Source organism: Necator americanus, chromosome III (assembly GCF_031761385.1).
Source record: "Necator americanus strain Aroian chromosome III, whole genome shotgun sequence".
Taxonomy (NCBI): Eukaryota; Metazoa; Nematoda; class Chromadorea; order Rhabditida; family Ancylostomatidae; genus Necator; species Necator americanus.
Genome location: NC_087373.1, coordinates 23,915,534 through 24,056,525, shown reverse-complemented (window position 1 = coordinate 24,056,525; position 140,992 = coordinate 23,915,534). Strand labels below are relative to the sequence as shown.

The 140,992-nt window shown below is 42.2% G+C and overlaps 19 protein-coding genes across 23 annotated transcripts in view; 9 read left to right on the top strand and 10 right to left on the bottom strand.

The window, feature by feature from the left end:
- RB195_010718 (uncharacterized protein) overlaps positions 1–1,026 on the top strand; it is a gene marked incomplete at both ends in the record, with an annotated part of 2,789 nt that extends 1,763 nt beyond the window's left edge. The window contains 5 exons of the mRNA XM_064191845.1: positions 1–23; positions 86–289; positions 372–485; positions 539–631; positions 871–1,026. The exon at positions 1–23 is cut by the window's left edge and continues 106 nt beyond it. Coding sequence (XP_064049428.1) covers positions 1–23; positions 86–289; positions 372–485; positions 539–631; positions 871–1,026 — 590 coding nt within the window. The remainder of the gene's footprint in view (positions 24–85; positions 290–371; positions 486–538; positions 632–870) is intronic.
- Positions 1,027–1,435: 409 nt separating this feature from the next.
- Positions 1,436–3,906, bottom strand: RB195_010717 (uncharacterized protein; the record flags this gene model as incomplete). The annotated part of the gene is made up of 4 exons (XM_013441159.1): positions 1,436–1,539; positions 1,618–1,780; positions 2,013–2,205; positions 3,806–3,906. 4 exons carry the CDS (start codon positions 3,904–3,906, stop codon positions 1,436–1,438), a joined length of 561 nt encoding a protein of 186 aa, XP_013296613.1.
- Positions 3,907–4,162: 256 nt separating this feature from the next.
- On the bottom strand, positions 4,163–9,273 carry RB195_010716 (uncharacterized protein; the record flags this gene model as incomplete). Its single annotated transcript, XM_013441160.2, has 7 exons — positions 4,163–4,271; positions 4,393–4,529; positions 5,846–5,947; positions 6,433–6,582; positions 6,756–6,854; positions 7,650–7,720; positions 9,207–9,273. 7 exons carry the CDS (start codon positions 9,271–9,273, stop codon positions 4,163–4,165), a joined length of 735 nt encoding a protein of 244 aa, XP_013296614.2.
- Positions 9,274–9,772: 499 nt separating this feature from the next.
- Positions 9,773–10,473, bottom strand: RB195_010715 (uncharacterized protein; the record flags this gene model as incomplete). Its single annotated transcript, XM_013441161.1, has 3 exons — positions 9,773–9,891; positions 10,139–10,253; positions 10,333–10,473. 3 exons carry the CDS (start codon positions 10,471–10,473, stop codon positions 9,773–9,775), a joined length of 375 nt encoding a protein of 124 aa, XP_013296615.1.
- A 634-nt stretch (positions 10,474–11,107) lies between these two features.
- Positions 11,108–14,909, bottom strand: RB195_010714 (uncharacterized protein; the record flags this gene model as incomplete). The annotated part of the gene is made up of 8 exons (XM_064191844.1): positions 11,108–11,174; positions 11,353–11,502; positions 12,014–12,195; positions 12,689–12,793; positions 12,861–12,994; positions 13,046–13,216; positions 13,303–13,423; positions 14,793–14,909. 8 exons carry the CDS (start codon positions 14,907–14,909, stop codon positions 11,108–11,110), a joined length of 1,047 nt encoding a protein of 348 aa, XP_064049427.1.
- Positions 14,910–15,636: 727 nt separating this feature from the next.
- On the top strand, positions 15,637–28,097 carry RB195_010713 (uncharacterized protein; the record flags this gene model as incomplete). Of its 3 annotated transcripts, XM_064191843.1 has the most annotated exons (13): positions 15,773–15,897; positions 15,961–15,968; positions 16,040–16,091; positions 16,221–16,238; positions 17,655–17,767; positions 17,847–17,911; positions 19,019–19,153; positions 20,493–20,587; positions 20,643–20,740; positions 20,806–20,897; positions 24,098–24,167; positions 24,224–24,357; positions 27,975–28,097. In XM_064191843.1, 13 exons carry the CDS (start codon positions 15,773–15,775, stop codon positions 28,095–28,097), a joined length of 1,128 nt encoding a protein of 375 aa, XP_064049425.1. The 3 variants fall into 3 exon arrangements, with proteins under 3 accessions (XP_064049424.1, XP_064049425.1, XP_064049426.1); XM_064191842.1 differs by lacking the exons at positions 15,773–15,897; positions 15,961–15,968; positions 16,040–16,091; positions 16,221–16,238 and adding an exon at positions 15,637–15,659; XM_064191841.1 differs by lacking the exons at positions 15,773–15,897; positions 15,961–15,968; positions 16,040–16,091; positions 16,221–16,238 and adding an exon at positions 17,454–17,500.
- Positions 28,098–28,564: 467 nt separating this feature from the next.
- RB195_010712 (uncharacterized protein) lies at positions 28,565–30,331 on the top strand (the record flags this gene model as incomplete). Its single annotated transcript, XM_064191840.1, has 7 exons — positions 28,565–28,610; positions 28,819–28,949; positions 29,217–29,333; positions 29,445–29,534; positions 29,604–29,684; positions 29,779–29,835; positions 30,212–30,331. The coding sequence occupies 7 exons, from the start codon at positions 28,565–28,567 to the stop codon at positions 30,329–30,331; spliced, it is 642 nt and encodes a 213-aa protein (XP_064049423.1).
- Positions 30,332–31,774: 1,443 nt separating this feature from the next.
- Positions 31,775–33,394, top strand: RB195_010711 (uncharacterized protein; the record flags this gene model as incomplete). Its single annotated transcript, XM_064191839.1, has 3 exons — positions 31,775–31,811; positions 31,889–32,000; positions 33,256–33,394. 3 exons carry the CDS (start codon positions 31,775–31,777, stop codon positions 33,392–33,394), a joined length of 288 nt encoding a protein of 95 aa, XP_064049422.1.
- On the bottom strand, positions 32,592–34,454 carry RB195_010710 (uncharacterized protein; the record flags this gene model as incomplete). Its single annotated transcript, XM_064191838.1, has 3 exons — positions 32,592–32,967; positions 34,165–34,282; positions 34,424–34,454. 3 exons carry the CDS (start codon positions 34,452–34,454, stop codon positions 32,592–32,594), a joined length of 525 nt encoding a protein of 174 aa, XP_064049421.1.
- A 280-nt stretch (positions 34,455–34,734) lies between these two features.
- On the bottom strand, positions 34,735–52,102 carry RB195_010709 (uncharacterized protein; the record flags this gene model as incomplete). The annotated part of the gene is made up of 18 exons (XM_064191837.1): positions 34,735–34,881; positions 36,850–36,969; positions 37,953–38,116; positions 40,088–40,194; positions 40,246–40,392; positions 40,977–41,048; positions 41,149–41,221; positions 41,273–41,387; positions 41,448–41,597; positions 47,012–47,140; positions 47,297–47,371; positions 47,809–47,868; positions 49,233–49,334; positions 49,386–49,534; positions 49,592–49,621; positions 50,540–50,621; positions 50,664–50,791; positions 52,054–52,102. 18 exons carry the CDS (start codon positions 52,100–52,102, stop codon positions 34,735–34,737), a joined length of 1,899 nt encoding a protein of 632 aa, XP_064049420.1.
- A 17,287-nt stretch (positions 52,103–69,389) lies between these two features.
- On the top strand, positions 69,390–71,337 carry RB195_010708 (uncharacterized protein; the record flags this gene model as incomplete). Its single annotated transcript, XM_064191836.1, has 2 exons — positions 69,390–69,510; positions 71,219–71,337. The coding sequence occupies 2 exons, from the start codon at positions 69,390–69,392 to the stop codon at positions 71,335–71,337; spliced, it is 240 nt and encodes a 79-aa protein (XP_064049419.1).
- Positions 71,338–73,811: 2,474 nt separating this feature from the next.
- Positions 73,812–74,012, top strand: RB195_010707 (uncharacterized protein; the record flags this gene model as incomplete). Its single annotated transcript, XM_064191835.1, has 1 exon — positions 73,812–74,012. The coding sequence occupies one exon, from the start codon at positions 73,812–73,814 to the stop codon at positions 74,010–74,012; it is 201 nt and encodes a 66-aa protein (XP_064049418.1).
- Positions 74,013–76,196: 2,184 nt separating this feature from the next.
- Positions 76,197–79,819, bottom strand: RB195_010706 (uncharacterized protein; the record flags this gene model as incomplete). Its single annotated transcript, XM_064191834.1, has 3 exons — positions 76,197–76,346; positions 78,363–78,433; positions 79,633–79,819. 3 exons carry the CDS (start codon positions 79,817–79,819, stop codon positions 76,197–76,199), a joined length of 408 nt encoding a protein of 135 aa, XP_064049417.1.
- A 4,566-nt stretch (positions 79,820–84,385) lies between these two features.
- On the top strand, positions 84,386–89,394 carry RB195_010705 (uncharacterized protein; the record flags this gene model as incomplete). The annotated part of the gene is made up of 5 exons (XM_013441166.2): positions 84,386–84,604; positions 84,661–84,802; positions 84,854–84,958; positions 89,071–89,232; positions 89,285–89,394. 5 exons carry the CDS (start codon positions 84,386–84,388, stop codon positions 89,392–89,394), a joined length of 738 nt encoding a protein of 245 aa, XP_013296620.2.
- A 3,372-nt stretch (positions 89,395–92,766) lies between these two features.
- On the top strand, positions 92,767–111,471 carry RB195_010704 (uncharacterized protein; the record flags this gene model as incomplete). Of its 2 annotated transcripts, XM_064191833.1 has the most annotated exons (22): positions 92,767–92,988; positions 93,788–93,967; positions 97,317–97,779; positions 97,834–97,937; positions 98,663–98,838; positions 98,896–99,030; positions 99,085–99,223; positions 99,276–99,452; positions 100,016–100,135; positions 100,742–100,888; positions 101,170–101,398; positions 101,457–101,662; positions 102,298–102,439; positions 102,503–102,652; positions 105,382–105,526; positions 105,588–105,778; positions 106,322–106,431; positions 106,514–106,691; positions 106,762–106,855; positions 111,055–111,128; positions 111,203–111,302; positions 111,357–111,471. In XM_064191833.1, the coding sequence occupies 22 exons, from the start codon at positions 92,767–92,769 to the stop codon at positions 111,469–111,471; spliced, it is 3,597 nt and encodes a 1,198-aa protein (XP_064049415.1). The 2 variants fall into 2 exon arrangements, with proteins under 2 accessions (XP_064049415.1, XP_064049416.1); XM_064191832.1 differs by lacking the exon at positions 102,298–102,439 and having other exon boundaries at positions 92,809–92,988; positions 102,487–102,652.
- A 224-nt stretch (positions 111,472–111,695) lies between these two features.
- On the bottom strand, positions 111,696–114,719 carry RB195_010703 (uncharacterized protein; the record flags this gene model as incomplete). Its single annotated transcript, XM_013441167.2, has 11 exons — positions 111,696–111,856; positions 112,060–112,191; positions 112,332–112,487; positions 112,757–112,913; positions 112,965–113,033; positions 113,456–113,575; positions 113,634–113,711; positions 113,874–113,978; positions 114,129–114,204; positions 114,277–114,362; positions 114,564–114,719. The coding sequence occupies 11 exons, from the start codon at positions 114,717–114,719 to the stop codon at positions 111,696–111,698; spliced, it is 1,296 nt and encodes a 431-aa protein (XP_013296621.2).
- A 3,002-nt stretch (positions 114,720–117,721) lies between these two features.
- On the bottom strand, positions 117,722–118,379 carry RB195_010702 (uncharacterized protein; the record flags this gene model as incomplete). Its single annotated transcript, XM_064191831.1, has 3 exons — positions 117,722–117,931; positions 117,994–118,284; positions 118,344–118,379. 3 exons carry the CDS (start codon positions 118,377–118,379, stop codon positions 117,722–117,724), a joined length of 537 nt encoding a protein of 178 aa, XP_064049414.1.
- Positions 118,380–119,411: 1,032 nt separating this feature from the next.
- On the top strand, positions 119,412–125,703 carry RB195_010701 (uncharacterized protein; the record flags this gene model as incomplete). 2 transcript variants are annotated; one of them, XM_064191830.1, is made up of 12 exons in its annotated part: positions 119,412–119,552; positions 119,792–119,893; positions 123,083–123,189; positions 123,244–123,361; positions 123,522–123,668; positions 123,789–123,842; positions 123,959–124,109; positions 124,167–124,210; positions 124,276–124,410; positions 124,518–124,619; positions 125,457–125,536; positions 125,592–125,703. In XM_064191830.1, the coding sequence occupies 12 exons, from the start codon at positions 119,412–119,414 to the stop codon at positions 125,701–125,703; spliced, it is 1,293 nt and encodes a 430-aa protein (XP_064049412.1). The 2 variants fall into 2 exon arrangements, with proteins under 2 accessions (XP_064049412.1, XP_064049413.1); XM_064191829.1 differs by having other exon boundaries at positions 124,167–124,241; positions 124,388–124,410.
- Positions 125,704–126,375: 672 nt separating this feature from the next.
- Positions 126,376–140,687, bottom strand: RB195_010700 (uncharacterized protein; the record flags this gene model as incomplete). The annotated part of the gene is made up of 28 exons (XM_064191828.1): positions 126,376–126,522; positions 126,582–126,707; positions 126,837–126,968; positions 127,034–127,209; positions 127,279–127,558; positions 127,803–127,931; positions 127,990–128,166; positions 128,293–128,376; positions 128,576–128,684; positions 128,741–128,919; positions 128,984–129,137; positions 129,214–129,281; positions 129,683–129,809; positions 130,079–130,215; positions 130,704–130,833; positions 130,890–131,043; positions 133,448–133,535; positions 133,623–133,723; positions 133,779–133,881; positions 133,949–134,075; positions 134,150–134,265; positions 134,920–135,008; positions 135,077–135,200; positions 135,256–135,344; positions 135,874–135,997; positions 136,054–136,163; positions 139,088–139,215; positions 140,536–140,687. 28 exons carry the CDS (start codon positions 140,685–140,687, stop codon positions 126,376–126,378), a joined length of 3,660 nt encoding a protein of 1,219 aa, XP_064049411.1.
- Between the last annotated feature and the right edge of the window lie 305 nt (positions 140,688–140,992).

Below are 140,992 nucleotides of genomic sequence, written 5' to 3'. Positions count from 1 at the left end.
ACTCCACCAGCGAATACGAAAAGGCAAGCGTTTTCCATCTACTAAGCTAGTCCGAAGTTTAAGTATGATTCTGTTTTGTGTTTAGGAAAAGCTGAACGAACGTCTTGCCAAACTGTCCAAAGGCGTTGCGGTCTTGAAAGTGGGTGGAGCTTCAGAAGTTGAGGTTAACGAGAAAAAAGACCGTTTCACTGATGCTCTTTGCGCCACTCGTGCTGCTGTTGAGGAAGGAATTGTTCCCGGCGGAGGTGTTGCTCTTCTTCGAGCTCTAAAGAGTCTTGACAAGTTCAAGGTATGTCCTATATTAAACAACCATTTGAGTCACACCTAGCGCTTATTTTGGTTTTGAGCAATTCTGTATTCAAGCTTTTAAGGCTCCGAATGAGAACCAGCATGTAGGAGTAAACATTATAAGAAAGGCAGTTCGTGAACCAATCTGCACGATTGTGAAGAACGCTGGGATCGAACCTGCTTCGATTGTTGAGAAGGTGCTTGTAGTTCCTGTACGTTTATGACGAGATCTAATTATATACTGTTAAAGATTCTCGCGAACACTAACCCTGGATACGGATATGACGCTCTCAATGACAAATTCGTAGACATGTTCGAAGCCGGTATCATTGACCCTACTAAGGTTAGTAAAACTTCCTAAATATACAAGATTGAATCCAATTGGATGTAATGTAGTGTCTAAAACCAAAGCATTGCTCGTAGAGAATGTATGACATGTAGGCTAAGGCTACGAGAAATGAAAGAGCTGGAACTATAACACATACAGCCTGTAGAATTTCCTGAGGAGCTGCTTTTCAAAGTGTTCCCTAGCTAGTTGTGTGCAGAAATCTCTGCAATTGTATATGATAGAATTATGTTTAGGTAGTACGAACAGCTCTACAAGATGCTGCCGGCGTAGCCTCTTTGCTGGCGACAACAGAGTGTGTTGTGACAGAATTACCTAAGGAAGAGCCAGTCCCAGGAATGGGTGGCGCTGGCATGGGCGGCATGGGAGGAATGGGTGGAGGAATGTACTAAGCTTCTTTGTTTGCCACCTCACTAGGTGCTGTTCACTGTCACGTTCTATCACGTTTCCACTTGTTATTTTGTTCATATCTGCGCTCATTTGTTACATATATATTGTAGACATAGTTGGTTATACTTGTTAAAGTAGGTTTAGATTTGTTATAAGATGTTAACCATTTCACGTTGTATTTTGAAGAAAGCGATGCATCTCAGAGTATTGTTGATTTTCAATCTTTAACTTTAGTTATAAGTAAATAATGAGAATCTTCAAATGTGAAAGCCTACAAACAACGTTGAAGAATATAACGACGCCACTAAGTAAGGTCTACACACTCTTAGCATTCATTGCACGCAAAATGAAGAGGAGAAAAAGGATCGTGTGTACAATGGAATTGTATAACGAGCTAGGTCTACATAGTAACTACTTCTTATACCGTAATACTTCTGGTGACGCATGAGGTGTTGAGGGTTTGCCGTGCAGTTGCTCTGCTCTTCGTAAGAAGGCCTCCACCATTGTTTTAACGACTGTAATATACGGGCAAATGGAAAAGGTTCTGCTTCAAAACTCACTCTAGGGTTGAAAAATATAAAAAGAAAGCACACCTCTGTCGAAGAACAAATGAGCCATGCCTGAGTGCAAAGCTGACTTGAATTCGAAGACTAGATCATAGTGAAGTACACAAGACAACTCGTTATCCGGTTCTCCTTTCGCAAATCGAAATGTTGTCTCCAAAGTGTTGAATATAGAGTCTCCAATTACAACAGACTAAAATGAATGAAAAGTCACCTACGACGGCAGTGACTTAGTCCCACACCTTTCTAGAACTCAGCAATCATCAAGAAGCAATTGACTGAAAGACTGCACTAGACTGCAACTACTCAATTCCAGAAGAGTACTGGTAAATGAGTGAATTCTGTTCAAATATTCCTTGAAATTTCCTCCACAGTATTCTACATGCAATATTGTAATTCTGAATATATGACAACTTTAAACGCACGTGCACCACAGACGGCCTTAAGAGAGTGATTCGGCTGCGGTAGCTTTCAAGTAATGGAGGAAACCCAATCTCCAACTCTGCTATGCGTGAATTTTCATGTTTTTCAAGGATATCCGAACGTCGGCACCAAGGTATGAAGAGATGATACTGCCCAACATCAGCAACCACGTCAAACATTTGTTCACGCGAAAAGCTGAAGAAAACAATCCAATCATTTAAAAAGTTATTCACAAATGGAAGTTCGAACTTGCATGCATGCGTCTAGTATATATAGGATGCGTATTTAAATCTCTAGAACAGATCCCTTTTCATGTGAAAACAGTTTTTTGGTATTTATGCTAATGATCATGGAACCTTATGACTAAGAATGAAAAAAAAGTGTGGATGAGCTCCACCTCTCGAAGTCACACTGGGCGATTCCTCGCCTGTGACGTCAATTTCACTAAACATAAGACGATGACGACCGCCTTTTAAAACACAAATGCAATAATCACAGCATAGAGTAGGATGGAGAAGGTCACCAGTGATTCACATTTATAAAATCAAAACCATCCAAACATCATGCTAAAACCAGTGGACTTTCAGATATTTCGATTACTCTCCTCAACACGTAACAATTTGTTTGCGAGTACAGCTCCACAAGTAGACTCATATTTTGGCGATTCTACAATAACGTCATCCTTATTGACAGAAGAGAGAAATTTAGAAACGTGGTAGAATCAAGCGAAATAATTGATTGTTCGTTAGTAACGGAACGTAATTTAGTTTAATTAAGGAACACCATCTTCGTTTTACGATAACGCTCTGGCTGTAGCGGCAGCCAAACGAAGCGGACGCTGAAACTTTCCGATGCAGTGTCCGAAAGGAGAGGTGTAAAAATGAAAAGGACACTCATGAAAAATTAATGTATCTTTGATGCACGGTTTACCTCAAGTAGTTGTTTCTCTTAGTTGAAAACCAACATGATGCACGTTCCAACCCAAGAAAAGAACAGAATACGAGCATCTTCCGAGAATATCGAAGGTGTAACGAAGATGATAGAACACCTTACCTAGAGTTCAACTATATGATACCATAGTTTTTTCCAAACTTGCGTAGCCTTAAGAAAGCCGAATGCCATGAAAGTAGGGGAAAAATGCGGTAAAGGTCACTGAGAGCTCCATCAGGAGGGCGACCCTGTTTTAATTTCGAGTTTTACGCAAGTAAAAAAAGAGGAATCTATCTAATATCACCAATCGAGGATCAGGGATGCAGCCATACTCTCCAATAGAATGAAGGACGTGGGATGAGAATGGACGGATAATGGATGATGCATCCATAGTGCCATTAATATATGTTTAAAACAATGATTTCATCTTTCTGATATTCTTCCTCTTCTCTACTTCTCTCTGTATGCTCAAATGACACATTCTAATGTCTGAAACCAGCTGGATTGTGACTGGGTGTTTACAGTCACAATAAGTACAACATACTTTTGCTTCCAGTAACTTGATGGTAGTATTTATAAAATGTCATCCAACTTGAGAACGAGACAAAACTGGATTCTAATGTATTCTACAACATCTCCAATAAAGTATTCAAGTTTTGGTGCTGAAGAAATGAACAAATTAAAATCCCAAATCTCGACTGCTTTTTTGAGCGGTTTTTTTTCTTTTTGGAATGAAAAGTGAGACAAAGAAAGTCTGAGTCACTTTACTCTTCTGAGTTTAGGTTTTACATTTCTAGTTGTGGACACAACAGAGACTGCTTAAGGTCCACTTCGGGACTCGATAACAAAAATTAGAAAAACTGACCCTATAGCCCGTTTCTCAGAGTAAGCCAATTCCTGGCTACTGAACAGGCGCTTAAACAGTGCATAGTTTGCCGGAGTTCGAGTGACTATTCGTGGTATCATACTTCAAGTTATAAATGTGGGTATAAGAAGGCGCCTTAATATGAAATCCTTCGTTCATCAATAAGTGGCTGTTCGAAGAGAAGATTGTAAATATAAAACAAAGGATTAATTCTCCTATAGATATTCAGGAAAGTATAATAGATACATATTTATCTTTTCTTTAACATATTTATTTTTTCTTTACCTACATATACAAACAACTCCATCAATTTCTCTAACACAACGGAAATGAGGTGACAAATACAGCATTTAGCTCCTAATCATAACCAACTTTCTCGCCGCTAAGTTCTACCGCAATACTGCTGTTTGCCGAAAAGTCATCAAAAGCAACTTCTTCATATGTATTTGATTCGTCGTCCTCTTCCCTGAAAAAAATAATGAGTTAAATCAACAAGCCATCTACTGAGAAATGGCTCGTGCAACCAAACAACAGTGGTACACATGGAAATAGTGTTTTGAATCTAATAGTAATATTAAATCACGCACTCGCCACCAGAATACTGAGCTAATCTCATGGCTGCGGGCGCTAATGGAGATATGACGGGTAATCGTTGATGCAAGCACTGCTCGTTGTGGGATGAGCAGAGGTCTTTGTGCTTACTGACCAAGTGAATTACCTTTCCCTGCAAAGAAGCAGTCAACACGATGAACAGCAAATATTTCTATGTCAGAGTTATTGTAGAACCAGTGGCTCTTCTCCATTTGAACTAGCATGAAACAGAAACTGAAGATGAAAATATTTAGCTCATTGCTGATCAACCTTTATTAGGCTAGTGTATGTATAGTTTACGCTAATAATGCGAGTGAAATTTAATATGCTGTTTTAACAAGAATCGAATTCATCTGCGACCACGCAAGAAGTAAATAAAAAGTATAGGTACATTTTTATACAAGTAGTAGAAATTATTCTTCCATGTCTTTGATGTTCTATAGTAGGATCAAAACGAAATGAAGCAATTGCGTGCGCGGCTTCGAGGCGCTTCGTTGGACCGTACTAGGAGTGGTGAAATCTTTGCTGGCAAGAAGTAAATGAAAAGAATAGGTACATTACTTGATGCAGTTTGCGACAGTCCCACCTTTGTTCAACTGCTGCCTCCACCGCGCCGTTACGAGCGCGTACGCAAATGCAGTGCAACTGCACTCGTGATTTATGTCGTTTTGACCCGACTATAGACCTTCCGTACGTCTGTGAAAACAGCCTTTGACAACAAAGTCAGAAAGTTGGAAGAATCAATGCGTTTCAACAAATTCTAACCACTACTTACTCATCCCTATATACTGCTACAAAAGACAAACGCATTTCTCAAGTTTACGACGGAAAAAAATGTCATAGAAAGGAAGATAGAACTGGAGCTACTAATGCTTTAACATCACCAAACTCCCCAATCAGTTCTGCTGAAAGTGAATAGTTAAGTAATATCGTGTATAGTTGGGTCAAAACGAAAAAAATGAAACACGGACCGTTGTGCAAGCGGCCGCGCTCGGAAGCGGTGCGATGGAGACAACGGTTGGAATCGAGGTGGGACCATGGCGAACAGCAGAGGTGTGTGGATACATTACACGATCCCAACCGCTACGCTCCACCGCTCCGCTTTGAGCGCAGCCGCTTGCGCAATTGTCCGTGTTTCGTGTCGTTTCGACCCGACTATAGTATCTTCAACAATCAAGAAAGAAAGGGAATCGAAAATATTAGAGAGATGACTTTTTCGCAATCCGTATTTGAGAGTTGACAACGACTTTTGAACTCTAATCAGCAGTCCAATCACAGCATACTTGAGTGCCAACCTCCTTTCATTCCTCTCCCCTCCCTTCATTACCTTTTGCCCACTCTTTTCCTAACTTTCTCACTTCTTTCTCTCCTATTCTTAGACTGCAGTTTTATAAAAATGGGACAAAACTTTAAAAAAACAATGTCCTAGGAAACGAAATAAAAATTCACCTTTACGCTATCCATTCGAACACCACAGACAAAACAAAGCGTGCCATATGCTGAGTTAACTGCCAGGTCGTGATGTGAATAGGACATATGCCATGCTAACACCTGAAAAATTAGAAAACTCCTACTGTTCTGTTACTCCTATTCAGAGCTTCGACCAAAAGCAACATCATCTTTTGAGCAGTCTTGTCCACATCGGAAAGAGCAACATTGCAATCTCATCACGAGGAAAAGTTGGTGTTCTCGAATACAAAAAAGTAATTCATTCGAGCAAGTAATCGCTCACGATCGTTGCATGATTTTACTCTCTCGCCTGTTTCGTACCCACTCCATCTACTCACGGATTCTGAAGCGAAGCACAAACTGTCGCTATTGATGTAGTAAGCAGTGAGGAGCGATAACGCTCATCTATAGCAAACGTTATAAGGATGTTATAAGGATATATCCCTGTATTCATCGAATTCTGGAGATTTTTATGCCGACTACTGATCCGATAGTTATGCAAGTTCTTCCATAGAAGGAAAACAAATCGTTTTAAAACCGAATACTAGCGTGGTTACTGTTTTTAAAGGAAACACCTGACTACTTACTGGAACAGAATGAAATACACGTCCACACATAGGAACGCAGCACGTCATCCTACTTACATCACATTCGCCAACAAGACAACTCAATCTTTGCTCTATCTGAGCAAGAGAGCTTGACTCGGACTGAAAACTCGGCTCTTCTGATCGCTCCTTCTAGAAACAAAGACAGATATAAAGTTAATAAGTGATTATACTTCAAAAATCTCATGAGCTGATAAGGATTACATTCAAAATTTGATTAGAAAATCCGTTGGTGCACTGACATTATATAAATGAAATCACCAACGGGAAAATGAAATGGAGAATTTTACAGAAGAAAGCCTTACAATGCGTCGCATTCTTGCTGTGTACTTCCTTGCAACTTCCGAAACATAAGCATTGGCAGCTTCGTCAGCCCAACATGAAATCCTTGTAGGTCTGCTTAGCTTAAAAAGTGAAATTAAACTCCTGTCCAAGCAGACTTATTTTATATATTGCTATTGCAACTGAAAACGAAAACGAAAATGTATCACTCTGATAAACCTAGGGCAAAATGGAACCAGTAAGTCCATGTATTTATGAAGTGGACAGATTATATCCACATTAGATGATCTCATAAAAGCGCATTCCTTCTCACCAGTTCTATTATTCATCCCTCTACTTGGAAGAGATCTCTAAAAAAATATAGGGTCTAACGTTAGTCAACCCACTTAAAGTAATATGTGCCAGTTTTGCTGGAAGGCGCCAACACGTTTCTTTTCAATTCAGAATAGTTTAAGGTTTGTGAACGCGTGTCTGGCTGTACGGCAAAGGCTTGCGGATGCTAGTCGATGTATGTAGTCAGTGTTCATGTCCTTCAGACAAATCTAGCACAGATTCCTTTAGAGGTATCAACCCACGAATCTGGGGTGGTTCGGGTTTCAGGTGGGTTACGCTTATACGAAGTCGTAGATTATGGAGAGAAGAGTGATTCCGTCCATTTCTTCCTAATTGCCGTAAAAAACGGTCCAAAAAATACGACTTCGAGCGTTCGGGCGCGCTATTCTCTACAACGAGTTCGACTGGAGCGCGCCAGTCTTGTGCATGCGCCGCATCTTCCATGCCGTTTTTTTCTACAGCAATAGGGAAGAAATGGACGGAATCACCCTTCTCTCCATAATCTACGACCCCGTATAGGAACTCTCTACCTTTAAGAAGCCTTTAAGAACAAGAAGATAAGTCAGAATGGAATAAAAACTAACAAAGTGCCCCGCAGCAACACAGTGAACGCTCTCAGACTCCAACACGTCGTGACGCGATGATTTCAATGGAGCTGAAACAAAGTTAGTTTTTGTCTATGGAAAAGGTGTTGCATTGTTTCCTTTTTATTACAAACTCATATGTTCCGATTTCCTACGATTGATGACTGTGCAGCTAATCACACTACATTCGTGCTAGCTATCGTTTAAAGCCGATCACAAATGAAAGAAAAATAGATTAGGGACGCACATGTTAAACAAGAAATTAGCATGTTACAGCAAAATCAAAAATTGCTTTTTAAGAACTCCCAAAATTTACCGAAATGTTCTTTCGTGGCCCCTTCAGTTGTTCATGGAAAAGAAATCAATTGGTGGGACGTTTAAATCATGATTTCGTATTTAAAAAATCCGTTCATAAATAGAAAGATGACAGAAATGAGTCCTTCATATAATCTTATCCGAGCAAAGCCTGCTATCGGTTTCTTGTCACAGAATATCCAAGTCCAAGATTTGACAAATTCTGTAGTCTGTGAACAGCTCTTTCCAGTTGAATATACGAGGTACGACCAACTATGGCTACTACTCTCCTCATACTTCACATAGGATCGTTGTATTTGGGTGATTTTTCCCTTAAAAGTATATGAGTTATGTCTGCGAAGCAGGACAATTTACTCGGCGCTGATAATCGCTGTGCCGCGCCATTTCTTCGGCAGATGCGACCGCTGCTAATATGCCGGTATGATGAATCATAAATAGCGTCGACAACCTTGTCGGAGCACTTTTTTCATTTTAAGCTTTCTCTTTTCTTTTCATTCGCATATGAATGATGATTAGCATAATTCTTTTGCAGAAAAATTCCTTCTCTTTAGTTTCATCCTTAGGTTGCTTAAGACTCTAGTTTATAAAGACTCAAATTATGCAAATTTTTTCGTTTGATTGTGCATAATTAGAGTTCTTCGTAGACATTATAGTCGAATCAAAAAGACCTGGACCCCCTCGTATGCAGTTGCGTAAAGTGGGTGATAGAGGCAGCGGTGCGATCGACATGGGACCCTCGTCTGCTGCAGCCGGGCTGTGAGGGTTCCACACCAATCAGAGTACCTCAAATGCAGCCGCTTATTTACGTCCATTAGGCTTCAGGTTTGTTTGTCCCGCCTGTACGTATTCCTAATCACACATTATTCCACGAGAAAGAAAAAAAAACAAACTCAAAAAGACAACTTTCAGGGAATTCTCGAGAAGAATTCGCGTAGTTTGCAAGTGTCATGACGGCAATCTTCTCGAAATTCGAGAATGTGAGGCATTGGAGAAAGAAGGAGGAAGAGTGCTCTTTCCACCGCATTCCTCTCTCTTCCTGTGGGACGTGTTTATGCCGACGTGGCAGCCTCTCGGACCCCGTTTTGAACTACGTCCCGTCTTTACCTACTTCGAGATCCCATACTCGAACACTTTCCCAAACGCTTCCTTTACCCTCAAACTTATCGTGACTGAGAGAAGTACAGTATTAGAAACCAAAGTTGCGTTGTCAATAGTAATTAGGATTAGAACTACTATACAAACCTGTTCTTTTCCTACGTATGTTTGCATCCCTTGAAGTGGAAGGAGAAAAAATGCTGCGAAATTCCATGGACGGTTCTAAGCAAGAATTCTTTAACATTAGAGGAGGAATAAAGAAAAATAGCATTTAGCTCGAAATATCTCCGATAACGTTGAAGAATGACCAACAGTAAGAATAGGATTTTATGACAACGGATGAGAACACATATGTACAAAAAGGAACAAAAATCAATAACAAATGTTTTGAAAAATCACAAAACAAAAATGGGGGAAAATGTCGTTGGAGAGGTAGAGGGCCACTCAGTGGCGCCTTTATTTCCCGAAACTCCAACTTACTTTTTTCTCTTAGTAACTTAAGCTTACATGTCATAGATCCTCTAAGACTAATGCTTAGGCCTTAGGGCCTCGACTGATTTGATTATACTTCGAACTCAGTGGCGCTCTTACTTCGAGAAATAAGAGCTCCACTGATTTCCCCCCCCCCCCCTCCCCACCCACTCCCCTTAAACGACACTTTACCCCAAAAATGTATATGGATATAAAAGTGTAAAATCGGTCTATGTAAGTGGTCAGTCAATCATATCCATATCACCAAAATGCTTTTCCATAATGCTCTTGAGCTCGCGATGTAAGTCCACCTCGGCAGCTTCCGCTAAGGCAATGTTTTGTTGTGATGCAAATGTAGATCCTGCAAATAACAGTTTATAACAAGGCAATACACAGAAACCCAGAATAATCAGAAGAGGAGCAAATTAAGTGTTGATTATGTAACATCCAGCTTTAAGATCCACTGGTTAGGGTCCTATGTTATATGGTCATATTTATTAGGACCTAGTTCATTCTCTATTTAATGAACTCAAAGTGTACAAAATGAAAGAAAGAAACTAAGACATAAGCTTAAATCTAGAAGTACTAATTGAAAGAAATGGTAGTACCTTGATGGGCAGAACCGACGCAAACATTGGAGAGATATAACATCTGTTCTGACAATTCCTTCTCAACTTGCATCAGCGTTTTTTTGAATGCTTGTGAAGACTCCTCCATCTTTGTCTAAGATATATACATGAGCCGTAACAATCTAGCGTTAACAATTCGAAATAGATTGAAAAACGATCTGTAAGAAGCCAACTTTGCTAATCTGTTTTTCCTTTGAAAGCTCGGAAATACATGTTTGAGCATGTCGTAGCAGATTTCCTATAGATTTCTCGACTTCTGAGATGGCATTTAGACGCTGAACAAGATCGGAACCAGATCCCCGCATTGTTGTCATAATTGTCTAGAGGATAAAACGATGAAAATTTGTTACTCAACACTAAGAAGCGCAAGTATTGTACTCATATGCCAAAGAATTTCTCAGTGAATATACACAACGTTGCGCATTTACGCATAATGTTTCGAAATTTTACCTCAACGTATTTCAAATGCTAGCGATTATTCGAATGGAATACAACATGCTTCTCAAAACCTTACACCAATGCACAATAATTGTCTTGCCGTTCCTTCTTGGAAAAACGGACAAAGAACTATTAAGTTAGTAACCGAGTACATAAAAAGAAATGGATCACAGAATTTACAATGTGTTATTTGAATGAGAAGGCACTAAACAATGTTTGCTATTTCAACGACTAGAAGAAATCAATGCTACAAACAGCGAGCGAAATCTGCTCACTACAAACCAAACTATATGACTTTTAAGGAGTATAAGGCAATAAATGTGCCAAAAAATGAGCAGTACTTCTGCAAATAGTTACAAACTAGGAAACTTAGACGAAAACAAATACGAAAAATAATAAGGGAATATGATAGGAATAGGAGCGATGCAGGGACGGAAATAGGGAAAGAAGATTAGCAGAACACTTAGGAGAAAGGCACAAAACTATTAATGAAGATAAAACGATTGTTGATCACAACGCGCGTCCTTGAGATGGTATTGGAGGAGGAGGAAGACTTGAGAGTGGTTTAAAGGTGAACCTGGAAACGAAAATAAAAAAAAATGTACCCGCAGTGCAAGAAAACCACTCCAAAAATATAAATAAGATAAGCAAAGACTTCTTCGTCACAGAATTCCAGCGTTTTTCGCAATAAAAGCACCCAATACAGCCCATTTTTGTTCAAAATCTTGAGGTGGAAAAGAGGAAGAAATATTTACCGGTCAAGAGGATGAGCATCCTTTACTGGATACTTCGGCATTACAACTGGAGGAGAACCGGCAGAACTTGCTACTTTGGACGCGCCGCGAGGTGGAGGCGGTGGGGCGCTCTCGTCTATTCTCGAACTCACAGCGGGTGAGCTACCGAACCTAAATTGCAGGACTAATTGTACAAAAAACACTAATATAGAAAGAGAGCAGGAAGATTTTTGGAGAAAGTTGACGCCCACTCCGACCACGAACAACCAGTGAGCGATAAACTTGAAGAAGTGTTCATCTTGGACAATATCCTATACGTCTTCATGCGGGCTTTTCCTCCAATGATTGGAACTTGGTCTGGAGACCGAAAACGCGGGAGAAATGTGCGGGAGTTCCCAATAAATGGAGTTGATTCAAGCATCAATTTACCATTGAAACACTGCATCAACATAGCGATGAGTTTAACCAAAAATTCTGCTGCTTCTATTCTATATAAACCTGGACTTAGTTACTTGACTGTGGACCACGTTGAAATTCCGACACCAAACATAGTCTAACTGCCCTTCTGTTCTATAAATTGATCTCAAAATTTGAAAAAAAAAGCCGAAATTACAGGAAAATAGTCTACCTATGGTAACTGAGCCGCTACTTTCTCTAGAAAAGAAGAAATACGAGAAAGAACCTGCTGGTAAGAGTGGATGCAATCGGCCCCACGGCCGGTGGCGGTGGTGGTTCAGGAGCATTGTTACCGTTTGTACGCACAACAGGTGGCGGTGGAGGAGGTGCAGTTGGTCGGGGCGGAGGATGGAATGTAGGACGGGCCAGAGGACCACGAACAGGAGTAGCTTCGCGCGACGAGAAGTCCTAAATTGATTATGAAAAAGACTAGTATCGGATGGAAAAACTACGTATTCAGCCCAAATAACATGGAATTCAATTAACATGAGATATATCTAAAGCGTGGAATCAGTAATATCGGTGGATCGAAAGAAATTCACAGAGGCACGAACACTTCGCATTTTTCCCAAAAGAAGTCCATAAATTTCTTCAAGTTACTAGTGGACTGACCTAGCGCATAATATAGCAAACTGAATTTCGACGATCAATTGCTGCCGAATAAAGCGAAAAAAATGCACTTCCAAGCGTAACAATTTATGTGTAATGTAACATCTATGCGTTATTTTGATAGGAAAAAAAACTAATGGGATAAATTAATGTAATAGACAAAGTGTACCAACATCTCAGGAGATTATGATTTCCTTCTAAAAATACGGACAAAGAAGCAAGTTAAGGTATCATAGATATTCGCACTGCTTGACACAATTGTTGAGGACTCTTTTGACTTATAATGAATCACCTCTGAACTGCCACTTCGCCTTAACTTGGAACTCGAATGATTCATTTCTGGCTTAGATGGTCGCATGGTTTTGAACTGTTCACGTCCATTAGAATTCGAGTTTATCTGCAAGAAAATCTTATCAAATAAACTATTTGTGAAAGATGATTTCATAGTATGAAAACCGACTTACAATAGGTTTCACTTGCATAGGTGGGGGTGGTGGTGAAGGTTTGCTAGATGTGATCAAATCCGAGGGCTTAGGGGCAGCCGGTGGAGCAGGAGCAAGACCAGTTGATGGGGAAGGGCGGACTGAGGAGTGAGTAACTAAATCCATACAATTATGCAATGAGGTAATAAGAAACATCTACTAATCACCTTCACTAACGACTGGCGTCGAAGGATGGGGAGGGGACGGGGTGGGAGCTGCTGCAGCGCATGTGTTAGCTCGACGAATTTTGTTCTCACTAGGTTTGGAAGGTAACCCGTTAGCAAAAAGACCACCCAAAGTCGGAACGTTCCCAGCGGCATAAGCGCGACCGCCAGACCCTGCAATAGATAGAAGATTGCATCTTAGTGCATGAAAAAGAGTTGAAGAAACAGCTAGAGGCAAAAAAAAATCAACACAAACTGGCCTGGTTTTGGCTCTCGTTCTAGCTGATTGATTATTCCTCCGCCAAACGATGGGCTAGATTTCCCTCCAACTTGAGGCGCTGATCGATCATTCGTGACCACTTTCTTGAGACTAGTTCCCTTCTGAACTTTAGTTTCATTCTGCGATGATTTTTTTCTGCGTAAAAATTACTGTCAATATTATAGAAGCTTCATGTTTAGGGAAACGGATAATTTACTAACAACGATCTGATGCAGCTGTTGACAGAAGGGACCACTGTGACGGGATGTGGCTAGAAGACTTACCTTCTTCATCAAATATCAGAAGAAAAATGAATCGTAGTTCAGTCTCTTTATCTAAACACTGGACGTCATAAAATGTATTTAAGGCCGCTATTCCATGGAATAAATGAACTCATTAAGAAAGTGAAATACGATATAACAGTGAAAATCACAGTCTCAATATCCTTGTTCCTTATCCAGTTTCATCATCAACATCCTTTATATCCTCATCTCAGAGATTTTGTTCCTCCAAAACTTGCATGTTTTAGGGTCAAAACAACATAAAACACGGTTCAGTTGCGTAAGCGGCAGCGCTCGAAGCAGCGCGGTGGAGAAGGCGTTTTGAATCGATATGTAACCATCTCGAGCTGCAGCGAAAAATGGTTCTAGCAAGGGTGCTTCCCTTATTCCTAACCGCTACGTTTCAACGCAATGTTTCGAGCGCAGCAGCTTACGCTACAGCACCGTGCTTCATGTCGTTTTGACTCAACTATAACTCGCGCGGCAATGCAGTGCGAATGGCACGAATGGAGTGAAAGTAATGTGTATGCTTCATAAAAATCGACATTTTGTTCCAAACAGGACGTTACATTATAAGTGTTGAACTAAAATGGTAATGTGAAATTGGATTAATGCCTTTTCCAAACATAGCTAATGAAAATATTAACAAAATCTCATATTTCACTAACGCACAACCTTAGCTCGAACTCTGTTGTTGCTTCTTATTTTTCAATTACACAATATGAATCAAAATAACACAATAAAAGACAGTGTCGTGGCAACTACTGTACCGTTTATTCCAACATTCAGGTCCCCGTTTTACTTATGAGAAAAGGCAATTTACAACGACAGTGCTCTCCGATCGTTCGAGGTTCTTGTCTAACATTGTTTAGCACTGTATAATTTATTTGGTGAAGACTTTTCGAACATGCAGGTTTAAGCGCAACTATACACATCCATGTTTAGCTTTACATCTTCTTCTTTTGAAACCCATTTTCCAAGGAGACATTAACGAAATATTGACAGTACAGGGTAAAGGGGGTTGAAAGCAAAGGAAGTTTAGAAATACAAACTTAAACGTCGCTCAAAGGGAGCCCATCCCAAGCAGAACACATAAGTAATCCCAAAAACGGAGATAATTACTCACAAAGTGGCTTAAAGGACGAATGAAATACTAAAAAACAAAACACTAAAATATTTATGACTTGTCAACGACACGTCTAACTCTGACCTGGATTTCAGCAAGCAAAGCTGCGGGCTTTTTAGAAAGCTGAGTAGAAGCGCCACCAGTACTGGGGGCAATGAAAGAAGGTGGCGGAGGTGGTGGCGGAGGAGGGGGAGGAGGCATGGCTTCTGAAACCTGAAAATAATGTCTCTACATCTGCAATTGCAAAGAAAAAAGGGAGGAGCGAGATTCTATGGATCGATGATGTTATCGCAATAAGAATTGCAGGATATTGGCAAACAACGAAAGAAAAGAAGTAAACGTCTTCAATTATGTACACATGATTCATCCACGGTGCAGATGATTACCGGCAAAGTGTATGGCAGAACTCGCACACGAAAACAACGCGCGACTAGATGTAACGGACGCGGCGCAAGACAAGAGCAAATAAACATCACACTTAGACTATTTTTCGGATCCTAGTTCCAAGTAAAGCATTTTCTCGAGAAGTTACATGAAAGGAGTAGTAAGTAGGTTATAAACTCCTGGTGCTTATGTTCTCCTCTAGGAACCAACTTCTAGTCAACTATGTAGTGGATTGTTGTAACAGGTAAGAGAGTAAAATAAAGTACGGAGGCCACTAAGTATCACCCTTATTTGTGGATGCTCTATCTTATTTTCTTTCTCTTAATAACTATAGCTTATATGTCATAGATCCTCTAAGACTAATGCACCATGAACTAGGTCTTAGGGTCCCAATTGATTCAGTTAATTACTTACAGAAGTAAGGGGGCCAATGAGTGCCCTGACCCCCACCCCCTCCCCTCTCTTTTTTTTTACTTCACGTGGTATTTCTGGAGGCATGTGTACTTCCTGACATTTCAGCTGGACATAACTTTCACATGTGGGAATGCAGACCGCCCAAACCACTAAGTACGTCTTAAAATATTGTGGAATGCGACATAATCAGTTGTTCCAATCGCTCGTACGCCACCAGGAGAGGATCGCAGTAGCATAGCCAGTGTTTGGTGCACAACTAACGATCAATGTGCTGCGACGGTCCCACCACGCAACGTCCACCGTACCTCCATCCGCGGCACAGTGCAACTCAGTGCGAAGCCACGAGATTTGTTCTAATCGGACTGTATCTTCTGATTTTGCAACCGTTGTCGTGAGTAATGTGGCGAAACAGCTTCGTTTCCTTATTGATGCAAGTTGTTTTATTCATCTTCAGGCGTTCAAGTGAGTCAAACACTGCTCAAACTATTTCTTCTGTCTATGTGAAAACCTAACCTCAAGTCAAGTTTTCGCAGGTCACTCCAGGAAGCCGAATCTACCCTGCTCTGAGATGCGGTTCCCTTTAGGGTTTGAGAACGGCAATTCCTGCAGCACAAACAAACGCAGACCACGGAAACGGAGATGACTTGGGATATCAGAGACCATCCAGTGGAATTGAAAGTCTCGAATAGCTTCTCGTCGTCCTGGAAACCACAGCTGCACAGGAACACCTCGGTAGTTTACTTTCTTTTTACCATACTATTTGCTCTCTCATGTGCTTTGGAGATGCAGTTCTGGTCTGCTTAAAATCATCATTTACCCCAGTGTCGAAATTGTTGTAGCTGTCAACTGCACGACACAGTGATTCTGATGTGCTAGGATGACAGTTGGATCGCTTTCTGGCTAAACTTTGCATACGTGCCCGGTCAAAATTCGTGTTTTTTTCGTTTCCGTACTGCATTCCAATGTGCTTCTAGACATGGACCTACAGTAGATGTCTGCCCACTGGAATCTCTCTGGAACTATAGTGGAGTCAAAACGACGAGAAGTACATACGCAATTGCGTACATGGCCTTTCCCGGAGCGCTTCGGTGGAGCGTGGTGAAATCCTTGCTGGTACCTCCCGTCACTGCAGTTTGCGACATCCGAAGTGGTCATTTGGCCCGGTGAGAAGCATTTGGTCCCACATCGGTCCCAAAACCTGCCTCCGTCGCATCGTTTCGAGCGCGTACGCAAATGCAGCGCAGCTACACTCGTGATTCATGTCGTTTATAGTCACTGACTGCCCTGTAATGATGCGCTAGTAATCTCGTGCAGTTGCAAATTGCCTCCTTTCAGATGCAATTGCAATTGCAATTACATTACATTGCATTATAGAAGTCCTTCCGACCGTACAATATCGCCGAGGCGTTCTAAGCGGTTCTAGAGAGACCCAGCGCTGAAGGAATTCTGCGATGGTTCGTATGAGAAGGTCGAGACGGTGAAGTTATGGAAAAAGTCACACTACGAGAGGAGCTAAAAACGTCAGAGAGAGGTTCCAAATGCATATGCCAGACTTCGAAACAGGAGCTAGGAATCTTCACATCGTCCTATTGACGTAGGAACTCGTCGGTTTCTCGGAGTGTGGTTCATATTAGAAAGCATTAGAGATTACCGCTCTTACTCTCCTGTGTTCCTAGAGAAACTGCCCTTCTGGTATTCGCCGCCAAAATAGTCTGTGCTTTCGCTTATTCAATAAACCACAGTTTATATTGTCCTGTTTCTTCAACAACGCTAATCCCAGCAAGGCTTAGATTCTCCTCCACTAACCAGCGTGTCGCTTCTAGAATAGAACGTTTCTCCAATAAAAGGATGAAAAAAAATAAGGTAACGTAAAGCACGCCACCCTGTGTACGGATAAAGCGCATTCGCAGAGAAGCATGACTCAAATCGCGAGAACACGCCGCGAGTATGGCGCGGCAGTTGGTGTACGAGTTTCCTGTTCCTGTGTTATTTAGGTCCGCTTCAAGTACTCTTTTAAATCCATCGATCACTTCCATATTCGTGCTATTTTTTGAAGTTGCGGCTAAGATCGTGCGGTTGTCAGTCGCAGCCCGTTTATAGTGAATACAGCTCTTCTCTCACTGTGCGAGGTACATCCAAACATTTCAGGTGCTTCGTTGTTATGTCCAGTGATTTGAGAAGTGATTTGGCAAGCCTTTTTAAGCCTCAGAAGTCGCAAGACTCGGGTTTTTCTGAGGACATGCCGGTCCAAAAAAAGAGAGGTATGCTATTGTGATTTTCTATCTTTACATTGGCATCTGCTACGTTGCTGTTCATATGACTTCTTCATGTAAGTTTTAGATCTTCTAAAAGATGGATATGTAAGATCTAACCAGTCCCTCGTCCTGAAAGTACATCGACTTGAGGTTACTGGTGTTGTTTTCTTTTCAATTACGTTTTATCTGTTTGCTAGAACTTTCTAGTTTGTACAAATTGACCATTCCATCGACCATTACATAGAAAACATGGGTAAAGTTTAGTTGGAGGCACTCAATCACGCTCTTATTTCTGGAAGTAAATAATCAAAGCAATAACCAGAGCAGTCGGAGCTCTAAGACCTAAAAGTTAGTCTAAGAGGATCTATGTCATGTAAGCTAAAGTAGCTAAGAGAAAAAGGAAGATTTAGCCTTCAGAAGTAAAAAATGTTCCCAAAAAAAATCGGTGTTCTTTCATTAAGCTAATTTGGAAACGGATTTCTTATATTCATATACAACTCTGAAAATTTACCTGGCTCATAGTCTTGCACTTTGCTGAGTTAATATGTGCTCATAGCGTATAACTTTTTAACTTAGCGTGTAGCTTCTTAGTGTCCTTGTGCTAACACTACTTCAAGAGCCGAATTAGAGTTCTCGTCCATATGCGTGCGAATTGTGCACCGCAGTTCCGCCATTAGCTCACAACGTAACCGCTAGCGGTATCCCCATGTCCCCATGATACATATAGTTGGATGAAAACGGCATGAAGCACGGAGAGTTGCACAAGCGGCTGCACTCGGAGCGGCGCGGTGGAGCGTAACGGTAGCGATCGTGTAAGGATCCGCTAATCGCTACCCCCACTCATCTCTGCAGTTTTCCGTGGTCTCATCTCGATTCCAACCGCTGCATCCGCTGCCCCTCAACAAGCGGAGCAGCTTAAGCAGCTCTGCGTGCTTCATGTCCTTTTGACCCGATTATATTCCGGCTCTTCAGTTCGCTTTGAAACAAATTCACTTTAGGCAACATTTTAAGAAACCAGCATAAGTAACAGTTCAACTTTTTTCAGTGGAAAAAATACCTCAGAAGTATACTTTGTTGAGTTGCAGTTTTCTAAGTATTTACTTAGACAAATTGTGCTCTTTCCATTTACTTTGTGTACTGACTAAGTTATTCTGATTGATTATGCACATAAATATAAAAACTTATGCAGAGGCAAAATTGCTGAGGTACTTCCAAGCTTGACATGTGTGTGATTTTCATGTATTTCATCTCCATCAGGCGGAAATTGCACGAAGTCGTAAAGTGATTGAAGGACTGCGTACTGAAAATGCATCGCTGAGAAAAAAAATTTACGACATTGAAAGACTGGACTGCAATGAAAGGATAGAAGCAATTGTAGAGGAACGAATAAAAGTGAGTTTCTTATAGGCTTTTATTTCAATGTTTAATGCTAACAACAGTTTGTTTCGTGTTACATTATTCTTAACTACATTTTGATTTCACATCCTGCATTGTTGACAGTGGCTAGAGGTAATGAACACTGATCATGGGAGGCTCGTTTTTGCTTTCGTAGGAGACGTGAATCACTAACGTGCTAACAGAAAAAGAGCTTTCATAGTTCATTTTCCCCCTATTGATTCGTCAATCATAGTCGGCACAGAATAAGTTCAAACGTGGGAGCACAATATTCCTTCGATTAAAGGCATCACCCCACGAATATGAGGTGGTACAGATTTCAGATGGAGTATTCGCATACGGGATAGTAGATTATGGAGATCCTTCTTCTTCTGGTCCACTTTTTACGGCAATTAGGAAAAAATGGACGGAATCACCTCCTTTTCCATAATCTACAATCCCGTGTAACAATACTCCGCCTGAAATCTGCACCACCTCAGATTCGTGGGGTGATGCTTTTAACCTAGAACATTGGAAAAAGAGAAGCAGAGGAAGTGCTTGCTTCCTCTGCTTCTCTTTTTCCAATGTTCTAGGTTAAAAGTTCTTGCTGTTGCAGACATCTCGCACTCATCAGGTTGGACATATCCGAGGTAAAGTGTAGGTGCGGGTCTCTTAGCAATCTAATATACATGTCATGGACCTTCTAAGACTAATGCTTAGGTCTTAGGGTCCCAACTGATTCAGTCATTTACTTCTAGGAATGACAGCGTGGTTGTGTCCCCCCAACTACATTTAACCAGACTGTGGACGATATTCAGACTTTGAAAGCTTATAAGAGAAAGCGATTCGGAGACTGGATAGAAGTTCATTTTTCGTTCATATTCACTACAGCGCAACTATCCTTTGTGTCTCCAGTAGTATTCTATAGTTTTCCAATAAAAAAAGAAGGCAACAACAGAAAATGATCAATTGTGAATTAGCAGACTCATATTCGATCACTAGAATAATCCTAGGTTTGTGGCGATAATGAAAACTTGGAGATATCTCCAGAAGTTTTCTTCATTGTTTTGAACTTGCGCAACGCATGTTCATGGTGCCGTATCCAGCAACCAACAACGCAGTGATGTGCGCTAGCTAGCTGCTACAGAAACTGCATACTTGGTCTTTCAACTTTTTCGTTAGAGGAATTTGTAGGTTTAGGTCGATCGATCATTCGGACTGCGACAACTTTTTCTTTTAAAAGATCCAATGCAGCCACATTCATTCTGCTGCTTTTAATCGGAGACGTTCTCTTACCAATTTTTGTAGAGTATCATTGCTTATATTTCGCATAGTCCTCAAACATCGCACTTTCCAGAGGAAAATGGATCAGCTGAGTTGTATCAGCTCCAGAACTGTTGCTCATTTACAGAAAGCAGCGCTAGATCTGAAGAATGCGTTCGTGGATTTTGGGTACGGAAAGTTTTACATTCATGGAGATATATTTGTTCGTTATCTGGAATTGCAGCGTGCTTGTTGATACCACCTCTAGCTCGTCAAATTGTGATATCTTGGGAAGTAAGCGAAGCACTCTGAACACCTATGGTGAACCATCTTTAAGTGTTGGTCAGTTCATTTGTGTTTCAATTAAATTCCAAGCTCCTTCCTAACTGTTTTATCTCGGTTTTGAGTGTCTGAGTCTCCTCCTCTTGCTGCGAATGGAGTTTTGAACTACAGAGGCAAAGAAAACCGAGAGAGGTCCCTAGAAAGAGAAACTCCCAGTGTATGTTAAACTTTTCTTTTGCATTTAAATAGAGATCATATTTTTAGTTGATTTATTTTGCATGAATTATTGTGTTTACTGTATAAAGATTAAGTCAACAAACCACCCGTATCAAGGGACTCGGAAAGTGTCGTTTTTTTTTCTTGAAGGTATTCGAAAAGAGGTCTGACCAAGATGTATCTGCGCTTGGCGTCGCGTGGTATCTAGTCGCTCACGTATCTAGTCCAACGATTGTCGTTAAAGCTCATCGCGTGTCCGGCACACCTAACTTTACTTCCCTTGGCCTGTGCGGCGGCGGATTTTCGATGGGCGACGTAGTAGTGAACTGTAATCCCTCCTTTGACTTGCGTAAAGCGGGATATTCCTAGTATCACCCTTTCAATTGCGCGTTCTATGAAGCTGATCGCATCTTCCTCCTGCTTGCGGCACCTCCAACTTTTTGAAACGTAGCAGAAAAAGCAGGAAGAACGGTGGTGTTGAATAGGTAAGCACGGAGCGGACGTCTTTAGTCCTCTTCACTATACCCTCGATGCTCTTATATTTTCTCCAAGCTGCTCGCTTCCTTCTACCCAGCTTGGAGATCAGGTCGTTCATCATGTTAATTTGCCCCCCTAAACATACATAGATGGAGCATTCGGAAATATTTGTCCTTTTGTGCGTGAAAGGGACATCAGAATCCCATCCGTTCATCATGAACATTGTCTTGTTTAGTTTCAGCTGAAGACCGATCTTCTTGCACGTTTCACCAAAATCGGCCAGCATCCTTTTCGCATGATTGATGCTTGATGTTATCAGGACGATGTCATCAGCGCAACGAACATGGTGTAAATGCCGGCCGTCAGCTTTCACTCCCATTCTATCCCATTACAATCCTCGCATCGCGTTCTCGAGAGTGGCACTGAATATTTTGGGTAAGATTGTGTCACCCTGACGAACCCTTCTCTTCACGTCGATTGTGACATTAGAGATTGTGGAAATTTAGTCATGAAAATGCTCTATAACTCACGAAGTATCTTTATGTATAGAGCAGGGACGCCTTGATTTTCCAAGACGCGATTCAAAGGCTTTCTTTAGGTCGGTGAAAGTGAGACATAGCGGCATCTTGTACTCTCGCGATACTTCTATGAGTTTTGAAACGGCGTGTATGTGGTCAATCGTGCTGAACTCTTTTCGAAGACCTGTTGCTAGTATGGCTGTCCTTAACCTAATTTCCTCTCTATCTTGTTTAGGATTACTCTTGTGGAGAGCTTGTAGATGACGGACAGCAAGCAGATTGGGCGATAGTTGCCGATGTCCTGTGGGTCTCTCTTCTTATACAACAGTGCGGTCTTGCTGGATTTCCTTTGTTTAGGAACCTTGCATTACGACAGATAACGGGTGAAAAACTTGCCAGTGTGTTGATGAGTACTGCCGGTAGGTTCTTCAGAGTTGTTGAGATACGATTATGTCGGGACCAGGTGGAAAGGAGGACCTCAGGAATCACCTGTCCATTTTCCCGCAGAAAAGTAGACATGGCTTCCGAAGAAATCTCAGTAGATGTCAGTTCCGGAGCACTCGTTTTTGTTTTACGATTGGCGAAGTTCCGAGGGGCGCAGAGAATGCTCCACGCAGTTGTGTTAGCTGTAAAGTTTCCGGTGTCAAGCGTCTCTTGGTGGCTTTGAAACTCTTCGTAGTTCTAGTACAGTAGTGAAGATGTTCTACAAGCCGTTCATATTCGTCGACGATATAGTCAATTACGCTTTTCCAAAAGTCCATAAGCGAAGCGCAGAGGTACCAGTCGACTACGTTTCTGGAAGTTCACTTATGAACTTTGCGGCTTTCCCCCCACCCCCTGTGAAAGGAAATTTTCCTAGATGAAGGCGATGGTTCGATCCCATGTAAAGCTTTGGTAAAGCAGTGAAATCTGTCTGGCAATCCTTTTTCTGACGATGATGTGGTCAATTTCATTATGGTCCCCTCCACCGGCCAACTCCCACGTCCGGCGTAGAGAGGAGGGCTTCTGAAATTGCAAGTTCCCCTTAAAGGCATCACCCCACGAATCTGGGATGGTGCGGGTTTCAGGTGGGTTATGCCTATACGGGGTCGTAAATTATGGGGATGAGGGAGATTCCGTCCATTTCTTCCTAATTGCCGTAAAAAACGACCCAGAAGATGCTCCGCATGCACAAGGCTGGCGCGCTCCGATCGAAGTCCTTGTAGAAAATAGCCCCCGGAACGCTCGAAGCCGCATATTCCGGGACGTTTTTACGGCAATAGGGAAGAAATGGACAGAAACCTTATCTCCATAACCTACGACCCCGTATGGGCACAACCCACCTGAAACCTGCACCACCCCAAATTCTTGGGTGATGCCTTTAAGCGTTCTAGTCGTCGTTTATGTTTAAGCGCAAACAACGAAGATAGTCAAAGCTGGCGTTGAACCACGTCTTCTCACATGTAAACGTCCGATTCGAGTCGTTAGTTGTTCGGAAAAGTCGATTTCGTTGCCATACTCGTGTTGACGAGGACACCAACTCCTCTACTGTCGCATGTTCCTAAGTGTCATACACGGTGTTCATTGGGTGGCGTGGTCTCAGCCAGTCCGATGATGCCGTACTTAATCTTCATAGTTTACATAATAAGATCTTCAATGGCGGCAAGCGTTCCTGCCTTGTAAGTACAGATCGTCATACTATTCCTCCTTTCCCGTTTCGGTAGCGTAGATGACTCCTGCAATCCCCTCGTTCCTGGTGCTTGTGGCGTCAGTACCAGGCTTTTCTTCGGAATCTGGAAACCTTCTTATTACTATGTTTTGCATATAATTTTAAAATCCATGGGCAGGTTCCCGGCGTCGAATCCCATGAGTTTTGGAAGAACATTTCGTCATTCCGGAGTGGACAGATGGAGCTTATTTGTTGGAGGCGTTTCCAAACCGCCTTCCTTGCACCTCCCTGTTACGTGATTGCAAGCTTTCGGCCGGACCGACGTGCGGCAATAGTATTATGAGCCGCACAGCAGAAACAGGAAGTCCCATGTGCGTCTAAGGGCAGGCGCAAGGTCGCTTTTGTTCCGCGATTAGCCTCCTTTCCGCCATTTGGAGACCCGTCGCGTAGTTTCGCGACTAGCTGGCTGTGATCACTAATGAGCGACGTCCGTGGAAGTCAACAAATCAGAGCACACAAAACTATAAATCCTATTTTTCTTTACTGCTTTCGTTTCAGCGCACATGGTCAACTCGAAGTAAGTCTCGACGAAGTGAATTATTTCGACCTGGACGAGTGGAAATACGAGGTTATTTCCCAACGTTCTACATATAACTCTCTGAACTATATTTTACATGCATCTAGAAAATCCTAATCCACTTGACATCCTTGAAGCACCTGCTGTTAGGAACAGCTCCTCGCCCACAAGCACTCCACCACTTCTTTCGAGTAGACCGTTCTTTGAGACTCCAGCTGTGCCGCTCTCCGACTGCGATACGGTACGATCACTTTATTTCGACATTGCCCTCTGGTTATTTTGAATAGCCCCAGCTTTTGCACACATCGGCGGTGCAATTCAAATTCTTTAACGGTGTGCTCTCTGCGTTTACATGCAGCTTTTTTTTTTAATATGGAGTGGTTTTCCTTACTCGTTATTCTACCATTTTACCTTTCGACCACCTTAATGGTGTCAAGTCCTTATCAGGCTTTACGTTTAGCAGCATTCGAATTTGTTATACTTTAAAACTTCTTTTTAAGGTGATTCCTTTTCTTTCGGCTGCTTTCTTCTTCTCTTCTTCTTTTTCTTAAGTTTCAATGGTTTCCAGATTTGGCTTATTAACTCACTGCACACTCACAGTAATACAATAATTTACCCTTTGATATGAGTTTGAAGAAATGTCGAACGAAAGCTGTTTTCCCTTTTTGGTCATTTTTGCGGTGGCGGCTGAAATGTTCAAAGGCACCAAGTTCTTTAAAGGCACCAAGGAATCTGAGGTGATACGGATTTCAGGTGGAGTATTCATATACGGGATCGTAGATTAGAGAAAGAGGGGTGATTCCGTCTATTTCTTCCTAATTGCCGTAAAAAAAACGGTCTGGAACATGCGGCGCGTGCACAAGGCTGGCGCGCTCCAGTCGAACTCCTTGTAGAAAATAGTACGCCAGAACGCCCGAATCCGTATCTTCCGGGCCGTTTTTTACAGCAATTAGGAAGAAATGGACGGATTCACCCTTCTCTCCATAATCTACTATCCCGTATACGAATACTCCACCCCAAATCCGTACCACCTCAGATTCGTGGAGTGATGCCTTTAACGGACCGCTCACCTGATTCGATATGGACGTGGAAATGCGAGTAATCGTGGGATGTACCTTCAGTCGAGTTCGATTGGTGCGCGCCAGCCTTGCAGGCGCCGCATCTTCCGGGCCGTTTTTTACGACAATTAGGAAAACATGGAAGGAATCACCAACCCCCCGCCCCCTCTATAATCTATTATCCCGTATAAGAATACTCCACCTGAAATCCGCACTCAGAAGCTCAGATTCGTGGGGTCATGCCTTTAAATAGCGTCAAGATCTCTTCACATCGGTTTTTGAGGGCTTACTTCTCATTTCATATCTACTTCTCCGTTGATGTCAAATGCCGTATAGCATTCGATATAATAATATATGTGGTGACGCTTGTTTATCATGACATTTTGGTGGCAGAAAATTAGGCTAAGTTATTGTTACCTTTTCTTTTGAAGTGGAAGTTCGAGCTTTCTCGGTGAAATCGGTGCATTTAATCGCGTATTTTTCTCTGAATCCTATCCATTAGCTTCAGATGGGGCAACATTTAATTTTCATGCGTTTGGATTTTGCGGGCTACAGTTCATGAAGGACCATTTGGTGGGGTGCAGGTTGTGGCGAAGAGTTATAGCTCAGTGCCATTTTCGACGTCAAATGCCAGAAATATTGTCCTTGTTCAGCGTGCTGGGTATGTGGACGTTCAGGAAGCAAAACTTTCGAAATCGATAGACTATGTCCTATTGCTCTTTTCTTCTTTATATAATCGTTCAGTCCTAGTGCCGTTTTGCAGCGTCCCTTGATTATCTCTCTCTGAGCTTTGAATACTTCTCATGTCCTTATAGCGCTTCACATTCCCATGCGTCGAGAGAAGTCGAAATTGCGCCCCTCTATTTTTTCGTTTCGTTATGAACTCTAATAGCAGCTCCATTCATGATCGATTTTTGCAGCACTTTTCATAACCTGTGCGAATCCTTCTTCTGTTCCGATTTATCTTAAATTTTTACTAATAGTTATAATTTGTTGTCTAATAGTGATAAATATGAAAATAGTGGATTAAATGATAATAGTGAAAAATCGGTGTTGCAGTCCTTTTTGTGCGCAATGTACACTTCGAATTTCAACTTCACTCTGTGCAAGAAGTTTCAAATGCTATGAATTTCATCAAATTGTAAAATCTGCAAATTGACATTTTCATGTACATGTGACGGTTTATACCTATCTAAATAGACTTTCAATATTCTCTTTTATGCTGAGCTTGTGCTGGTAAAACTTGGGCCCAGTTTACTTATATCGTTGCGTAGTTCCCTACGTATAACTGCTGTTATGTTAATGATAATATCTAGGCTCCTTCCTTGATATTACGGTTGACATTATTTTAATTTCTTGCATAGTATTTTATTCGCTTCATCCAAAAATTGATAATATTACAACCAAAATAGGGACAACAGTTCAGTGTTAATGGAAATATTTACCTCCATGTGACTGTCATTATGTGTAGTTGGCATTATGACGCGCGATGGTTTCATGAGAAGTCTGCAAACTCTGCGAACGTTACGCCACGTGAACTGTTTCTTCTTGAAATGCTTTTTTAATGTTCAAAGACATCTTAAAAGGGAGGGTAATATCTCCTCTTTTTTCAATCTTTGCACCACATCAAATAGGGCAACTTGGCGGAATAAAGTTGAGAAGATCTCTTTCGTATTTTTCATGTAGTTCGTCCTTATTTAGAAGACGAATACGTTACATTTGTCTTGACGTCTCATATTGAAACACTCTACAAATCTTTAGACATTCAAGGATGTTCTCTTTTGAGAAGCGGAAAAAACAAACTCAGAAAAACGAGGACTAGATTTTGCCTGGAAATATGAATGGAAGATGACAAAAAATGAACAGAAACTGTAAGATAGGTGTACAAGTGTAGATATGTCCTACGAACACATATGGCGTATGTAATCATTCCCATATAATCATTAATCATGCAATTAATGGAAATATGTAAGGCACTAATCTACTTATTGTTTGTTCAAAGACAATGAAGTTGGTCGTGGACAATAGATTCAATCATATTAAAGATAGCGTACTACGAACTTGGCGATGATTGGATCTCTTCACGAGCAGATAGGGGCGGAGGTGTAGTTGTTGGTTGTGAGCGTGGTCCCGCTAAATTTGCTCTAGTAATCCAGAAAAAAGCTGTATGAAAGAGACATTTGGATCGAGTCTCCTCAGCGATGCAACTTATTGTGCTACAGAACTCCGTCTTCTTCCAGCTAGTAAGTGTAAGTCAAATAAGCAGAAGAAGCTGCTTCACACGCACTCGTGGGTGCGCCGCAGATTGCTTGGTTTTGCTACCCGTGACAAGTTGTTGGGAAGACGGGACCACCGAAGCTGTTTCAAACGCTTTTTTTTTGGATTTCCAAGAAGAAATGAGATCACGTTCATACTACTCGTACTGTGCACTTACACCTATCTATTCAAAGAGAGATTCCTTGTCAATTTTGTATTATTTTGCCTTTAAGCGGAGAGGTATCATGGTGCGACACATCTAGACTTTTCACTTCTACTTTTTCTCACATTCTTACATTTTATAAGCCATTTCGCCATCGCATTTGAGCGTTCTTTCAATTGTCTGAGCGTTTTATGTTCGTATAGCAAGTCTAGCAATTTCTTTCTGTCGTGACCCCTTGTTTGCTTAGATGTTCTTTCTTTTTCCTCCAGACAAACATCTGCACTAGTTGAGTTTAAGATTCTTCTAAAGATTATCTAATCTATACTAGAATTAGTAACTTTACATAAATTTACTGCATTTTCTAACAATCTATTTTTACAGGTTCGAAGGAAGCGTACTGCGACATTAAAAATAAAAACAATGGCGGAGCCGAAATTGAATAATAAATTGCGGAGGCCAGGTCGAAACGACGAGCCTCATCCATTTATTTCGTCTTTGTACTAGTTAAATATTTGATATATAGTTGCTTCACATTTCACTTTCCTCATTTCGTGATGTATTTTAGAATATTTTTCGCATTCTCCAATTTTTTTCTCTGGTGCTCTCTTCCCTGATCTTCGTTTGTTGGTTTCCCTTACTAGATATCCGATCTGTATTAGAGGTCATGAGTCTGACTGCTTACTGGGGTTCTAACGACCTACTCCTACATCTTCGAAGGATTTGGTATTTAATTTAGAATTTAGGGATTTCCTCTTTTTTTTTCTTCGAGCTGTCCATCTGAGAGGTGGTTGCTTTCCGGACTTCGGTTATGTTTGCAATGAAAAAACATGAAGAAAAAACGGCTTCTGTTGTAGTAATATGTGTTCTAACAAACGCATATCTCGATGTTATTTTTTGAAATTAAATTCATTCCACTCGCTATAAGTTATTTATTTTGGACTGATCTCGCGCTAGTGGTCACTTGGCCCGGCATGGGCAACTGCATCAGCCTTAAAAAGAAGAAGGATGTGACGCGAGGTATGTACGTTACTGCTGTTTTTGTTGTAGCTTCATTCCCTCGTATATAAAGAATGTTCGTTGTCATCCTTGACACACGATTCCGTGTAATTCAGGACGTTTGAGAAAACGTGCAGGTGAAAGTCAAAAAATGCATTTTTAAATAGACTCAATTTCGCATCCAATATTTCTGTCTTATTCTGATTTTTTTGTCGCTCACCATTTTCAGAGCATCCAACAGTGAGCAAGTGGCTTGCTAGTTGCGACTTTTCTTCGGTACCGGAAATTGATGATTTTTCTGTTGAAGAGCAATCACAAAGTCGTATGGTCTATGAGAGTGTGCTTGGAGAGGAAAACACGGTCAGAAATTTGTTCTCGGTGACATTATTCCAAGAAATGTCAGTAGCTACTTTTGTCCGTTACGCGATTGGTATAATTGGGGAAGTAGCGCGACAATTTTCTCCTTTTGCATTCTTTCTGCCATACTGAAAAAATCATTGACTCCGTTTACAACAACATTCATGCATTACACGGCTTCCTTGTTATGCACTTACTGCTTAGATGCGTACTCCATGCGACTGGTCTATTATTTACTAACCTTTTTGTTCTGCAAAAAATTATTTCAAGGCGGGTGACTACGACGGCTACATAACTGCTCTAGAGAATCTCGAAAGTGAGGATGAGCGAAGTAGAGAGCAGATCGGTCTCAACGCACCATCGTCTTCGGCTGGAACACAACATCAAGTACGTTTCTCTTTGTTGGGGCAAAAACAAATATGCAATTGTTGGATTCTGGACACTTGTAGAACCATTGAATTAGAACGATGCGCTCTGCTAGTGCCTTTTTTGCTTCAGGTTGATTCCTGCACCTTTGTTGACGACGAGAGTGTTTATGAGACGTCGGACGAACACATACCTAACGACCCAGATCCTCTAGAGACCCCTGTAACATTTTGTTGTACACATTTCGGACATTGTCGCTCTGGTGTTTATACACAAATTTCTTCATTAAAGATGTTTTCTGCACGGTTTACACCAAATGATGATCGAGCGAATGAAGAAGAGGAATGTGATGTGGTTGAAGAATTTGCAGAGGTTCGTCGTTTTTTCTAAAAAAAAAAAATTTCCCTTGCATAATTAATTCATCGGATCTTGTCATCCATTCTCATTGGTAAGTTATTTGTTTTAGTGGAAAACAAACTACGATGCTAGACCGATTTGTCCCCTTCCGACCCCATTTCGAAAGGTTAGTGGTTGTCAAAGTTCGGAAAAAAAATCACCTAGGAGCAGAAACAGTGGTGAAAAAATTTCGAAAGATTCCGAATTGAAGTCGAACGCGTTGGCGAATCCCAAGCGGATTGACCAATACCAGACACTTTATTTTGTTTGGTCCTTTATTTGTAGAATTTGACTGTGGAAGAATAAGAAGAGCGTTTTTCTTTAATTTCGAATACTGCGTTGATATTAGCTTTTTTTGTGAAAGTGTAGGTGTGATTATGAGAGCAGTAGAGTAATATCAATTTTGGGAACCACGGTTCAAAACCTATTTAGGTGTTCTTTTGTTTTTCGTTGCCTGTTGTCAGTTTGAGCTAAGAAAGGCTTTCAAGACAAAGCATTTTTAGAATCTCATCTCTCCTCGTGTGGATCTCGAAACTTTGGTGGATCGAAGGGGCAAGGTACGACGAACAGAACGTGTGAAACTCTACTTAGATGAGAAACGTCAGAATGCCCAGCGTTTGTGATATTGCAAACTCGTACCAATGCTTTGCTCTGTACTTACTATAATTTGCTCGCTGCCTTCATTTCTTGTCTTGGGTTAATGCTTCAGCCTCTTTTTTCTTTCGTCTACTTACCTTTTCAATTTTTTCAATTTTGGTTGTGATCTATTCTCCACACTTATATTGGACGAACGGGAGATTCAGAGCTCTAATGCAAATACGTGGTGCATTTGCTCTGCTTTTGTTCTTTCTTGTCCAGAAGTGGAGGTTCAAAAGTTCTCTACTCGAGGAATCGTCATGTTGCCGACTGAATGCGATAGGTGCTTGTTTTAGTATTATCGTTGGTATGTACAAATTCTCTTTATCATTCGTTCATGCTCAGAAAAGTGTATTTAGTAGTCTTTCTTTTGCATAATGCTTTCTTTCTAAGTCAGTTACTCGGAAGCAAATTATCTGTCAATTACACTGTAATGTGAGAATATCTCGATTTAAGAAGAATACCAGTAGTATTCATATTTTATTTGGAAGAAAATATTTGTTAAATTTGTTATTGTTTGTTTGTGTTCCTTCAAGTTTATTGTACAGAACAATAAGCCAAACTATTGTGAAGTAGAGATGTCGACGATTTCTTACTCCACCCTAGTAGACGTACAAGAAACAGAAATACTCAGTCAGCTCAGATTATCATTTGGCTCGTCTTCACTGGACGTCCAGGGCCCAGCATCTTTTCGCCGTTCCCTCGTAAGTGTCATCCAAGATGTTTTCAAGTTTTATGAGTGACGTTGGCGAAGTCTGTTGAGCTCTACCCAGTTGAGCTCTCAGCTGATACACGCGTGCAGCGAACACATCAAATCATCTCCTCGGCGGTCTAACTGGAGACCGTTCAGCATCTCTTGGGATCCACTCTAGGCTTCTTTTAGTCCATCTGTTGTCGACTCTTCCCCCTCTTTCCAGTTCATCTTTGCTCTGCGTTCGATATATATTCCACTGGGTTGCGAAGACGGGACGTTGCTCCTAACTCGAAGCTGCGAAGGCCGGCTAGAAGGCCGGAAGGTGTTGCGGGCGCGGGTTAAACTTCAAAAGACATCTTTCAAGGCCTCTATGGGTAGAGTGTAGCTTCCTAGACGTGGCAGCGGTGTCTGCCCACGTGTCCGCTGCGTAACAGAGCGCCGGAAAAACTTTCAAGTCGAACAGATATGCACGTAGATTTTGGTGTGTAGCTTCCCTGATAGGTGCGAATGCTGCCCAAGTGCTTACGTCCTTTTATTCAGTTCTTCCTTCAAGTCGTTTTCAGTATTCATAGAACGTCCGAGGTACACGTATGATGAAGTTTCCATGATTGAGCGTTCAAGTTGAACTCTTCCGTCCTCACAGCAGGCGTTCTTCATCAACTGGGTGCTTTCTATTTACTCGCAGTCCTATTCTCTTTTTTGCTTCGTTCATTTATTTGAGCATAGTTTCTGCTTCATGGGTAATTCTCGAAAAGAGAGTGATGTCGTCGACGGTTAGAGAGGAGTCTTCCATCAACGCGTATGTCCCTTTCTCCCCAAGTAAGTAATTTCATTATCTATTGCAATGCAGCCTTGAACAGCTTCGGCGATACGCCATCCTTGTCGTACCCAATTTCCAATGGGAATGGTGAGATGGCGGTGGAAAAGCTGTATCCTAGTAGTGTATCGATCGTAGCAAATGGGTAATGTCCTCACATACCCCGTCCACACTTTGATTGACCAACACTGGCGGTATTGCATTAGTTTCTACGCTGTCGAAGTTTCTTGTACTCGACGAAGGTTAGAAGAAAGGGCAGGCAAACCTCTATGACCCTCGAGGGGATGTGGATGTGGTCAGTCCAGCCTCTGACGGAATCCAGCCTGTTCTTCATGCTGGGCATCATCGAGCGTCCTAGGTATGCGTTTGAGGATGATTCTGGTGAATACTTTGTATAAGACGCTCAGCAGGCATACGAGACAGTGATCAGATCTACTACAAAAAGGTGCTACAGAGACGTTAAGTAGAGACTACCCCCGGTTGATAAGGATGTGGACGATCTCCGCACGAGTCGTGCCATTTTAGCGATTCCTATGTGCATCGACGATCGTCTTTCTTCATGAAAAAGGAATTCGCAAGGTAGGAGTGGCTGACAACGGCCCGGTGAGACGATTGCCATTTTCATTCCGGTTCCCTTGTTCAAATCTTCCGATCCTTTATTCCTCTTCTGTAGCCTTTGCTAGTTTTGCGTTGAAGTCCTCGAAAACGAAGACGTAGAAGGACTTCTCGTTGCGGATCACTCCCTCCAGCTCTTCATAAAGCGCATCCAATTCGAATTTGCAGCAGTTGCGGATGTTGGTGAGTTGATGATGCTCATGGATTTTTGGTGCTGACAACGGAGGCGAAGAATGGCCAAACGAGGTGGCATGATCTTTTGAGGATCGACAAGATGGACGACAGGTGGGTGCACAACAAAACCAACACCGCTCACATTTTGAGACGGAACGTTCTCTCCACGAATGACGTGTGTACAATCATTCATCTGTTGTACGTCGCTCCTGCTCTTGGTCTCTTGCAGAACAAACACGCGGAATTTGATGCGCTCTGCAGCTCCGAGAAGGGCATGTAGGTCAGCGTCTGTGGGCACTGTTCTCGCGTTGTAAGTGCACAATCTGAGACAGTTTCCATGGCGAGTCGTGCGTGTTTTGGTCTAGAATCGAAGACGTCCTGAGATTTGACCGCCTTTCACCGGTTGCCATACCGTCCGACGTCTGAGATGTCAGGGTATATGAGGAGCTGAAGTGGCAAGAAGACAAACTAAGCAGCACCGCCATGGCGAGCCTAGCTTTCCACAGCTCGTCGTCCAACCTAAATGGATCAGGGAGCCATCTTCTGATATTTCGGTAAGACAATGGTGAACCTTAGCAGTGGTCTACTCTTAGCTGGGCTTCCGAATCCAGAATGTCGAATGCATCGTACTTCTCAGCTTGGGAGATCCTGCCGAAAGACGTAGCTCCGCTCTACATCGCTGTTCAACGCCCAGAGTTACTTCCACGCCACTATGAGGGCGGTAAACCGCTGTGGAAGGGACGGAAATGAATGTAGAAGATGCAAAGGATTGAAGTCCATGTGAGGTAATTTGTGCTTTGAATGTATCGCGGAAAACGTGAGTAAAAGTAAATTGTTTCACGTTCACAAAACATTTCTTTTGCTCAAGAGATAAGGCTTATCTCAAGAGAATAGCGGAGCATATGTTTTGGGAATATCAAGCGCGCGACAGCATAAAAGGGTCATAAATGCGAAAAGCGAAGTGCGAAGTTGCGATATTCTCCATTATTTTATTTATTTTCTCCCATTTTTTGTTGTTTTAATTTTGGCGATTTCTGCATGTAAAATTATATAGCGAATGTTTTTTGCGATTGTCTTTTTTTTTATGAATAATAACTTTTATTCGTTCCTTTTGAATGTTGTTTTTGTTGTAGATTTTTATGCTTATTGAAAGGTTTAATTACCCAAGTTTGAGGTTTGTTGGTGAAGCTCGCGTGGCAAAAAACTAGTCGTCCGGCAGGGATACCAAGCCCCTGTACTTTAGAATGACCCCAACAGTTCGGTGATCCACAGATGGTTCTAATAATTTTGATAGCCTTTCTTAGAGATACCCTTTTTTCACAGCATATTTGGTTTTGTTTTCCGTTATTTGGCGAGTAGAACTTTGTACTCGACGATGACGGAGTGATGAGCGGAACCAAGTGGTTTTCCGCAATCAACAACCCATATAGAAATCTTTCATGAGAACCCCATACCACGTCAGATTCATGGTATGCCGCCTCTAAGCACATCTTATATAGTCGCGTGAAAACGACTTGAACCTCGGTGCAGTCGCGTAGGCGGCGATGATCAGTGTTAGCGACAGTTCCGACTCGACTATACGGCACTCAGGTCGTGCACTCAGGTAGAATAGACTACGGAAACCAGTACGTTGCTTACCTTCAAATGAGGCCTACAGATGAATAATAACTACACTAAGAGGATTGCAGTTACTCCTTTCTTTTGTCCATATTCAGATCCTGCCAATTAAAACTCTAATAAATGTGCAGAATACTTTATTTATTTCTTGAGGTAAATTACAGTCAGGCAAGACATACAATCTCAAAGGCATTCTCTGGAAATTCAAGTGGTATATGCATGACTTCAAACGATTTACATGGAATGAGATTTCACGAGCTAAAAGAAGGATGGAATGGTGTATGGAAAAAGGAGGCATCGAAACCTTGACTCAGTTCGCTAGCTCCTTTGTTTTACCGAGAAATTCGGGAATTTGAGGTAAGAACTATCCACTTTCCTCTTGTTAGTACAATGGTGATAAAGTGTCGAGTTCACGTACTTATCTTTCGCTACGAGAAGTAAGCGAATGTCTTGCTTGGAAGGGATGTGTACGACTAAATGCCATTCTGCTGGTCCACTATTCGGAATGCCTCCAACAGCTCGTTGAGATCAATGAATCCGTCCTTGTTGAAATCGATACTTTCTGCTATTTGGGCGACGTAATCCTTTGAAAGTGTCCGCCTTGTGTACTTTCCGAGCACCTTAAAATGTATTTAAGTACTTAAAATAATACTTGTGTGTGTGTTGCACATTCGCCACCGAAAGGGTTTCAAATATATAATAACGGGCTTATTCTACCACGTGTGTGTTTGTGTGTGTGTGTCTGTGTGTCACGAAATTCAAAAAATGGGGTGCGACGGGTCCACCGGCGTCAAGTTGGTGCGCCGGCACCAGATAGCTATAATATGGGGTGTGACGGATCCCATGGCGTCGGATTGTTGCGCCTGCACCACATATCTATAAAATGGGTTGCGACAGGTCCACCGGCGTCGGATTGGTGCGCCGGTGCCAGATAGTTATAATATGGGATGCGACGGGTCCCGCGGCGTAGAATTGTTGTGCCATAATGCAGTATTATCGCGCAGTACCTTCATGTGCATGTCGCACAAGGTAAATGGAACGTTGCAAACGTTTCATAGTCGTATGTACTTTCCACTATGATGTCTTTCACTTCACTTTATGTGAAACATCATTCTGTGATAACTGTTGGGGGAACAAGAGAGAAACCTATACTTTGAGGAATGGTTCCAAGTCGTGTCTATATTACATCGGTATCGAAGGAGTGCTTAAAGGTGAAGTTTAAAAGTTCTCCAAATGTAGAACTGACACTTTTACAGGGAAAACTATGAAATCTTTAGCCTAAATTTCTTTTACGAAAAAGAAGAAAACGTTGTTAGAAAATAAATTCTAATTTTACGGAAAATGTCACTATTATTAATTTATTTTCATTAGTCAGTGACCGTGAGCGGAGCGAACACCACAGAAAGTCTGAAGTCCGACTTTAGCCGGACGTTCAGACTAATAATAATAATAATAATGATAATAATAATAATAATAACAATAACAATAATAATAATAATAATAATAACAATAATAATAATAATAATAATAATGGGACGGGTGTGGCGCAGTCCGTTAGAGGTCCGTTGTAGCCACATGGTCGAGGGTTCAAAAAAAGTTCGCCCTAGTGCGAACCATGCCTTCTATCCCTCCGGGGTCGATGAATTGGCACCAGACTTGTCTGGGAGGATAAAAACACTGACTTGATCATCATCAGTTGGCCCCCGCAAGTCATTGTATAGGCCAACATGCGTTCCAAAAAACTCAACGATTACGAATTGCAGTAAAACGCGTTGGCGCATGCCAAGTGGATTGATACGCCAGCGACTTTATCCTTTTTAATAGTAATAGTAATAATAGTAATAGTACCAGTAATAATAATAACAAAAATAAAGCTCAATCATTTAGACGTACACATGTAATATAATCAATAATTTTCGGAAATTTAAGCAAGCATCAAGAGAGATCAAGGAAATGCTGGTCTTTATTTTGGATTCTTCTTGAAATGTATATTTGTGCTACATGTTGCTTGGAAATATTCATGCGAACCTCTCCGAAAATAATTGCTAGTTAAGGAAAGAAGTGTATCAAATCCCGTACAGTAACCTACTAACCATCTTGTGTAAGTAGAATTTTTCTCAAAGTTCATTTGTTAAAAAGGAAAGCAGTTACTTCTTGACGCTTACATTCAACGATAGCTGACATTTTTTGTTTTGGGAAGCAAATCACTGCAGTGTACACTTCTGTATCTACCATGTCGTTCCGCATTCACTTAGAATGTATGTTTTATTCTCTTAGATAAATGTGATATCAATTTGTCGATCTCACGGGTTAGCGTGGTGGGTGAGAACACCGCTACTTTTTCGCAATCGATGCCTCAGGCCTTTTTTTCTAGCTGAGTCGACAAATTCGTACTGCGAGTGCGATATTGATTTAACACAGAAGTCACCACTCGTGTCTTAGGCTAGCGTCGCCGACTAACCCATAACAGTCAAAAATTTGCGACAAATTTCCTCAAGAATCGCCACTGTGTTGTTTAGCCACCGATTAAGTTGAGATTTCTTACGAGTGTGATTTCTGTGTGAAGTAATATCATATTCATTAAACACCTGAATAGCGTCGATGAACTCCTGCATGGAAACCTGTCCTGAGTTGTCCTTGTCCATGAAGCGGAACAAGGTCTCCAAGGTGTTTTTGTGGCGATACAAGGATTCCACCACGTCTGTGTCCTGTAATACTGTCTTATTTTTGTTTCTTACAAAAATGCGAAAAATTGCAATTCTCCATTTTGCATTCCTAAGAATTGGAGCCGTCAGGAGCTCCAAAACGCCTCAATTCACTCAACGAGGCTACTCTTTACACAGGTATGGTGAGATGAAAGAGTGCAAAGTCGATAAATAGTGGAGTTTCTCGGCGGGGCACCTCTCTGCACCCGTATGAGTGGTAAGATCCATCGTGAGGACGTTTGCTTTAAATATGTATCTAGACGTAAAGAAATGAACAGGATAATGTCATCGGACGGTATCTGATCCTTCTCCTAGTCCTAATTCATTGTGATCCTGATCATCCAATTTCTGCTCCTAGAGGGTGTTCTGCGCTATCGCTGTGTTATTGCGTAAAGGAGGTGCCGGATTTTGTTTACTATTGAAGAAGAGCCAACATCGAAATTCCTAACTAAATAACTTAGCAAATTAACTAAAGAAAATGTGAAGAAACTTGACAGGAAATAGAAAGTTGGAGGTGTTGATTACGATTAAAAGCATGGCCCCATAAAATTACCCCTAATCTTCTTGAAAATCCGCGTGGAAAACGGCGTTCGTTCCTACGCCACACTAAAGACGCACCGGAATAGTACGCGCCGCATACAAGAGCGAGAGGTCGGAAATCAATCAAGTCTTCTGAGTAGAATATTCACGTGAAACCAATGAATGGACTGCTGGGGGGAATCGAAACGAGTACAAAGATAGCGCGTCCCTACGTGCCTCGTCGGAACAAACGCCGTTTTTAGGACGATTAGAGGAAATTGAGTGGGGCCACACTAATACTCCTAATTTACATCTCAGACTTTAAATTCTCTATCAGGTTTACACTCTGCATCAATTTCGTGATACGCTGCCCCTAACCATATGGGGCTAGCCACGGTGAACATACACCTAAGCAGTATGTAGGTCCGGTGTAATTGTTACTGGAATTAGCGAAGAGAATTACTGACCTGTTGTTTGGCTTTTCCTAGTTGCACAATGGTCCGGTTCTGATAGAGAACGTGCCTTCCGTCTTCGTGCAATGTAGCGACTTTCGGGGCCAATGCACGCCACGGTAGATGCAGTCCTGTGACCTTCTCCACACATTCGCACCATTGGTGGACGGTTAAAACTCCTGGAACTAAGCAACTCGTAATGTGAATACAATTGATCGATGTTCTTTAGTGTCCTTGGGATCGTGGACAAGCGAGAGGCTTTCCGATGTAAGGTAAGGTTGAAGAATTATATTGCTCACAAGTTTGAAAGTGACCACGTTTAACTCCATGTAAACTCCTACGATTGCGCGGGTGGGACAGCTTTTGCTGCTTATTTGAGCTACATAAGTCGGATTTCGCACGAAATGTATCATATCTTCATGGAGAGCGCAGTCACATATTTCTATGACTACAAGAATCGACGACAACCTCGTTCTGTAAGGAGGCAGAACGAGGAGGAAAGCAGAGATTCTCCACACTCAGAACGTCGAAGCTATATTTTTCTGTTCGCATATTGCTTATATGTGTAAATCCGTAGTGTCTATAAGATAACGTTGCTTAAATGCACAAATCTGGAATGTTGCAGTGGATGCTACTGCTGATGTTTAATGCAGTGTGGGTTTCTGTAGATTAGAACTTCATTCGTAAGGATGACCTACTGCTTTAGTAGAAACCTTGCAGGATAAGGTAAGGTTGCAAAAAAAAACTAATTTCCAACAGATTAAAGAAGAATGTGTTGGATAGAGGAGCTGGCAGTGGGGATTTCTTTTTCTTTCATGATGAGAAGTGGACACTGAAAGAAGACGTATTTTCAAAGTTTTATGCATCATTGGATGGAGGACTTTCCCCTTTACAAAATAGCGATATCGTAATTTCTAACTTTATTCGTCCTGGTTTTTGTAGAGTCTTTACAAAGGAATATCTAGTTCACAAGCGGACACCTTCGACACCTTTTTTGATTTTTTTTTTGAATCAATCGAAAACAGGAGCTCCCTGAAGGACCTCGCTAAATTTGTGACGTGCATGGAGATCATCAAATAAGGCAGGAAATGTTAGAGACAAATACTTTGAAAAATATCAGAAAAACAAAAAAAAAACATTAAAAGGCCTATAAGTGGCGTAGAAAAGTTATCAAACGATAGGAGGAAGTTGTTAGAAACGATGTGATAGCAGTGATGTGTATACTGTCAGTTGGATTGCAGCATCTTTCCAAAAAAAATTGGAAAAAAAATGAGCTTTTCTTCAACCTGCGACGGTCGGGTCGACCGGTATGTGATTAGACTGTTTTGAATTTGATTTAAAACCGCGAAGAGAAATGAGAGCTAGCCAGTATTCCTTCTTTTCTATAAACAGCACTAATCTCGGCTTCGATTAAATAAAAAAAAAACATTTTGGTGCGAAAATACCCCGAATTGGCCACTTGACACTCCATTTTAGTGGGTCTGAAAAACATGAACTGATAAAATTAAAAGACTGAAATAGTACGAACTTGTACTATACCCTTTTGGAAATACTTTTTACCTCGTACACATTCATTTTTCACTTGGAAAAAGGGCTCACTACTCATTCCTCCATCTCTAAAGGCAACACCCCACGAATCTGACGTGGCATGGATTTCCGAGGGCCAAAGACTATAGGGGGGCGTAGACCGCAAAAACAGGTGGGATCTCGCTCATCTCTCCCTGCGTCACTGTAAACAGACGGCTTCGATATGAGGTTCCTTACGACGTCCTCCAATGCAACGTGCCACCCTTGCGCACCGCCCCCGCCTCCGATTGGTCGAAAATCCATTGGGACGCCCCGATGGGCAATTAATTTCATTCGACGAATCGCAGGCAAGGGGCAAAGGTGGCGGGTTGCATTGGAGGACGTCGTATGGAACCTGTTTACAGTGATGCAGGTAGAAATGAGCGAGATCCCACCCGTTTTTGCAATCTACGCCCCCGTATAGTCTTTGGCCCTCGGCCTTCCCCTCCCCCTCCCCCTCCCCCTCCAACCCGGGAATCAAGACAACTTCAAGGAGAGTGAATCAAAATGTTGCCTCTCTGGATTGAATAAATTGGACATGGCAGCAGAGGTGCTCAGCCAGAAACCAGAAAACCAGCACATACCTTTCTTCAGCACGTCGCATGCCTCGAATTCTTTCTGCAGTTCATTGTTGAAAGAACCCAGCTTATCTCTAACCTCCTTGACGGCGGACTCTTCCACAACATTCAGTCTACAAACTAGTTTAGTTGTTGACAAAACAAATGTTGCTAAAATCGCTTACCGCTCGCGCATAGTGATTTTTCTATGTGTCTTCGTTGCCATATATTGTACAAAGTGGGGCTGTTTGTTGCGTCCGATGAATTTGACGTATGCGCCCCGGTTACTGCCGAGTTCGTAATAATTGGACGCTGAGAATATTGTTAGTACTCTGGAATTTCTTAATTAATTGACATTTGGGAATATGCTGATAGTTGGCCATCAATACAATGTACACCTTTTCTCGTAACTGTTGCGAAAATCCACTAGACTTCTGTCCTTGTGGGTTCTACACAACTTCTCTACAACCGTATTCCGTCTTGTCATTTATAGATTGGTTTTTTTACTTCCTCTTCCATTTCCTCATGATTCTTGTGTTCAAGTTTCAGATTAACATCCTTTCAGCTCTTCTGACCGAACCTGAACTGCTAAGACGACTATCGTTCATGCAGGCCGACGGTTAGAGACGTTTCGAGTGATTTTTCAATACTGTGTTCTTCTCACAAGTACGTACGGTTCAAAATATACCTCTCAAAAATGGTAGCAAAAAGTGAAGTGAATCTGAAAGAACCGCGAGCAATCCAGGAATCAGGAGCCTGTGGAGCTCCCTAGACGTTACAGACATTTGACGTTTACGAATACGTATGATTAAGTACTTTCGAGTTATTGCCTAAAATCCCCTCAGAAGAACTCCGACAAAGGCGCCTTGTGCTGCTGCTGAAACAAAGTCAAATGGGAGCTTCGAGTCTTACTTACGTTTTGTTATGCATATACTCATAGCCCTCGAATTTGCATTCATGTGATCGTACGATAAGGCTGAACCCGTGCCTGGAAGAGGAAGACATTGAGATAAGAGACATGTTGTGATTTTCGAAAGTCAACACATCTTTCAACAGAACTTTTTCTACGCTCAGAGCCATCAACTTACTTCTCTAAAAATGAAGAAGTAATGTCGGCTCCAAAATACGAACCTCCACCGCGGAAAACATTAGGCCAGCAACCTATAAATTCACATTTCACAAGGGGACCTCGTACGTGTTTGTTGCGAATACCTTTGTTCTGCTTAGGGTCACTCCAGAGAATGTCGAGCATTTGCTTCCATTCCTCTGTATTCACAGAATTCGTTCCGTCTCCTTTCCGTACTGGTGGTCGAAGTACCGACTGATACTGCAACGAAACTTCATCAACACCAATCCGTTCTTTTTTCGTTTGTCAGCGGTGAAGTACCCGATTTCTGTGGATCTTTTCCAAATGTGCAACTTCAGTCTTATCCGAGATGCCGCCATGTACAACAAAAATATCTTTGTCGACGATCGCAGCGATTGGAAGCCATGAGAATACGTCTTCGAGAGCTTTCGAGATGTTTGCGGCGTGATCCTGCAAGCAAACTCAATCTTACGAGAGGCGGATCGTAGATTGTACTAACCAAAATAACTGATAATGGCCGAAAAGGCATCATTCAAAATCATAACTAGGGTCAAGATCAGGGTCAAGCGTGTGTTGAGAATTTCTCAACAGGGGGTCGTAAGAGGGGTGTCGGATCAGGGGGGGGGGTCGTAAGAGGGGGTCGGAAAATTAAGAAAAAATTCAAGTAGGGGTCGGAAAATCAGAAAAAAATGAAAGGAGCAAAGAGAAAATGGAGACGGGGTTGTCGTTTTCAAACAAACACATATTAAGGTGTACAAAATGAAGTGTAATTTAGGTATGCGACATTCAGCAGAAAAACAGGAGTGAAAACTGCTTCTTTTCAGAAGTAGTGCTGAAACTTGAAGGATGATCAGCAGTGAATGGCATTTTTTATCGCATATCGGAAGATATTCACAACTGAAACGTATTCTAAGGCTTTTTTTCAGGTCCCGATATCTGCGACTAAAAAAATGGAAGAGTTGTCTCAAAGAAGAAGAAACGTCAATGATGCATATTCAGTACTTGAGTTCTGTTTAATATAAAAATAAATGATATAGAATAAATAAATTTTCTTCAATATTCGAATAAACGATTGAAGAAGACTCGCGGTTGCAGTTGAGGAAGACTACTGTAGCATAAAAAGTTAGGATAAAAAGAGGGTACACAAACCAAAAAATGTAAAAAATTTATTTTTCATAATTCTGGTAATGAAACTACTGCGCTTTTTGAGCCAATCTTGAAAATGGACGACTTAGCATTTTTTGTTGCTCTAACTGATGCTTGATGACGTCGGAGTCGCTTCGGTGGCACAAACCAAAACAATTGAAATCTTGAATAAATGTGATGCATAATAAATAAAGTGATAACGTTGTGATGTGATAAAATAGGAAACCCATTATTTTAAATGCAATTAACTACCTGAAAGTTTTTGTTCTTTCAAAAAATCGACTTTTTGTCAAACCCATCAAGTCTAAGCACTACAAAATTACAGTTCTACAAAACAAAATTACAAAATTACAGTCTACACAACAAAATTGTCTGTTACTAATTTATATGAAAGAAGTGAAACTAACCAGAGGTGACTTCGTATTGAGTACCATAAAAGGCAATCTTCATAGCTTGAACAGTGCTTTGGCACTCTTCGGGAAAATTCAATATATTGAAGATCTGCAGTTGTACGGGAACGCAGCGTCGAAAATTCGCTTAGGAACGGATGACAAACGAGATCTTCAGAAGCTAACAGAAGTGTAAAAACACTAAGTAAAAGTAGAAGCATAGCTGCAATGAAAAGCAACTACGCTGGCTCAAGTTGGTAAGTGTAGTGCAGACTTATTTATGCGCGATTACAAAGACTTTGATAAGGACATCTACTAATTGGCCATTACACGCTCTGTTGAAATAGGTCTGATGCTGACGATCCACCAAAATTGGATGGTTCAACGAGATGCCGCGGCGTTTTTATTGTGACGGTCAGGGATCAATCCCTACAAAGGTGCTATTTTTGCATTTGGCGTAAAAGAATTTAGAGAGCACACTTCTCATCCTACAGTAACGAACTTCTTATCTTCAGTCGAAAAAGCAATTCTGATGCTGCTACTGAGCGAAAAAAAGACATCTACAGGCGCAGTTAGGGTTAAAATTAATACAAAGCAGGCTCCACGAGTTTCTGAATATCTACGTTCAAAGTGAATTTTATGCAATGAAGCTGGCTGCGATCTGTAGAGAGAGATTTCTTCTATATTTCTACAAAGTTTGGTGGCTCTAGCTTTCCTAGTCTTTTTGAAACCTAGTTGAGAAAAATCCCAATTTTTGCCTCAAATTCTCGAGTTTTTCTCAACTAGTCTTTGAGAGAATCAGAACACCTACAGAGGCCAAAATTTGCAATAAAGGGTTTTCCTTGATGCTCTATCCAAATATGGAGTCGAATTTTTCAACGGCGCTACCGTATCCTCGCGACGGGATAAAGAGCGAAATCTCAGATTTTCGGCAACGCGTCAAAATCTGTGTGACTTTAAACAAATTTCCATAACTCTGCTCATAGTTTATAAAAACGAATTCGGTTTGAAGTATGTTGTAGACAAAGATTTTTGCTATCACAGCTTTCTTTTACTTTTTTTACAGTTGGTTTTCGTCTCTAAAAAAGCTAGTTGAGAAAAAGTTGAGAAAAATGCCAAATTTCTCAACTTTTTCTCAACTAGGTTTCAAAAAAACCAGAGGGTCCCTACAAAAGATTTTTTAACCATTTCATAGCGCAATCTTCCTCTACACAACGCAGCCAGCTTTATCTTCTTATGTCTCTTCGTTACTGAGTTATTCATGTTTATTTCAAGCTAACAAAATCCGACCTGTCCAGCAGTAACTTCCAATTAAGACCTCGTTTTAATCGCTAAAATAACCTCTATATAACACTTGTATGTGGCAAACAGTGCTCTAAACACAATTTCAAAAAATTGCCGGTGACAATGTTCTCCTCAGTGATTTTTTTTCGGTTCTGCAAAAATCTAGATTCCGGCGGGGATCGAACTCTCATCCGTTCATTTCCTTTGTCGATGAGTAAAATTGTTTATTAATAGTTGGAAATAGTGTGAAAATTGTTTTAAAAGGTGTTCTCCTTCTTTTCCAGCTGTTTTTTTCGTTTTGCAAAAATAATGGTTCCGGCGGGGACCGAACTTTTGTTTATTGTTTAAAACTTTTATTTTTCTTGATCTTCTTCCATCTGGCACACGTCACGAGGCATCTTGAAAATAATTAACATGAACATATAATTTCTAGTTATTATTTATTCCATTCCATTAAAATCGCTGCATTACAATATGTATTTTGTTTTACTTGTAGCATTACTATTTTTTAAAATAATTAATTATTTCTTTATTACATTGTTTTAATTTATTTATTAGGCGTTTATTTGTTTTTTTTAAATTTTTTATTATACCCAAATTTTGATTGCTGTGTGGGCAGCTATACTGGTAGGAACGAGATGAGGGGGTCGTTTTTAGGAGGGTTTGCGAGAGGGAGGGGGTCATTTTTAGGAGGGTCTGCGAGGGGGGGGGGGGGGGGGTCGTTTTTAGGAGGGATTTTTCCCAACTACACGCTTGACCCTGGTCAAGATGAGCGGACAGCTCGACGGTGAATCTCAGATTGGGATCTCTGCTGACGTTGTACACAAATTTACATACGATACGGTCGCCCGGGTGATGGCGACGCCCCAACACAACACATTTTCTGTGTTTTAGAAGAAATCTTAACTCTTTCTACCCTCCTCCAAACGTACACCGCTGCCACCAAGGGTCCCATCCAATGTCTTTTATCCAACTGGCCGAACGCGCTCGTACGGATGAATTGAATACGCTGCTATCCTTTGAAAAACTGTGCACGAATAAATGCATCAGGTTTCGAAGATAAACTTCTACGAGGGTTAGCAGTAGGAATGTTTATTCGACGATCGGCTACGTCTGCAAAGAAGTGCCATGGCCGAGAAACCAGCAAATAATAGCACGGTTATGAAAGGAAGGCGTCAATGGTTCCATTTCCATCGTATTTATTCTCCGAGTACAAAAATAGTGGATGAGGGCTTAGGAAAATGAGCACACTTTTCCCCCGTGTCCTTTTCCATCTTGCTCAGAAATACTTACGGTGTTTCCTTCTATGGAAACTAGTTAGCGAGGTCTGCGTCGTGTTCGAGGCACATGAAGTCCTATGATTTGTCGATAATAAGTTTAGAAAAACAGATCAAGGTGACAGATTTTCGGGTCAGAAAATCATCGCCTTCGTCATAAATAAATGAGTAATGTGCTGGTGCATATATCAGCCGTGCTTCCAGAACATCCTGCATCTTGTTACATGGAGAATCATAGATTAGATCTGGGCTCACTTTCGTTTGTAAGTGAAGTTCATTCCATGAGCTGTCTGAGCATGTCTTTCAGGGCAAATATAGACTTCGAAGTGTAGATTGTAGGTTATTATCGACAAATCATAGGACTTCGGAGTGTAGGTTCTAACTCAGCTGATCCTAATCGTTCTGAAAAGCGCGCGGGAACGGCGTTTGTTCCTGGGAGGTACGTTAGAACGTGCCATCCTTGCATGCGTTGCGGTCCTCTCAGTAGCTTAGTGTTTGGTATCACTTGAATGGCTGTTGAGGAGACTTTGATTTTGGACCGTTCGCTCATGGATGCAGCACGTTCCAAGTTGCTTCGTAGGACCAAACGCGTTCCCCACGCCGTTTTTCAGGATGGTCAGGTAGAACTGAGCAGGATCGCACTCACACTCGTAATCTATGTGCCGAAGGTTATACTTGTCCGCACGGATCCCAACATCAGCAATTTCCTGATAAGGTGCCTTTAAGACCGGTAGGTGCTCCCAGTGTTCTTTTAGTTGTTTAAATCCTGCTCTTTTCAGTTGCAATACTCCCTGAGCTTTTAAGGCTTGTCATTAAATTTGTGTAGCGGCTTCAGCTCGCGCAGTATGTGAGAAGATCATCACTTTTGCTTCTTTTCAGCTCCTTTTACGTTGTACTTTGTTGTAAAGATGGATATATTCCAATATTTAGACATGTTTGCAATATAGGATGATCCATAGCTGTTCATTGCAGTGTTGATATTTTGTGCTTTTAGCGATTTCAACGTATTGTTAGTAAAAGAAAAAAGGATTGGATGCGAATCACCGGTTATTTGTGGTCTACACTCACTAGGAGTAGGGAAAAAACTTGAAGAACATATTAAAGAGCTTCATCACGTCAAGTTATCAAGGAAAAATAAGTAATGACTATGCACTTACGAAACTTAAAGGCATCACTTAACGAATCTGGGATGGTGCGAATTTCAGGTGAGTTATGCCTATACGGGGTCGTAGATTGTGGGGAAGAGAGTGATTCCGTCAATTTCTTCCTAATTGCCGTAAAAAACGGCCCGGAAGATGCGGCGCATGCATATTGCTGGCGCGCTCCAATCGAACTCCTTGTAGGAAATAGCGGGACGTTCGAAGCGGCATCTTTCGTGCCGTTTTTTACGGCAATAAGGAAAAAATGGACGGGATCGCCTTCATCCCCACAATCTACGACTCCGTGTACGCACAACCCCCTGAAATCCGCAGCACCTCAAATTCGTGGGGTGATGCCTTTAACGAGGAAGACCAAAGGACAAAAATGTAGTATGGAGTGAGGACGCGGTGAGAGGACAGGATTTGCTCTGGAACAAGAGATCCTACTCATCGCTGCTTTTGTATTTCAAGGAATAATTTTCCCCGCTTGAATTTTGAGCGACAAGCTGTCATGCGTACAGAAGGTCCTACTCATAAAGCAACATTTAAAAGTAAGCACTTTATTGTTTCTGAGGTGGTGGTTTCTGAAAGGGCATCTCAAATCCGGGGTAAATGTGCTAATCACCTACCTTGTACTTTGTTTGTAATTCTTTTGAGAAGCCATAGCGAAGATTCATTATGTGATCCTCGTGGTTTCCACGATTTAGAGTTATTGAATTCGGGTCCAATACAAACAGAGCCAGAAGTGAGCAGAGAACCTGAAAACTATTACTGAATGAGATCTCGGTCAGTTTAGCATAGGTACCCTTTCCTGCGAATTCTTCTATACGTTCTCATTGAGAAACCGGGCATACACAAGAGTTTTATAGTTGGAGAGTTCAACAGTTATCGATTTTCGATGAAAAAAAAGTCACCTCAATCGATTGACCTCCTCGATCCACAAAGTCTCCGTTAAAAATGTAGGGATTATCACTAGATGGATAACCATTCTAAAATCAAATATATAAGTAGGATAAACATCAAAAAGAGTGTTTTTTCTGCTGCATAAAATGTGGCAGAATTTTCCTGTGCATTTGATGGCACCCTTTACAGTGAAATAAATGAATAAATATCATTGAACGAATCTGAATGAACTGATCGATGAATGATTAATTCGGAACATTATAAATAGATGTTTTATACTGCCAAAAATCTCTGAGGTTATTTTAATGGTTACGGGAAACCACTCAGTCAGATCATTGAACATTGAAGGACTTCCTGGGAAATGAGCTTCGCTCCATCCTGATGTCACAAAAACTCTCAATGGAGGACAAAACTCCGATATTCATTAATGAGCTGTAGGAAAGTAAATATACACAAGTAGAAACAAAAAAGCAGCTCTTACATATGTTGTTGCTGACTGACTTGAACTTGACCCTTAACTTACCTTGTACAAAATAATGCAGAGGTCATCGAACTTGCCATGAAGATCGCCACAAATTGTGATCTGAAACAGTGCACCGTATAAAGGTAGAAGCTGGAGCCTCGTTGCAAAGTTTCGGTGAATCAATGAAGTCCGAGAGATATCCTTCAAATGTGAAATGAAATGTGTGAGAGAGATAAGATTGATGAAGTATAAACACAATGACCCTAACATATTTAGAGATCAACGTTGCGCTGATCAAAGAAAAACAGCGAGAGGTCAGTGAACTCATCACCCACAAATCCACTTTTTCGAAACTTATATAGACTAGACGAACTGCGCTACGTGACTATCTACGCTCGGTGCCAAATTCGTTCGACCGAATGGCCGCGACGCGTCCGCTGCAACGTGATCTATCCCTTTCTCTACAGGACTCTAATCGAACGCTAGACGTAGCTCTCGCCCACGTTCTCCTTTTTCTGAGTCTACTGGCTTGAATATATAGCAAAAAAGTGTTCGAAACTTCAAAAGAATTTCTCGAAACCTTTTCTAAGGTCGTGATGAAAATCTATGCGAAAGAAAATTTAGCGGAAAGGTATGCAAATTATGCTTACTAAATCTTTCGTGAAATTTTCGGCTCACACATTTCTGTGACGCCGCGTTTCTTTCTAGTCAGAATGCAAAAACAAGAACAAAAGTGAAAGATGTAACTTCTATTTCCTATTCTTTTTTCCATTTCAAGACCGTCTGACTAATTTCGAACTTTCGTTTGTGCAACTTTTGTTTATTTATTTATTATTAAATTCAGAGGTGCGTTAAACTTACCACTAACAGCCGTACAACGAGAGATAGAAAAAAAAACAAAGCAAAAAGAAAACAGAGAACAGAAAACAGTACAGGGTTTAGTAAGGGAAATCTTCAACATTCAGGTAACTGTTGGGCTTCTCTCAAAACATGTAAGCACTAGAATTTCTAGAAAAAAAAATTGGAAAAAGAATATAGTTGATGATTGGCTACTAATTGATTACATGATTGCTATGCGCATTTAGGTCACACCTGAGGAAGTTGTTGTGGTATCACTTGAGTTTTTAAAGGCATCACCCCACGAATCTGAGGTGGTACGGATTTCAGGTGCACTATTCGCATACAGGATCGTAGATTGTGGAGAGGGTGTGATTCCGTCCATTTCTTCCTAATTGCCATAAAAAACGCCCGGAAGATGCGGCACGTGCACAAGCCTGGCGCGTTCCAGTCGAACTCTTTGCAGAAAATAGTGCGCCAGAACTCCCGAAGCCGTGTCTTCCGGGCTGTTTTTTTTTTACAGCAATTAGGAAGAAATGGACGGAATCACTCTTCTCTCCATAGACTACTATCCCGTATACGAGTACTCCACCCCAAATCAGCACCACCTCTGATTCGTGGAGTGATGCCTTCAACGGACCGCTCACCTGATTCGATATGGACGTGGAAATGCGAGTAATCGTGGGATGTACCTTCAGTACTCGACGCGCTTCGAACAGTAAGGTGAGCACATAGCGAGGATGAAGGATCTTAAATATTGCTTGGTGGAGTCTGTCACACGGTTTTCACCCTGATCTTACCCTGTTCACTTTGAAGGCGTCGATCATGGTGACTATTTGATGCTTGTCGAGTGGAAGTGTAAGCACTGGGCCTTTGTAGTTCTTCTCAACCGTTATCTTGCTCGGATTTGCCGTTTCCATTAGTTCGAGAAACGCTCGATCATCGTCCTCTTCAAATGTATTTGTCTATCAAAGCAAACAAAAACAAGTTAAATATTAGCCTTCACCTCCTTTCGGCGCCGCATACGAGCTGATTGCTGTAATAAAAATTCCTTTATTCAGTAGTTCCTTTCATTAATTTCCAAGTATCAATGAATTTAAACAAGGAGCAAAGTAAAAGGAAGAGGAAGAGAGAGTAAAAAAGATGCTTTTTCGAAAAGCAAGAAGAAATCCACGATGATCCACTGTGAAGTGGTCAGAAATTGGCACTTGTATAGCTCTTTTCATTTATTTCTGTTGCCCTTATCCTATCCTATCCTTCAAATTATATTTTTTCACTTTTTTAAGATCACTTGTAGTCGACTCTGAATACGCTTAAAGGAATCACCCCACGAATCTGGGGTGGTACGGATTTCAGGCAAGTAATGCCTTTACGGGGCTGTGATTGTGGAGAAGAGGGTGATTCCGTCTATCTCTCGCTTTGTCAGTGTAAACGGACGACCCCGAAACTCTGTTTCTTACGACGGCGTCTGTTGCAGTGCGGGAACTTTGCGTCCCGCCCCCGTCCTGCGATTCGTCCGAATGGGTTTTCGACGAATCGCTGGCGGGGCTGGGCGGAGCGGTGCGCAAGCGTTGCGCATTGCAACAGAAGCCGTCATAAGAAACAGCATTCAGAGGTTGTCCGTTTCCGCAAATACAGGGAGAAATGGACGGAATCACCCTCTTCTCCACAATCTACGGCATAACCTACCTGAAACCCGTACCACCCCAGATTCCTGGGCTGATGCCTTTAAGCGTACCGTCAGCATCATCTAGGAGGTGTCGAAGGCAAAAAAAATCGTTATGATTGGAAGGAAGACGTTCTCGGTTCTGCCTTAACGCCAGTTGTAGTCGCGCGCTCAAAATTGTTTACAATTATTTTAACGTGCGAGATTTAATTTTCCCTTGAAATTTAGCTGCTTAGAGGTGGAAAAAGTGATGACAGGTATTTCTTCAGAGGTTGACAGGCAACTAACCGGAGGCGAAAGGTGAATTCCCGTCCTCGACGCTCTCGCTGTTCACCATTGCGGTGATGACGTCGCTGAAGAAGTCGTACAGCTACAGGAGGGGTGTTTCAACGTCCTTTCTCATAGCACTTACCTTCAACTGGTCTTGTTCTCCAGCGTACTCCAACGTAGTGAATATGGTCCATGTAGCGCGACGTCGTGCCTCCAATCGCGCCTGACATCGCCGATACCATTTCTGGATCAAGATTGCCGATTTGATAGCTGTAAACAGAATTTTCAGTTCCTGAAAACGTAGGAAGTATACGAGGTGTGCCAACATGCAAGTGACGACTTTACTAGAGTGATTCGTAACTGCTGAAGATTGCAGGGTTTTATTGATAGCTGCTACAAGCAGTACCGGTTTTTTTTAAATTATGGAGCCATGTAATCACATCATTCTGAGAGTTCAGATGTAGTAACAGTCTTTGTTTTAGGGAACGTCACAGCATTTAAGTAGTTTTAGCAAAAAAGTTGTTATTTGGAATAATTACATGAAATTCCACCCTGCAAACCAATATCTCAGTCCGACATAAATGCTATTCGAAAGCGCTATACGGTGTTTCTGGAATTTCTGAAAGGTATCTACCCTCAAATAAAAGTGTGCGGCTCCCGTCAGATTTCAGCACCGTATCCGCCAGAGTTTTGCGATTTATGAGGGAGATTTAATTAGCCAAGCCTAGCCTTGATGTACAAAAGTGCACACAAGACAGAAAGTAAATATGAAATTATTGGTTCTTGGGCTTTTTCGGCTTCGGTAATAGTCATTTTTGCTACTCCGCATGCAGAAACATTAGAACTACTTTAATTTATGGCTTTTGCCGCCTATGCGATGTTCATTCCATCGTTCCAATGCACACACCTTACGGTAACTCTCCGAACTACTGGATTTGATCAAGGCATGTGATTACGTGCTTCTCGAGAACGTCATGGAATAGGTTATAGAAGAGAAGGAAAGGATTGCAAACTCGTGAGTGACTGAGAAAATGCAGGTGCAAAATCGCGGATCTACAAGTGCAAGAAGTCCTTTGGAAGTCAGTGAAGCATGCGAGATGTCCATCCAAAGTTGAACACAGCCTAGAAAATCGCATGGGTGCTGGTCATGCTGAGCTCACGCAGTTGAACTGGAGACGGAGGCGCATCATCATCGTCATCCTTTTTCCTGGGTGTCGGTGTCCTAGGAGTGGCTAATTTCGTCGGTTTCACCTGCACGGTCTCATGTCGTACGGGAGGTTTTACTAAAGTTTTGGATAATTTTTCACTTTGGGATAGGCTTGGAATTTATCCTTAATTTTCTTGTATGTGCTCATTTCAGGCTAGTCATGTAGATCTGAACGGAGATATAACAATAAGTATGGCGTATTCATAATTCTAATCGATAAGCCATACACTACTACGAGCTGGAAAAACTATACCTGTACTATCACTCAGATTGGGTTTATTACTATTTCCTTAAAAGGAAACTGAGTCAACCGTAGCGAACTCACTTAATTCGGTGCTGGGCGGTGGTGGCCGGCTGGACTGCCCGCACCCCATTCAGAAAACCCCAGACACTAACAGTTGCCGAATTCTGGAAAGAGTAATGGATTTAGATGAGATCCGAGCATTTGAACGACGAATTCTACAGTTATGATATTCTCTGAAAAGAGATAGGATCCAAGAGGTGCAATAGGAAAAACAGAGATTTCGCTGCAACGATACAGCACATTGCAAGAACGCCGGCAAATTCCAATGCTCAAAACGTACGTTTTTAAAACAGATTTGTACGAAACGCGGTTGGTCGAACGCACTTTTGTGCGTCACAGTCCTCTCTTTCTAAAGGCTGCGCACGGCTGTGGGGTGGAACGCAGCGGTAAGAGATCATCACTTCGACTATGAGGCCTTAGATTCGACATCACAAGTTTCTCCCTGATTCTTGGATTTATTTTTCGCTGAATGTGCGCTAAGTTTGTCTGGGAGAATGAAGAAACTGATTTTATATTCTGGACCATTCTATTAATCGGACCTCAAATCGTTATATAAGCCGCTTTGTTAATCCCCGAAAGATTCCGCACTTTTGTTTATCCGTCCCTTTATGTTGATTGTGATAAAAGGATAAAAAATGATAAAGTTTCTGGCGTTGATCAATCCACTTGTGATGCGCCCCCACGTTCACTTCAATTCAGAATCGTTTGAGTTTTACGAACGTGTATCTGGCCTATACAATGACTTGCGGTGGCTAGCCGATGTGTCAAGTCAGTGTTTTTATCCTCCCAGACAAGTCTGGTACCAATTTATCGACCACGAAGGGATGAAAGGCTTGGTGAGCACCGAGCGGATTCGAACCTCCGGTCGATCGTGCAGGAAGCGGAACCTCTAACCGCTACACTACACCCGCGCTTTGATTGTGATACTACTACAAAATGTGTTGGGGTGCCCCGGTCCCCCTTAACACCTTATCCCCAGAGTTGCATTATGTCATTACGTTTATTACGACCGCGCGTGTTGCCTGTGGAAGTATTTTTGTGAATGCTTCGACAGTTCTTCCTCCTTTTTATGAAGCAGTGAATGAATAAAATTACGCAAGTACGTATAATGCATTGCCTCATACACGTAAACGCGCACGACCCGTCCCGTGTCGCAATCGTCGACGATGGGTTAATACTATTGTTCAGAAGGGTCTTTAGCGTTCTTCGCCTTAATTGCCCACTTTTTACACTAGATCTATAGATCTCCCGTAGCAACAATCTTCAATCTTAAAGTATTTTTCAAAAATAAGATGTCCCAGCGGACTTTGCATGTCTCAGGAAAATCTCTTTTTGCACCTCGTAGTAATCCAAAGGAAGCAGATGGGAGCACTTGAACATATAACAATGAAGACAAGTAGGAAAAGGACATGTCCGAGAAAAACTCGAGATCTCTCCAGTTTCTTTGAACCACAAAAGAACAGAATGGGAGTACCATGGGAAGAAAACTAGTCGACCTAAACACCTATTTTTTCTATAGAGCGGATGCTGGGGTCGAGAAGTAAGGATACGAGAATGTATATGAGAGTGAATTCGAGCTGATGAAGTATCTTTCATTTTTGGGAAGCGATGAAGAAGAAATGAAAGGTACTGGAGGGAGGTGTGTGCTTAGTGGTGGAGTCACTTCTGCGCCTTAAAAAATTAGTTCATAGAATATTTTTCTGAGTCAGTACTTTCACAATGAAAAGGACTCCACTTACGCTGAGCGACAAATGAAGCAACCACAGGGAGCCCCTGCTCCTCCACGATTAACCAGGGGACTATTCGCTATTATAGGAACTGACGTACTTAAGGGGCTCTTGAATATCGCGTGATCATCGCAAGCATCTTTACTCAGGATAAGGATAGCATTTGTTTCATTTCCCAGAAGAAGCAATTGGCCCAGAGATAGTCTTCTGAAGGTCGAGAAAAGCTTCTAGCTGGGTTCGTAGAGCTTGTGGAAGTGATTTCAAGCTAGTCTTCTGAAGGTCGAGAAAAGCTTCTAGCTGGGTTCGTAGAGCTTGTGGAAGTGATTTCAAGCTCCCTTCTGAAGCCCGAACATTCTGAGAAAGTGTTCCAGAAAACTTGACTTGCCAAACTTGTAAGCACCGATATGAAGGCAATGGATGAGGAAGTCCCGAATCGAACGAAGCGGTCATGCTGTTTTGATGCACCAGGCAGGGCCCAGTGCAGAGAAGCGTCGAAACGTTTTTGCTGCGGTAACTCGTAGTTCTATGGATTACAAAGCTTGAAGGGATTTTAACTGCTCTTCGGAAGCCAATTCGCTCTCATCAATTCACCAGTGAATTACCAGACAATAGCAGATATTTCCGTAAGCTAGTGAATAAATACTAATGAATGAGCATTAACAGATAAATAAAACAAATAAATAAATAACAACGAATAAGCTTCAGCATTGAAATCGCAAGGATGCTTCTTTTTACCGAATACAGTTAGTAAGTAATTAAAGGAATTAGTTCAGTAGCAGTAGGTGATTGACAAGAAAAGTACCGTGAAGAATAAAAATTAGTGGTAATTAACTAGAAATTGAAAATGAATGGGAAGTGGAACTTCAGCATTGTTGCAGTTCACGTCGTCGCATTGACTTTTCGGCGAGTCTCGCTGGGTTACTCGAGTTAAACCCTGCAGTTCCTTAGTCCTTATTTTTATATTGTTATCTACCCAAAGCTCCTTGTTAAAAAGGGAACATTACGAGGAAGACGAAGTCCAACGAAAAAAATTTCAAAACGCGAGAGAAGAGTATTTGAAAATGGAAGACGGTTCTTGTTTGTTGCTGTTAGGCGAAGTAGCTGAAATTATCAAATTTCTTGATAGTCTAACAAGACCCACAAAAGTGGATTGGAACTGATTGTGGAATTGGTGGACCTCTTTGTAAACTCCAGATTGTATAGAAGTAGAAGATAAAGAAAGAATTAGTCAGAAATCACTCAAACATCTACGAGGTAAAGAGAAAAGAGTTTCCTAACCGTTTTTTTTTCTGAATCGTTCGTTTTTCGAAGACTGGTTCTGCAATCTTCTCAGGTCTAATCTATTGTTAAATAGTATCAGGAAAAAGCGGTTCGCATTTCTTTTCTAGTACTAATCTACAAAAAATGCGATGAAATGTGATGAACAGAGCCAAATAGGCCAGAGCAGGATGTGCAACTAATTAGTAGGGCACGGGTGATATACGAGCTTCGTGTCTAAAAAGTCTCAGATCACAAATTAGTGACGTTATCCACACTATAGTCACTCCCTCACTCCCCCAAGGTTGCACAGTCCAAAAGGAAACTTGATGAATGCAGAGAAAAAGAAAAGTACAAAGTCTGACTTGAACAGATCGTGAAAAAAGACTCGTTTTACGAAAAACAGGCTGATTCCTCTTCGCTGTGGACGAAGTGATCATCGAGGCTTTGAGGCCACATGTCGGTACTTGAGGACGTCGAAGAGGATCACATGCAAAATGTGTAAAATTGTCTATATGTCCCCGAAGAAAATTCCGATACAAAGTGTGAGCGCTCAACTCGAAACCCATCCCACTTGAAAGTGTTTTCCAGACAGGGAGTGACAAATGACTGAAAAAAAGAACACGCAAAAGCGAGAAAACCGAGGAGAGCCGTTGTTGCTTGGGCAGAAGAAGTGAAGGACTATGAGCAAATCTCTGTGGTCTCAGAAGAAATTTTGCAAAATTAATTAAGCTTCGCAAATTAAATTAGTCTATCGATACAAGAAAGAAAAGAAAGACGAAAGGTGAAATAAGGCAAAAAGAGGGAAGAATCAACGAAAAAAAGATGATTGAGAAGGTCATTCTGGAAGATGCTGCAGAGTCCTCACCTTCCTAAGAGAACTCGGGATTCCCTCATATGTCGAAATTGAGCAGAGAGGGCAATAACAGCTTTCGTTTCACTGGAATGTTAAAATGCGGAATTGAGCCCGTTGCCCTATGGTGTACGCAAATATTATGATACTACTTCAAAATATATGGTGAGTGACTTTGTAAATAATGATCGCGTTGGTGTTACATGAAAAGTGATGCATCTCCAGTTTTTCGTTCTAAATTATTTCCATTCGGAAATATGTTTTCACGATTTCCTTGATGGGAATGTTTCACTTATTTCCACAGATGAAAATTTGTTCATATGCGTTCTCGATGCTTTTTTACTTCATGGTTTCAGCACTGGTGCGAAAACGATTGTATTCTGCATAAATCGAACTCGGAGAGAGTGTGCTGCATGCTAAATCATGGGTTTATTTGGGAATCGTGAGGAATAATATACTTGTTCTTCCAGACAATCTTTTATTGACTTCTTCACAGAAGAACACGTGAATGTAGCGCAGTCGGTTAGGGGTTCGGCTGTGGCTGCAGGATTGGTGTGAAAGTCGTTGCAAGGTCGCGTGCGCGTCCACAAATTTCAAACGGATCCCAGATCGAAGCCATCTCCACAAGGAGTGAGCGACGCCGGGCACCTTATCTCTTATCCTTTTATCGACTTCAAAGAGATGAAAGGTTTGGTTGGTCGCGGACGGTATCGAACTACTGACCACGCGGATGTAGTAGTATTTTACAGCAGTGCGTTACACCCGCTCAGCATCTAGTAAGAAAATTAGCGTAAACTTTCGTTGTCGACGTTTTGAAGAAGGTCACTTAAGGTGGTGTACCTGCTGCAAGGATTGAAAGCAAACTACTACGCTACTAAAGAATGTTCCTATCGCTTGTTCAGCGATCTTATAAGGAAAAGAAAAGTCTGTTGGAGGATGCGATTTAGCTCGCACAGTGCATACCGAATTTTTCGCCCTGCATGTTCGCTTATTACGACGGTTGCAGGTAAGAGGTTCCGCTGCGACCGCACTGCCAGGTGATGTTTCCAAACCGAGCAACTGAGCCCTTCGTCACTCCAGGGTGGGTAAATTGGCGCTAGACTGGTCCCGGAGGACAACACTGACTTGATACATTGGCCAGCCCTAGCAAGTTACTGTACAGGTTAGGCAAGCGTTCGTAAACTCGAACGATTCCGCATTGTAGTGAGCGCGTTGGCGCATCGTCACCAGATTGATTAACGCCGGACACTTTACCTGGTATACTTCGAATCAGTCGAAACGATCAATATAAAACGAAAAACGAAATCAACGAAGAACACGCGCAGTAAAAGCGTTAGAGCGTGAGACTTCTTTTGTTCCAATATGATCTTGAAGTGCTTCAACATAAAACGCTTTTGTTTGTTTGTTGGTGTTTTCATCATTCTTTTTTTAAACACTGGGTAGCGAATGCATACAAATGCTGAAAGAAGTTTTTCAGAGAGATAATCGATTGAGTTATTTTTTACATTGCTCAAATCTTGTCGCTCAATTAGTGGTTGTGTCGTTCGGAAGAAATTCAATTCAACTGGATAGCGAAAGTTCAAACTTAGACTGCAGTATTTGCTACTGGATCCAAAATTATTTGAGATTTATACGATGTGGAACCCTCTTTTGAAAATCTAAAACTGTTCAGGATTTTAGAAAAACTGAAAAAATGCGACTTATCATTGTGAGATCTTTTTCAGGACTTTTGTGTCTGCGTTTGCGAGTAAGCGCATATTGCGAGGATAACAAAAAAAATTGTCACGATAGAAAATCACCTAGCTTTCCTTTCAAAATTATACTAAAAAAAGGTGTTCTGGTTTTCCCATTTTTTGTTTTGAGATAAAAAGTTTGAAGATTGCAGCTACGCACAAACAAAAAACATCTCAAGCAGAAAAAAAAACTTCGAGACAACATTGAAAATCAGAAAATTTGAACATCAAGGCTTAAACAGGAGGAAAAACGAGGTTACTGAGGCTGGTGCGCTTTCAAAGAAATTCAATTCGCGTTCCTACTTTATCCTCACACAACTTTTAGTAGTGAGTCGTTGCCGGTGAAACTCGTTTGCAGGAAACCGAGGCGCGATCTCGTCGCGTTTGCTGTCGGGTTTCAGATTATGTAAATCCTCCTACATAATTCAGAAACTTGGAGTAAAGAGCAGTAGAGAAATAAAATCCCAACAGTTTTAGACTTCAATTTCGATTTCATCACGTGCCACCGTGGGAAGTAATTAATTGCAGTTTTTTTTGACTTCTTTTTACTGTTTTACTCCACCTTTCTCCTCTCTTACGATATATTTTCATCGTTTTCTAATGCTTTGCTTACCACTTAATAATTCACCAGAGGGCGGCTGTAGTGTAGCGGTTAGAGGTTCCGCTTAGGTTAGAGGTTCCGCTTCCTGCACAATCGATCGGAGGTTCGAATCCACCCTAGTGCTCACAAAGCCTTACATCCCTCCGGAGTCGATAAATTGGTACCAGACTTGTCCAGGAGGATAAAAACACTGACTTGACACATCGGCTACCCCCGCAAGTCATTGCGCAGCCCAATTACGCGTTCGTAAACCTCAAACGATTCCTAATTGAAGTGAACGTGGGGGCGCTTCCCAAGCGGATTGATTAACACCAGAAACTTTATCCTTTTACTTTTACCACCACTCAAGCGAACAAATAAATGAAAAATACTGGAAAGCAACGTATTTGGACAATTATTAGTTTCCGACGGGTTTAACCTACTTACTGAATGAGCGCTACACTACACTACACTGGATAGCACTGGATAGCACGGATCTTGGAATCATAGTTCCCCTATAAAATAAAATAAGAGAAAATTACGTTGAAGAAAAAATTTTCATGCTGCATAATCTGATGAAAATACACGAACAACTATTTTCACATAGTCATTTCAAAATTTTCTCCGTTTCATCTCAATTGTACAACTTCACGTCAATTTCTTAGGATATTTCAAATGTCCACTTATTGTCCACCAAACAGATGAGCTTGATTGAGTCACGAAGGAAAATTCTCGGTGTGTGAGTATACCGGGCACCAGATACATTCACCCACGTGGTCGCGGAGACCGCAGTGCGCTCCTCCTCTGCTCGGCGAAGAGTCTCTCTTTTCCCTGCCTTATTTCGGGCAAACCTAATCATCAGTGTCGCAAAACTGTCTTCGCTTAGATTTTTCCCTTGATAGATATGGATATTGCTTTAGTTTACAAGTGTGAACATATTTACGCTCAATTCCTCCTAATAGTAAGTGGAAGGGTGTGAGAAATAGCCTTATGTGGTTCCGTCTCCCCAACGATACGACTTATTACGCAACAGAACGCGGGCAACTCGTCATCCAACGTTCGTAATCCAACCAATATAACTCAAATGGGCTGCAGCTGACACACAACAGAAATTCGTAGACGCGTTGCGAATTGCGTTCGTCAATCAGCTGGAGCCAGTGTGTATGGCAGTCCGGAGGAGAAGGACTAAAGTTTTTTGAAGAGTGCCTACTTTTCTTCTTTGTTCATGATTTCTTCTAGGAAGTTGTAAACTTCATGATGAAGAAACTACTATGTGCAATTCTAAAACGACGAGAAGGCAAAGAAAAGGAGAGAAGAAGGAAAGAGGGATTTATTTCTTTCTAGACGAGTGCCTCAGAAGAAGATGTGGGAGGTTGCGCCAACGAAGATGTTCCATGTACGCGTTGATATTTCTCCGGCAAAAAGAAGCGTTCAAAAAGCACCCCACGTATCTGCGAACCTTCGAAAATTGGTCATATGGTAGTCTCGAATGTTTATCCAACTGCGGAATGTGAATAATTCACTTTATCCGTCACACTTCCTTAAAAGAAGCCAGTGGCAGTCAGCCAAACAGCTGAAAAATATGGTGGTTTTTGAGGATCGGATTCCCACTTGTGTTTTTGACGAACCCAAGAGGTAGAGGCGACTATAGGAAATCTTTTAGAGTGAAACAAAGTGAGTTCCGAGTGAAACAACAGAAACATTAGCTTAAATCATTCAGTCAACGACACTTTCCATTTTTCCACATTTTCATTGTATGTCTTTTTTGCTTTTCATTGTTTTTCCGTTGTAGGATTGAAGACCTCGGCAGTAAGCTAGTGCGCAGAACTAAGCTCAGGTTGTCTGTTGTGCTCTGGTGAGTTACCCAAATATTCGCATCATCGCAACACACCCAAATCCGACGTCCAGAAATGTCTATCAGCCACCTTGCACACTCAAAAAGTACAAATTGGTAAGTTGGAGGGTCATACAAGAAAAAGTCGCTGAGCTTTCAGTTTTAGAAGAAGAAATGAGTCACAGCAATTTTTCACGTACATGCTGCTTCTTCTGAAAAAATGAACACGTATTAATCCTTACTAAACATCGAAAAGATTCTAATGGACATAAATTCACCAATTTTCCAGATTCTCGAATAGCTCACGACTACCAGAATATCCAAATTTTCTCAGTAGACCGACAATCCCCCCAAAAGTCAGAGAAATGCCAGAAATCCAGTGTCTTCCTGCTTTTTGGAAAGATTTCCGAAAGTTGATTCTCGGTGTGGAATTCATGTGCCACTAAATCACTGAGTTGGGTTTTGTGATTAAACGGCGCTTTGAATAGAAACGTTGAAATCCGTTTGGCGAGTTGCAAACCAATAGCAACATATTTCGCTGAATAAATTTTCGAAGCGTTTTGACAAAGTGATGTAACTGGGACCTAGGATTAAAAGTTGAATTCGCGTTGTAGCCGCTGGATTCGGGAACCATTGAAGGTATGTTGTCGAAACTCAAAATGCACCCGGTTAAATTACTTCGTCACAAGAAAATATATCAATCATTCGGCATGATCCGACACTCGGACTTCTTCTGCCATATTCACAGCTATTTCTCTCTACTACCACGACAAAAATGAATTCACTACTACGGGTGTCAAGAGTTGTCTTGTCACGTAAATTGATGTCCCTGACTCCTGATTTGTAGGAGCTGCTTTGCGTTTTTGTTGCTCTGTCCTAAAAACTGCGTTGCAGGCTCCACCTACGAGCGAAAATCGGTAATTTCTGCGGATTTTCTCAGTGGACCAAAATGTTGCGGTGGTGTTATTGCCTTGGACGTATTTCTTCCTCGCTAGCGTTTTCAAGCCAATTTCTAGAAGTTTCGCAGGAAAATGATAGCGCATAATGTTTTACAGGATAAATTATATGTAGAAGTGATGATCACGCAAATTCATCCAAAAAACATAACGGTCGTTTTTTTTATCTGCAAATGTGTCCTTAAAAAATCCTGATATAATCTGTTAGAAAGATCTCAACCTTTTTTAGTCGATCGACACATTCGACACATTAAAATAGACTTAGTGAAAATCCTGAAAATCGTTCATAACTTTCAAAGGCAACGTTCGCGAAAATTTCTGCTGTCGACTTCTCCACGGCTACACCAGTTATAGGTAGCGTTCGTGATGCATTTGCAAGTGTTAGAATAAAGAAAGAAATACTTCCGTAGAGTCGAGGAAATAGATAGGGAAGGCGCCACATTCCACCCAACAACGCAACACTTTTCACCTTTGCAACTGGTGCAAAAACGAGAAAAATTAATTCCATCACACCTACGGCTTAGCTATGCTGTCTAGTAATTTCACCTCGAATCCACTCTGGACGGCCTCAGTCAGTCAGTAAAGAGGTGCTTTGTCAGGTAAATTGATCACCTTTTCACTGTACTTGCAAACTACATCTTGAACCCTATCTTCTAGCGGACAGAAGCCAACATCATTGAATTGAAAGAAGAAAAAACAACCACTGTTTGAAGGCCGTGGAAATCTCCTATCAACAACACGTATAGCCAAAATTGGTCCTAGAGGAACTTCACATAGCGACCCACGATCTACAACGAGAGAGAAGTATCAGCGGGCTGTACTGACCCATGATCTACAATGGAACACTGTATTCTACTAAATATTCAACTAAACACTTGAGAATTGAATTATCCACAAATTTGGCTATCCTCGTTGTGGTTCAGAGTGCGTTTAAAATTTTGCCCGTGCAAACAGATATTCAGACTTTCCAGGAATCATGGGTTTTGATATCGTGTTTCAAAATTTAAAAAAAAAATTAAATTTAAAAAAAAATTAAATTAAAAACATAAACAATTAAAGTTTACGTATTATACTTCTACAGTTTCTTAAGTACAGGAACAAACTGATGATTTTAGTCCTTTTCTCCTCCACTGCAAGTAGCAATGAATGCGTGAAAGATCCGGACATCCTTCTTCTTCCTTATTAATAAGTAAACGACTAAGTTGCCGACCTCGCCCTACATCGATGTAATTACTAGTCGGCGGGTTAGGTAAATCTAGTATTCACGATGAAGCAACATGACCTAAAGCTCTAGTACGATGTTCCAGGAATAGCGGAAGAGTTTTTTTTATTCAAAACAATTGTTGAATTCTCCTTTGGAACTTTGAAGATCACCTTCACCGGAATTGTGTCCTAAGCAACGAATTCTTTCCATAAGTGGAAGTAATCAATGAATCATGCACCAGAATTTTTGGCTACGAATTTTCCACTAAAACAAATAGATCAATCTGAACGAGCTGAGTCCCACTAATCATAGTTGTTGACTTAGAACATTTCCTACTTAGACATATCCTATGCACTAGGATATTTTGTTGTGGAGAAGGTGCACTTAAAATGCTGCAGTTGCTGCATGTTCTGCTGGAAATCGCTTTTTTTAGACTCAGTTCGGTTACATTTCCTGGAAAAGCTGCCTGCGGAAATGAGGTTGCTACGGAGAAAAATCACATGACAAAAGACGGATTCCCAGAGCGAAAACCTTTGTTGTTGTTTCATATCGCATATCTAATCCTACCTTGGAGGTAGCATATCACGAGTTTAACGTGGTGCAGAATCCGTAACGAAAGCGAGGCGTTCGAGTAGTGCTCGCGTAATCCAGCGTAGTTCCACCCTTCATTCTGTAAACGTCGTAAAAATTGCGTTTATGGCGCCGCTCTTTACGAAGACTTCACTTGCAACGCGCCACCCTTGGGCGCGCGCCGCGCTCCCTTGCTAGCGCTCGAGGATTGATGATGTCTTCTGATCACCCCATTGAAGGAAGGCCAATGAATGGGTTTTCCGGGGCCGGAACTTATGCATAGGGACGCGATCTAACGTACTTCGTCGAGACTAAGGGGTTCCACGCCGTTTTTACGACGATTAGGTAAAGATGAGCGGAACCACACTGGGTTGTGCAATTTACTATGCGTTGCGCACCGCGTCAAAATCTGCCTTTAAGGTAAAGTATAGATGAAGATATAAGAGATGCATGACATAAAAGGACAAACTGTCTGGCGTTGATCGAACCGCTTGGGATGCGCCACCACGTTCACTTCGTTTCAGAATCGTACGAGGTTCACGAGCACGTAACTCGCCTGTACAGTGACTTGTGGGAGCAAGCCGATGTCTCAGGCCAGTGTTTTTATCCGGAATATACAAGATAGTGGAACATGTTTGTATTTGTTGCTTATTTTTATCACTTGGTTGTTTACATGGGATAGCATCTCTAGAAGGACTGAAATAGAAAGACTTTGCTTCAGAGTGCATCCAGCGAAGAATTGGAGGATTGAGCGAGGAAATGCGAGAGTCATCGGAGTGATATGCGGAAAAACGGTTAAAACAACTTAGACAACATCGCGGAAGAGATTGTCAGAAATTTCAATCAAATAATTGTGAAAAGTCAAACTGAAATATCGAGAAATGAGTGGGCTTCACTTTGTAGCCATAGGGATTCACAAAGAGGACGTGTTGAAGAGCACTAATGTACCTTTAAGCTAGCTAGAGACATTAGAGTAGCCACTGGTTGCATATTCAACGGGTTCGAGAATTAGCTGCCAAATCAGGACTCATGCACTTTCCATAACGAAAAAAAAAACTGGAATACTCCAAAAACTCCTCATTCTGAGTTGCTTATAAAGTGCTTGCTTTATAGGGAAGAAACTCTACGGAAGCAGGTTCAGTAGTCTACGAGAAAATGCTTTCGTTTGTAGAAATGTTTTCTTCTGAGCGCGTGCACGTTTCCTTCACAGTTTTCCCCGGTCATTTGTCAGTTAGTCGCGTTAACATCCTAGAAATGTTCCGGATGTAGATGACATCTCACTCATGATGATTTTTAAAACAAAGATTCTAATTTTTCTAGTAGGTTTAGCTTTGCAGTCCTGCCCACATCCGTCTCCGCATTTTGAATAGAAACAAATAAACAAATAAATAGAACTATAACTGCAAAACTTCATTGCATTTTGGCTTTTGGTTTTTTAGGAATTAAGAGGATGCGGCATCACTTTGAATGAAAGAAAAATATGAGAAAGTTTGTTTCATTGAAAAGCATTAATAGAATTCGCAGAGTGAGTTTATATCATGGACTAAAACAGAATGAAGGGGCAGTGCGGGCGAGTTATTTTCCTCAGTTCACTTCCAGCCCCACTAGCCTTCTCGCTCTGATTATAGGCTCTTTAAGTACATTTTCTTTAGCAGTAAATCCTAAACCTAACAGCGAGGAGGTGAAAAATGGCTAGTGCAGTTTGACAATGCATAGTGAATGGCTCGACGACCACTGGAAGAGAGTGTCCACGAATTCTGTCCAAGAATGCAAAGACCTCCTATCGCGATTGCGGTTACATAGTTCAAGAACATTTCGAGAAGAAGGTTGTGCAAGAACCGGTCGTCCCCCTCGTTCTCGTTCTGCGCCGAATCAGTGATCTATCATCAGCGATCCCAAATGAATCGAAAACTAATTAAGAAATCGCAAACAAGTTGTTGCGCTGCAACAGCGACGGATCGCACAAAGCGGGTGCGAAAGCGGCTTGTGGAAAATTCCGAAGGCGCGGAAGGAGCCGGACCACCCCACTCACAGTAATTGACTACTGTTTTGCTCCGAATCTCGGCAATTTCGATGGCTTATGAGCTCCGACAAACAACTCTGGATGCAACGAAGTTTGTGTGCGGGTGACGGAATCCGTGCAAGCCACTCGCTACAGCAACAGTCCTGAATAACTCTTTCTAGTAGCACAGTGCTCTTCAGGCTGCATTCATTGGAAGATGTGGCTTGGCAGTCCGTAGTGGCTATCCAGAACAACAAGGAAATAATTCTAACAGTTGTTTCTAGTAAAGACGCCAGAAATGCACAAAGATTTCGTCTAGAATCGAACAGTTTCGTTTATCCTCTATCGTAGTCATTAAAGAAGAATTGAAGCGCTAAACCAATCAGAAGAAATAAAAATCAGCACGATAATCCTGATTCCAAAATCATACCCGATATATTCGTATTCAAAGGAGCTCAATAAAACCAAGAAATTAAAATTTTTAACCTTCAATTTACACTTGATGTGAGCATTTTTTGTGAGTGCGGTGGAGAAAACGGCAGATGTTCGAGAATGCTGTAAATAATTCAAACTGATCTAGTTTGACGTTTTTATAAAGGAAGTATAAAAAGGAAGTCCTCCTTCGCTTCATTTACTGCGAAGTAAAGTGTAAGTATAAGCTTAGCCCTAATCCTTAAAATTCTCTTCTACAGAATAATTTGATTCTAATTTAGCATACAAACAGCCACGCCACTTCCAATGTGAAATCCTGAACACGAAGGGGGACTGACGAGCAAAAGTGACGTTACATCACTCTCGTTTCATCGAAGCAACCGAATTTTGCAAGATAACAATGTTTTGCTTCCGAGAGCAGAAACAGCGCAGGTCCAACTCAGTCAGTCCACAGCGACCACCTGCAACAGAGCCAATTTCCGTCTAAGGTCAGCAGATTGGTACCGAACTTTTCCTGAATGATGATGATTAGCGAATAAGTTCCTATCCCTAATAATTTCTTTTGAGGGGGGGTTTTTTCCTTCACCCAAAAAAAAGGCCCCCCCCCAACCCCTTTCTCCCCCCCCACCCCCCCGAAAAAAATTTTTGGGGGGGGGGGGAAAAATTTTTTTTTTTTTGGGGTTGGGGGGCGGGCCCCCCCCCCCCCCCCCCCCCCCCCCCACCAAAAAAAACCCTACAACCTTTTTTTTTTAATAAATAATTAATAATTTTATCTAAAAAATAATCAAAACAACTTCTTATAAAAAAAAAAAAAAAAAAAAAAACACACAAACCCCCCCTAACAAATAAAAATTAAAAATCGATTTTTTAAAGTGGGGCCGGTCTTTGTTTTTTCGACGTGGGTGTCTCTGCCCGGGTTTTCTGTTATACATTTGTGTTTTTGGTTGACGAAAAACGGTTGGTGGGAACTGCACCGCTTTTTTGCCTCCGGCTGCGTTGTGTAAGAAAGTTTGGATCCGTGCCAAATTTGAGCTTTCTGGACACAATTCTTCTGACTTGTTTCCAGCTGATTCTTGGTTCAGTTACGTCATTCTGCCGCAGATCGTATCTGATTGAGGCTCAGCTTAGTAATTTTTAAGATTAGGCCATAAGCTATGTATAACGGCGTTTTGTTTGACTAGCCATTCTGAAATGATGATCATTCCTTTGAACAACAGAGGGTTACTGTATCTTGTACTGCCAACGGTCGAAGAACCATCGAAGAATGTTTGTTATGGTTAATGCCGAAGTGTTTAATCTTACAAAAAAATTGGTTTAAAGAGAATAAGTGAAGGGTAGTAGAGAAGTCCTGAAAAAAGGTGTAAATCTGTAATAATGAATGAAATAACTGTAGAGCATAAAGCAAATAACGAACAATAGAGAAGGAAAGGAGAAAGAGAAGGAAGAACACACTGCAGCCGAGAAGAAAGAGCGTCAGGAGCTCCTACACATGCTACCCTTCCGCTCTGACGTTACGGCAGCTACCTATGACGCAACAAATTCTGAAAGATTCAAACGAAAGTGTTAAAAAGAACCCGAGTTTCGTCTGCAATATTCATTTTAATTTCTGAGGAACTCCTCGACTTAAAAATAGCAGTCATTGATGATTAAGCATCTATTTTCGACTTTTTTTTATGAGAAAAAAAATATCGTAAGAATGTGGTCTTATAGAAGGACGTTGCACGTTAATTAAGTAATTGAAACAATTAAATTATTTTCTATTAACTCCCTATTAACTGACCTTTAACTGTTCATTTAGCTAGGAAAGAGAGGCCTTTTTCGGGATTTCAAAAGGAAAACTCCGTGCTGGTGCACTTGTTTCAACTACAAGTGCCTCTTGTGTGCTTTGAGTTTGTAATGTTGAATTCTTCGCAGTAGACGAAAGAGATCTGCACGTAATTTTGAAGGAGAGTGCGAGAACGGAAAAGGTCGAGTACGAATCTAAGAGTCCAGTGACGATAAGAACTCAGAACATTTGCCGGAGCATAGCGGATAGGACCGGAGGAGAATCCTTCCTTGCACCATTATTCCCAGCAAATCATGACGGTACCAACCCGACAATAACCGCCGCGCTCCACCGCTCCAATTGGGTTGAGGACTGGGAATCATCTGCAACTTTGTTTCTCTAATTTTTGTAGAAGCCGATCTCGCCAAAATGCCAGTACTAAGAGAGATTCCGTTGCTATCTTGATCTTTAGCGCAATCAAACTGATCAGAGTTAGGAATGCGTCCTCCTTAGGAGGTGCTATGGCCCACAGAATGAAAACCCATAGAGAGCCCCTAGCCATAGCGCGCAAAATCCACGTTTTCAATGGAACCTTCATTTTTTGTTGTTCGTTCAAAACGTGTTTTCTCATCCTTTAAAATTCGGAGTTCAATCACAAAAGCGTAAACAATGCCAATGACGGATGAAGATGATAAATTTCTCGATGACGGGTTAAAGTACGTCAAGAACCGATGTAAAGGGAAGAGAGGGGTCTCATGAGGAAAAAAGGAAAAGAGCGTACTCAGAGCACCCACATTCATAGTAGTCAAGAGTTACGATAGGATGCCAGGCCGGTACAGCACTTAGATGATTGGAACTAGCACAGCTCATCCGTGTAAAGTAGCTGTCGCCTTCAATGAGGTGCATTTCTGGCCTACTCTACTAATCCAGCTTTTCATGTAAATATACAGTAGTGAGGACAAAACTAGGGTCTGTTCTTTACCTCAGCGGATTTAGAGCAGCGGAAAATAGGATGATGCCGAGGCGTTAACGCCGCGTCTGTGTGGTTAATGGTTCGATACCGCTGGACTTCAGCCAATCTTTTCATCTTTCAGGATCGGCACACTGGTACCAGTCTTGTCGGGTCGACTAGCACCCGTGCGTCGTTGTATAGGCTAGACATCTCAAATCTAGAATCACCTCTGGAATGTTAAGGAAGCAACGCGATCGAGCTCACAAATATCCGAGGGAAAATTGCGATAGGAAAAAGTCCACAAACATATAGTTTTTTTAGATCTCCGGATATTATACTTGTGCTTTCTTTTACTTTACGTATTATATTTTCCTTTCTCAGTTTCATGTGTTCGTAATCCTCAAAAGATTCCGAAATGATGTCGAACACATTGGCGCATCCCAGGATAATTCATTAACGCCAGCACTTCATTCCGCATGATTCTCTGCTTCACTTGTAAAACTTTTTGGAATTAGGAGATGTTATTTTCTCTTTAAAATTTGTATCAATAGTAAATACAAATCTAACCTCCAGCGATATGTGGAAAAAGTCCCCCCACCCACCCTTCCCCTCACCCACCCAAGAATATTCGTTTCCATCTACTTTATTACTCGAGAAAAAGATAAAATAAAGAAAATAGGATGATACCAGAAAATTAGCCAGCAATAGTATTTCTAGTAGACTTTAAACGAGGTGCACCGATGGAAACTCAGGATAACTCGACTTTTCTTCACTAACGATACGATGACTCTCCATTGAGGATGGCATCGGGATCTACCTAGTGCTTCAAGGTGCCCTGGTTCCTTTTCAGAACTTTGATTTTTCAGAATTTATTAGAACTCACAGATATGCACCTTGGGAAACTAGAAATTCAAAAAGTACGTACGCATGAAAATTCTTCGTTTCACACGAAAACTCGTGTGAGTGATATTTTCTCTGAACGGTTCTCTTCAGGTCAAACAAGCACATGATTACGCGCTATCAGAAAGAGCTTCGCGGATTAGCGCCTGCGGTTCGATGTCATCCACACCTCCATTTGAGACGCGAATCACTTCACACGTTGTACAAATACAAGCGGATTGATAATGGGAAAATTCTTGTGCTAGCCAATTACAGTTTTTAAATATTGTTATTTTCCATGTACTCGCAACCGGGAAATCGGTAGCGTTTCTTAGTACTTTGTGCTTACGCGGTTGTGAATCGTTGTAAGCGTGAAGGAGTAAGTAGGTCTCCCACAGTTTTTTTCTTGCCGTGTGAACAAAAAATGCATAGACGGAAGGAACGCACTTTCACGTGAACTCGAGCTATTTCGAAGCAACTTTTCGTATAAGTGCAACTTGAAGAGTGAAGAGTTCCAAGTGTCTGTGTTTTCGAAAGTTTTCAAATGGCTTTGAGGAAGCATGAGGGGACGAGAAAGTCAAGGACAACAAGATGAGGATTTTTGCGCACAATAATGTCGGCAGATCTTCCTTATAAGCGAAAACAAACTGCTGGCACATCAAGTCCGACGCTGTCAAGGCACACCTCAGAGGATTCATCAGCTCAACTTTCAACCGGAGAACAGCTGACTAAGAGTGAGATACTTGCAAAATAGCACTGTTTCTCTTGGTGAGGACGTTATCCTCAAAAATTGGGTTATGGAAGAATGCTGAACGAATTTCGGTGTTCACATGAGAAATGAGGTTTTCATGTTTTAGGTTAGCTCCATTCTTCCTTGTTTGGAGCATTTTGACTGTATCAAATAAGTAACTGCAAGGATTTCAATTTTATCTCCGTCTCCTCATTTTGTAATGTTTTTAGCTTTTAGATACTCTTTTCAACAAAGACATCCACAAATAAACAAAATTGTCCTCAGTTAAGTTCTGCAAATGCAAGGACAACAAAAGTATTTTCTTGCATTCGCAGGAATCTACGCAGCGTTACATCGCACGATTCCTGCAGTTCGGGAAGAAACGGTTTCGTCGGCTGAGTCATCTGCATGAAACGGGAGGCACGGCAAGGATTATCGTCCAACAGAAGCGGATTGCTTCTGTCTCGACTCTCCCGCACAGGAAATAAGAGCTAATGGATCGGGAGCTATATATCCTAGCTGAGGTTAGAGGATTAGCTTTTTCTTGGATGGTAAACACCACAAGGCAACGAAATTCGAAGAGAGGTGAGATGAGGGACGAGAGAGATGGCGAGGCTCTCGCATGGTCGAAAAGCGTGAGTTCGGTGTGTTCGACGGAAAAAAGACGCGCAGGCGTCGAGTGGTGCTGCTGGCCAGTGATAGTGTGATAACATGGCAGATAATGAGCCTCGCTCAGCCGAACATCCTCTGATCGATTTCTCCTCTCACCGGATGCCTCTCAGGCAATAGTCGTGCGCACAATGCTCGACATTTCTGAAAGCAACTCTGCCTCCGAATTGTGCATTTTCTGTAGAATGCGCAGCCAATCCACGCTTCTTCCCAGAACTTGGTTTCGGAGACCGCCACTTTTCTTAAACTAGGGAACAGTCACTGAAAGTAATACTTCTTGAAATCCTTCCTCAAATGAAAATAGCTGGAGAAAATTTACGCATAAAATTTAGCTTTACAATCCAAAAAAATCATTTCACTCCCGTTTTAAATGTGGACTTGTGGGGTGAGAGTTCTAATGCACAAATTCCTGTAAAAAGGGAGCTAATACTTTTATACTCATTAAAAATTATTCTCAAATTTTCTTTCGAGGTTTGCGTTTCCACCTTTTATAATCTGTTTTTGAACACTCATACGTAGTACATAAATATAAATAAGCATAAATAAATGAATATAAGTAAATATAGTATAACTTGATACAATATAAATATAATACAATTGTTCATGGTTAGCTTTCTAGACATAATGAATTAGTGTATAATAAAACAAATATCATAATTCTACATAAGTGTCGTAATTACATGAGGAAGAAGTTCAGCGCTGCGAACTGATTAAAAAACAACTAAAGAAACGTCACTTCATCAATGATGTGAAGAGATTTTGAGATGGATGACTTTTTTCTTCGAAGTGAAGGAAATGCTTGAGGGGAAACTGATGTTATTAAGAACATTTCTTGGAAAATTGGCATCACATGAGCTGTTCCGCTCAGCTCGCAGTTAATTCCAGTGGTTCTGCAATGGCTTACCTCGAACCGGCAACTTGAAGTTCGCCATGAATTATGCATGTGAAATCTTTATGCAGAAAGTCACAGTTGCAGCTGATTTTGGTTTTATCGGTTAAAAATGTGAAGCAGAAACCAAGATTGTTAAGACGCTCTATTTCAGATCCTGGAAAACCAGAAAATATGTACCCCCTCAAATCTCTCATCCAGAACAAGCCATCATCCTATAGGACTACAAGCCAAAAACCAGAAGAGCCCACATCGTTGTGTTCACCTCAGTAGCCACGTTTCTGTGATGTTAGCGGACCTTCGCGTACACGAATCGCTCCGCTGATACCAATTGAAATGGGACCCGCGCATAACCCCGTAGATCAAAACTCGCCTCCCCTACTTCTCACGAGTAAGGAAGAATTCAAAAATAAATAATGCGTTGGGATGTTATTTTCTTGGAGAGGATCATTTTCTATTTTCTAGTAGGATTATGCTCTCATTTTATAGTTAGCTGTGAAGCCCTATTCGTGATAATGACGACTTTTCGGCGGCGTGAAAAGAGATTTTTCTCCATTTCTGTGAAGGCAACTACTAGGGACAGCAGAGAGCAACTTAGTATACTTCCATTTATTACTACACATCCCGGTGCACACGCGTCTTTTTTGCGGCGATGCAGAAATCTTTGAGCACCTACAACTTTTGCATTTTTCAACCCGACTTAAACTTAAATGAGGGAAGCGCTATTACTAGAGAAGTTTGGCTTTCCTCATTCCATCTAATCGGAAATACAAATGAAATGCGCATTAAATGGATATCGTGCGCACAACGTGATTTCCTAGAAATTGTCTAGTATTTCCATTTATAACTGTACATGAAAGCAAAATCAGCTCTTGTATTTAGTAATCAATTGGTTTGTGTGCGTTTACTTAAATAAAGATGGTAACTTTAAAAATTCACACATGATTTTTTTCACTTTGACAAGGGCAAAGCACTTTTCCGTTTTCTGCGCGGTTTCTAAGAGTGATACCCCCTTCCGAATTCGCTTGAAAGCTACGTCTACTTTATTTATAAACTTCTCTGAATTTATCGGATGTCATCGAATTACCGTACCTCCCAACAAATAATTTCTCCAAAAAGATTTGAAAAGAAAGAAATTCTTTGACGAACAAATCAACCGAGCTTGTAGACGCTTAAAAAATGTGCTAAAGAATTCTTTTGAAAATTTTATAGGAATCTAGGCGTGGATTCCTTGAATAGAAATATTGTCAGGTAGAAGGCGTTACGTTGTAGCATTCCCACTTCTGATTCGACAACCATGAATCTCCCGCAAATCCAACTTTGTTCTCAACGAACGGGACCTGTAGCGCAAGTGCTCCCATAAACGAAGTGGCTAATTGTTATTTTCGAAAAAAATTTCCATTATTTTCGTTCCCATTTCAGGGAAAATGTAATGTTTTTTTTTTCATTTTACCCATTAGGTGCGCACTGCAGAAAGGCTGTCGCTGAAGGGAAACATAGCAAGTAGACTTGGTATTCCCTTGGGAAGTCTACGTGTGTGGAGGAGAAGAGGCAAATAAAGAGGGACAATAAAAAAGATAGAGATAGAGAAGTTGGGTGAGATTGAAAACAATGGGAAATAAATAAAAACGGAACACACACAAACACATTTTCGAAGTAATAGATTTCCCGGTGGAAGTCTGATGAACTCCAGAAAAAACCAAGACAATTTCCGGAAATCCAATAATGGGAGTCTCCAGCAGTAAGACATATTAGGGAATACCTTAGTAATGACGATTCCGGTGCTATTTTTCTATTTGCTATGCTATTTTAAGAAACGGAAGATTCGAAATTCTGTAGCGACCATTACAAAACACACAGTAAGCTTTAAGGTGTTTCTCTTTGCTCTTCTTCGTTCATGAATATCTTGAATTTTCCTCAGGGTCACACCAAAAGTCAACTCACAGCAAACCAATCTGAAATAAGAACTCTCGGTTCCGACATTGAATGAGAAAAGCTGGTTTTCAATGCAATAAAGAATCACTATAGACATGGCAAATAAGTAGAAGGCATTTCCTCTTCTACCTCATTATTCGTGCAACTTCAAAGCGTAGAAAATTTGAGGCGGAAGTGCAATTCTTAATCGAACTCCAGAAGCGTCAAGCACGCGAAAAAGGCACGAACTTTTAAATCTCCACTTTGATCGCGTTCCTCGAGAAGAAGTCTCCGTAGCGTCACCTGAGTTCGTTCAAGCAGGCGAGCACGGGGTGCATTGTCCTGAAGGAGTGCCGAGCGAAGAAGGTGCGTGTGCCAGCCACGGAAGGAGCACGTAGCGGCGGCTGCGTCGCGGCCGCCAAATTGAACACGGTTACTCCGTTTACGTCAAGCATAATAATACGAATGCAGTGAGGTAGCAATCTCCGTGATGACAGAAGTCACGAATGCGAATTTGAACTGTAAACTGTGCAAGTTACATGGCGCAGTGTGCTTATTCTAATGAGTTCTAATGTTTATTATCTAGTGTTATGTTGATGTCTAATGTCTAATATTATGATCGACAAGGACACATGAACAGCCACCAACCACCATGTACTTTAACACGCCGGATTTTCTGGAAGGAACTGCGTTTCTGGCATGGAAAACCCCTTGGAAAACTTTTGGAAGCATAAAATTTGTTGTCGTTTTATAGAAAGAGCGCTGCATTTGAAACATTTACGGAAGTCTTTCGAAATGGGAGTTACTCCTGAAAAGGGAATCCTAACAGAACAATGCGTAAACGAGGACCACGTCAGTCCGGAGAAAATAGCAGCTCCGAACCACCACTGAACTCGACTAAGCCTCACGAATCTTGTTACAACAGATCTCAGGAGACTACTCGGAAGGACGACCGACTCCCTCTCTGGAAGAACGAGGCAAGTGATGTTCACATCATCGGACCGCTTTTTTGTGCGATGCGACGGAGCGCTTGAGCTAAAGGCGGCTCTTCTTGAAATTGTGTCCTCGCCAGCGAAAGAAGTTCGTAGTGAAATGCGAAAGTCTTTCTTTCGAATTTGGAAGACATATGATTCAAAAGCATTAGACTGGTTAATTTACCCGACGAAGTAACACTTTACATCCATTGGGGTGACGAAATGAGACAGTGGAGTTAATTTCATCACTCACATAGTTGTAAAGAGTTGCTTCATTGAGAAATTTCACCTCTGATCCATTCTGCGTTGATTCGATTCTATGTGCCTAAAGAGTTGCTTCATCAAGTAAACTCCATCTGTTTTGTGTTCCACCACTTGCATCTGAACTCTACCTCGAAACTCAACACCAAAAATTCCTGCGCACGCTGATTTTAACGGAGCATTCACTAGAGGCAACTGCTCGGATAATTACTGCGGTTTCATCCTGGTGCTCCAGGAGTTGAGCTGCGAACCGAATTCCAGACGCAGGAGAGAAACTTATCCGGAAGTTTCTTTTGCTGCAGTTTTAGCTAAGAAAAGTAAAGAATTCCTTGTTTTTGCTGTTCGTGGTAGTTCTCTGCATACGTCTGTTAGGCGGTATAGCCGCAAGCGCTCTTCCTGAAAGCTGTTGTAGAAAAAATCGCACTACATTAGCCAAGCAACATGCTCTCGAATTATCCTGCCTCCATGAATTAAAGGAGAGTTCCGAGTCACTTGGTTTATTCTTCACCTAAAAACTCGAAGGCAATCTACGCTCATCAACACTGCATACAGCACATCGGAAATGACAACGTGGAACAGAAAAAAGTAAACAAATGAAATCATTATTCACCTTGACAGCCGCGAGCAGAAGCGGCAAAGTGTTTCGTTAAGAAGCAGAAGAAATGCTGTGCAGCGCGGGTAAACCTATCGCATTCCGAGCCCGAAAAAATGATCACAGACCCACGGTGGTCATACTCCGTTCTGCTACTGTTCATCTCTGATTTTCAAGAGGAATAAAAACCAGTAGGTATCAGTTCATCCGACGAAGCAACTCTTAACATCTACATGACTGATACCATAGAAGTTTGGAACGCTGTAGAGTTGTTTGGCAAAGCAGTTTCTAACGATCATTCAAAATTCATGAGATGACAACGATTACACCACAAGCGCTAAGCATTCTATCATTCGAATTAGTGTAAAGAGTAGCTTCGTTGGACAAACCGATTTCGCAAATGCTCCTGAGACTTCCCATTTTTGGACTTATTTGGAATATTTTAACATTTTTGGTGTTCCTCCCACATGCGAAACCCTACCTAGTAGTCCCCAGAAACCAACATGTGAAATTCAGGCAAACGCTGCACTTCGCGCCGAATTTCTGAGCTCGCTATTCAGTAGTGCTTCCAGACGGAGGCAGCAGATGTTAGACTTCAATGGCTAGCACGTTCGTCAGTTGTTCCTTCCCAGACCCAGAGCTATCACAATGTCTCTGCTGGGTATCGTGACTGACTTACTATCTAATGGCTAAAGGATAAAAGATAAAGTGTCTGGCGTTAATCAGTCCGACTGGAATACAACGACGCATTCACTTCAATCCTGAATCGCTTGAAGTTTGTGGACGCGCTTCCAAGCTTGCAAATACTTTGAGCCGATGAGTCCATTCGGTGTTTTTACACTCTCAGACAGGTCTGTTGCCAAATTATCGACCCCAGAGGTACGATAAACTTGGTTGGCTTTAGAGCGGATTTGAACCTCCGATCGACCATGCAGATACAGAGGAATCTCTTATTGACTCCGGCACACCCGTCCCACTATCTAATGGCTCATTTAAGACGGCAATCGGTTCGGAACCTTTAATTTTTAACTAAAACAAAGGTGACACATATGCTGTACATGGGTACTGCAGAAGTTCTATTGAACGCCGCACAGAAAAAGAAGCAGAAGATTATCGAACGGACTGTGGTTTTTATGCTTTGCACTGTTCTAAGATCCATCGGAAAATGGTAACAATGACATCACTCGGTCATATTTGAGAATACTTTCTGATGCGTTCAAGAACCAAGAATAAATGCTCGTATGTAAGCTAATATACTACGGTGTTAAATGAATATAATAAAATGTTACTTTGAAACATTACATTATAATACCGCTGCAGTAAATAATCCGTACATATTCTCTAAATATTCCTTGAGAAGTGATTTCCATGGTCGAATAACTCTCAAGTGGTTATTTGACTGGTGGAAGATCGGGTGGATCGCTCACGAAGGTCGTGGATATTGTCGTTTTCTTGAGCTCAGCACATGTTGGAGTATATTTTCCGCAGCTGATTTCGCACGGATCACGGGTAACACACGATGTTGATGGCTCGATTGTGTTCTACACATCAGCGGCTAGCCGCCACATGTCTGGACGTCAGCTGCGTGGAATAGGAAACGGAAATGAAGTGACAGTGAGTTTCGAAACTTTCTTTGCAATGATGATTTTTTCTGTCAACAGTGGAAGTGAACTGAACGTATCCATCTAAGGAAGAGTGTCATGAATAGAGGAAGAGGCCAAACGAAAACGGAGGAGGTACGGGCACGAACGAAGCAGAGCAGTTGATAATGATGCGATGGTGGGTGCTCATTGGGTTGGGATCTCGCGGCGGACTCGCGAAAATCATGCGCCACCCTGAAACAGCTGATGTAATGGAATTGAGAGACTCTCACCCTCTTCACGCACATTCCGTGAGCTACGATAGTCGCCGAGCAGGAGATGACCACAAACTCCTTCCAGAACGTTGCTTCCAGCGGCCAACATGGAGTTTTTCTTCCTTTAGAGATCGCTGTGTGTAGTGCAGCACCAGATCTCGGTTGGTTTTTTTGGTCGACGGTTCGAAGCCGCCTTATGCCAACCAGTCCTATCATCCCAATGGGATGGATAAATTGCTGGAATTGTCAATATAAAGCACTGATTTGATACCGCAGCTCTAGGGACGCTACACGGGTTCATGACAACTTTAGATTGAAGATGAGCGCGTTGGCGCATCCAGAAAGGATCAACGCAGGAAATCCTACTCATTGTTTTCGTGATCGCTCTTGGTTTTGCTGTTAGGTGTTCATTCCGTCGCAGGCGCCGCTATCGACGATCACGTCGCTGAAGGAATGATTTGTAGCGCCCCGCCCAACGCTCGATGAAGAAATTAACGAGGAATAGAGACAGCAATGATTTGTGCGAGAATACAGAGGACTCATCTGGATAATGTTTTTCGGAAAATACTATTGGGTTGTTGGAAAAGTAACGACGCAATTTTGCAGCAGATGCTAGTTCATTGGTGGAGGTACCAGGGCCTCCATTTGCCGCTACGTTATTGTTGTGACAGCTGACATTTGTAACCTCATTCTTTGAAAAGAATTAAGTGATTTGGTCGATTCTTGCGAATTTTACGCCAAACTGAAAGTGAAAGACCAATCTGTGAATTTCCGCCATATTTCCGCGAAGGGAAGAGCGCAAGCGAAATATGTGAAACGTCACGTGAAGTTTGCACGGCGACGAGGTCCCACAAGAGCGACAGTCCCACGATTCCCCTTATTCACTTTTCACCGATGAAGACATGTCCTTCTATGAACGAGGAATTGTGAAGCTCAGTGAAGGAGGACAAAAGTCATCGAACAAAATGAACAGTGTATCACTGACTGGTCGTTGTTCTTTATATAATGGGCTTTGAATATGATAGGAAAATACCTCATGACTTTTCCTACAAAATAACAAAGGTGTCCAATTGAACAAAAACATGCAGGAATCACTCAAACTGACCGAAATTTCGCTTTCCTGTTCATTATCGCATTATATTTCTCTTTTCCTTCTTTGCTCACCTATCTAGGTTTTCTATTCATTACAAGTTGAGATGGTAATTGATTAGTACAAAAAAACCCGACTCTGAGTCTACAAAGCTATTTTAAAGACAGCAAAACGGGAGAATCAAGAGCTGAATGCGGATCATCCTTGAAATATGGACTGGGTTGTTGCAGGTAACATTGTAAAACAATGAAAGGACGAGCTATACCGAGAAAACACTCAGTGATTTTTTCCAACTGATGAACGTCCATTATTAATAGACGAAAAAAGGAGGAAAAGAGCAGCAGCCAAGTCATGGGATCCGAGGCTGCAATATTTCGTTAACTAATTAACTGGACCTGAAAGAAAGGCAAAAAATTAGTTGCGAAATTCTCCTGCAAATGTCCGAAACTACTTTGTCCATAAAGAAGTGAGGCGGAGCGTCCAGCCCACTTTCTATCTTCAGCATAAAGCAACTTCCACTTCAGCGTTGAGGTCAAGAAAGTTTCTTAAGAATGACGACGTAAAGACGTGATGTGAGTACATCATCCCAGCGATGGGTCGGGAATAACTCACCTTTGAGGCTATCTCGGCACATTTCATGACTTCAACGTCTGGCACTTCATCGCCGTGGTCTGACGGTGGAGCTGAAACTCACAGACAGCATTTCAGGAGAGCATTTCCGCATTGAGCACAATGTCCCAAAATATCCCTTTGAGGACATTTCTGAGAAGTCGCTGGAATCGACTAGCCCATCCAAACGACAGAAGGATTCGAAATTCCGCCTAAACGCCCTACGAAAGAGCAGTCATTCGTAACTTCGTCACTGTGCAACTGCTCTCCTGAAGAAAAAGGCAGAATTTCAGTGTGATTTACAAAAAGATCCCAACCTCACTACAACACGTGGTATGCGATAAAATAGTCTCATTCGAGAAGGTAATGAAATCGGTGATGTGCCTCTGTTGAAAAGGGACGATGAAAGCTGGTAAGAATAAAGAGAAAGTCGCAGACACCACGGCATCTGACCGTTTAACCTCGATAGCGTACAGTTTTTTTACATTCGATTTGATGTGCTTTTGTTTTTATTTTCTCTTCCTTTTTAGACGCGTTGGAGTGAGGAAAATCATGTAAGAACAAAGGGCAGATTCGTTCTGCTGAGCTTGAAGCAAATTTATCCCCATGAATATTCAGACTTTTAATTATGCAGGCTGCAGAAGGCTATTAAGTGCGGTCATTTGAAGAAGAAGTTCAGCGGGCTGCACCAAGCTCTGAAACGTCAGGAGAGATAACTAAATTTGAAAAAGCGATGCATTCTTCAACTACAGACGAGATCAAGGAGAAAAACAGCTCCAAAGTTCTTTTTTTCACAGCCAAATCGGTTTTCATTTCTAGCCGTAGCATTCATTTTTCTTCTTTCATTTTCGCGGCAACTTAATTACTACGCAGTTTCATTAAACGCCTCCCTCGCTTATTCCAAAATGAACCACTGGTAAGTGAGGAGGGAACAAAAATCGGTTGGAAATAAAATATTATTCAAAGATGTCAAACTCTCATAGACAACCCAGTGACAGCATGGAAAATGAAAAATGGGTATGTAATGGAAAAAAGGATTAGAAATTGAGGGGTGAATAAAAGGGAACAAAATGAAGAAAAATTTCGGGTGCTTGCAAAAGAATGTTGTGGTAGTCTCTATAAATGGACAGCTGGGAAAAGTTTTCCAAGTTTATGCCAACTTTTCTCCTGCCGTAGTCTGCAAGGACCATGGTAAGAACTGATAGCTCATGCGAATTCCTGCCTGATTTCTCCGTCGGTCGCTAGCTAAGGATCAATCCATCGTTCAGTCAACGTTTGCTGGGCGTATACCCAGACCCAGATGCGGTCGCCTTGCACGGTTGTTCCCTCGTGTGGAATGCAGATTTCGTTTCCCATTGATCGTGTTCCAAGGTCAGCAGGTCCGAGTCACATTCACTCAGACTGCGGTTTCGCGATTGTCCCATTAACCCGTCGTTTCCAGTGCCTTTCGGCGCCGTCATCCAAGGACCTGTCTGAGCCGCCGATCGTCGACCGCATCGGCTACATTTATTCGTCGCTTTTCGGCAGTTTCCTACTCCAATTCACCGAACCTACGACCACTGGTTTCGCAGCGACCTCAGGGATTTCTGGCGGACTACTACCTTTTTTTCAGCATTCCTTGCGAGATACTTGCGTTCTGCTAACCCGTCTGCGCGTTTGCGCAATCACTATCCGACGCTTTTCTGATCGATTCGCAACCTGAAATTTTTGCGAAGGGAATCAAAATTCAAGAAAAACAATTTATTTCTGCTCGTTTATGAATTTTCAACTGGTATTTACTACGGTTTCTTTTCTGCAGAGTACATACATTTTGAACGATAAACTTCGGCATTCCTAAACAGATGTCTTGAAAGTTACTTCAATTTATCTGACATATTTAATATGTATACTGTGTGCAATCTAATTTGGAGCTGCGGAAGAACTTCCGAGCCACTTAATGTGGTCTTGGATAGTAGGCGCATTCCATAACCATCCATAAAAAATCACTTTTGTGTAATTAATCACTTTTCTTCGTTGATCCACAAAACGGGAATCTTATGAACCGATGAAAATAGTTTCCTAAGATATCAATCAGTGCATTACGCTATCAAATCCTAAAATCTATCAAAACTAACTTAGTGCACTCAAAAAAGGAAGCTTAAAAGAGTCGTCATGGTTCCTGAACCTCATCCCTTCAACCTCATCTTGATATATTTTTACTTACTATCTGTATATGTGGGCGGATGTAGTGTAGCGGTGTAGAGGTTCCGCTTCCTGCACGATCGATCCGAGGTTCGAATCCGCCCCAGTGCTCACCAAGCTTTTCATCCCTTCGGGTTGGATAAATTGGTGCCAGACTTGTCTGGGAGGATAAAAACATTGACTTGACACATCGGCTAGCCACCGCAAGTCATTGTATAGGCCAGATACACGTTCGTAAACCTCAAACGATTCTGAATTGAAGTGAAAGTGGGGGCGCATCCCAAGCGGATTGATTAACGCCAGAAACTTTATCCTTTATCCTTTTATCTGTATATACTATTATGTCTAATCTATTGTATTTTACATCTACTATTATACACTACCATACTGTTAAAGTTAAATGTAAATCTTATAGTTAATATTTCCAATTCTTTCTCTCTTCTTTTTTCTTCCTGGACGCCGCTCTCTGTGCGAAGCGTCTGATGATGTTCATCGAGAAGTCCAGTTAGCTTCGCAGCTCTTCGTAGCAGATGCTGGGTAGAATGAATCAGCCACTTTTTTCGGAGGATTTCGGAGAAGGGGAATGATGAGGAGTTTGGAGGTCTGGGCCCAAATATCATAGAAATTGTAGAATTTATGTTGTTAAGAGAATCCATTCACTTCAATCGATAAATCGGAAGTACTCTAACGTTAATACATGTTACTTCATTATGTAGAAAAAAATCACTCAAACGACTTTTTTGGCAACAAAAAGATATTTTGGCATCTCATCTCCACGCTCAGGTCTAAATTAGTTAGGGCATCATTTAACAAGGAGCATTTACTTACTGTATGTTCCAAGTTTTGTTTGACACAGTAATCAAACTTCTTAGTTAGGAATCCCACCATGTTTGCCTTATTAAATAACTACCATCATGTACATGCTATCAAGTTTTATTTTTCTATTGTTAACTTTTCTTGTTTTTTTTTGTTCTTATGTTTATTTTTCTTCGTTACAAGCTTCAAAGTGAACAGCTACTTCCGTCCGACATTTTCGTCCTTCACGAGCAGAGAAGTCAGCATTAGATCCTTCAGATCTAATGCTGACTTCTCTGCTGTTGCTAATAAAAGCCCAATTTAGGTCATTCATTATTTCCATTTAAAAATGGTTGTTTTGCGCTATTCTGATCAATCGGCGTACTGTTAGTTGAGAAAGTTCTGCTCGATGCATTGATTGCGATTTCGAGCAGGGCACCCCCTTCGACTTTTCACGGATCACGTTTTGGCAAACTCCTTGACAACTTCACCAGTTCATCTCTTTTCCTGGCTGCCAGGGGGATTACGGACACTGCGAATGGAGCATTCCTCAACGATAAGTGTTTTCCTGGCACTATTTAGATGTCCTGTCTCAAGATCTAGTTCTTCTTTGAGAGACTTTTAGAGACGCTTTGTTTCTGAGAGACTCTTTATTTCTTGGGACCTTTGAAAATCCAAGTGTTTCAGCAGCGTTTCAACTACTTTAGTGAAAGCACTAAAACTCCAACATGTGAGGGATAGGTACTGTGCTAGGAGGACCACAATTTTCGTTTGTATCACAAGATTTCAGGATTTTTTTCCCAAGAGATAATGATTGCTCCATCCGTTCTTTTCTTTTCAGTTCAGTTTTTTTCAAAACTTTTTCAAAAAAATTAAATCCTAATCAGAACACGAAGATTTCCTCGGATTGTTTTAGCGTGAAACATGAAAGGGTAAAGAGAATTAAAGCAAATTAAAATATTACAGATATGTCAAAACTAAAGGTTTACAAATATAACGCATAAATCAAACAGATAAAGGATTTCTCTTTTCAATCAACACTTATATAGGCGGTAAGTAAAATGAACGACGTTGCTACCTGTTCTTTTGGTTAAAGGAGAGGAAGCTAGAGGGAAGTTCTGATATGAATTATTCAGTGTAAGTTTTCTTTTCTTAAAGGACGAGCAGCAAGATAAATGTAGTAAAATCTTCACAAGGTTAGGCTTTTAGGAGGGAGCGTTTCTTTCTCATATAGGCAAGTTTTGTGGCACTTCGACATCCAGGCCAACTCGACGATGAGCTGCTTCTTCTCAAAGACCCTCCATAGTTTGAAAACTGGGATCTGTTGCTTGAGCAAGTTCAGAATGGGAAAAGTACTTTGCGATGGTCAGTCGAAGTGATTGAACCCAGCCGGGAGAACTCTTCTCTCAGAAGAGTTCGGAAATTGAAGGTGATACTGCCTCAGACACGGATGCTTGTGTTACAACCACTCTTCATGCCCCATTGCTTCAACTAGCGCTTGAATTTAATGTGCAGCATCTCGACGACTCAACACCTTACTCTAAAAGGGACTTTCTCGGTCGTTCGGAAGTATCCATAGACTGATGACCACGATCTTCCAGGAAATCCAAGAATTTTTTCATAAGTCATGTCGAAGAATTTAAAATTAGGAAATCGCTTCAGTATAACCACTTGAATTTTTGAATTGTAGTGAATTAAATCACAGTGATTTTAATATACTTTCGTTCACTCTTTCATAACTTTTCTGATGCTCGCTTCGTCCGTGTTCAGTATGATTAATGAAATCTTAGAGGAGGGCAGTTTCAGTAATTTTCTGACGCACAATTAACTTTTTTGTTATTTGTTGTTACAAAGCTTTTTCAGTTTTCTAGAAATATAATAACTGATGAAAGATTTCGCAGTCTCCCTGCTAAAGGTGTCAGTACCACTTTGAAAGAAGCACTCAAACATGATTTTACATCCACACTGGATGGAAATAAAGAAAATTACCCCTTTTTTCTAAAATGGCTTGGCATAACAGTGCGCAGCCTTCGCAGTTGCAAACAGAAGTGAGCGCAGAAATGAAAGATTTCACCGGCTCCGATAATAGACGTTAATCCCTTGGTTTGTCAGGACAAAAATCATCTGCAATGAAGAATTTTATGTCGATCACCGCATCGGATTCGGGATAACTTTTAGATGGTTCGGTCAACGGCTTACCGCATAGAGCAAGCTTTTTTTATTTTGAATGAATATAGATGAAGATAAAAAGTATCCGAACTCTAACAACTGTCACATGAGGAATCATAGGCCCAATTTGACAAAAAGCTCAGGTTTTTTTCGGGTAAACTTGATTCTTCTCATTAATTAAACTTTAGATTTTTCCAGCTTTCTGTTTCGTTTGGATCGAGTTGGTATATTCCTTCCAAGAAATGTTCCCAGTGATGTCTGCTTGTTCTCAATGAAGTTTCTTTCTTCTTTCTTCTGTTTCTCAAAGCCAGAACGCCCTACAATCTCTCAAAGTTTTTGAAGTTCTTCCTGAGTTAGATGATGTCAGTTCTATCATGATCAAATTTCTAAAAACCGCACGTGGATGAATCTTCGGCTATGCGCCATCCACATGAGAACACTCAAGATTCAGGTTTCATTATAAGGAAGGTCAAGCATAGGGATTTAAAGGATTGCTTCAACGCTGCTGCAATGAACTCACTTCTCACGGATATATTATGAGTGACTTTTTAACTCCTTTAACGATGTGACGACTGGTAAATATCCCAGAATCCTATCCGCAAGATTCAATGACTTAAGCTCGGTTCGAATAAATGCTTTGAAACTCGTCAAACACGGCGTTTTCAATTGCTGAATCTGGTTCCATCCTCGCTTCGCTATTCCACACCCTCTTCGCACCATCCAAACAATGCGGTCGGCACTCTTTTCCTTACGAATCGTTTGTAGAGTTGCTTCTCGGCCCAAATTTCCCGTTCACGTCGTTTCCTTCTTTCCAACTTTGCGTGGATCTCACGTGATCATTTTGTGCAGTGATTTCTTGTGAGTTTAGTTCATGGACAACCATGGAAAATCTCGAGCAGCTGATTCTCGACGCAGGAGCCGCTTATTCTGAAGGTCGCTACGCGGAAGCGCTCGAGTGCTACGAGCAGGCTGTCGTCACTAAGCCTGACAATGCAATTCTATTCGCAAACTACGCTGCTATTCTGCTTCGACTCGATCGAGTGGAAGAGGCGCTGAAAAATGCCAACCATGCGATCACCCTCGATCCAAAGTGGGCCAAGGTGCTTAAACCACCAGCCTTAGAAGAGAATTCTCGATGACGAATCTGTCTTTTCAGGGATACTACCGACGAGGTGAAGCGCTGCGACGTCTAAACGATTTGTTGCCAGCTGTCGTGAGTTTGAGCGAAGGGGTTGCTGTCGACCCGACGAACAAGATCATAGTAGACGCGCTCATTGACGTCTCTCAGGAGTTTTTTGGTCAGTCACTGACAGCGACTACTCGTCGAAAGTAAACTTCGTCTTTTGCAGAGAAATTTCCTCTGGAACGATTAGAAAACGTTGGACTGGACCGTAATCGATTCACTTTACTCACTATGGTGGGACAAGAGCTTGCGACAGCTGGATATAATCAGGGTATGTGAGAAATATGGCGATCCTTTTTAGAATCTCCTCCTCTTATAAGGATCAGGGGTCTGTAACAATGTAACACCTATACAAATTTGTTCGTAATGTAACTTAAGCTCTGTTCCATAAAATAGGCAAAAAAATGCCTTTAAGATTCGTATTTTGCAAGATGAAAATCGACAAAATCTTGGACTCCATGCATAAACTTCCGACAGACCAGAATCCTCTCGTATCTGGTCGATCATGGATGCTTCAACCGGGTAAGCGCGACGCGTGTGACGCAGCGCAGGGTCTTTTCTCCTTTGCACCACAGTCTCCCTTTCATTTGCGCTGTCCGGAGAATTCCCTTAAGGGTATTTATTCGATAGTTGATAATTACCAAACAACGCGTAGCATTTGTCTTTTGAATTATTGACAACTATACATTCCTTACCTGTACTCCAGAACCTTCCGTTAACGAATTAAAATACCATATTGGAACAAAAGCGTTCCAGTTCTTTATCTATTTATTTTCCCCAAATCTTTTTCCCAGACCCGCGCCAAAATATCAGAAAAAAAATATCAACGAAAAAATGTGGTAGAGTTTTCACTCTATCACTTCTTCGCAGAAGTCACTGCGATCTGAGCGAGCGTCGAGGACGTCAACGAGTAGAGTTTTAGGAAAAGAGCGCTGTACCTGAAAATGGTGAACAAGAAGTTTATTCTTTTGAAAACGACTCTGAAGCTTGGATTGTTTCAAAGACATTCGATTTCGAAAATACAAAAACAATTCTGTTTTCACAACTTCTCTAAAGTCATAAAGTCTCTCTATTTTTGGGCCTGCAAAGTAGTTCCTGCTTTGAATGATGAGATAAATATTTGTTATTCCACTTACAAATTATTCAACACGCTACTGAATATTAAAATGTGTTACATGAAATTTTGGCATATTTGTCACTTTCTTGACTATTTATTTACTTAACTGCGAAGGCCGAATTTATTTAAGTCGCTCAGTTTTTTATTGATTTGCTTGAGCTGCGCACCCGCATTTGATTTCTTCGGGCTCGGAAGAAGGTGAAAATGCCGAAGCGTTAGCTGTTAATAAATATCAATACGTATCTTGGCCACAGCTCAAGCAAATCTATAAAAAAAAACTACGAATTCAACATGCCAAGATTCAACGACAGTCGAATACGGGCAGTATTAAGACCCACGGTGGTGCATGGTGTATTGTTCGGTGGGCGGGGGTGATCCGCCATTTTGATTGCCGTAAAAATAGTTTTTTGGTTTTGGTTTGGGCGCGCCCTGCGGCGCTTGGCCGTTTGGATTGAATGGCGGATCCCCCCTCTCCGTGTTCCTCTTCGTATTTTATGCTATTAAGTCAACTATTGCGAATTTTTTATTACTTTGCGAGCGTTTGCATGTTAATAATTTCTCCTCACTAGAAGAGTACAGAAGGGAGCTAAAAACACTTCAAATATATATTCTAAACGTCGAGAACAAAATGAATCATGTTTCAAATTTAAACAAGGTAGCATTTTCTAGCACTACGAAACGTTGACTTGAGGCGAACGCATTGGCGCATCCCAAGCGGATTGCTACGCCAAGGAGGTCGTCCCTTTATCATCAATTGACATCTGTTGTCTTCGGGGAAGACGTGAAGCAAAACTGTGATTTGCTTCCTTCCGAGGTGGAGCTGCTTCAGGAGATGATCTTGTTGTAAGCCCATTAATTTGCCTGCCTTATCTCTTGCGTCATCTCAGCTATACATCTTCTTTAATTTGTCGCAGGAAACTGCATGCCATAAATTTAGGCGCATTAAACCTTGGAAATTTGGAAATGGTTCCCATGAGCACGTAACAGAAAGAGTTGTAAAGTGCCAGACTCTGGGGACGGCAGGGATCAAACAGTGTAATTTGGGAGAATTTGGCCCTAGGTGCCTCGTAGGAGAATTCAATCGACGAGAACAGAGTGCAGTTACTGAGAATTCAGCGTGATCGCGCTCATATTCGTGAGTTACAGCCATCACTCCATCTTCTCGTTGAGGAATCCTCAGATCGTCGATCTCCTGACATGGTGCTAATCGTGACATTATCTGCCGGACTACTCTTTTTTGCTGTAAAATCCGCATTTAAAACGTATAGTGTGAATGTTCCCAGCCCTCGATCCGGGTGCAAATGAGTAGGAAGCTTTAATGAACTATGTAGGATGACACACTGTGTGAATTCATTTCTGCTCTTTCGTTAACGGAGTCCATAAATTGCATGTATGAAGCACATAAAATAAAAACATATAAAGAGTGAAGCGATGATCAATGCGCTTGGGCTGCGCCAAAGCGTTCACTTCGATCCAGAATCGTTTGAGGTTAACAAGCGCGTGTAACTGGCCTACACAATGTCTTACGGGGTTTAGTTGATGCGCCAAGTCAGTGATTTCGTCCTCCCAGACAAGTCTGGCACCACAATCCTGATTTGCTTCGCTCGCTTGATGGATTCTCTTGAGGTTTGTGGACGCGCTTCCAAGCTTGCAAATACTTTCAGCCGATGAGTCAATTCGGTGTCTTTATACTCTAAGACAGGTCTGTTACCCATTTATCGACATGATAAACCTGGTTGCCTCTAGAGCGGTTTAGAAATATCGATCGGTCGTTCAGTCACTGCGGAACCTCTTACCGACTGGGCTAAAGCCACCTAAAAACACAAATGTTCTCAAATGTTCTACGTACACCCAGAGAGGTAATTATTGGAGGACTCCAGCCTTAATATCGTCAATTTGTCTCTCGGGAAGGGATAGCAAGATGAAATAAAACTAGGGTAACTAAAATGAATCGAGTGTTTGAGGTTTTCTCATTAAGGATTTACTAGTTGGACGCTAGTGCTTTCTCCTTACATCCTTAGCTGCAAAATCGGACAAGCGAACGGCAGGGTTTCTCGTGTCTTGTTAAGTGTCATAGGTTGTTCGCGCACCCAGGACTTCTCTTTTACGCGAAGACTGGACCTTAATTCAACAAAGGTCGAGAATAGCATCCCTGAAGTTGGCGAAGGTTTGGCGAAATCTCTCCTCAGGATCTAGTCACTAATAGACAAATTCCTCAAAATTACTCATAATGAAGCCTATGTTCGAAAAAAGGAGTACCTGTATGAGTTAAACTTAGAGCAGTAACTCACGTATGCAGCAAGTCTGCTTTCCGAAGTATATGCGGGTTGTGAACAAACTCCGAGCAGGAATTTGAGAACACTCCAACCACCACGACTGTACTCTGGCAGACTTGACACCCTCACGCCAGCTACACCCCACACTTTTCCCTTTCGTCCTGCTGTGGTCTTAAGGTATCACTTCCAGTTCCCACTTCGAGCACTGAAGTACATCCGGCTTGTGTTCAAACAAGAGCAGTTGTTCTTTCATTCATTTTCCCTGTAGAGTGCACGGATGCTCCTGAACACCATCGGCGCAGAGAAGGTCTCAATAAGGAGGGTTGAAAGCTGCCCTGAAGTTCCAGAAGGCTTCGAGTGCCCCGTAGCCATAGTTCAATCACTGTTCTAACAACAAACTCCTGGTCAATCGCACATCAACCGGGACGAAAGCAGTCTTGTTCATAATGGGTGGCATAAAGGTTGATGTGGTCGAGACACTTAGCGATGCCGACGATACAAACTTACCGATATCAATGGGGAAAGCGTCATAGAGGTATTGGCATTGCTTTGAAATTTGTAGAAAATTCAATTTAGAAAGGGAAAGTTCGGTAGAAAATGTTTCGTTGATGAATTTGGCTAGGTCGCACAAATGTACAGTTGATTTCTGCATGCAGCTAATAGACTAATAGGATCAATTTACGCATCAAGTAACATTAGACATCACCAACTTGTCTCTACGATGTGTAATGACCCATTAACTCCATCAGTGTAACTTTCCAACTATGACAAAGTGCGACATTCTAATGGTCTTTTTGAACTATGTAGTGGTTCTGAGAAGAAAATACTAATACAATGTTTTATACCCCGAATTCGCCCTTTCGAAGTACATTTGAGAAAAGTTGCATAAAATAGCCCTTTGAAAGCCACGGTCTAATAAAATGCGACGGTTTCGCTAGATTTGAACATAATCGGCGAATGTTCAGATGCTTTGTAATTTTGGACTTTTAGAAGCTTCAACAGTGCTCAGACGTGCGCTTTCGCTGCAAACTCCGTCACTGCGCCTCCGAGAATCGGCGCTTTCCTCACTAGCGTCCGTTCATTTTGCGCTTGGAGAGTTCGCACAAGCAACACTATGTTATGAAGAACAGCTGGAAATACGTCTACGGCTAGGTAATAAAGGAAGCCTCAATTGTTTGCGTTGCTGACATGAAATTTAATTCAGAAGGACCACCTGCTGAAGTGCACGACTGCCTGGCGATGAGTGCGGAAGCTGCAGGAAATCATGCATTAGCTCTGTCACACAGGAAGGAGAGAATAAAGGTGGTGCTGTAGGACAGAGAGGAAGAACACCTAAGAAATATAATAACATAAGATCTTAAAAAGGCGGAATCAAATTAGGAGTTTTTACCGATTCGTTTGAGCTGCAGCCAAGATTGTCACTGATGTTTATTAACAGCTAACGTTTCGGCGTTGTTACAGAAAGCAGAGTTCATAGCCGCGCGGACGGCGCCGCCGGCACGGCTCGGCGCTTGATGGTTATTGAGCGTTCACAGCAGTGCGCCCGCGCGGCTGTGAACTCTGCGGGCAGCCTGAGCTTACTTTATATGATGAAGTGGCAATGTAGCAGATCACTTCGTCTCATGCTATGAACCACAACGATTTTTATGAGGGATCCGGGGTGTTCTCTTCACAGAACAAAATCCGTTGAGATTTGAATGGGGCGCTAGCTCGTTTGTAATCGCAATCCACTCATCCCTCTTGTCCATTCTTGGAATGGGACACTTACCCGAAAAGCCTTCGGTTTTCTTCGTGCTATCATCTCGGGCTCGAGTGAAAAGACTGTAACCTCAACCTCAATATGACTTGACTTACTCGACTTGGCGACGCGGATATTATGATTTAACGCAGCTTATCCGGATCATTGCCGAGAAGAGTCATCCCGAATATATTTGAGCCAATCCTATTCGGTCTTCCGTTAGAACTCGCATACAATCCATTCATCCGTCGCTTTTACAAAACCTTTAGGACTTTACGTCTCGTCTGAACAGCCTGTTGATACCTAGTTTCTTCACGTCTTCACCACTTCCATCCGGCACTTTTCTAACGCCCATATGGGCTTCTCCGGTTTAGGTGTGGTAACATCCTCGAAGCAACCTGTACAAGGCGATCTGATAGTCTCCTTATGATGTGGCCAAGAATGCAAAGACGGTTTTCTGTAACTACTTTGGAGGGTGGAGCAAAATGTTGATGTTTTCCTCATGTCATTCGCCGGCACACCCTACCCACTTCTGAGTAATATTCCTCGTTATTGCACACAAATGACCGAAACTAGCCAAGAATCGTCTTAAACACCTTCCTTTCCATGGAGTCGAACTTCTCCATCACCGCTGACGACGCTGTCCAGGTCTTGTCTGGTGATAGGGCGAATCGCGGATCGGTAGACTCGCAGCTTCACCTCGTTGGCGGTCGACCACAGACCTTTCGTTAAGTAGCTGAATGCAGAACTGACTTTAGTGCATTTTTGCTGGATATCTCTCTCATGGCAGTGTCGTTTTTGAGCATGCAACCCAAATAACAGAACTCGTCCACAGGTCCAACTGGTTAGCCATTGACGGCCTCGCTGAGACTCAAATCCACTTACATTTATTCATTTATCAGGGTGGAGTTGCGAACTGTAGGTTGCAGCTACTTTCGACAAAAGATCGAGGACATCATACAACTTCGCGCTGCTTGAAGCAAATATTACTACTTATTACTCATCGGCACGCTCGAGGTTGACCAATTGGTATCCAAATGGTTCAAAAACCAGATCAATAGGACATTGTTCAGCTGTTTTTTCAGGATATCATAGATGGCAAAGTTGAACAAGAGAATTCCCGTGATAGCATCTTGTCTTAGTCCGGTGAAGGAAATCTCGCTGGTATACGAACCGCAGCAGTTGTTCTTTTGTTCATGTCCTCGATTACGATATACGACCTTTCTTGGAATGCGACTGGTTGTACACGTTAAAACCTCGGTGAGGAGAGTCGAAAGTGGTTTCCGTGCCGCTGCCACACTTCGATCACTTCCCTGACAGTAAACACCTGGTCAATCGCAGATCGACTGTAACGAAAGCCGTGGTTTCTTCACGATGTTTAGTGAGCCGATTCAGGATTATCTGCCCAAAGACTTTGTACAATGCGCGAAGCAAGTATATCCCTTGGTATTTGTTGGATTCCGCGATGGATAATTTCTTGTGGAGACGAATTTCGGCGGCGTGCCTCAACGAATCAGTTACCCTTCCTTCAATCTATGTTCATCCTCCTCATCTCGCAAATTCCAGAATAAGGAAGAGTTTTTAGCATTTCCGCGCCTATTCCTTTCTCCAGATTTTCCGTTCTTTTTTTGGATACAAATTAGAATCTTCGATCGGTGGTTCCTCGCTGACCGCGGTGTACGTTCTTTGTCGGACGTGCTCATGTTCAGGGACTGATAGCGCTTGTCAGTTCAACAAGGTGTTGAAATAATCCCTCCAGATAGGCAGAGTTACCTCTCCGACAGCAACTTCGTCAGCATCGTCGTAGTTTTTGCCCTCCCACACCCATTCAAACTCCTTCGCGCTTGACGTCTATTCGTTCTTGAAATCACGTTTCAGCTGATTACGCAGCTTTCCCATCAGACGCGTCTTCTGGCTCAGATCGCTAGTAGTGCGAGCGAAACACAAAATCGTTTATGGATCTTCTCTCTCCAGATGCAAAGGCGAATTTCTTACTCGATGTCAAAACCGGGAGCGTTTTCTTTGCATCCTGAATACAACTGGTGAGAGAGTTGGGGTTGTTCTTGGTCGATACTCCAATATTTATCGACACTTGTCGGCGGAATTTCTTTATGAATTCCTCGTCTTTCAGACCTCTAATGTCGATCTGTCTTGCCACGTAAGCTGATGGTATCGATGATTCCTCTCAACCATGAATGCAATGAAATCCGTCTGTTCACAAAGCCAGTTGTTCTACCAGCCGATTACCCTTGTCCGACGTTTGCTTCGAAGAATTTCATTCATTTCATTTTCACACATAGGACTGTTGTTCGAAACCCATCTTTGCGTTCGTATCAATTCCGACAATAATCGCCTGCTGGTTGGGGATGGCACCAACATGTTGAGTTCATCAAAAAGTCACTCGTCTGTGTAATAGTCTTTAGCCGGCTCCGAAGATGTGTAGGCACTTAAAATGCAGAGTTTGTGTCCTCTGCAATCTTGCAACCGCACAAAGACGTTTTTTTTACCAATTTTGAGCTAAACTTCTCCACCAGATTATTGTAGTCGTTCCTCACAGCTATGGCGCAACATCCTACTTTACTCTCATCAGCACCCTGCAGTATACGGTATAATTTTCAATGTTCATTACGAGATGTCCTCTGAATCGTCTTTTCTGCAATGCACCAAAAGGTGCATGCTGACTGCCTGTTGTAGTTCACTCGACAGCGATCATCAGTTCAGCGTTTCGGCACGGATGTGTGTAGCCGAATATTCTATGTTCTCTCTAAACATTTAGCCCATGGGAGTATGAGCTCTTGCAGTCTGCCGTACGACAGCACCTTTTTGCAAGGTTAGGAGAAATTGCCTCAAAAAACCTTAATAATAATATCAAAATATATCAAAATAATAATATCAAAATAATAAATAAATAATAATAAATAATATCCAAAATTCAAAAACACTTGAACATGGGTACTACCAAATCAGGAGTGTTCCAGTTTCTAAAAGGGATGTCCTTAGCTGAGGAGAGCCTGAAAATCGCCAGACTGCTCGGCATACTGAACCAAACAGAAGAAGCTTTGGAACAATACGACGTTGTGGAAGGATTTGTGGCTCTCACGGATGACGTCACACAAAAACGATTTGCGACTCAAATTCGAATTGGAAGAGGCATTGTATACGGTTTAATGGTAAGTTTCACTTGACAACCATTCTGCTAAAATCCCGTACTCGTTACGTTACTTAGTTATCTTAAAAATTAAATTCCCAACTGTGTCCCAAATATTGGCTAGAACGGTTGTGGAATAGCAAGTTTTGAGAGCTGTGAAATTCTAATCGTGAGACTCCCAGTAGCAGTGAATTTTTTCTTCTTTTTTTTCCGGTACATTTGCCCATCCAAATCGTTTTGGCTTGTATAGCAATATGAAATAATACATCCAAAAGGTGCATTTTACCAAAACCTTCTGGTGACTGCGAGTTTTTCAATTCAAAGGGAAGTGTTGTACTACTTCCCCTCCAAACGCATTAGAGTGAGGATCCCAGCGCGCGGTACAGCAACTCTCTCGGAAGGTACGCGGTTCCTTCAAATTGAACTCTTGAGAAGTCTCAAGAAATGTGCGCAAAAATTGGAACAGTAACTACGTCCCTGCAAGCTACGATCTTGCAGGCATCCCAGGAGTAAAACAAGCAATAAGACTAATGGAATAGACTTCACTGCGAACATGAAATTCTATTTAAGCACTATTACACGAAAAACAATGAGAAACCACAAAAAAGCAAGAAAAAGAAAAACTCCGACGCGTTCCTCATAGCCGGTAGAGCACCCAGTCCAAGCCATCATCGAGGTCGCGTTGCGTCTTTATGTTACGAAACGTTTTACACCTATGGTACCTACGTACATTCAAAATAACTGTCTTCACAAATTAATTAATTACCCCCTACTGCCAACCTTGCCCCAGTCACCCTTTCCAAATTTTTGTTTATACGCAGGGTGAAACGGAGAAGTGCTTGGAAGAATTGTCGGATTTGAACACAACGAATGAGGACGACGCCATAGCGATCGCCAACGCGATTGCTGCTTGCCACGTAAAGGAAGGAAACATACAGAACGCAATTGAATATCTGAATGCTCTTCTAAAATCATCGTCAGATGGAAAACAACAGAAATTGGTTAGTTGCTTAAGCATTCAGTTTGTTGGGTCCAAGTAGAATAACCAGTGCCAACCAGTGCCATTCTGGATGATCGGTAAGGATAGTCATGAAGGTTGAACTCGCGCAGAAATCACAACACCTGCAGAAGAATTGTGTGTTGTGACAGAGAATATCTCACTCACAGGAAAACGTGAAGGATGTTCGTGCAAAACAATCATCCCATTTTAAAAACGGAGAAAAATTCTAAATGATCTGAGAATGCTACGCAAAAAAACATTCGAGCATGATTTGAATTTACATTTACGAAGGTCTCTGCAACAGCTCTTTGAATTTGTTATTCTGTGCGCTGCTTGCACAGGTTTTCTCCACCTGGACTTCCAAAGATGCTCCTAAAGGGTATTCTGGTAGCACACAAACGTCTAGTGCCTGACGTATTCGAATCAGGCCTTTCTTTGAGCAATTCCTTCGTGGTTTTTGGAATTCGATACAAATTTATCGCAAACACGTTCACCATGCGCCCAAGGTTCTTTCGCAAACAGGTGGTCTATGCTTGAGTTCTTTCCGTGACAGTCACACTGCAATATAAGTCACAATGGAAAGGATGGCCTCGAGGATGGGACCGTCATACACGATATTCTTCCTCCTTCAATTGAAACAACTTGTGTTTTTTGCAATCCTCTTGATATGTTTACATCCGAAGGAGACGGTGATCGGAGTCACTGCAGAAGGATGGTACTAGTGACATCTCTAGTAGACACCTCCTTAGCTTCATGAGCATCTAGTCCTCACGACCTGTGCCGTTGAACAATTCCCTTGACAGACCATACGGGCAAGGCGATTGCTGTTTTCGTTCTAGCTGCTCAATCCGAAATATTCGATTAGATGTTACTTCTCTATGAGCATTCCTGAGTTGGCGATGAAATTTCCGGCAACGAATTCGTAGAAAATCTTCTCTTTGCAGATAATTTTCCTCAACTCTACTTAGAACGCAATTCCGTCACCCGCAGAAGTAGATGAGCGACACTTGATGACTTTTATAGACTTCTCACGATAAAAAAGCCGAAGACGAAGTATGCTAGACGAGCTGACAGGATTTTTTGACAACAGCTGAGGTAGACGACAGATGAACGAGCAACGAAGCCAACGTTTCTGATGTTTCGTGGCACAACCTTCTCTCTAAAACAACTGCAACCCCATCCAATTGTTGTACGTCACCGCCTTTGATCTTCTTCTCCTGGAGAACAAACCACTGCGACTGGATGAAGTGTGCAGCCTTAAAAAGGGGATGTGCTTTGACGACATAGAGTCGACTGAAACTTCTGTTTGCTTTTTCTGTTTATTTCTCGGAGTATAAGATAATTTTAACTTGACGTTTATATTGTTCCGAAAGAGTATTGTTTTTATATATAAGAGTTTTCTGTTGTGCTTTTACCAAGAAAACGTTCTCAGACAACGAGTGATGAAAAAATGCGCATGCGAGCGTGCTTGCTCTCTGACTTTAAAGGTATCACCCCACGAATCTGGGGTGGTGAGGATTTCAGGTGGAGAGTTCCTATACGGGGTCCTAGACTATGGAGAGAAGGATGATTCCGTCCATTTCTTCCTAATTGCCGTAAAAAACGGCCCGGAAGATGCGACGCATGCTCAAGGCTGGCGCGCTCCAATCGAACTCGTTGTAGGAAGTGGCGCGCCGGAACGCTAGAGGCCGTATCTTCCTGGCCGTTTTTTACGACAATTAGGAAGAAATGGACGGAATCACCCTCCTCTCCGTAATCTACGGCTCCGTATAGGCACCTGAATCCCGCACCACCCCAGATTCGTGGGGTGATCCCTTTAAAGTGGGTAAGACTGCTGCCGAATCCCACCGTGACATGTCCAAAGCGTTAGGCTACGATGTTATAAGCGAATGACGATACTGCAAGTGGTTCCAGCGCTTTAAAGGTGGTGACGAAAGTTTGCAAGACGAAAATCGTGGACATCGGTCTTAAATCATCAACAACGATGCATTGAAAACCGCTGTTGAGTCGAACCATAGTCAAAATACGCGAGAACTTGCTGAGATGCTCGGTTGTGGTCAAACGACTATTGAAAATCATCTTCACAGCATCGGTAAGGTTAATCGTTGCGGTAAATGGGTGCCGGACGGATAACGCCAGACCCCATGTTGCAAAGGTGACGCAAAAGAAGCTCGAGCAGCTGAGTTGGAAAGTTTTTCCACACCCGCTATTTAGCCCCGCCTCTGCTCCTTCAGACTGCCTCCAGTTTCGCTCGACGAAGAACTCCTTGTGTAAGAAAAAAATTGCCAGCCGCAAGGATGTCAAAATCTGGTTAGCCAACTCTTCAAGTCCAAGCTTTCCAAGCACGGAGTTCTTCGAAGAGGGCACTAATGCTGTGCGTGGACGTTGGAGAGAAGTCATCGATAACATTGAGAATATGTTTTGCATCGAAGTTTAGTTATATTGTTCGCTGTTGTTTTTTAATAAAAATGCAGCCTGATGCTCCTGTTGCTTTGGTCCATAACCAAGGACGCCCTGCGCCACCCGTGATTAAATTTCTTATCATGAGCCATCATACCGTCAGAAATCTGGAGGGACAAGTAGATCTTTTCAATACCGAGAGTGCCCGCACAGTCACCAGCACCGGAGAAACACTCATACGTTTTGCAGCCCAGACGGAAATCGCTTAGTAATGCAGCATTCAATAGCATCGACAGCCACATTGCGTTGCGTAGGAATATCGCTGTATTCGTAATTTCCTGTTCCATCATCCGCGGTCACGGTATCTATGGTCACGGAACAACCGCAAGCTCATGCTCCTGCGTATGTGCATGTTGTGTATGTGCATGCGTACCAGTCAGTATTCATCACCATTGTACACGCATGCATATGTTCCGCCGGGGTTAGACACTGCGGGCAGCCTAAGCTACCGTGGTGTGGCGAGTTTCGTTCTCGCCGCAAGTCGGCAGCCTACATGGATCAGCGAACCACTTTGCTACTTGCTTTACCAAAAGGTGTGGAATGTATGCACAACGTAGTTTCCTTTCAGCCGAACTTCCGATTTCCAATAAGCTTGAAAAAGTCGAACTTCTCAAACTGGTAGTCTCAGCCAGTGCATGTGCATCCACAAGCCCCTGCACCGCAGTTCGACGTCCACAGAGTCGCCTCAACAACACGTAGATAGCAGGAGTGTCTTTAGTCCTTAGTAGCTGCGGGAAATGTGTATTTTAGAGCGAAAAGTGTAGAGGTGAAAAAGAAACAAAAAAAAAGAAAAAAGAAACTTTATTTGCTAAAGATCATTTTCTCCTCCTTCTAATAAACCGAACGTTCCTAAATATGTTGATGTTTGAACAATAATTAACCGCTTCTAGTTCGGGCATACCTGCTTCCTCCTCGCTAGGGAGCAAATACGAAACGGTCGTTGTGCCAGTGCAGTTCGTCTAGCGAAGCGGATACTGCGTCTGGCTAAAACCACTTCAGACGGAGGGTTGGAGAGAGCTGGTCTGCAGCTGCTCGCCGCGATTTACGAGGAGGAACAAGACGCTCGGTCAGCCAGTGTCTTACTCCGAAAATACCTCGAAGTTCCCGGAGCGAGTGTCCATGAATCCGTGAACGCACTCCTTCAGTTGGCCGCACTTGCGCCGAAAACAGGCGAAGATCCCGTGGCGTACCTCGGAGACGCTTTGGAACTCGCAAGGACTTCTTGCAATCTGGACACGATTGTTCTGGCTCAGTCGGCGATGTTACGGCATGTCATCAACTCCGTCGAAAGTGACGACTTCCAATTCTCGCAGTTGTTATCGTCGCAGAAGGAGTTACTTAAGGCTGAGATCGGTATGTAGTTACGCTTCCACTCCAATCCTCTATTTTCTAAAGTCCCATCTTTAGGCGCAGCATCCAGATCAATAATATTCGAAGATCTGGCGACGTGCGAAAAAGGAGAAAGCAGCGGATCCCGTGAGTTGAGTGCGCTCGAGGAGAGTCTCACTGAGGTATTGGTTACAATGGAACATGCTGCGAATTCGCACAGTTTCAGTTTGTTCAATTTCGTAACATTTAGATTTGCTTCCTCAGAAAAACAGTGCGACACGAAAATGTTGAATAAAGATTGTAGTTTGCAGAGCAGTGCTGCTTCGAATTACTATACCTTTCCGCGCAGAGAGAGGGGATTAAAGGATAGGATTGCTTTGTACCAGCTCTTTCGACAAACTTTTCCGAAACGTTTCAGTTTTTTGGATTGAATTATTGACTGCATTCGCGAATAGTATTGGAAAACAAAAAGCCAGATAGCCATAATGTTAAGAGCGGCTTTCTAACTGCTCTTCCAGCACTAGGTAAAGAAAACCGACAAGTTCATTCTGCGTTGCACCGAGCGACCATTAGCCTTCCAAGAGCGATTTCAGGAGAGTGTGTTGTAGGCAGTTGTTCTTCTTTATTTCTATCCTTGAAAAACGCTCGTATTTCAATCTATGAGCTCTATGTACATAGTTAGTCGCCAACAAATGTGTTCGACCGGGTGAGCGCGACCCGCAATGCAGGGGTTTCTGTAGTTACAACACACTGGTGCGTGTTGAAACTGTTACTGTTACGATGCTTCCTTCGAACTGTCGTAGCTAAAGGAAACCTCATAACTGAACGCCACCATCGTCCGGCCGAACACATTCGATGCCGACAATGCTGAGTAGGAATACACAGCACTACTTTATGAAATTTACAGGCTCAAGAAGGCAACCATATCCTCCGTGAGCTGATGTTGATTGAGAAACTCGGCGACAGTTTAATGCTATCAGGGAGACTGGTTGAGGCAGAAGGATTCTACCAACAGCTGCTCGCACTAGCACGACAACTTCGAGCCGTAGCTCAAATCAAACGGGGCTACATGAAACTGGCGATGTAAGCACTTCTGAACTAGAAAAACTTGCTTCTTCTAACACCGTATGTATCGTTCAGTTTGGCCAGCGAGTCGTCACAATGGACGTGGTGTTCAGAATTGACCAGGAATGCGTTAACACTGTCCCGGTTGTGTCATGACTATGCGTCCAAAGCCTATATGTTGCTGCTTTCCGGAAGAGCAGAAATGTCCCGGTTGGTCGTTCTAGGGTCATTCTGGAATGCTTGTCTGCTTACTACGTTATCTAGAGGGAACAGCAGTGTCGCTCTGAACATTTTCGTCAAAGCAATAAGCGTATGCGAGCAGCATGAGCTCCACGCGACGATGGTGCTTGCGTCGCGGTTCGCAGTCGATGCAGCCATCAAAAGTGGATTGGCTGATTATCAGGTTCCATTACTACTATAAGGTGTGCTTCAGAAGACAGAAACACTACGTTCAGGTGCTAGAGCATATCCATCGGCACGTATCATTCTTCGAATACGAAGTCGACCAAAAAGAGAAGCTCCGTTCCCTTATACGTCTGGTAAGATTCGATCAAGACCTGGATCACCTGACCGCTTTGAGTGCCGTCAATGCTGCCAGAGAAGGCGCCTCTGGGCTTGCAGGGAACGATAAGGTCTGTTTTGTCTTCGAAGCTTCAGCTACTGTCCGATCAGAACGTTTTGATTTATGGCGCAACATCGCGTAAGCGCAGCAGTTTGTATACATGGCTGCTCCACTGCGTCATCACAACGTGACTAGTAGCTGGTGATTTATGCACGTGTATACCTACGGATTTCGCTAGTCAGGAAATAAAACGCATTATCTGCCTTACCTTCAACTCTCAGGCCCAAAGTGTCAGAACATACTGTTACCTCTTCGAAAAAAGACCCTGCTTTCATACAACTGTGTGCACAAATACTTTTCGGCCACTGTAGATCAAATGTTCTGTTCGGAAATGAAATAGAAGTTCTTAAAGAGGATGCACAACCGGCCTCTATTTGCACGTTCGCGGCCCTCAGCAGCGTATTCATTTGTTCCACATGAATAGGCCAGTGAGGAGACATCATTGATCTTCGACCGCTCGCATCTCGATGCGGCGCGTGCGCAAGAGTGGCGCGTTGCCACTGAAACCGTCGTGAAAAACGGCGTCTTCCACGCCAGTTTGCATTCAGTTCCCAGAAATTCAAGTATTTTCAGGCAACTATACTGATAGAATGCGTCGATGCTTGCCAAACTCTTGGTATGCGCGACGAAGCATGGCGATTGCTGGAAGATTTCATGAAAGGCTGCTCTCTTTCCGAAGTACAACTCCAAGAGGTGTATTTTTCTAATTGATTTTCTTGAGCTGTAGCTAAGACTGGTATTGATCGTCTTTATTAAACAACAGCTAATGTTTCGGCGTTATCGCCTTCGTCAGAGCCTGAAAAAAAAATCAAAGCCATTAGTGATTTGTTCTCTCAAGCGCCTCATCACCCTACAGAAAGCATCCCAACGGTAGGCAAACTCAAACAGCAACACATTGCTTTTCGACTGTTTGCGTGTGCCACATGTACAGTGTGGGATTGAAGTTTGTATTCTCTGAAAATCTCTTTGAAAAACAAGGTTACTGTGAACATGACGTTAGTAGACGTGAGTAGAGCTAGCCATGGTCCCTCCGTTGCAAGCTATGACTCCACCGCGCTGCTTCGAGCGCAGCTGCTTACGCAACTGCACCACGCTTCAGGTCTTTTTGATCCGACTATTCATTTTTACGGCGCACGACTCCGAATGAAGGTGCAGCTACTCCGATAACGATGCCAGTTTTCATCCTTTGACTTGCAGAATCTCTTTTTATCTCTTCTCAGAGTAGTACGTACTCCTCGAAGTCGAAGTCGAAGTTTCTTTATTTGAAAAAAAAAACCTTTCTTGAGAATTTCTATTTAGGTGGCAGAGAGGTTAACATGCTTTCCGTTGCATAGAAGAGTGCTACCACTGCTTCGATTGGTTGAACAGGGATTTTCTGATCCACGATTTCTTGCCCAGTTGGCTGCTTTCACGCCTACCTTCGTTTTGGCTAGACTTCCCGACAAGGTTAAAATGTTACTCACACAATTTTACTCACATTTACTCACAACAAGGTTTTAAAAAAAATTATTCAAACATATAGTAAATATGTTATAAATATAGTATACATATAAAAACTTATGTGCAGTCGCCGAACGTGTTCAGTCAGCTTGACGCGACGCGTCTTCCGAAGCCCTCGCTCTTTCTCTGCCAAACACGCGCTTCCTCCCTTCAAACTTGCTCCAGTCGAAGGCGGATGAAAACGTCCGCCGCCGACAATACGTGTTTTTGATCTTCTCTGTTCTCAGGAGCTACTTCCTCGACTAGTATGTTACGTGAAAATGGAGGATTGGAAAAACTCTCTGGAATGCGCAACGATTGCAATGAGGGACGATTTTACCGCCAGGACGTCGAAGCGATATTTCGACGAGATATTCGCTCAACTGTCCACAGAAGAAACAATTCAGCAGGTGCTTTTGGTTTCGAGGTGGTACGTGGATGGCGCGATTGACTGGAACACTCTGTCGCAGTTGGATGGTGAGCTGTCAGATTCTTCTCCCTTCACGGTCAATGCCACAGCACTTATGTCCTGCAGAGGCGGCATTCTGCTCTTTCTTCGATCTCAACTTCGCCGAGCTGCTGCGGGATCGCGTCACGTTGGTGCCGCGATCTCGTGCTCATCTTCACGCCCTTATGTCCCTTGGGCATTACGACGTCATGCATCAGTCAGCGCATCCAGTGGAGAAAATCATTTGCGCTGCCAACACAGGTGAAACTGAAATGATAGAGATGTGGTATGATGTGAGTTCAATTTAAAAGCGCCGGGCTTATGTTGTTACGAGCAACCGCAACGCAAATAACTAGTCACACTCTTGTCTATTGAAGATACCACATTAAAAGCAGCGTTTGGGGCGGTTTCGTTTTTTTCTGTTTTTTTTTCTCTTCTTCCTATTACGGCGTGGTTTCCAACTACCGTGACGTGAAACACTCCCTACAAAATCGGGAACCAGAAATCTCAGTTGCCCAACGAAGCGCCTCTTCACTCGTAGGATTAACGAAGGATAACTTTGTGAGCTTCTGACAAAATTACAGTGCAGTTCCTAACGTTTGCTCGAAAAATGAAATATACTCTGCCCAGGTTCATCTCGCTAATCCCATGACTGTAAGGATCAACAAACAGAACCGAGATCACCAATGCGTCTGATATCTCTACTATCTGGGCCTGAAGGGAAAGTTCCACGCTTTCGCTGTGATGCTCGCAAACTAACGCTTGTGCTACCAAAGAGAACCCAACATAGATTCCCTTGCTGTCTTTAACCATCTCCATTCGGTTGGGCGTTCTCTCCGATGCTCGTTGCGAATTCTCGCGTCAACATAAATATCGGCTGCTACACGTATAAGCTGTTGCACGTAACATAGGTAGACTAAAATTTTAGGAATTGATCCAAGATTATCTAAGCGACAATCCTGCCGAAATAGACCTATTTCCTTTCTCATCGCTGGAGTTCCAGTTGAAGGTCGCCACTATTTTCATGGCCCTACAGCACGAAAAATTCGAAGAACAGCTACTCCTCATGGGTTGACGCTTGTTTAGAACAAAAATCCATGAAATTGTTCCTATTCAGAAACATCGCCATTTAGAAACATCTAAATGGTTGCTGGACAAACGACTCACAGAAAGACACGGTGGTTCAATGCATCCGTTTCATTTACAGTTCCCATCGACCCCATTCAAGTACGACTTCACGGTGGGTAGAGTGGAGCTGACCTGGAGCTGGCCGGCCGACTCAGGTATGTATCTGGTAGTAGGTAAAAGCGGTTTCATTTATTGTGCGTATGGCGTAAAGTGTTGTGCTCGAAGCGGTGCGGTTCTTCACCGCTCGCATCTGACTGCGAGGGAAGCCGCTACCACTGCAGCGCACTTGATCGCTAGTTCACAACTTGAAAGGGGGACCCATTGTGCTGCTTCGAGTGCAGCCAACTGCGCCATTTTGCTCCGTAAATGATGTCAGAATTAGGGACCGTCTATTACTTCAGGTATCGCTGACGTAATCATTTCGTTCCTGTTTTAGAGAGCAATTGGGTGCCCGCCATGGAACTCCACAGTGAAAACCTTTCGTTCTTCGAAGACTGTTTGGTTCGCTACGTAAAGCAACGAGAAATACCCGGGACACCTACTTCCAATGAAAAGGACGAGCTTCTCATTGCAAATGGACACACCTTCAATTCCATTAAATCGAAGATTTACTCACTTTCCGAAGTACCAGTTTGCTCCGAACAAAGTTAAGCATTTCAATAATTGTTTAAGAACTCATTAACTGCTGATGGTCGATGCTGGAACCAGGTTGGTGCCGTCTCAGAACTACAGGACTGTAGTTTTCCTGCCGATTTTTCGTAGAAGCGTTTTTGAGTAGATTGCGAATATGAGTCTCACTGGATCAATTCCACCTACACAGGTCAACCGTGTGATGGGATTTTCCCATCGGGGAGTCGTAAAGGGAGGGGGCTGTAAGGGAAGGGGGTCGGAGGGGTAAAGGAGAGATCACAATAAATAATATCACATTATTACATAAGTTACAGAATATTGCATTTAGTTCTAGGCGTAAGACAGCATGGAAGCACCAAGATTTTGTTTTGATATTATTAGTATTTTTGCAAAATAGTTAGAAATTTGAAACCACTTCTAAAAGATGTGGAATTTAATTATAAGTGGTTTTTATGAGCTAAAAAATGATCCATCGTAATTTAATTATCAAAAAAGCTCTGTATCTGTGCACATTGTTAGGTCCCGAAAGATGAATAACTTTGAGAGATAAGAGGAACAAAAGAAATAGTTTCGGGTTGTTTTTCAGAGAAGATGGTTTGCCCTACAACGCAGTCATAGCGCCATTTTTTTCATACGTCTTGGTCTTCTTGGAATCTAGATGGGAAAAACGACATTTTTTCCCATCTTTGTCAAATCAAAAATTTGAAAAAAAAAATCGAGGCGCTGAAAATCGAGGGACGCAGCATCTGATGGAGAAAATCCTCGAATAGAACACAAAGGAAGATGACATGATTTGCTCTCAGTTACTCTGGGTTATTGAATTTTATTCAAGATCACACACTTTTCGGCGATTTTGGGAAGTTTTTCCATCCCAGAAAACTGGACGGCATTTAAAAAAATATGCGGATAGAAGGAGTAAGGAAACTCATATGTGCAAAATTTCTCTTTTCCGGACCATTTGGTCCTCTCAGAATTTAGATGGACAAACCCAAAAAAATGTGGAATTTTTAAATTTAGTTCCATCAAAATTCAAAGAGACTAGAGGGTGGGAAAACAGCGATATGTTTGTTTTTAGGGCAAACTATCTTCTCTGAAAAACCACCTGAGCTTTTCTTTTTGGTGTTCTTATCACGAAGTTGTTTGCGACCTTCCAGATTTAACAATGTGCACAAAATTTTAGCTTTTTGGAAATTAAATTCTCTAAAATAAACTTTTAAACTGCTGAACATTTCGTATAATTAAATTCTTCATCTTTTAAAAGTAGTTTAAAGTTTCTAACTCTTTTGCAAAAATTTGACTCAACGGGGTGTCAAACCTGGGTCGCCCCATGGTCACATTATAGGAACAAAATGTTGATTTTTCGTTGTTTCTTTTTCGACGTTCTTCTGTAATTCAATCTATGCACTTGACTACTCTCTTTTCTATGTCGTGTTATACGCTTTAATTAATTTGAAGATATTTCATAGATAAAAGTTAAAGGATAAAGTTTCTGGCGTTAATCAATCCGCTTGGGATGCGCCCCCACGTTCACTTCAATTCAGAATCGTTTTGAGGTTTCCGAACGTGTAACTGGCCTAAGCAATGGCTTGCGGTGGCTAGCCGATGTGTCAAGTCACTGCTTTTATCCTCCCAGACAAGTCTGGTACCAATTTATCGACCCCGGAGGGATGAAAGGCCTGGTGAGCACTAGGGCGGACTCGAACCTCCGATCGATATTAGAATAAAAATAGAATAGAATAGAAACGCAAAAATTCTTCAATGCCAATATTTAAACAACATCTCAGTTAATCTACTTCTTCTGCTACTTGTTGTTTCTTTGCTTTGTCAGCTATCGAATTTCACAATTGTCATTTTTCCTCGGCTAATTATCGATTTTTTTTTCGAAATTTCCGATGTACTGAAATGGCAGCGACACAGCAAATTGTCCCAAGAACGTTGGAGTAGGAGGAATAGAAAAAAAGGGAGGGGGGCGTTGTATTTGAGAGGGTCATGTCCCATCACTACGTTCGACCCTCCCGACACGTCCTAAAAAAGGCGTGGAAGAAGCCTCTGGTTGCGATTCTTCCCACGAGACAGTTTACGACGCGTCGCCCTCGCACATCAATCCCCTCAGCACTCTTTTGTCCCACCCGAATAGACTGTTGAGGAAACCCCATTGATTTTCCTCAATTCGCTCGCAGACGCGGCGCGTTTCGCCCGCGAAAGTGATGCGTCATAGGCTGGTATGAAGACCGTAGCCACTGGCCAATTTTAGGACGACCAGAGGGAATTAAACAGTCTCAAATATTCCTAGCTCTGTCTCTTCCTGGAGAGATCTCAACATCGTCAATTTCGTGCTATGTTACCTTTAAGACCACCTTTTCTTGTTGTTTACGCGATGTTGCACCATTAATCGAAAGGTCTCTATCGCACTGATTTTGCTCACTTGGAATGAATCTCCTATAAACTGATCGTTTTCAGGCACCAAAGGACCGGGCTAATGATGCTCAGCAATAAGTCAAAGAACTCAGATCGAGACACTTTCTCGTTGTGCGATCACCTGACAAGGTTGCGCAGCTCTTCCGTCGCTGTTGTGGACGTCAGCGACAACCTGCTCCATCAAGATATTTGTTTTTCTATTGGAAAAACTCCTTCAGTTATGATAACTAGAGGTGAGAACAGGCAGCTGAGAAAGAGGACGTTGTTGTGCATACAGCCGGATCAAAACGACCTCGCTTGGGGTGGAATTGCTCAAGAGGTTGCTTGGGTTTGCCGGTGGGACCCTCGCCAGCTCCAGCGGGGTTGCGGAGAAGAGCAAAGCTCCCAACGCTCCACTTCGATCGCAGCCGTGTACGCAGCTGCATAACAGTTTGAGTCCTTTTGACCCAGTTGTACAATAGAAATAAATGAAGTTGCACACAGTAAAAATAAAGTAAAGAAGTAATTTTTTTACCTCTTCTCACAAATTTGAAAACGCTATTTTTTTATTTCAGTTACATTCTTAGACCTGCCCTTGCGCATTTTTATCTAATCATTCCTGACTCTTTAAAAAGCCTAAGGCGGCATCCAAATTTTCGTTCGAAACTTCCCTACGAGATCAAGACTATGAGGTACATTCCACCCATCTGTACTTATTATAGGTGGAAGTGCAGAGTAGTAGTTAATATTTTTCGTACATTTTGGGTGCGACATAGAATCGTCCATCTTCTGTTCAGGAACGCTTCCCCATGAAGTGATCCGTTCCCTTTTTGTCTGTGGTACGTCTGTTGTGGTTGAACTTATTGACAGTGCTCAGTACGAGGAAATTGAGCACCTCATTGCAGAGGTAGGTTTGGTCATTTATGCTGCTGTATGATTCGGACATGTCTATTGAATAAAAAATAAGTTGCTCCATCATTTTTGCTCAGATCTGCGAAGCGGATGACATTGCAAAGGTTCTTTCCTCCTATAGTTCCTTCATGAGATCCGCAGATTGCCTCCGTGATGTGTTCGAAGCTTCAACCGCCATCTCGTCTGGTTTGGACTCATTCAGCCTTCATTGGAGAAATGATCGGTCTGATGCTACGAACAAAGTGAATCATTTCAGTAAGCGTCTACTGGAAAGTATCAGTTTCTGTTTCAGTTCCACCGCTCTTAGCAATAAGAAGTGTTTTAGGTAAGTCGAGACGGGAGGAATGCAAGGATGTACCTGGTTTCGTACGAGAAACACAACATATCGACAACCTATGGTTGAATGCTGCTCGGCTAAGGTTACTTCGTTTGTGCGAAGAAAAATCACAAGTTTCTGCATGCATTTGCGAGGCGGGGAGGGAGGCGGTTGGGAGGGGGCATCTTGAACAGACATGGCCTACTTTTTCTGAACTTTAGGACAACTGCCCTGTTTTTTTGCACCGTGTCCTACGTTTTGCTGCTGACTCCTTAACTCGCCAAAGCATCCAAAAGGTCAACTCTCTAGGGAAAGTCTGCCACCTTAGCAATGAAAACCTGTTCCAGTCGTTTCTAATCGAACGATAGCGTTTCGGTCAAGTTACTCCTTTAGTTCCTATAGCTGCAGGAATATGGCACTGTATTTACCAACAGAACACTATATTCAGTCCTTTATCAACGTAAAAAACAATGGAAAGTGATTTCAATGAGACGACAGCCGAGTGGAGTAGGTGGAGCGGGCTCAGTGGACTGGAACAGGTTACCATTGCTAAGGTGGCAGACTTTCCCTGGAGTAGTTGGATGAGGTTATTATTGTAAACGGGCGTGACTTTCATTGGCCACTTGACCTCTTCGCTGTCTTGGTGCAATAAGAAGGAAAAGGTTGGACAAAGAGCGAGTAAGCAGGGCAGTGACCAAGAATTGCTCTATATAATGAGAAAAGTAGGGGATGCCTGTCCAAGAGTCACGCACCCAACGAATGGACATACGGTGACCAGAGAGCATAAGGATCTTAATGTACGGTGCCTAGCTGTGGTCCAAAACCCTTAGCTGCAGAAGAACTACAAGCTGTTTCTCACTTTAGCCACTCTTTACCACATGCTGCTACAATAGGGCTGATCTCTCTCTCTCTCTCTCTCTCTCTCTCTCTCTCTCTCTCTCTCTCTCTCTCTCTCTCTCTCTCTCTCTCTCTCTCTCCCTCTCCCTCTCTCTCGATTTCCCATGCATTTGATAAGCGATAGATATGGGAGTGCGCAGGCACGATATTTGCGCTCCGTTGCTCACTTACGCCCTTTGGCTAACTTCCGCACGGATACACGTAGTGAATACGCTTAAACATCTCTAAAACTGGTGAAGGTACATCAACAGTAGGATATAGCAGGAGGATATGGGGGTAGGATTTCTGTGTAGCTGCACTCAGGGCAACGTTGGGATTTTTCCAGCAGCAAGGTCGTAGATGAGGACTACCTGGAAATTCCTAGACTAACTTATTACCACAAATCTTTGTTCGGCACCAAAAGCTCTGAGGAATTCCACGACAGGAGAAGAAATTGAAGAAACTGCTGCGAAGAAATTGGAATCGGTGGGATTATTGTGCACCAGCAACGCGCAATAATTTCAAGGAGTTTTGTTGTAAAGTAAGTGAGACATTGTGAACCGTTCTACGACAGTAATAGCTGCATCCACCCCAATGTATGCCTCCGTACGGCTACTCGCCTCTGGCTACCCTCGCCATGTTCGGCGGATTCTTTCTTCAAAGACTGGATGTATTCATCCCGATGGCTTACGTGACGCAAGAATCTTATCTTTATAGAAGAGACAGTGGCGTTCCTGTCATTTCCATGTTAATGCACCCTAAGTCAATTGCTGTGTGGAAAGACGAAAACCTTGTCTCTTGGCTTCGAAATATGTTTTAAAATTGATGCAGTATCGAAGGAAGAGAAAGGTAGATGTAAATCCAGGTCTAAATACCCTTTAAATGTAGAATACTCAGAAATCTGCTGCAAAACGACTAGAATAAAACATGGATGAAGTCTTCCATGAGCCCGTATTTTTCTCTTTAAAAAAAAACGAGCGAAATAAGCATCGTTTAGAAGAAGCTATTTTAATTCTGTGACAGAAACTTACGGGGAGTGCTGCTGCTTTAAATTAGCGTTAATAATTGAAGGTAAGCGAAGAGAGCATCAAAGAATTCTGAAGTCCGGCCTTAGCTGGAAACTGGGGTTATATAACAGGGTTGGAATCAACTGGATGTGGCTTCGTACTGGCTACCAAGTAACCGTAAGAGGCAAACTTCAATTCCTTCATAGCCTGCGCACTCCTCCGTTACGGTCAATTCAGAATACTAAAAATCCGCATGTTTATTAGGATAGCTGATGCGCACTTGGTGAAAGCTGAAATGTGATCAAGGCCATTGCATTGCGCGGCGGGATGTACTATTGCTTTTGCAAAAACGGCCAGAGATCAATCCGTGACAGAAGTGAGACTTCTGTGTTCAGTGAAAAAGAGTTGAATGGGTGTATTTCTCATCCAACAATGATGAGTTTTCATAATATTGCTTTGAAAAAAGGACAGGTGTAGAGCAGTCGGTAAGAGGTTCCGCTGTCACTGCACGATCGATTGATGGAGCGAAATCTCTCCAGTGCAAACTAAGTCTATCATCCCTCCGAGGTGAATAAGCTGGCACCAGATTTGTCCCAGAGGATAAAACACTGATTTGATACATTGGTTAGCCCCGGCAAGTCATTGTACAGGTGAGATACGCGTTCGTAAACCTTAACGGCATCACTCCACGAATCTGGGGTGGTACGGGTTTCAGGTAGGTTATGCTTACACCGGGTTGTAGATTGTCGGGGGGAGGGTGATTCCGTCCATTTCTTCCTAATTGCCGTAAAAAACGACCCGGAAATGTAAATGCGGTTTCGAGCGTTCCGGTTCGCTATTCCCTACAGCGAGTTCTATTGGAGCGCGCCAGAATTGTGCACGTGCCACATCTTCCGGCTCGTTTTTACGGCAATTAGGAAGAAATGGACGGAATCACCCTCCTCCCCATAATCTGCGACCCTATATAGGTATAATCCACCTGAAACCCGCACCACCCCAGATTCATGAAGTGATGCCTTTAAACGTTTCTGAATTCAACTGAATGCGTTGGCGAATCCCGAACAGATTGATCTCCAGAAACTTAATCCTTTACCCTTATGGCACTCAAAAAAGGAATTTCATTAAAACGCAAAAAACCCATCCAAAAGTGGACATAAGGGTAAACTCGAGTTCCACGAGCTGCTGACTGACGACGTTAATAGGAAGTTTCTTGCAGTACAGTATGGCGGGATTGCAGAGGCAAATTCCATCTATACTTGTGCAAGACTAAATGCTTCTATTTTTCCTTTTTTTGTAAATTAGTGGATGAAAAAATGGAAAATTTCCCCTCCCAGTTCTGTATTTATCTTAACTAGCTAAACTTAACCACCAGGGTGCCTATAGAGAAAAAGCTTTTACCTAAGGATTTTTCCTGGTGCTCGGTCAAAAGGTGGCAGCAGATCTCTCAGTCGCAGTACCGTGGTCGCGGATTGAGGAAAGCGCGAGAATTTCGATTTTTTGGCTGCGTGTCAAAATGTGTGCGACTCAAGCAGAGCCCAATAATTCGGCGCCCACCTTATAGAAGCCTACTCATTTTGAGACTTGTTGTAGAGAGGGATTTTTCCTACTAAAATCTTGTTTTACTTTTTTCACATTTTTATCGTTCTTAAGAGTTAGCTGGGAAAATGCGGAGAAATTTGCAAGAATTACCAACTTTTCACAACTAACTTTAAAAAAGGAAACCAGAGGGTCTCCAATAACGCTATTTTAGCTATTTAACCACTCAAGCCTTTCCCTACAATATGGATTAGTCTTCTCTAAAATCACCTCCAAAACGATCCCAAATGCCGTAAATTCATTTTCATTCAACTGTAATCATTTCACTCACTGTCCATTTGTATTTGGGGGGATCGTATCTCAACTACACGCTTGACCGTATCTGCACCTTCTTTTCCGTTTTCGGCTGCATATACACTGGATATGTGTCTCAAATAGTCATTAATCAAATTCGATTCGAATCTATACGCTTCTCAGCAACCATAAAAACGCTGTAATAAGTTAGCTTTGCTGGGTTGTCGACTTGACGTTACACCCAATTTGTAACTCATGTCGCCCAAAATGTTTTAGCTTATGATGTAACATCGCGTAAGCTGTTATTAACACTGTTATCAATTATTCATTAGCTGTTATTAATCCGGTTCTCAGTCGTCGGCAGGTGACTGCTAGCATACCGTTCTGCGAAATGACATCAATAGCTCGCTAGTCCAGTTACGGAGTTAGGCGAAGCTTCAACCTTCAGACCTCCGCTGTAGGTCGTACGGGATTACAAAAGAATGCATCATAGTGATCGCAGATTTTTGAAAGGACTGTACAACTTCCTCAAAAATGAAACATATCTACTGATTCAGCATCCAATGTATATTAAAATTTCAAGATTTAGAAAAGTCGAACTCTCGAGAAATGATGCTGTTCTTTCCGAGACCAATGAGCTACTCCAGAGGATGCTCTGCAAAGGTTACCCACCTTTTGCAGTCAATTCATAAAATAGAGAAATGATAAAAATTATTACTGCAATTGTTACATTACAGACAGCACATTCTCGATGAAACAAAGGTTGAATAGTCGTCGAGACAAACATGAGACCAGCAAGAAGAAAAGGCGGAAAAAAGCAAGAGGCACAGTAATGCGGTGAGTACGTTCCACTTGATTCTGGAATGAACTTGCAACTATCTCCGCCTTCAGAGACTACCTATCCGACAGTGGCGAGACAGGCGAACACAAATTCATGCAACCACGAGCATTCGGTGATCTCCCTCCCCGGCCCATTTCATCTGTGACCTGTTACAGTGGTGACTAGATCTCATGACAACGAAGATTTATTGGTGAAATGCAACTACCTTTATGTCGTATAAATGGAAACATAACTACAAATTTCTTTGTTTTCCGAAGACAAAGGACAATTAAAATTCACCGAGTGTATGAACCCGTGAAAAAAGGTGTGGGTGGTTGAAACACAACCCGGACAGTACGACAAATAACTGAGGCGAACAGCTAGGCTGTCTCATTGGTGCATAAGCGAACTCATACTGGTTGGACATAATTACCAGGAAAAAGCCCTGTCACTCCATCCAAGACTCCTTCAAACCATCCATCTTCGTTCTTTCTGAGCACGTACACAATGCAGTTTTCTCTTAGAGATAGCTCGTCTGGTTTGTCCGCATCATAATCGTATAAGGCAACAGCTAAAATTAATAAGAAAATAAGGCTATTAAGTTTGTAGTTTTATACGTTCACTACAACACCGTATCTTCGTGGTTACCAAAGTAACAGGTAAACTTCCTAGTGTAGCAAACAATTGGAGACGATTCCGCCAAAATATGACTATTAAAAGCGGGAACCACTTAGTTCTAAGTAAATTAACAAGTGATTGTAGCAGTGCCATTACCTTTTTCTATATAATTACGAGGAATCCAGTCCGTATGTGTGTCGAAAAAGTTCGCTTGTGAAAGGGGTGGGGGTGGAAGAGGTTCATCCTCATGAGTTGAATTTAGCATCTGCATGGCGGGTGGAGGAAGATCTGAACAGGAAGAAAGTACAAAAGAAACTCTAAGACTAAAATAAGCAAAAAAAATCTGTGAATCCAAATGTAACGATTTAGGGAAACCAAAAGATAAAACAGCATAATGTCAAAAAGGAAGAGAAAGTGCAACCACTGACCATCCGCTCTAGTCATCCCAACATATCCGTAATGCGAACTAAGCTGAGGAGGAGGTAGAGGGAATCCGGGAGACTCCGCCCTTTCCTCGCCAACAACATTGGTGCCATCGATGACAGACGCACGTGGAATCTGCGCCTGGTGAAGCCTCAGAGTTCCTGAAATGCATAAGTTCCGGCGACTTCCTAGCAAATCTTTTAGCTTTTACAAATAATTTTATGCTCAACTGTTTCTATTCAAAATAGTTCTTAAGGTTTTACAGAAAAGTGTTCGGCACAGTAATGCTTTTAACGCAGATGTATGTGACAAAGAATAAAAATAAAAAACGACGAAAATACAAACATGCCTCTAGAAAGGCTACTTTACTCTAGAAAAAGAGTATTAAGTTAAAACAGGAACAAAAAGAATTAAAAGGAGATAATCTGACCGTATCTGTCCTGCATGCTCATCCTTCCAAAATCGGAAGCTGTATCAGAATCCGGAGCGCTTCGATATCCGATCTGATGGGCACCATATTCACCAACCGAGTGGCTCTGCGGAGTAGTCACAGACATGTACCTTTGATGATCCATTAACGGCATCACCTAGAAGCTTAAGAAAATAAGGCACACGGAGAAAGCGAGCATGGAACGAACCAGTGGAACTCTATAGTGGTCCGATGGAGTCATAGAAAGATGACCGCTACGAACCGATGAACGACCGAGCTGAAATGAGCTAGACTTAATGCAAAAGAGAAAGATAATTCTGAGAGACTTCTTATTACTTTAAAAGTAGTAGTACTTCAAAAGTTCTTAGCTAGGTAAACTGATAACGGAAACTTTCAAAAACACATGGCTTATAAGTTACATACAAGAAAACCATGTTTAGGAATCAACTGGGACGAACAAAATGAATTCTATTTTGTGTACTCAAATGTAGAGCTCCATACTCTTTGTCTCTTGAAAAGTTATGTACAGCAGCAGATACTACCAAATCATCTTCTAGATTTTTTGATCCATGGATGCACCAATTTTCAACCAAACTTATGGCACATATTTTTTGATCGTGAAAGAAAAAAAAAGTGATTTCGAAATCCACTCAACAAAAAATGGGTTTCGAATTAGTTGATGATGTTTGATGAACTCACCGTATTCGTTCCAATATTAGCTGTTCGTTCATATTGCGAGTAATGCACGGAGTACGGCTGAGAGCTCGAAACACTAGAGGCTGCTCGAGAAATCAAGCCACCACGATGTTGCAGTGGAACCTGACGATTAGAATTTACTTCAGTAAAAGGATAAAGCATTACAGCAGGAAATGGCTACCTCGCAACGAACTCCGTGACCAATGCCATCTAACACAGAAAAATCTATGGGCGTTCGTTTGTATCGTTGAGGAGGCTCCTATAATGACAGACAAAAATAAAATGATCAACTGTTTGACGTTTCAATCACTTTAGGATTAAAGAGTGAGGGACCTGTTGTGATCAATAAGAGGTGAAAGCTCCACTCCACTGTCTAACTGTCGCGCAAGTATTCAATAGAGATCGCAAGACAACCTCCCACCTGAACTGCTGGAGCAATAATCTTTGGTTGTTTCTGAACGGATTTATTCGTTGTGAGCGCACCAATTTCACGTCGAGCAAGCTTCTCCTTATGGATGTTGACCACCTACAGGAAAAAAATGCAACGGAAGAAAATATAAACTGGTTTGCAAATACACCCGAACATTAGATTAAGAAAACCCCACGACAATGAGGAAACGTGAAGATGTTGCATGTTGTTACTAAGAATTTCGTTAGAAAACACGAAATAACTGACCACATCGATGTTGTCTACTTGACCAGTGAGACTTGATATTTTGTCAGTTTGTAGATCCAACATATCTAATAAATCTCTGCAAAAGAAACAAGTAACTTAAATAAGTGAAGATTCTTCGTATTTTGCATAACACAATAAAATGCTTAACCTAGCAAGAGTGTTGATCTGATAAGCAACACTGGCAAGAGACTGCAATGCAAATTGTTTTGTTTCATCGAATGCCGAATTTCGATCCTGAAACGAATGCGTAGTTTCATACATATTGTTTCAATTACTTACTCTCTTACTTAGAAGATGTTTTACTTTTTTAATCATTGGATTGATGATTGAAGAGTCCGACTATACCTGAGAGAGGAGAGCTCTGAGGGGGTTCCTCATGGTGAGAATTAATACTAACGATTTCTATCACTTCCTGAATGTAAACGAATGACTTACGTGGGCGTTGAGGTAGTTCCCTTCACAGTACGCAGCAACATTCTCCAGATTCACATGGCTCGTCTCCAGATGACTTCGGTGTTCGGGAATGCGTGACTCGATCAGAGTCCTGAGATCGTTCCCGGCCATTCCGCCTCCATTCTCGTCCAGCATCATCGTCATGAGTCAATAGAAACGCATGTGAACCCGACCTTGCCGAGGACGACGAATTACAGGTCGCTCTGCTGCGCGAGAGAGAATGGCGTCGAATATAATTGCGTGTGTGGGGTTTCACACTGCGCAGGAACTTACGACATGATTAGATAATATTCCCGGATTTTGACTTATACGTCTCTCATATGTTCCTCTGCTTGTCAGGTAAGTTTACTTCTCGTGATTTCTTTGGCTAATTTGTTAACTTGTTTGCTCTTTATGCTCTTTGTGAACGTTTGCATACAGGGTTCTTTTATGTAGGTTTTCTCTCAAATATACAGCATGTATATTTGAGAGAAAACCTACTCTACTGCATGCGAGGACATGCAATATGGGAACTTCCTCGTTTTTTTTTTCCTTTCTCACGTCGTCTGCTGTAGCTTCTGTCATCCTTTGTAGTCGTATGTATATTGTCATACGATCCATTGGATGCTTTGGAGGGGAAGCCTGATGTATACCGTGTCGTTTGTACTTGATACTTTCCTTAGGTCCTAGGCTTTCTTAGTACATTATACTCAATCTTTGCTGCTGATCACATTACACTTATACATGATTCCCACTTATTGAATTTGTACACATCTAACTTTATTCACAGATTTAACAAATTAAAGGCATCACCCCACGAATCTGAGGTAGTACGGATTTCAGGTGGAGTATTCGTGTACGAGATAGTACATTATGGAGAGGGGGTTGATTCCGTCCATTTCTTTCTAATTGCCGTAAAAAAAACGGCCCGGAAGATGCGGCGCGTGCAGAAGGCTGGCGCGCCCCAATCGAACTCCGTGTAGAAAATAGCGTGTCGGAACGCCCGAAGCTGTATCTTCTGGCCGTTTTTTTACGGCAATTAGGAAGAAATGGACGGAATCATCCCCTCTTTATAATCTACTATGCCGTATACGAATACTCCACCTGAAGTCCGTACCACCTCAGATTCGTGGGGTGATGCCTTCAATTAAATAAGAGTACAGAATTTTCGCATCTTGGACACTGAGTCCAAAAAATTGGATTGCTTGTTTTGAGTGTGCTTGGCTGCATCCGAATGTAAACAGCACACGCATCCATTTCGCTTTGCACACAGTTCGAAATGTCAAGCACTGACATTCGCCGTTTAGCCTGTTCTTCCTTGCGTAGTTGGGAGCGCTGAACAAATATTTTAAGGGGACTTCTTTCACACAGAATTGATTTCAAACCTTGTGCAATTTCCGTATCGGGATCAGAGCCTAAGGACGGTATTCGCGAGGTACATCTCGCTCTCTTCAATATTCTCTGCCAACGAATCCGTCGTTTTGCGGAATTCTTCCAAATTGCGTAGTATTTGCTCCATACTTATTTCTGCGTCTTATACTGTTCTCGTTATCTTATTATTCTCGTCATTTTGATGACATATTCGCGCATCGACACCAGTTCCTAAACATGTATTATTGGTTTTTGAAATCTGTGCTATAGATTTCAGTTGTACCATTTCGATCCTCTAGAGAAGGTCTTTGTTAAGATCCTGTGTATCCGTTGAACTTCTCGGGACCTCCTCTACATCTACGTTCTCTTCATCGTCTTCTACGACAACTTCCATCATCTCTTCACTCCCATCGCTACACCGAGGTCCATCTCGAACACTTTCAATTTCCCCAATCTTACTATCTTCTAAAAGTGAAGGGGGTCTTTTCGCCAATCGTCCAAAAGCGAAGGAGGTCGGAGCACCGGCTCCGACTTTCACATGTATGATACACCTAGCTTATTCCACTTTTCACATCCATGGGACACGCACATGCAAACACATAGGGACTTGCACCACACCCACTTCTGCGGCAGTGATTACTGAGCTGGAAATGATAACTCAAATCTAAGCCTTAAAGCAGTTGTAGAAACCTAACCTGCTCGTCGCGTTGACAACAATGTTTTTCCCCGCGATATGCGTTGCCACCGTCTTTCACTTCCCATATTCTAGGACCAACATCAGCGACTAGTTGCTGTTGTTCGCAGCATTTGTTGAAAGCAGATTTGTGCACTTTATGGTGCTGCTGGAGTCTGTATCTTAACTCTTCCGGCCCTCTTTCCTTGAAAATTAAGAAGGGTGCGTTCGACCGAATAAAGATGTCCTGCAATCCCCTAGTTCTCTCTTCTTGAAACCTCGGCATTGGGAAGTGTATTTATGTTTTCTTGTTATGCCAACGAGGTTTAGGTGAAACTTTGTTATTGGTCAGTTTGTTTTCCTTTTGAAGTTGTGTACTTAGAACAATATCGAGGTTTGGCAAGGAGAGAGGAGGAGTGTGATGGGATAACATGGCATCAAAGACATGGAACCATTTTCAAGCCTTTGATAAAGGCGAGTTTGTCGAAACGTCAGGGCAATAATGAATTTTCAACTAAACTTCGTTGGCATAAGAAGAAAACATAAAAAGATGCCTTTGCTTTCTAGAGTAATCTAGAGTTATTACTAATGTAGACGGTTGAATAAAATGAAATTGAACAGACCGAAACGGTGGTTCAGTGGAATATATTTATTGTACAGTAGGCAGAGAATGGTGCAATTAATGTGAGCGAAGTAACGAGTGGGCAGAACGTTGTCTGCCACACTCTTGGACGGTACAGGTCGTTATGGCACAAAAAATAACCATAACAGCGAACGGTACCTTATACCACGCCCTTTATCTATCATCGGGTCAATGATACTGCCGCGGGCGAAAACACGAAATTAATAAATTACGACAACAATTTCTAGCTTGACAAATCATTTCCTTCGTACGGGCATAGGTGCGATAGGAAGAAGCCAGACCCTTCTCAGGTGAAGGGGGTTTAGCTCATAGAGTGCAACTCATGTGAAGGGGGTCCTTTCGTCAGCCGTCCAAAAGCGAAGAGCGTAATTTCGCCAATCGTTTAAAAGTGGAGGTCTTTTTCAAAGCTGCTCAAAAATGAAGCGGGTCAGAGCACCGGCTACGACTATCGCATGTATGCGTACGGCTCGACTGTTACGGAGTTTGTGGAGTGGCGTAGGTGGTGCGTTGACGTGACTTGATAGTGGCTTCTCGATAGTGCTTATTGTGGCTTGAGAGTCCGGCCAGATGCAGGTGCGTTGATGACGGGTGGTGGGTTGCTGATCGCTTGTTGATGACGATGACGATTGGCGTTGAGCTAGTGGTTACTTCTTGTATGGCCGCTTCGTGGGCGGCTGCGGTCTTCTAGAAGAGCAAAGCAGAAAATTGTGACCGAGGCCATAGTTTCCACACTTGACTCCACTTACGTCATCGTGTGCCGTGTTCAGGAGGAGGAGGCACAGGTTCAGCTTTGTCGCCTGTGCTGTTTTGGAGTCTGAATCCGGCAACCGTGGACCCGTCCCGGCATAGTGGTTGTCACGATTCTCGTCCACGGTGCAGAATACGCAGCTGGAATTAGGAGCAGTCCTTTCCAGAAGCGTTTGGAAGGCTTTTTCGAGACTGTCGAGGTGAGGGAGCAGATGATGTAGTAGTGTGGCGATGTCGCACCTGTCCAGATCGTCCAAGGCGGAGTTTCTTTCTGATTGCGAAGGACAAGCCTTTGATAGAAAAGACAAACTAGTGCAAAGAAAAAAAGAGAACCATAAGTTCTCATCACGCTTCTCGCCTTTTCCAGCGGATTAACACTAATCATCTATATTCTAAGGGATCTTTCAGATCCCTTAGAATATCGAAGAATTATAGATGTCAGAGTGCCGGTATATGTACCATCATCCAGCGTGATCGCGGCGAGCTCCAACATAGCTATTGTCTGACTGGGCGAAGCAATAGTAACGCTTAGGATTCCAACTATGATTTCCCGTTTTTCACAGAACTCAGTCATTAGTCTCGAGGTGTACTGCGCTACGAACACTTCTATCACGAACGAGGCAGATGTCTCGCTTCAAGAAAAAGGTTAGCAGAGATCGTGCTGAAATAGCATTAACCAGATGCAACTCTCGAACAATTTACAGTCCGTAGGGCCACACATAAGCAAACAATGATAATTTATTTAGTTATTTGAGGCGAGTGTAGCACAGTCGCTTATTGCTTCTATTGATTTGGATACTTTCCTAGTTTAGTGGAGTAATGTTTCTGAGTACTCCTGAGACCTCTGATTTCTGTATCATACAGTATTACCATTATTATTTTATTATAGGTTATAACGTGATTATGGAGTGGTTATTGATGGTTATTGACTATTCACAGCAGCGAGCTCAATAACCACCAAAACCGTAGAGCCACCAAACCGCGCCGCCGCGCGGCTCCAAACTCTGCGGGCAGGGTTATCCTTTACACTTTTATCCTTTATGTAATCATCCAATATTATCTATTGTAGTATTTTATACTGTATCGATCATCTAATACTACGTAATATTTTGTTCTGGTTATCGTGTTATCCTTCATTTACTACTGGCCACTGCCAACTCCCTTGCGATCGCCTTCCCTTGCAACATCCTCCTTTTACGACCCCACCGGGAAAATACCACATGCTTGATCCTTAATACAGAGATCAAAGTCAGAAAATGTTATTTTACCATGTCGTAAATGCTTGTGTATGATTGTGATGGAGTGCTGCGATTTCACGCTGTAGTCTGCAACTACGTCCGTCATTCCTCATTTGACGACAAGAAGTGGGTTCACGGAGAAAGGCGGCTCTGCTCTGCTCCTTTCTCTTCCCTCCGTGATGCATTGTGTCGCAACGGTTATCTTTTTGTTAACCGTCGTCGAAGATGTTGAACCGGCTTGGAACTCAGAGGAACTTGCCCTATACGACTTGGTAGAAGAGATCAAAGCAAATTTCTATGATGTCTTCGGAATCACGAAGGTAATTATTTCGTTTTTCTTTCGTATCTTATTTTAAATGCGGGGAAAGAGAGCTAGAAGAATGATGTTACTACAGAATAGTCAAGCCCCATATAGTTGTTCAAGCCTCAAGAAACCTGCGTAGGCAACGATTAGAGCACTTTTTGGGATAGCCCCCATTTCACTTCTCTCCCATCCATCTATTTGCATGTTTGCTGGAGAGGTCATGGTTTTAATACGATACTCAGTTATACTTTTCAGGAGGCTTCCATTGGAGATATCAAAAAAGCGTATAGAAGGCTTAGTCTTGAGTGGCATCCCGATAGAAATAGTGCGCCGGATGCTTCGGAGAAATTCAGACAGGTACGCTTTTGTTCTGACTTTTTGTATATCCCTTTTGTATTCAGTTATTCCACTCAGACATTTTACTTCTTCTGAAAATTGGAAACCTATTGTTTTACCAGCGTTCCTTCGAGTAGTGTATACGTTAGCTTGTGGTAGGACTAACTGATCTTGTTGCCCACGCTGCATCTACAAAAAACCCTTCATGACACAAGGTTCTCATACCATTAAGGAGTGGACACAAAATCGTTATGAACTACTACGAAATAAATGAAGCGAGCAGTTCGTTTGCTCCTATCCAACCCAATAGGTTCGCCTCTCCTCCACATTTAAAGGCCAGGTCATATTGAATGTGAGCTTAAAGAACGGAACGACCTTTCACTTGAATGCTCCAAAAGGGCAGTTTCTTTTCAGCGTTTAGGATTTTGGTTCCGAAAACCGCTTAAAAGTATAGACATATGGCAAAGGAGTGGCTGCAGGACACTGGTGCATTTATTGTACGGTTGACTTAAATCATTTTGATTCTTGATGCGAGGCGATGTGGCCAGTTACGTACAAACTGATGTGCTCTCTGACTGTGATTTTTTGACTGCTTCCACGTTGTTCTCGAACACGCAGCGTGACCGCCTGCAGTAGGAAAAGGTCTTTCTCTAATGTCTTGACCTAAATGATTCGCGAAGTTGAACCGTGTAAAATCTTTGTGTTAGACATTATTGGTGCAAAAAAATAGCCTAGTAGCATGAACAGAGCCTAAGAATGCTCCTGAGCCCTCCGATTTTTGCATTTATAGATTTTTTGCGTTCTTGAATGTGTGACTTTTCCAAGCTCCGCTCAAAAACATGTCTACACTTGGGATTTTTTTTTCGGAAACTCCCACGTTTGATTGTCCCCAATAGTATAATAGGTTTGAGATGTGTTTTATAAGTGTCAAAAAAAAAAACGGTACCGTCAAGTTATCCAAATATGTGTGAATTTTGCTAGCTTTTGTTGTAGTCTTCTCTTCCTTTCTGTTGCACCTTAAGCATTTTTGCAGAATATCTTTTTTTTTCTGTCTTTGTGATTGTTTTACTCCATACCAGCAAAATTAGCTATTCCTATTGAATTAGCCAGTGCCCTTTGGTTCACTTTTTATTTTTACACTGAGCTTGGATTAACTAGCTTCGACTGCAGATAATGCTGTTATCTATCTGTGTTAACAACTTGCTCTGGCGTTTTCGCCTTTATCGAACCATGCAAAGGCAAGGAAATATGATATATAATCGTACAAACCTCTTATCCCATATCAGAACTCACTCAAACAGATAAGTTGGAAGAAAACCTAAATGCTGTGCTTATATTGGGTGTCGAGGTTTTGTGTTGTGACAGTCAACCTCATATCATAATTTTGAACCCTGACGGTGTTTAGAAGGGATCCTACGCCCTGTGCAGTAGATCCAAACCACTGAAATTTTTGATATGGTGACTACTTCAGCAGGCCAGGCAAGATGTTGACGTTTTCCACATATCATCCGCCGGTCAACCATGTCCACTTCCGAGTGAAGTTCTTCGTTAAGGCACACTAACGGGCTAAAGCAGCCCTGCAATCGTTTAAACAGCTTTCTCTCCATGCAGTCAAGCTTCTCCATCACCGCCGACGGCGTTGTCCAAGTTTCCGATCCGTACATCATGACAGGGCAAATTGAGGATAGGTAGAGTTGTAGCTTGACTTTGGCGATGGTGGTCGACTACACGCACTTCGTCAATGAGTTGAATGCCGAGTTAGCTCTAGCGCTCGTTTTTCAACATACAGCCCAAATAACAGAACTCATCCACGAGTTCGATAGGTTGTCCGTCCACTCGATTCCCGTTGAGGGTCTCGAAGAGGCCAACATCTGTTTGCATTCATCAAGGCGGAGTCGCAGTCCGTAGGCTGCAGCTAACTTCGATGCAAGGTTAACAACATGTTGTAACTTCGGGCTGCTAGAAGCGAATATTGCTACATCGTCGGCGTACTCGAGATCCACCAAGAGACGTACAGAAGGTCCTAAAATGACATCGCGAGGACACTGCTCAACTACTCTTCGGATTATGCCATCGAAGGCAAAGTTGAACAGAGAAGGTCCCGCCACGGCCTCTTGTCTTACTCCAGTTTTCACTTCGAACAGTGTTGTACATCCAGCTGGTGTTTGAACTGCAGCAGTTGTTCGTTGATTCATATCATCTAGCAAGCGAACAAACTTTCCTGGAACTCCATCGCCGCAAAGCGCATTGAGAAGGCGGCGCCGGTGAGGAGAGTCGAAAGCGGCTTCGAAGTTCAAAAAGCTACCTGTAGATGCTCCGAATACCGCTGCCGCAATTAGCTCACTCTCATCACAATAAACACCTGATCAATCGTCGATCGACAAGGGCGAATGTCGGCTTGCTGGTTACGGCTGGCTTCTTCGCGATGTCGGATTTGTCGATCCAGGATAACCCGCTCCAAAACCTTGTACATTACACAAAGCAATGATATTCGTCGGTAACTACTGGTTTCCGTAACGGATAGCTTTTTGTGGAGAGGAATTATAATAGCGTGTCGAGTCAGGAATCCTTTCGTGAATCCATATTGAACTGATGCCTGCCTCTTCGCCATCTCACGAATCCCAGAAGGAGGAACAGATTTCAACATTTCTGCGCTAACTCAATCGTCTCCGTTAGATTTTCCATTCCTGATTTTTTGAATACAGACCACAACCTCCGACTCCGTCGGGCTTCGGAGTATTCATGGAATGCAGTCAGCTAAAAGAGGGGTCGAAAAGTTTGTTTTCATGAGACTACGCAAATATTCGCTTGATATGATGCAGTACGGTCGCGTGGTTCCCTCTGTGTTGTCATAACCTGAGGATTGTCACGTGATGTGATAAGCTACTTTCTGATAGAGTCGGAACGAAACAACCTGAAGCTTGGTGCAATTGCGTAAGCCGCTGCAGTAGAGTGGTCAAGATAGCAGCGGTCGTGGTAGGACCTTAGTCTTCTGCAGTCCGATTGCAGCAAGCGCAACGTTACCTTCGCTTCGGAGCTTACCATATAACCACCCTCTCCACTTCTACAAAACCACTCCACCAACACGGATAAAACGCATGCGCGCTCATCAAGTTTACGATTATCATCTAGAGTTCGTTTGCGATTGCGAGTAGCCATTAAATACTCATCTAGTGCAGGAAGTTGTGTTTTGAGTTTGACATTCTTCAGATTGTTTCAATATACGAGATTTTGAAGTCAACTGAGCTGAGGGAAAAATATGACAATGTGTTGGAGTTTGGCTTACCTGATTGGCGTCAGCCAATCTATTACTACAGGTACGTCAAGCTGTTTCTGTCTGGTACGGGAAGCTCGGGAATGAGGCATTGCAGGAAGATGCGGAAGCTTGCTTGGTATGAAGCTATTATTGTTCTCATGGGTGTTTCAACTATTGCTCATTATCTCATGATGTGGGCTGCTTACTACGAGAAGTACCTGGTTCTGAAACAGGTGAACTGAAGCTCTTAAACGAGTTGAACGTGTATATATATATATATATATATATATATATATATATATATATATATATATATATGTATATATATATATATATATATATATATATATATATATATATATATATATATATATATATACGACCGCTATTTAGAATCTGCGAAAGTCTCGCAAGCGTGACAAGAAAGGGGAAGCAGAAAACTCGATGACTCAATTACATGATGCTCTCGACGTTTTTCGCCCTCGATTCCATGATCTACTGCCCTTCATCGTGGCTAGAACGTCGTGGAACTTACTTAAGGTATGTCCGACATTTCACATAGTTACATTTTACTGTTACGATCGACTTCCACTTTCTTCAGTACATTTTGACTTCTTGTATAGTCGAAATCTTCTCGTGGATTAATAATGATTACTCTAGGCGATTCCTTTCCTCATACAAGAACAATTGTCCCGAAAGGATTTGGAAGTGAAGGTAAGCTCCATTTCTACGTTTGTTTTCTATCTGCAGCTATCTTATATTACATGCAAAGATATTTTCTTTATTTTCTTGTAAGTGAGTGTATTCATTGTTACAAACACGTAGTTGAGGAGGAGCAAAACCACGAAGTACGTCGCCCGGCGCCAACACCTCGTGTTCCAGAATTTACTTATGAGGTAGCGACTGATCTGAAAGCAGTCAGTACCAATAATCCGGAGATGTCTGCTAAGTACATGAGTGAAGCTGAGGAATCACAAAAAAGTACAGATAATGTTGACGTACTATCTGTCCGAAGTTCACCTAATTTTGATTATTTAGAGCAGAGTGGAGCACCGTGGTCCTGTGATGAACTTTATCAGTTGGTCCGTTTGAGTACGGAGAAGTTCCCGCCAGGTATCTATCTTCTCTTTTATTGTCTCTCTTTTAGCATTTGATCCAAAATTATATTATTTTCTGGGTTGTTTTGGGCACACCGAATCGATGGGAATGTATGGCTCGAGTTTTGAACCGAACCGCACAGGACGTAACTACAATGGCAGGGAAATTGAAGCATATGAAACAAGTGAGTGTCGAAAAGGGTCCGACGTTTCCTATTGGACGTTCATATTCGTTTCACTACAATAGTGAAAATTAATTTTCTTTTATTTTTCAATATTATTAACATTAAAGGAGGAGTATGAAAAGCTTGCAATGGGCCAACAGTCGAATGCTGTCGTAGATATTCGTAGCGGCAAAACTGAAGAAACCACTGGTATCAGTTCTACAGCCAGTGTAAGTTGAAGATTTCTCAACCTTATATCTCATTTTCTTTGCTTGTGGTAGTTTAAAAGAATGATTACTGTGTGGAGGCCGTAATGTGACAACGTCATTCAAATCAAAGCACTATATTTTGTGCAGGTCATAGCATTTCATAATGAGTAACCTCGAAAAGCTTACACTAATCATATGTTCGGATTACTTTCGGCGCACCCTTTCTTGAACATTGTCACAACAAAAGTGTCAAAAGTAATTTGTCACTTTTCAATTTCAATCTGTAGTAACTATGAATAACTTCCCGTGCTATCAAAATTAAGTGTTTTGTGATGAGTCCCTACAACTGAGCAGCTTTGGAATGATATGTTTTGTGCTCAACTTTCCTATTTCAAAGGTAATTAGATGCGTGTAATTAACAGCCTCTGGGCTGATCTCCCTTTTTCACTTTGTTGTCTTAATGAGCGCACTTGTTGAAAGACAAAATATGCATATAAAGTGGATAAAGGATAAAGTGTCTGGCGTTGATCAATCCGCTTGGAATGCGCCCCCACGTTCACGTCAATTCAGAATCGTTTGAGATTTACGAATGTATAACTGGCCTATACAATGACTTTCGGGGGCCAGCCGATGATCAAATCAGTGTTTTTATCCTCCCAAACAAGTGTGGTACCAATTTATCGACCCCGGAGGGACGAAGGACCTGGTTTGCACCAGGGCGGTTTCGAACACTCGACCGTACGGCTACAACGGACCTCTAACCGTCTGCGCCAGACCCCCTAATGGGCATTTAATGCATTGAAATTCATGTGATGCAAACCAGTAGTTGTATCACCTAAACAAGTGACTTCATTGCAGTCATATCAAGAATGGACACAAACAGAGCAAAAACAGCTCGAAGCTGCTCTTCAGCAGTATCCGAAGGGATGCGAGGACAGGTGGGTTCTGGAGATAATAATCCCATTTGACAATACTTTTATGTTCCTTTTATAGGTGGGACAAAATAGCGGCGGCTGTGCCCACGAAGTCAATGGAACAGTGTCAGCAGAGACTGAAAGAACTAGTCGAACTTGTCAGGCGAAAGAAAGCCAGCAAAGCACAGTAGCTGATTGTTGATTTACGTATTCACACGTCTGTAGAACAGATTTGCTGCTCAATCGTATTTTTTGTTTTTGTTTTAATGGGTATTTGGAACGGCTAGGTGTACAAGTATTATGAAATTTTATTCTTAAAATGTTCTCTGCACGTATTACACTCAAATATGCATAAGAGACGAATTATTATACGTTGGAAGTACTCACGGCCATGTATTCATTAAAGCACTGTGATAGTAAAGTTGAGCGATGAGTGAGTTTTGGTAGCACACTTCTAAGGCACTTGAAGCATCACGAGGGATCGGTCATGTTGTGAAGGGCAAGCAGTGCGAGCTGTTGCCGTGAAACTGTCAGCGAGCTCGTGCTGAGCTCTTCACTGGTACCTAACAGACAAGGTAGATCAGAAGAAAATAAAAGAAAAACATCTAATATCACATGAGAAATCTTGCGCAAATATAGTGTCATCACATGACAGTACATTTGTGCAAGCTGAAGACGTACAGGCAAGCCAAAGACATAATTCGAAATCATGAACGGTAATAAATCGGCCATTAGTAAGGGAAACCCGAATTGCTTTGGGTTGTTGGGTAATGTGGACATCTACCACCTCATTGACTATAACTTAACGAGTATTTACAAAAGAGTGCAGCGGTTTGAATAGAATCTCTGCTTTGTAGAGGTCATCATAGCATTTGACCATGGCTTTGAGGATTGTAGCTGTCTGGACCAGCATAACGTGTCTTCGTGTCGGCGTAGCGTCCATCTGGATCGCGATTCTCCCTGCGTTCGGCTTTCTCTGTGTGTGGACGATTCCGTTTGAAGAAACCGCACTAAAAGGACGTGGCTGAGGACGATTCCGAGCAACTACTATTTTGTTGTACTGTCTTACCCTCCATAAAAGGAGAATCAACAGTGCGAGGAGAACAAGACCAATAAGTATGGCAAGAAGGTACAACCACCATGGAACGCCTGCTGCTGAAGCCTCATCATCGATAGCATTTAATGAAGTGGTGACCTGAATTGATTTAGTATTCCATATCTTTTCTTTGCCGTAATTCATGAGATGTCGCTTATTTTTTTAGCGTGTTCTTCGAAAGAAGTTTACCGATACCATTTTTCCTGAAATCAGCAAACGGAGACTCACCGCTGTAACCAACGTTGGCTTGTGGGGCCAGTTAATCTTTGTGCTCGTCACTCGTGCAAGCGCTAGCGAAGAAATTTCACCTCCTGGATTTCGCTCATCGACAAGCGTGTTGGTGTAGAGACGGGAGAAGATCTGAAAAACAGTGGCGATAGTACTTTTGCAGCGGAAAGTTTTTCGAATGTTCTGCTTTTGCATACCTCAACTAGTACGAATTCATCTTCACGAATGTTGAAGAGATCGCACTCAATATGGGTACATCGCAATGCGTTGCAATCGACGCTAGCCCTGCTAAGTACACCTTGATAGTCGATCACTCCACCGGCATCCTTCGAATCCTTCACCGCTTGACGAAGATCCGAGAATCGTGCTTTATCTAGACGTTGTTTCGTCTTCATTCAGAAATTTCAATTCATTTCATTTCAAGAAAAATATAATACCTTACCTGAGACGAGTTTACCATCCGCTCTCGCTCTGACCGCACCCTGCTTAGGGCTCTTCTTTTTTGCTTCTCTCCTCAATCTGCTGCCTCCCCGTTCGTAGTCTTCTTCTTCCTCTTCGTAGTCGTCGTCAGGGATGTACTCATACTCGACTTGTTTTCTGGGTTTTTCTTGGTATACCCATGATCCTCCGGCTCCGGAGATGCCCGTATGTGTTGTTGTTGTTTGCGTTTGATGACCTCTTACAACTCCTGAAGCTCCCGAACGCGACCTCGTCACTTGTGTCTGAAAATTACGATGGAGGTTCTCTAGTACTCGTTGTTGAACTGCAGTTTGGTTCACATTACATTCTCATCCTTCAACTCAAGAAATTACCAAATTTTTCGCTTCATAACTGTAACAATACAACTTTTGTTCTCAGAAAGAAATAATAATAATTTCTGAGAGAAGAACGTTCCTGCCAAGCATCTAGTTTCTTTCTTCAACTACACTTAGGGTAACGTCTACTCTCCTACTTGAACAAAAATACCTGTGTTTCTTGTTCCTCCTCTTCCTCTTCCCCCTCTCCTTCTCCCTCCTCTTCCTCCTCTCCTTCCTCTTCGTACTCGGGACCTCGTATCCGATGAGGTGCATCAGTTGGAACATGCTCGTTAGTAACCTAGAATGAACCTTTTACCCTGACGTACGCCGGTCTGAATTCCTTGACAATGACCTACCCTCAGGTTAAGTGGGTTGATGTTCTGCAACTGTTTCACCCTGCATCGTCCTTTAGACGGGTCGCTGATCACGGGATCAGTGATCAAGTACAAGAGATGACCTCCTTCAGCTGAGAAAGATGGCCAGAAAATGTCCAGCGTGGCGGAGTCAATCTCAGATGGGCCCCGATTGGAAACCTGGATGAATTGATTTCATTTATGCGCCTATCAAAAGAAAGATTTAGTAATTAAAAAGCAAAATTACGACGCAACGGATTACAGAACCCGCTGCATTGTTCTCGTCGTCATCAGTGGATACCGTACCTGATACAAATGGCTAACCACAGGTCCAATTTCGTTGTCGTCGAACACATCTTCAGCTGTTTTGTTTCTGGTGGAGAAATCGACCTAAAAACTACGCATATCCCTCTTGAAGAGAATTTTTGTTCTATATAGCAGGAGTGAACCATAAGTCTCGGCACTCTTTCTCTCAAATGAAGAAGCTGATTAAATGCTCCCTAAGGGTGCAAGGTGGAAGTTCTATCCGTCAAAGTGGTTTTAGAAGGACCGCCTCCTCTTAGCCCTAAACTATCTGTGAGACACGTACTTGTTCAGGATTTGATCTGCCATTTAATGTAAGTTGATTTCTGAAATCAACAGGGATCGTGAACGTGACCATGTTGTCATTCTCGGTGTGTTCTTCCTCGTCATTCGAGCTGAAAAGTGGTGTCTTGAGCAGAAGTAGGTTTGGAGCATAACCGATGCGAAGTACCTGTTGACGAATGCATGAATCTCAATAGGTTTCAAGGGTGGCTTATTTTCGTTCGCAGTGATTCTAACCACCGTCGACAACGTCTTCTGTTGCGGTAGAGGATTCCCTAATTCACAAGCGAACGTCCATCTACCGTCCTCATCCGGTTCTTCGGTCGTAGGTGAGCAACTTGGAGCTGTCTGCAGCGAAGGGAATTATTTTCTAAAAATTGAGCTAAGGCGGCGCTCGATGCACTGCAACCACCTTTTCATCTGTCGCCACGACACCGCTGTACTCGAAACCTTCAGGAACGTCGAAGTAGAGCTTCGTCTCGTACGAATCTTCTCCTCCATTATGCACTGTGACGTTGATGAGCATCGTATTGTCTTTTGTGCCGAGTAGGAATTTCTGTCGATCACTGTAATAAACGAGACTCAACAGCTTTCGGAGGAATTTTTGAAATGAAATGATATCCAGAGGAATAAAAAACTTACGCTACTGCCTGCACTCGCAAATCGGGAACGCACAGGTCGTCCTTTCCGCAGTTGTTCGCGATGTTGATCTAAATTCTTTGTTTTTTATGAGTTACTCTTGAACTACCATTCAGTTCATCAGCTTTTTTTCATCCATTCATTCTCCTGCACTGCTTCACTGTTTGATATTCACAGGTTTTGTTCTTAAAGAAAGATCTCTCTTTCCTATTTCTATTTCCTCTCCCTAATTCTCTTTGTGACGCTTCAGCAATAACACGAAAGAAAAACTTAATTAGCTTCTGTACCAGTTGAAAGAGGTTGCTCCTAGTATACTCTATCCAAGCAAAATGATAAGTTGAGACCAATTTCATATTCCATTACGAATTTCACTACGGAACATGTTTAGTCGAATATCATAATGCCATATTTGCAGTCTGTCTAACAGTATCCTTGAATCACTCCAACTCTGGAGGAAATTTCAAGAACGCACCTTATTTTCAAATGACTGAGGTACGGTAGTGTCTATGGCTGGCTCGAGTTCGCCTCCTGCGAGTTTACCGGTGCGGGACTCCTGATAGGTGTAGTTGACGGACCAGTGGATAGGAGATAGTTTATCTCTGGAGGAGTAAATAGTAAGTGAGTGTAGTGTGTCATAAATATTGAAATACCGTAATTAAAGCGTCGAAAAAGGTAAGTCGCTTTCCTCAACTCAGCAATGTGCCTTTTGTTCATATTAGTGAGCACATTTAAATAAGGACTTTTCAGCAGAAGTCCAAGAAAGGCTGAACTCTCTCCGAATTCCCTCAAACTCCATTATTTTGTTCCCGTAAAGAGTCTCGGGAATGATTCGAACTCCCCGTGGGATTTAGTCGAATGCATGGCTGACCTCATTGTGCTAGAGGCGAAGAAACGCTGCTTGACACATTTCTGTCGGTTCTTCTCAAGACGAACTCGCTTCTCGATGATGTTTGGGTGATCTTTGGTCTTTGATTCTTTGGCAACTTTTATGTCCCGGTCGGCCTTCTGCAATGAACATTTTTGGTGAACTGTTACTCGAAAATAAGAAAATGTTCTGAAAAATTCTAATGTTGAGTTTTTCCAGTACTAAATAGGGATGGGGACGTAGTATGCTGGCATCACATCACAAACGATGTGAGACCTCATACAGTGCAGGAACTAGAGCCTCCAAAGACACCAAAGTCTCTATGTGCACCCGATGGATTGAGAGAATGAAGCTTGGGTAGTGGATCTCACTACCCTTACCCGTATTACAAAAAAATCCCGTCAGTATTCGACCTTACGTGCTTTCTTTCCACCAACGCTTTGGGTGTTAAGAGTCGTCTCGTTGGGTAAAATGAGACCTTTGATGTTCCTAACTCCCGTGATCCCTGTTTTGTGGAGGCTGTTTTGCATTTTAGCTGTCATTCTTGGAATTTATATTCCGCGATTTAGAATAGGAAAAAAGTGAACTATAATGACTTCTCTCCGCCGTGGTCTTTGATTTCACTCACAATGTCTCTCTGCAGGAAATATGCTCTTGGTTCAGGTGAATGGTCGTCCAAATTGTAACGCAGCATGAACTCCAAATCATTTGGAGTGTCTCCTTTGCCTTCGTAGCGCAAGCAGGTGTTGATTGTTCGGCTGGAACGAAAAATTAAGGCGTCTGGTGGTGGTCCTTCACGGAATTCCTAGCTCACCATGACTGCTTGCCGATTTTCGCATCGACGTCACAGTTCTTGTCTTCCACGTTAATGGTCACACCGTCGGCGTCAGTCTGTCCAGTCACCGTAACCACTGGCTTAGTCGTCATAACTGCCACGTTTCCACTTTTCCACGCTCCAACGGCAACATCTGAAAAGAGAAAAAAAAACTGAGACGTGTACAAAGCGAATTGGATAGTGTCCTTTATTTCCATAGTCATTCAGGGCTGGAAAAGCCATGGTGGAACTACGAAGAGCTTTTCTCCAATTTTTTAGGCAAAGGGGTGTTGAACAGAAACCAAACTCTCTGGAGAAGGTGGAAAAAAGAAAAAGCAAAGGAAGTGGGAGATGAGAAGGAGAGAAGAATAATACCAAGACTTGTTAAAAGAGGCTGTTTGAAGGTAGCCAGAGCATTAATGTCTCCGAGGTTGGCATCGCATCAGAAGGACTTTTTATTGGGGTTATCCACAAAACCCTGGTATCCTTGAACTTCCAAATCGCCTTTTGTGGCCACCCCTGTCTCCCACAGTTAGAAAACCATGCGTTGGTTTCGAGCGTTGTGCTGATTGTCACATTTAGAAAGAAGATTCACATAAGAATCATTGCTGTGGTTTGTTGAGAATCCGCCTGAACTCGTCCACTTTTTGAGACCAAGTCTTTGGTCTCGAAAATAATAGATGCTCTTTTTACAGAAGCAGGCTCGCCTTTCTTTTCCTCAAATTTTTTATCTCCTATATTTCCGTATTTCTGAAGTCGAAATCGATTGCACTGACACCTTTTGAATGGATTCAGGCAGCGTTAGATTCAACATCCTTTACCGCTCAAATATTTCCAGGAATGTACGAGTAGTGCTAGAAACTGATGTGGTTTTGAAGTGTTACTCTGATTTGTGTAAAAAAAGAACTCTTCCCTGTAAATGAGATTGATTCATAATTGAATTTTCAACAACTAATATTTTTTCACTGAAAGCCTGCTCCCTCTGAAATATCCGCAGCGGTCTTTTTTCCTTTTGAAAAGGCTGCACAATGTTTTTAGTCACGCAAAATCAGACATAAGTAATGATTTTGTCCTTCCCTCTTCCCCATTATCCCTTTTTTGTCCTGTTAGTGCCGAGCTCTTACAGAGTTAGCTATTTGCAACGTCCACTTGAGATACTTCGTAATGGCAATGTGTGTCCTTCCACGAAAATGTCATCGATCATCGTGCATCCGTGGCGAATGACTTGAGGAGGAGGAAGAAGAAGAAACGGCGCGGAGGGCTGCAACGAAGCAGGCCAAGGTTTGCGAGCAAGAAAGTTGCGAGTGATTTCTCACCAAAATACACCAAATTGAATTTCGTGCTGTTTTGTCGATTGTTGCGGTGAGACTTCATCACTGACCTGTGCAGGTGTCCAATATCATTTAGCCAACGAGATGAATGCATACCGATGGAAAATCGTGAAGATGGCTTGGATATAACATTTTCCAATAAAAATTTGATCACATTTTATTCTTCCCACATTTTTAAAGGCATCTTTTGGCTTACACTGAAATGCAGCCGTTGGAGCACTGCATGTGTTTGGTTCAGGACGTGCGAATATCTTCCACACTAGTGAACCATTAGTCGAAGTTCAAGGGGATCAAACGAGTAATACTGAGTGGAGCGATTAGAGGACCTCATTTGTATCACATTTGTGCTTTCTAGGCTGATTTCATTGGGTGTGGACTGCGAGCTGCGAGGCTTCAATCTTCTCATGACTTTTAACGGCCTGAAAATGGTTCTTCAAAGTATTCATATATCATATTATACGTCCCATCAGAGCCATCTTCTCTCCACAAAGCCTCTGCTGTATTAGACAACTTGGGATGCGTTAATGCTTTTCACTGCAGTTCAGAATCGGTGAGGTTTGTAAGGACAGTACAAAGGCTTGCGGGGGTCAGCCAATGTATCTAGCCTGTGTTTTTATCAGTCCCAGTCTAGTCTGGTACCAATTTATCTACCCCGGAGGGATGAAAGGCTTGGTTGGCTCCAGAGGGAAAATCGACGGTGCAGTCGCTGTCAAACCTCCTAGACCTCAAGCTCAACAACCTCACTTCCCTGCTTCTCTCTTCGACATCGCTCCAGCACACCACAGAACCCTGCGGAAACTAAACAGCATTAGCGATGAACAGAACTAACGAGCCATTACGCACTACTCGGGTTATTCGCCTCACAAGACTGAGATCCACGAGATCGAGACATATTCTTCAGTACCTTCAGTATCGTTATACACTGATGACCAGATGGATCACAGCTGAGAAGCCACCACGAATGGCACAAATTCGTATCTACTACAAAGCCATTTGTGGTCGATAAGTCCTCGTTTTCGTTATTCGCGGATAGACTGCCAACAAAAATTCAACATGCCTCTAATGTTTTCCTAGAAAATCCAGTTTCCATGAGCCAGACGTATCCTAGAAAAATCTTCAATTCTTCCAAAACTTTTACCTGTCATTTTGAAAATTTGAGGAGTATGATGAAAGGTATTTTGAAGATAAGATTTTCCAAAAAAAAAGTGTTTAGAATTCCACCATTACCAGGCATTCCGTTTCCATCCACGTCAACCCCACCAGCTACAGCAAAACCAAAGGTTTTCATTCGAGGACCCATAGCGCCACCTTCGATCTGAAAGCATAACCACAATTTTTTAGAGGATTTTTTGCACTTTATCCAAAAGCACTTGCAGCACTGAACCCTGGAACGTTGACCAACCTTTTGTGTATATTTCGGGCGTACTCCATCCTTGCTTCCATGCATGATATAAACAGCGCCGGCTTTATTTTTACCAGCGTATGGTGCTCCAACGACGAAATCTAGAAACGTCTTGAAATTTACAGGCAAAGTCGCTAGAACTGTCGATGTCGTTACCGTTGTAACCGTCTTGGTTGAGATCACCGACCGCAGCCAATGAGAAGCCGAATCGACCCCATTGGTCCTCTCCAACAATCACTGACGTACGATCGAACACGCCCTAAAACCCAAAGTTTCTTTTCTGGACACTAACTTCAAAGTACAAGTAGGAAGTGGGAAAAGCTCACAGAAGCCGTTTGGTAGAACACTACGACCTTCCCAACGTCATACTGTGGCTTTCGTTCCTGCGTTTTCGCATCCTTAACCGTGACGTAGTCGGTATAGAACGGGCATCCCATAATAATATCATCTCGCCTGAACAACAACTGCAGTCCGTGGCGGAGTCCAGGATTCATTGCAAGATCTCATTGGACTCTATCACCACTTACCCGTCCTTGTTCAGATCGGTGACCGCAAGGCTTCCGCCGCAGTACTGTCCTTGTTGTGAAGACGACGGGTCGGTAAGATTGACCAGCATCTTCAGCTTTGTGGTGTACAGCACCAGCTGCAACTATGCAGTCAGAATACCAATGAAGAACTATTGATAGAAATCAGAATCCACAAAAATTTGCGATTTCCAATCTTTACAGTAGTAGGTCAAATTCGGGACAAAATTTGCGAACATGAAAAGGTGAACCACCGCATAATTCTATACCTTAAGAACGCCAAAGGCATCAGTTGATCCATGTGGGTAACTGTTTTTAACCACAAAATTGGCACGAGCACTCTACACCGTTTCATTTGGCTACGAGAGTATAAACGACTAAAAATCTCTATACCATTAAAAGTGACAAAAAAATCGTTCTTCTCTCTCCTGGCGGTTATGGAACAAGATACTCGATCACAGGAAAGCCGCGTGCAGATTTCAAAAAGTCCTTCATGGGTTCGTACGGGCTTAGGGAAATGTTCTAGTTATTTTTTTAGTTTTGGCTTTTTTTTTTGAAGAAATATATTTAAAGCGGTTTTTCTCATTCCTGTAGATGTGAAGAGTTGCATCATGTGGGAAACTAATGCCTCTAATGCTTCTGGGGTTGTAGGCACCGCTTCACGTCTTCACCTTTATACATCCTGCAAATTACGTCCTGAACCTAAGAATCGAGAGAACCGAAAATTGGAAATTTTTCTGAATGTCGATTTTAGGAACTTCTCTGTACTGTACCTTTCCTGCTAGATCATTTCCTCGTGGGACACCGGCCACGATGTCGTCCACACCATCACCATCTAGGTCTCCAGTAGCCGTAGCGTAACCTGAAGTGAGTCTTGTTGAAGTTGAGAAGGAATGGTTGCAAGGAATTTCTGAGGTTGGTGTAGCTCACCCATCATGTCATGGTCATACTCTTTTCCACCGTACTCCGTGTTCGGTCGATCAGTGACATTTCGAACATTCTGACTAAAAATGGCTCCTTGCCAATACCACACACCAGGCGCGCCAATGAAAGCCTGAAAGGTGACTGGAAAGTGATGCGGCAACGGGTCAATGATCCAGAAATCCTACTCTTTCGTCTCCTTTCTTGAATTTGTCAGGAAGTGCAGCTGAGAATCCGCACTGTCCATATCCAAAGCGGTGCCTGCCGTGTCTTGCAGCTAAAATATACTCATCCATTTAGTTCCCTAGATAGCTATAAAAACGTTTTTTTATTACAATCCGCCCTGATATCTCGTATTGGACTGCTCTATGTATGCGCAACCATCTCTATGACTTTGTTATTACGGTAGCAGTTGGTCGAAAGCACGTTACGAAGTGTCTTTATCACTAACGTTCCTAATTTAGGTTAGCTGACTATTGATATACTAAGTGGATACTGGACAAAAAATACCTCACCCGCATTTCTAAACATTACGTTTCATCGCAAGTTTCTTCCTACTTTTTCTAAAATTTCCACTTCCTTGTTCAACAACAATTCAATCAAGGTAATCACGAGAGCAATCTCCGTCAATCGATCGGGTAGATCGTTGACAGAGAACTCGGTACGAGTGTGGGATTGAAAAGTTGACAGCGAAAAGAAATCTTTATAGAACAATTCCATAATTTGGCCTGATTAGCCAGCTTCTTGCCGGGACCATTACGCTTCTCTAAATAGCTTTTTTCTCGAATTTCACTCCAATAACTCACGTTCTTGACGACACGAGGCGAATTCCTGTGTTTTGGTGAATCCTTGCTCGGCAAAGAAACAAGTCCCCACTGGTTCAATCACCTCGAATTTCGAGAAGAAGTATTTGTATTTAGGAGCACACATCTGCAAAAAAGAAGAAAGCAGTGACGAGAGGGGAGTGGTCAACTAGTCGGACTCACTATGAGCTTGTCGTGCTTCTTATTTGACGCTACGGTGGCGCCAAAGAATTGATACGCTTTGTCCTCAATTGGAGCCAAATGGGAGCCGTTCAGACGATGTTCGTTGCCTTCTGAAAGTCGGGAAATATTACACAACTTAGGAGCGGATTTCTTGGATGTTATTTTCATTCTATTTTAATGGAGGTATTTTATCTTTTCTTTTTTCAAACTTCAATCTTACTAATCTTTGTCTTACTGCCAAAAAAGGATGATGAGGAGAAATAGAAAACTTCCAAAACCAATTTTCTGGGCAACGGTCACTTAAGAAGATTGGGACACCTCGCTCAATAATTGTGAAGTGGTAGAAGGATGATCCGCAAGAGGATACTGTTTCCGAAAAGGAAATACATAAAAAGGAGATCTGGATTTTGAATCTCAAACTTCTGTTATTTTTTTAAAAGATTACCAGTTCACCTGGTTGTAAATTATAGTTCTAGCTGTTTCTATTCTCCCTCACCGAATAAGGAATAAGTTGAGAAGAAAGACATGAAGGGGTGAAGATTCCCTTAAGCCATTTTTTCCTGCTAAGTCTATGGATGATGTTATGTTGAGGTTACTGTAGATAGGCTGTAGGTGTATCCAGATCGATAAGCAGCTAATGATGGATCCGAACACCTAGCATGTTTCACATAGAGCTAATTGTGTTTAGCTCATTCCAATCTTCCACCATTTCATCTTCGTTGGAACCGTCGTATTCCATCAAAACCTTTGTTCCATTACGGAACAACTTTCACTGAAAGACAAAGAGACTCCACCGGTCTCACTCACGACCCACTAATTACGAGGGAAAACCGTTTTGATGTGTAGAATATGCAGCGAACGGCTGAAAAACCTTATGGCCTGAAAAAAAATGAAAGGTGTTGGTGAAATGACGGCTGGACTCGGTAAATGCGCGTGTTTCCAGCTGTTCAGACTGCTGTCATCAGCTCGTGACGTCGGGGATTTGGGGCATGCACGATCAGTCCTTCTATCTGTGGGAATACAAGAGGTCGTTCTGAACGAATTGGCCCAATTCATGTTTATCCCGTTCTTTCTTTAAAAAACGTCACTTAATATCTCTAAAAATAAGCCTTGACAAATAAAAGGAATAACCCATGTCATGCCAACCACAACCTCCTCGTCCACATTTTTCTGTTTTCCGTGTCCGGACAGTTCTCGGAGAGAAGAAAATAGCGGCAGAGCTCTTTTTCTCAAAATAAAATCTTTTCAGTTCATTAATTTTTTGTGGGGAGCTGGCTTCTAAAGGTCCCAATGAGTGCTTCCACCTCAAGCTACGTCGTCGTATCTCAATTCCAAGAGTCGTTCTCTCCCCATTACACTTTTACAATCGAACAGGGAGCCATAAAGACGTCTATTTCCCTGAGATACCCGACTGGGAGTCTCTGCAGGATGGGTAGCTCGGAGGAGTACATATTTTGACATTGAACCTAATAACAAAAAGAAGGAGAAACGTAAGCGGGCTGTTTTGTATGCAGGCAAAGCTCACTGCTCCCTCACTCAAACCAGTCTTACCTCGTTTCTCCGAAGTTCCACGAAAAATTATCATTTGTGTGCGAAAATGTGTACGACATCGTTTGTGGCCGAAAATTACGCTTTTTTCGTGGAGAAGTGTGTATGCAGCTGATTGATTTCCCATTTCGGATGCCATATGGCTGTGTTTCGAGCCATAACAAATGAGTTTCTCAATGATCGCTTGGAATAGCGGGTCCAGAGTAGTTCATGGTGAGTCACAAGCGGTCGGTTTGTTTCCGGTGTTTCATGGATGAATGGTCGCTAAATCTCGGCGTTTGATGGATCATTCCAATTGAGTGAGCAGTTTGCGGTCAGAGCTAGCCATAAGGTGTCGAATTCATTTAAAACTTAAAAATTTCACCGTAAAACCAACTACTTTCAGGAATCTACCACTGCTATCCTTATGAACATATATAGTAGTGATTTTGTTATTATCGTCATCGTACGTTACTGTAGTTTATCTTTCCAAATGGGGCACTTTGCCTGAAATGAAGTTCCAAAAATACATAACGAATACGGGAACCACAACGTACGATGTGCATCTATGATGGAATTCGAAGGTTTCTCGAAGATATTTACAGGGAAAGATCGCCAGGGTACGTGAAATAAACTAGTGGGATTTAATAAGAAGAAATTTAAGAACAGTAGTGATGGATCCGAAGGAGTTTATGGCAGTTCCCGGGAAAAATTTCGATTTGTAGGGCAACGCTCTTTCCTCACTTTATTTTAGCAGTATTTGATTGTTCGTTCAACTCAAAACTCGCTGGGAAGTAGCGTTGGCGGAAAAAAGACGGCAATGAATAAATGGAGTGTGCCCTTTTCTCGAAAGCTCATGCAGTCATGCAAAATAGAGCAAAAAGTAGCCACAGAGCAATCATATTATTGCTCGCAGGCATAGCTTAAAAAGTCTCGTGACAGGACGAAAATTGCCTGAGAGTGCACACGGCGAGAAAAAGCTGGACTGCCATTTCAAATCTAGGATGAGGTTGGACGCATCCTTCGCGCTTGCAGTCGTTCAAAGCACAGAAATTGTCGCCACAACTTCTCGTCAATTTCTCGACATGATCACACTTTGGTTTCTCCTACGACAGTGAGCTGAGTTTGCACGAGGTTGGCACAGGCTCACTCTATGAAACAATTCTAATTTTCAATTTCTTCCTGTTATTTCTTAGCTGAAATCACTTCACCGGTCCTATGGTAGGGTCAAAACGACATGAAGCACGGCACAGCTGGGTAAGCGGGAGCGCTCGAAGCGGCGCGGCGGAGCATAGCGGTTAGAATCCAGGAGAGACCCCCACTGACGCTATTCCTCTCTTTATTTCCCACTTCACCGCTTCGAGCTACCGCCTGCGAAACTGCACCATGCTTCATGCCTTTATGACCCGACTATAACTCTGAGTTGCAAATCACCAAAAAAAACCCGGAGAATTCGGTGCACGGTTCGGGCACGCCTAACTCGGCAGAAATTGCATGCTGAACTCACGTTTTTTATCCACGTGCACTTCTCTACAGGTGGCTTTGTTTACGGAGCAAACGTAGACGGCACCAGGTCGTCGAATTCCACGAAGATTTGGATTCGTCGTCTCGGATTCAGGCGCGCCTACGACCAAACTGAAAAACGTTGGAGAGCGTTTATGATTACGGATAAAGCTATGTGAAATCAAGCATTATACGAATTTCCCAAGTGTATCATAACATTTTCTGTTCCTTCGGAGCGTAAAGGTCATCCGTGCCAACCAAATGGAGTGTTTGGGGGATTTTCAATGATAGTTAGGCGAACTAATAAACAGCGTTTAAGATAGTGGTAGTGTGCACGTACCACTGGAAGAGTATGAGATATCCACTGTGCAAACCAGAACCAACAGGAATCCCCGAGCTGATGAATCCACCTGACGAAACAACGCTGTGCACTCATCCGGACGAAACGAAGTGAAGACGCATAAACTTACTGTTCGGAAAAATCTACGTAAAAAATTTCTCGCGCGCTAACTTTAAAATTGTTGCTGGATCATAGCAATTTTGATCCGCGCACTCATGGCACATGGCTGAGGTCTGTGTCGAATGGCACTCCTAAGCCATAACTTATTTTTTTAGTTTCATATGTAATTTCAGAAGGAATAGGTGATCGATGACCGTTAGAACGTCCTTATTCGGAAGAAGTCTTGAAAATTCCGAAGAAAATAGGTGAGTATAATGTATACTTCCGTTCCTGTCGTTGCAGTACAATAGCAGCACATTGGAGAGTTTCAACTGCAACTAATGTTCAACTATACGAACCTAAACATTTGGTGCATGCCGTCCCGGATTAACCATTCGTTTACTAACTTGTTTCGAATTTGAACAATGACTGTGCACCATCAATTCCTCTTAAAAGCTACTCGCTAGAAGAGAAGTTTGAACGGAACGCTTTAAAAGAGGACCATGGGCTGTTGCTTGTTCCCGGAATTCGTTCCGGAAAAATCCCCTTCATTAAGATCGAATGCACTCTCTGTTTTCCTCTTGGTCACCAGATGTACATAGTCATCAAATGAATTCCTGAATTCCTGAGTCCCTGAATCATCGATCCAGCAGCGTTATCGGATCGATATCATATGTGCAGAGTAGGAGCGAGATATAGCGCGGTGAGCTGTGTAATGCTCACCCTCTCGGCTTTTTGTAATGCTCATTGCTTTTCTTTCTGTTCTCATCACAAGCTGTAGAGCTCGGCTGGTTTTAGCGTGCAGCAGAACAATGGAAGCGAAAGAGAGGAAACTCGGAAAAGCGAAAAATTACTTATGTACTTTACTTTTTGTTTGCATACTGCACTGCCAACATATTGCTAGCAGGACCAAAAAAGTTGTTTGCAAAGATGTAAAAGTTGGAAGAACTTTGAAAAATATCTGATGATCAAAGGAGTATCGCATGAATTCCTGAAAATTTTCTGAGACTCACACAGGCATCCCTTTCTCTTCGTTATAGAAATCGAGGGAGTATCCGAAATATCCGGAGGGCATCGAATGTATGACGGCATTCTTCGTATCGATGTTGAATGCTCGTAGATGAACCACAAGCAGAAGGCTGGGAATCACCAGCCACGCCCTCATTACCTGTACGGATGCAAGAATTACGGTCAGTGCTTTGCAGAAAAAAGAGGGAGAAATAACGGAGCCGCGATGGCGAAAAAAGGGTGAGAGTTCACATCACAAAAAAAAAAACATGGAAAACACGGTTGGATTGGAAAATCGTGATGAGAATTCCTAGAATTTCACCTCATGAATCTCAAGAAAAATCTACGAGTCAGAGGAAAAGGACTGCACAAAGAGGACAGCTTGCTTGCTATTTCGTGCAGCTGTCAGCTTAGATGCGAGCATAGTTAACAGCTAACGCTATTTGTTCGAGGACATCCATA